This window comes from Anopheles arabiensis, chromosome X, assembly GCF_016920715.1.
Source record: "Anopheles arabiensis isolate DONGOLA chromosome X, AaraD3, whole genome shotgun sequence".
NCBI lineage: Eukaryota > Metazoa > Arthropoda > Insecta > Diptera > Culicidae > Anopheles > Anopheles arabiensis.
The window spans coordinates 23974406-24096301 of NC_053519.1; the positions used below are offsets into that span (position 1 = coordinate 23974406).

At 40.8% G+C, this 121896-nt stretch overlaps 4 protein-coding genes and 1 long non-coding RNA gene across 10 annotated transcripts; 2 read left to right on the plus strand and 3 right to left on the minus strand.

Moving 5' to 3' along the window:
- Positions 1 to 40006: 40006 nt before the first annotated feature.
- Positions 40007 to 41525, plus strand: LOC120906233. Its single transcript, XM_040317747.1, has 3 exons — positions 40007 to 40114; positions 40180 to 40381; positions 40861 to 41525. Exons 2-3 carry the CDS (start codon positions 40192 to 40194, stop codon positions 41238 to 41240), a joined length of 570 nt encoding a protein of 189 aa, XP_040173681.1. The 5' UTR covers positions 40007 to 40114; positions 40180 to 40191; the 3' UTR covers positions 41241 to 41525.
- A 24113-nt stretch (positions 41526 to 65638) lies between these two features.
- On the minus strand, positions 65639 to 71069 carry LOC120906234. Its single transcript, XM_040317748.1, has one exon. The coding sequence runs from the start codon at positions 71067 to 71069 to the stop codon at positions 67857 to 67859; it is 3213 nt and encodes a 1070-aa protein (XP_040173682.1). The 3' UTR covers positions 65639 to 67856.
- Positions 71070 to 84586: 13517 nt separating this feature from the next.
- LOC120906034 lies at positions 84587 to 90435 on the minus strand. 2 transcript variants are annotated; one of them, XM_040317433.1, is made up of 2 exons: positions 87781 to 90435; positions 84587 to 85061 (listed from the first exon to the last, which is right to left on the minus strand). In XM_040317433.1, exons 1-2 carry the CDS (start codon positions 88450 to 88452, stop codon positions 85056 to 85058), a joined length of 678 nt encoding a protein of 225 aa, XP_040173367.1. In that variant the 5' UTR covers positions 88453 to 90435; the 3' UTR covers positions 84587 to 85055. Both variants share the same exon structure in this region; 1 of them encodes a protein (XP_040173367.1).
- Positions 90436 to 92513: 2078 nt separating this feature from the next.
- Positions 92514 to 121141, minus strand: LOC120905693 (transcription factor kayak). Of its 5 annotated transcripts, XM_040316698.1 has the most exons (5): positions 120943 to 121141; positions 115994 to 116072; positions 115083 to 115420; positions 98086 to 99005; positions 92514 to 93231 (listed from the first exon to the last, which is right to left on the minus strand). In XM_040316698.1, exons 3-5 carry the CDS (start codon positions 115347 to 115349, stop codon positions 92859 to 92861), a joined length of 1560 nt encoding a protein of 519 aa, XP_040172632.1. In that variant the 5' UTR covers positions 115350 to 115420; positions 115994 to 116072; positions 120943 to 121141; the 3' UTR covers positions 92514 to 92858. The 5 variants fall into 5 exon arrangements, with proteins under 5 accessions (XP_040172632.1, XP_040172631.1, XP_040172635.1 ...); XM_040316697.1 differs by lacking the exon at positions 115994 to 116072; XM_040316701.1 differs by lacking the exons at positions 115083 to 115420; positions 115994 to 116072; positions 120943 to 121141 and adding exons at positions 103881 to 104044; positions 104368 to 104571.
- Positions 106339 to 110276, plus strand: LOC120905694. The gene is made up of 3 exons (XR_005739930.1): positions 106339 to 106595; positions 110018 to 110191; positions 110252 to 110276. It is a non-coding gene; the product is annotated as an uncharacterized LOC120905694 (long non-coding RNA).
- Positions 121142 to 121896: the final 755 nt, after the last annotated feature.

Consider the following 121896-nt stretch of genomic DNA (forward strand, 5'->3'; position numbering starts at 1 on the left):
ATAACGGTGGTAGTGTGGCTGCTGAGTTATTCTTAAAATATAATAAAAAATGGAAGAAAATGATTTGTGAAATAGACACTGGAGCTAACACAAGTTTAATTGGCAAAGAGCAACTTTTAGATGTTTGGAAATCAGACACAGCTATACAATCATCTAAAACTCGTTTGCAAGCTTTTGGGGGATACCCAATTAACGTTTTAGGTGAAGTGAAAATGTCATGCCATCGAAACGAAAATGTTTTAAAATAATATTTCAAGTCGTAGAAGGAAATCATCGTCCGCTACTATTAGCTGGAGCTTCCCGAGAGCTTGGATTGGTTAATTTCTGCAATATTGTTTCAATTCAAGAGCCCATCACAACAAACTCAGAAAGTTTGATCAAAAAGTATAGAATGAAAGCTTATAAAATTGTAGACAATCACAAAGAATTATTCGAGGGCTATGGGAAATTTGAAGGAAAAGTAACATTGGAAGTTGATCCTTCAATTTCGCCATCCATTCAACCGCCACGACGAATTCCGATAATTTTTGGGAAATAAGTTAAAAAATGAATTAAGCATACTGGAAAAGGATGGCATTATAGCTAAAGAAACAAGACACACTGACTGGGTTAGTAACATAGTGATCATTCAAAGAGGCGATCCTTTAAAAAAGAACATTCGTGTATGTTTAGATCCTATACCTTTAAACAAAGCACTTTTAAGACCCAATCTACAATTTACAACTTTTGACGAAATACTTCCGAAGTTAGGAAAAGCCAAGGTGTTTTCTACTGTGGATGCTCGAAAAGGCTTTTGGCATGTCGATTTAGATGACCACAGTAGCAAACTGACAACATTTTGGACTCCGTTTGGAAGATACAGATGGCTAAGACTTCCGTTTGGTATTGCACCAGCCCCAGAAATATTTCAGATGAAAATATTGGAAGTAATTGACGGTCTGCCAAACGTCGAATGCATAGCAGATGATTTATTAATATATGGAACCGGAGAAACATTAGAAGAAGCTCTTGCCAACCATAATTAATGTCTCAAAATGCTATTCCACCGTTTAGAGCAGCGCAACGTAAAACTAAACAAAGATAAATTAAATCTATGTCAAAGTTCTGTCAAATGTTATGGTCATGTTTTAACAAACAAGGAATTGCAGCCAGATGAATCTAAAATATCTGCCATAAGAAATTACCCCAAGCCGTTAAATAGCAAGGCTGTACATACATTCATAGGAATGGTGAATTATTTGAGTAGATTTGTACCTAATTTGAGTACCAATTTAACGCATATGAGGAAATTAATTGCAAACAATCAACAATGGCAATGGACAGAAATTGAGCAAAAGGAGTTTGACACAGTAAAAAATCTGGTTGGAGATATCAGCACTCTAAAATATTATGATGTTACAAAACCGTTAGTGCTTGAATGCGATGCAAGTAGTTTCGGTTTAGGAGTTGCAGTCTATCTAGAAGATGCTATCGTTGGATATGCATCGAGAACACTAACACCAACAGAACGAAACTATGCTCAAATCGAAAAGGAGCTATTAGCGATATTATTTGGTTGTATCAGGTTTGATCAGCTTCTAATTGGCAATCCTAAAGTAACGATAAAAACAGATCACAAACCACTCATCAATATATTCAACAAACCGCTTTTGTCAGCTCCTCGCCGTTTACAACGCATGTTATTAAATCTCCAACGTTATAATCTGTCCATCAAATTCGTTAGTGGAAAAGAAAATGTTGTCGCTGATGCGTTATCAAGAGCCCCAGATGAAAAAGATGAATCATGGGAACAGTATAAGAAACTAAATATTTATAAAATTTTTGAAGAAGTTGAGAATAAACCTCAGCAGCGTTACTTAAAAATTACGGATAATCGCCTTAAAGAAATATCAGAAGAGACTAATAAAGACCAAACATTACAAACACTAATACAATATATACAAAGAGGCTGGCCTGATGAAGCAAATAAAGTGCATGACAGCATTAAAATATACTTTGGCTATCGGAATGAGCTATCAGTAGAGAACGATTTAATATTCAGAGGCGATCGTATTTTAATTCCACAAATCATCCGCAGAAAACTAATTGACTGTTGTCATATAAGCCACAATGGTGTAGAAGCTACACTGAAATTGGCCAGAGCGAATATGTTTTGGCCAGGAATGAACTCTCAAATCAAAGATGTCATAAATAATTGCACTGTTTGTAACAAATTCTCAGATTCACAGCCAAATCCACCAATGATGAGTCACGACATTCCAACACACCCGTTTCAAATGATATCCATGGATATATTCTTTGTTGAATATCGAGGCGCAAAAAAGAATTTCTTGGTCACCGTAGATCACTATTCCGACTTCTTTGAAGTGAACATCCTGAAAGACATGTCTCCTCAATCGGTTATTTCAGTATCTAAAGAAAATTTCGCGCGACATGGTAGGCCACAAAGAATAATAACTGATAACGGAACAAATTTTGTGAACAAACAAATGCTCTAGTTTGCAAAACAATGGGACTTCGAACATGTTACATCTGCACCTCATCATCAACAATCAAATGAGAAAGCGGAAGCATCAGTGAAAATTGCAAAGAGGCTCTTAAAGAAAGCTCAGGAATCAGATACTGATTTTTGGTATGCGCTACTAAACTGGAGGAATATCCCCAACAAAATCGGATCAAGTCCTGCGGCTCGTCTATTTTCAAGGTCTACTAAATGTAGTGTTCCCTGCTCAGATATTAATTTACTCCCGAAAATAGTAGAAAACGTCCCAACAAGTATTGAAAAACATCGTAAGCAGACAAAAGAACAATATGATAAAAAGACACGTTGCCTACCAGACCTGGAAATAGGTTCACCAGTCTTTGTTCAATTAACACCGGAGACGTCAAAGCAATGGAACCTGGGGAAGGTTTCAGAACGCCTTAATTCTCGTTCATACGTCGTAGATGTGCATGGAAGAAACTTTCGACGAAGTTTGGTGCACTTAAAACCAAGGACTGCTTCTCCTACTTGCACATCATCACAAGAAGATAACCTCCACTCTTGCGAGCATTCTTCGCCAGCACAACTGTTAGATGAACCATCACAGAACCAGCCGCATGATCGTCCTAGACGAAACATAACATTACCATCCCGCCTGAAGGACTACGTATTGAATTAGTGTGGGGAGGATGTTGTGTATGCACACCAGCTGTGTATACACTGTTTGATGGGCACACCTGCCAAACTATATACAACTATATAACAAGCCCTCTGTACAGCATTGACCCGTTTGTAGACGAAAACGGGATTCTACGCGTAGATGGGCGAACCGCGAATGCAAGCAATATTCCCTACGACACAAGGTTCCCAATCATTTTACCCTCCTCGCACCGCACGACAGAACTGCTCCTGCGACACTACCACGGACAATATGGGCATGCGAATCGGGAAACCGTGGTGAATGAAGTCCGACAGCGGTACTATATTCCATCCTTAAGAGCAGTGGTTGATAGAGTGAGGAAAACATGCCAATACTGCAAAATAAAAAAGTGTAAGTCACAAAATCCTCGAATGGCTCCGCTACCGGAGCAACGACTTACCCCCTTCTTGCGCCCATTCACAAACGTAGGAGTTGACTATTTGGGGCCAATAGACATCATAAATGCACGGCACGAGAAACGATATGTGGCCGTTTTCACTTGCCTTGTGACACGAGCAGTCCATCTCGAGGTCGCTTACAGCCTCTCTACCGAGTCCTGCATAATGGCCATCAAAAGATTTGTCTGTCGCAGAGGGCCACCGGCGGAGATTTACTCCGACAATGGAACCAATTTTCAAGGCGCCAGCAACGAACTGAAAAGACAGATGAAAGAACTGAACCTTACCTGTACAGCCACCTCTACAGACACTCACACGAAGTGGATCTTCAACCCCCCTTCCGCGCCACACATGGGTGGAGTTTGGGAAGTTTGAGTGATGGCAGAAAGTTGAATGACGAAGTACTCATTACCGTGTTGACAGACGTGGAATATTTGATCAATTCTCGGCCACTGACTTATATGCCACAAACTTCATCGGACAGGGAAGCGCTAACCCCTAACCATTTCCTTCTAGGCAACTCGGCAGGAAGAAAACAAACACTTCGCACAACACCAGAACTAGCGAACGCGCTAAGAAGTAGCTACCAACGAGCGATTGTCCTAGCAGAGGCCATGTGGGATCGATGGCTGAAGGAATATATACCAACCCTAAACCGCCGCAGTAAATGGTAAGAGCCATGTAAACCACTAAAACCAGGAGACCTGGTTTTCATCACAGAGGGTGCAAGGAAGGAATGGCTGAGAGCAATCGTAGTGGAAACATACCCGGGCACGGATGGCACAGTATGGCAAGAACTGGTACGTACAACTACGGGAAAGGAGCTAAAACGTCCAGCAGTAAAACTAGCGTTGATCGATGTTGAAGTGAAAGATGGGGAAAACATAGATGAGCAAAATAAGCCGAAAATACCACTGCAGACTAGTAGAATATGAGTGAACAGCAACAACGTGCAGGCAGATGTGTTCATGCGGTGGGGAATGTTGGAATGGATATTGTTGTTGGGACGGCTTTAAACTGACAGCGGATTGTTGATGTTCGAATGATTTCGAATATTGATCTATGATTTCGAATAATGATAGGTGCAATCAATGCCCACTAGATGGCGTATAGAATAGATCGTAGAAAAGGGAATAGATCGTGGAAAATTCGTTTAATTTGTTTATTACTCGTTCAATGGATAACAATGGATCCGTGTGAATGTTCTTAAGTCTAATATTAGATTAAAATAAGTAGTAAGATCATCTTAATAATTCGCTTCTAAGGCGGTTTTTAAAGGATTGCACTGAGGTTCCAAAATCAAACAAATGACGAACTTCGTTAAACACCCTAACCATGGAGTTGAGGGGGTCTCTAGATCCATATCCAGTTCGACTACGGTTCAGGGCAAGTAACGGACGAGAGCGAAGCTGAACAGCAGGCGCGTAAAAGTTTAACTGCTGGAGTAGGGAAGGACAGTCGATGTTACTTTGCAGTAAACCAGCCACAAATAGTTGTTGTGCGGTACGGCGTCGGATGTGGAGCGGTTGCAGTCCAAGGAGCAGAAGTCGCGTTTCATAAGGTGGTAACTGACTGCCAGGTGGCCAAGGTAACAAGCGTGTTGCGTATCGGGATAAGCGACGCTGTATCGATTCCATTCTCTCAGAAAGTCTTTGGGTTGAGGGCTTCCAGACGACACAGGCGTATTCGAGTACCGGGCGGATAATACCACAGTATAACGCTGTGATGCAGACTGGGTCTTTGAAATCTCTTATTATCCGAAACAACATGCCAAGCAATTGATTACCTCGGGTAATCACCTCCTCTGTTTGCTGGTCAAATGACAGCTTCGAATCAAGTATGACACCGAGATCCTTCATAGCATTAGTGCGTTCTAATTTCTCGTGCTCGTGTGAATGAAATGACTCGGCATTTTTCAATGCAGAGGCTTAGGCGGTTTCGATTGCACCATTGGTGAAAATCGAGAAGGTATTGTTGTAGCTCGGAGTGGTCTGTGTCATTTTTTATCGTCATGTAGATTTTAATGTCATCTGCATACATTAAATGATTCGCTGCTGGTACTACATACGATAGGTCGTTGATGAACAGTACGAACAGTAGTGGACCCAGGTTGCTACCTTGTGGCACACCAGATGATGCAATGAAAGACCTTGAATGGCACCGTGAGAAAGATACAGCATACGATCGATTGACAAGGTACGATTCTAACCAGCATATTAAATTTCGCCCAAGTCCCAACTTATTCATCTTGGCTAAAAGGTGAGTAGTGCACCGACCGCTATAGACGCACATCGATCATCCTCGCTGGATGCTATGACAGCGAGATCAATAGGACAGGTGTACGCGTCAGACCGATAGCGAGGACAATGTATGTGTGCGTTAGACGGAAGATAAAAAGCGAAGCACGCGGTTCAGGCAAAGAGCAATTGTAAATTATAAAGATAAAATAAAAGTGAACTAAATTGAAATATTATCAAACAGATGTTGTGATCGATGCTATCAAAAGCAGCCTTTAAATCCATATAAACTGCATCTGTTTGCATCCTGCTATCCATGTTACGGAGACATTGTGATGTAAAGTCAACAAGGTTAGTAATCGTCGACCGCTTTGGAACGAAACCGTGTTGTTGAGGGCTAATATAGTGATATGAAGCCGTGAGTAAACTTGTTTGGATCACTTTCTCAAAAACTTTGGCTCCAGTACTGAGTGATGTTATGCCTCTATAGTTGGCTGCATCTTCCTTGTCACCTTTTTTAAATATGGGGACAATCCATGAACTCTTCCAAATAGAGGGGAATTCTCCTTGTTGCAGTGAAAAATTAAAAATTTTAGTGAAGATCGGCGCAATGGACTCACAGCATCGGCTGAGAATTATGCCTCTATAGTTGGCTGCATCTTCCTTGTCACCTTTTTTAAATATGGAGACAATCCATGAACTCTTCCAAATAGAGGGGAATTCTCCTTGTTGCAGTGAAAAATTAAAAATTTTAGTGAAGATCGGCGCAATGGACTCACAGCATCGGCTGAGAATGATGGCAGGAATACCATCTGGGCCAGGACTAGCTTTGGGCTTGACTGCTTTGAGCACATTTAGAACAGATTCTTGCGATATATTAGTTAAATTAAGGTCGATGACATCATTAGGAGTATTAATTAAAGCGTTGGTGATAATATTGTCGTCAGTAGTTGAGATTGTGCATGCCTCCTCGAATCTACACGCAAATATATCACAAATATCTGAAGCAGTTGAACCAGCTCGGTCATTGTGGTAAATCGATTTAGGTGTCACATTTGTACTATTGTGTTTCTTACGAAAACTCCAGAGAGCTTTGGGCCTTTTGATGAAATTCTTCTCCAACCGAGACAAGTAGCCACCGTAGCATAAAAAGAGGGAAATCAGTTAGAAGAAACCAACCAGCTCTCCAAAATAGGGACAAAATCGCGGCTAAGGTAAGAGAGGTCTAACCGATTAAAGCGCGCTCAAAACACTTAACGGTCCATTCGCAAAGGAGAAGCCAAGACGTTTTTTAAGCTTAACACAAATAAACAAGTCTTGCTACAAAAAGCTTGGTTTTCGTGATTATTATATTAAATAAACCCCTTTGCAACAGCGATCGTCGCAACAATTGCAATGGGCCTAGAGTATTACTCTTTGCACATAATCTTACCGACTATACAAATACTTATCTTCTTCTTCTTCTTCTTTGGCTCAACAACCGATGTCGGTCAAGGCCTGCCTGTACCCACTTGTGGGCTTGGCTTTCAGTGACTAATTGATTCCCCCCCATAGCAGGATAGTCAATCCTACTTATGGCGGCACAGTCTGTTTTGGGGATTGAACCCATGACGGGCATGTTCTTAAGTCGTACGAGTTGACGACTGTACTACGAGACCGGTATTAGATACTTATCTAATATATGTAAATATTACATCACTAATTCAGCCAGTCCTTATTTAGGCTCATAAACTACCTAACGAATTCACAACTAAACTATACAAGCAGATGGCTACCGGCGACTTATATATAATATAAGTATGTATATATCTATGTTTATGTATATATATATATATATATATATATATATATATATATATATATATATATATATATATACATATATATATATATATATATATATATATATATATATTATATTCATATTTTAAAAGGTGATAAAATTACTGAAGATAATAACGGAAGGCTGAAGTTGTTTTTTGCTCGAATGTTCAACTCGATCTGTATCCATCTTTATTGTTCTTCTTCGTTGCGTTTCGACAATTGTGAGTGTGACAGCATAATCAAGGTTCTTAATGGTTGACGTATGAAACTAAGGTAACATTTACATAGTTTACAACTCGGCCATCCTGAAAAACCGAATTGACCTCAATTATATCTGATTCAACTACAGAGGGAGCAATGCTGAGTGTTGCCTGGATTCATCGGTATTTAGAGTCGTAGTTGGTTGCACCCATAGGCTTAACTTATCTGATTCTAAGACCCCATCGTAAGGTATTTGGGTTACTTGATAATCTTCAATATCTCGCACTACGTAACGATCGTTTGGAAGTATTTTATGAATAATGTATGGGCCTCTGAATTTGGCGATTAGTTTCTTATTTGTATTAGTCGACGTGTCTGTATTTTTTATGACAACATAATCTCCTACGCTATAAACTGGAGCCGGGTTATTTTTCTTAAGAAATAGTCTTTCGTTCGTTTGTTGGGACTTATGTATGTTCTCAGAAGCTTGATGACGTATTGATTCGAAGCTTCTACAGGGTGTAGTATTTTTGTTTTCTAAAAATTCAGTGAGCTCATCGATTACTGTACCCCATTGTTCGACTCCAAAAAGCATGATTGATGGGGAATATTTGGTTGACGCATGAATTGTATTATCCAAGCCATATTCTACTTTAGTTAGTTGGGTGCTCCAATTTTCGTGATCGATAGAACTTGAAAGTTTGCTAAGAATTGGTCGCAGCACTCTATTGACTCTCTCAACTTGCCCATTTGCTTGAGGTGAGCTAGTTGCTGTTAGAACATGAGAAATTCCGCGGGATGTTAAAAAATTGATAAATTGGGCAGATGTAAAACATGTGGCCCGATCACTAATGATTCGATTAGGTCGACTATAATAAGCCATATATTGGAGTAAAGCATTACAAACTTCTCGTGCATTGGTTGTTGTTGTTGGGTACAACTTGACAAATTTTGTAAATGCATCGATTACAACTAATACGTATTTTTTCCTTGATTGAGACGTAGGTAAAGATCCCAAGTGATCGATGTGTATTGTCGAATGGAGTGGAGCTGTTTTGGGAATACTATGGAGATTTTTGTTATTATTGCGTGCTGGCGAGGAATATATAATACATTTCAGACAATTTTTTATAAAGTTTTCTACTCTTGTCTTCATTAACGGGAACCAATAGTGTTTAATAATCTGATCGCAGCATTTCCCGGTTCCTAAGTGGCCTATTTTCTCATGAATATTTCGAATCACGTTATCAATCATCTCCCTAGGAACGTAAAGTTGCAATTTGTTAGAAGGTGATTGTCGGTAGACTAATCCATCTTGAAAAACGTATCCGTTCACAGGCCTGGACTCAAGTTCATTTTTCAAATTTTCTATGACTGGATTACGAGACTGGGTTATTTGTAACTGACTGTCATTGTCTAGTTCTTCTATTAAATTTACAGAAAATGATCGGCTTAAAGCATCCACATGACTCATGGCGGTACCCGGGCGATGTTGCATTGTGTAGTTATAATTTTCTAAGAAAAGAGACCAACGTGCAAGTTTTGCAGAGGCATTTCGATTTTTCTATGTCTCTACGAGGGAATTGCAGTCAGTGAGAATTTTTATCGGGATACCATGAACATAGCTGTGAAAGCGTTTGAGTGCATAAATGACCGATAAGATTTCTAGTTCATAGCTATGAAGTTTAGATTCGTCTTTAGAATTTGTTTTGGAAAAATAGGCTATAGGATGAAATTTTTTATCGTATTGTTTTTGCAATAATACGGAACCAAAACCAGTAGCACTGGCATCACAATGCAGCTCTGTTTCACGGGTGGGATCAAATATGGATAAAACTGGGGATTCAATTAGCTTCTGCCTAAGATTATTGAATGCGGTTAGGCAATCTGAGTCGAAAATAAAAGGCTTTTCTGCTCGTAGTAAATTTGTCAATGGTTTGGCTAGGTTAGCAAATGAAGGTATAAAACGACGAAAATAAGAAAATAGTCCAATACATCTCTGGACTTGTTTAATATCTTTGGGAAAAGGGTAATTCTTGATTGCTGAAATATGCTTATTACTAGGGCATATTCCGTTCGAATTAGCTTTATAACCTAAATAATCAATTTCTTGATGAGCTATATAGCATTTATCAAGACGCAGTTCTAAACCACATTGACGAATTTTTTTAAGAACTGCCGAAAAGACTTGAAGGTGTGTTTGAAAATCTTTTGAAGCAATAATTATATCGTCTAAGTAGACGACAAGTTTTTCTGAGTCTATGAATTCTCTAAGAATGGAGTTTATAAATCTTTGGAATTCCGATGGAGCATTTTTTTAATCCAAATGGCACTTTTAGGTATTCATACTGCCCATTTGGTGTGACAAAAGAAGTATATTTTATAGAATTTTCGTGCATCTTCACTTGATGAAACCCACTTTTTAAATCCAATAAACTAAAGAAATTCTTATTACTTAAATGTTCTAGGCACGTGTCAATTAGAGGGATTGGGTAGTTGTCTCTTATTGTTATTTTATTTATAGGGCTATAGTAAACACATTTTCTTATTTCTCCATTCTTTTTGCGCACTAAAACGAGTACTGAAGCGTAGAGAGAATTGCTTGGACGAATTATCTTTTTTTCTAGAAATCTTTGACAATTTCCTTAACTTGGTTACGTTCAGCGTATGAGAGGCGTCTTGGTTTGCAATATATTGGGGTGTATATGAGTAAGGCTTATTTTCATGCTATGTTCAGGATAATGCATTTGATTTGTGGGAATGTTAATGTAATTGTCTGCTATTGTTTTTTTAGGGCATCAATTTGATCGTTTTGTAGATTCTGGTTTATATTAAGTGTTTTACTCTCAGAGATATCAATAGCACAAAGTTCTGCAAAAACCAAGTTTTTGTTTTTCTCAAAAGAGCATTCTTCATATTTATCATAACGATTTGACTCTTGTTCAATAAAACTATGGTGTGCAACTTTCCTCGACTCAGTAATATTTGTTTGTTTTAAAATACCGATGTGTTGAAGCAGTGAAAACATGTGTGGTTGTAACACGGGAAGATTTATGTTTTTATTTATATTCATTAATTCATCTTTATTGTTTTAGGCGGTTTCGGGCACTTATCACGATAATGCCCAAAAGCCGAACAATTAAAGCATCGAGTTTCTGAAGCTTCTAGACTGCCGACGGGTTGTCGTGGTGAAGCACGAGTTGACGGTGGTGCTTTTAGCATACGCAGTTGTTCGTATTTCCCCAACAACTTCTTCAGATCTTCCAGTGTGTTGGCTGCGTAACGCATACCACTCGTGTTGCTTGCATCTCTCATTGTTACATGTAACTGTGCCGACAAACCGCGTGCCTCCTTTATGGCACACGCGAACCAAAACAAATAGATAATGACAGGAGATAGGTGTAAACATCTCGGCTGTCAAAGTCGATGTTCGAAATTCGGATATCGGGAAAAGGGCAACGTTCGCTGCGTAACGCGATGGCGCAACGGCCATCGCGGGAAGAAAGGGCTTAAATAGACCGTGCGCCGGATAATCGGCCTCTTTCAAAACTAGCGAACGACAAAGACCGCGTTTTTAAAACTACAGTTAATAATTACATTCGGTCGAGCCGGTGATTAATAAAGTACATTGTACGTTGGTGAAAACGGTCGTTATTTTTCATATTCGCTATCGTCGAGGAGCCGACGAAGTTGCTTTCACAACACCCATGTTGTCGATGATGATAGTAATAAGTTCTTCTTCGGGTACAGCTCCCTTTTTAGCTATCTTTTCCATTTCCAATACATATCGAAATGTTGTTTCAGTGGGTAGAAGGCGCCGGCGTCGCAATTCAGCATAGACACATTCCAATGAAGGGCCTTTTCCGAAAGCTGCGGTTAGCTTTACTTTTAGTTCAACATAGCTACTCGCATGCACGGTCTTCGCGAATATAGCCGCAGTTCCAACTAAAAGCCGGCGTGTAACAATTAACATTGATATGTCGTGAAGTTGAAGTATGCCTGTTGCCTTTTCGAGTTCCTCAAACCAAGGAGTGATACTTTCTGATTTGTCGCCAGAAAAAGGCGCAACCATGCCTGCAACACACTCGAAAACGTCACGCGCTGGAGCGAGTGGATTTACGTCGGCACTCGTTCCGCCAGCGGTCGTTGCCTTCAGCTCAGCCATTTCTTTCTGGAGTAAAAGTAGGCTTTTTTCTAGTTCCAACTGGCGTATGCGCTCCTCCAAAGCAGAGTTGGGGTTCACTTTGTGCGAGCGTATCATTTCTCGGTCAATGGTTGCACGAGCAGCAGCATCGGTTGTGGCAATTTCAGGAATGTTGTTTTCTTCTGTCGCACCAGCAAGGGCAGCGCTTGTATCATTTCATTTCATTTCATTTCATTTCATTTATTAATTTCAATATGTCTGCCTCTGGGGTTGAACATATAATTGATTAAAACCTAGTTAGCCCTATTGGTACTAAACTAACTGTAACTTAACTAAACTAAGGGGAAATAGGAAAGGATGTAACAGAATGGAAATCCATAGTGAAAAGAAAATAAGCAGCAGATAAGAAGAAAATATTAAAACAAAAAAGAAATTAAGAATAACAGAGACATAATTAGAAAGAAATAACAAAGAGCCGGAACATAAAATCATCTATCTTAACGGGAACAATAGGGGCTTCATTGGAAGCTAAGGCGGCCATCTTGGACGATTCGGCTATTGTTCTGTCCTCAAGATCTTTTGGCTCACATTTTTGAGAAATTTTGTCGTATAACATCCGGATTTGCTGTAATGTGGTTGCCGATGGAACACGCGTTCCGGTAGACTGAATTTCACTCAGCATTTGCTCTTTGGTAAGCATTTTGAATATCCCACTTCTGAGTTGTAAAAGGTGATAAAATTACTGAAGATAATAACGGAAGGCTGAAGTTGTTTCTTGCTCGAATGTTCAACTCGATCTGTATCCAACTTTATTGTTCTTCTTCGTTGCGTTTCGTTGAGTTTACAATATATAAATATATATATAAATATATATATATATATATATATATATATATATATATATATATATATATATATATATATATATATATATATTTATATATATATATATATATATATATATATATATATATATATATATATATATATATATATATATATATATATATATATATATATATATATAGCGCGTAATAAGTGCCCCAAACCGCCTCGTCCACCAGGAGCCTGTTTTCACTGTCATCAGAGGAATCACACTTACAAAGACTGCCCAGAAAGGAACAACACTTCAACAGCAGCAGTTTTTACAACCGATAGAGACTCCGTAGTTACACTGCAAGAAACACAAGAGGTGAGTGTTGCCTTTGAGTTAAAAGATTGTTGGAGCAATGTGACTGACTGTGTGCGTTGCCTTTTTGATTCAAGAAGTCCAACATGCTTCATTGATGAATCACTGGTCCTGTAGCATATTACTTTATATTTGTTATTTGTTATTTATTAATTAAAATTCAACGGACCGCAAGTGGCCCACTTGAAGCGAATTCATTTACATTAGCATAGTCACATTTCGGTCATTCATTTGTCACGCTTAGTCTTAAGTAACATAATTAACATGTAAAAGGTCGCACGACACGAATACTATTTAACAATGCGGTGCGCGACATGTCAGGTTGATGACGATCACAAATAACATTAAACTCACGGCACATACGAATAAACGGATCAGAGGAGCCAAAGCGAGTGCGGCGTTCCTCCACGTCAAGTAGCGATCTAGCTCAGAGCAATCTCGGCGGGACATACATGTTGAGCCTCGAAAGAAGCGCGGGCGAGTCGATCCGATTGTCAAGAAGTCCCGCGACAAACAGCCTCTGAGCGTTGCAGTTCCGCTGCTTCAGCGTCTCGATGCCAAGCAACGCACAACGTCCCTCATAGTCAAGTTGGACACTCCAGGAGCGCAAAGCGAACCGCTAGAATTTGCGCTGGATCGACTCTAAACGAGCTAGGGGACGAGCAGCTGTAGGCCACCATACTACTGAAGCGTATTCTAACACTGGTCGCACCAAAGCACAGTATAGCGTCTTGATGAAAATCGGGTCAGTGATGTCTCGTGCTATTTGTTTTAGTAAGCCGATCAATTGGTTACCCTTAGTGACAACGTGCTCTAGCTGGTCGTGGAAGCTCAACTTTTCGTCAAGGAGCACTCCTAGATCCGTGACACAGCTTTTGCGACCAATGGTAGATCCATTTAACGCATAGTCATACACTAAGGGGCACCGCTTTCTCGCAAACGTAACGACAACACTCTTCTCGACGCACAATTCAAGACCATTCAAAGAGCACCATGACTGGAAGGCACTTAGAGTGGCTTGAAGGCGGAGTTGGTCTGACCGCTCGCGGATAGGCAGGAACAGCTTCGCGTCGTCTGCATACAGTAGGTGGCCGTCAGGAGGGAGCAACCGTGTTACGTCATTCAGGAAAATGACAAACAGCAGCGGTCCAAGGTTACTCCCCTGCGGCACCCCAGAAGAAGCATCGATACGGCACGACGTATGGGGTCCCATCTTCACGCAGTATGAGCGACCAGTAAGATAGGAGCGCATCCAGGCCAGCAGCTGCACAGGCAGACCAAGCGTTTCGAGCTTTGCGAGCAGCAAGGCGTGCGGAACGCTATCGAAGGCAGCCTTGATGTCCGTGTAGACTGCGTCGATCTGCGAGCCGGCATCGATGGTCCTGTGGCAGAGGCTAACGAACTCAACCAGGTTGGTGGTGGTTGAACGCTGAGGGACAAATCCATGTTGAGCTGTGCTAATGTAGTTCGAGGCAGCTGCGAGGAGAGGTTCGTACACCAGGAGCTCGAAGACCTTAGCGCAGGCACAAAGCGATGTAATGCCACGGTAATTACATGCATTTGATTTGTCCCCCTTTTTGTGCACTGGAACAAGCCACGAAGTTTTCCAGCAGGCAGGATAGATGCCCAAACGCAGCGAGTCGCGAAAAATCGAGGCCAGGATAGGCGCGATGGTGGTGCCACAACGCTTAAGCGTGGAAGCCGGGATCCCGTCAGGCCCTGGAGCAAACGAAGATTTCAGCCTGTCAATCGCTTTCGAGACTGAATACTCATCGATGATCGGCAAGTTTGGGGCCATAGCATCCACCGGTACGTTTGATAATGCGTCGGCTATCTGCCTCTCATCAGTTACAGCTGGAAGAAAGGTGGCGGCAAAGCGCGAGGCAAAAATATCACATACTGCAGACGGATTGTTGCCGTTGCGCCCGTTGAAACTGACGGAGCTAGGAAAACCAGAGGATTTCCGACGATTGTTTGCGAAGTTCCACAGTACACGTGAATTGCCGCGGCAGCGCAAAACCGTACGCCGTACGTGCCCCAGGTAGCGGAACCTGTTATAGCGCCGATAGAGAGAGTGCGCAGTATTATAGTTGCGCAATGCAGCGGGACACCTACGCAACAAATAATCGCGATACGCGGCAGCTTTAGCCGTTTTGAGCCTGCGCAGCGTTCTGTCTCCCCAAGGGGGGCCTCGTTTAGGTCGTTTCACCGGCGTGCATTCATTCAGGGCTTGCAACATGAACCGCTCAAAATCTTTCACAGCGAGGTCAAGAGTGGCGTAACGGGAACAATCGAAGACATTCGCGAACGAGGCGATCATCGGCAGGAGCCTGTTAAAGTCCGTCCTCGCGTAGTCAAGGCGTGATGTTAGCGCAGGAACGGCTGATTCCTCTCGTGGTAGCGGAAGGCAAACAGAAGCAACAGTATTATTTGCAAACACCAGGTCTAAGACGCGTCCGCTGGTGTTAAGATGACCATTGATCTGGAAAAGTCCGCTATGATGCATCTCGTCCATAAACAGAGCGGAGAGAGCCGATCGCGTACGTGGCTCATAATGCAGAAATGGCAAATCCGGATCATGCTGAGCGGCTGACCAGGAGACGGGAGGTTGGTTGAAGTCTCCTAACAGGAGTAAACCGTCTCCGGGATGCATAGTTGAGCATAATGAGCGAATGCAGTTTTCGATTTCACGGAGCGTGGCAGCATTTGCGGCAAGTCTATTTTTTGAGTGATTTGAGTGACGCTGTCGAAATACAGTGTCCCTTCGACCAATGAGTTACCCACTCACGCGAGCCCTCCCCCACCCCACCCCACCCGGAGGTATGTAGCAATGATGAATAGTCGGGAATTGCCTAGTTGTATTACAACGCACACTAGCTCAAGCGATGTATGCACCGTTGTGTGTTCCCGTGACGTCAGAGACTGAGAGCACGCAATCAACACACCTCCACCGCGGGAACATGTACTGTTGTCAACACTACGATCGCATCGGTAGACTCGGAAGCTATCGTCAAACAGCAAAGCCCAAGGTAGACTAGGATCGAGCCAGGTTTCCGTAAGCACTATTACATCGAAATTGGATTCCAACACCGACAGGCGAAACTCATCGACCTTCGTGCGCAGTCCCCGCACGTTTTGATAGTAAACAGAGGCAGTGGAACGGGCAGTGCGAAGCGCATTAGCAGCAGGAACATAACAGGTAGGTGTTTGTGCAGACTTAACAGAGGTTCGTCTATTCGTGAAAGAAACGGTCAAGTGTGGTCTGTTGTAAGTTGGTGTTGGAAGTGCGGCGAATTAAAAGCGGGCCGTCAATGAGTGTTGAATTAGGACCATGAGTGGTGTCATTCAACGTGTGTTCTCCCAATTGTGGTGATGTTAGTGTTTGAGCCTGTGAAGTTGATGCGTTTGCCGGTGAGTGATAGACAGTGGATGTTGGTGTGCGAGGCATCGAACGGCGACCGATGACAACAGGTGTGCGTGTGAGAGAACGGTGTTTGATGGTGATTGGTGACGATGAGTGTCCATGCTCTCGTTGACGGGACTGTACAAATTCACGTACACCAATACCGACAGGCCAGGACGATGGGGCGAGTGCTGCGTCACGAAGGGCGGCCGGTACTCTCACTTTGAAAGAAAGCCAGTTTACGCTGTCAACACTGACTCCCTTCCTCAGCAAGCAGTATGCTAGGACGTCATCGGTGGCTAAACGGCGTTTCACAGAAGCGACCACTTGCTCCACGGTGACGGCAGTGGACAAGCGAGATAGTCGGATCCATATTCTGTCTGTGGCCGGCTGGGGAAACGCTGCTCGAAGCGGTGACGATAGCGAATCGGTTCCCATGAGTTCTTCCGGTAGCGTAGACGGGGGTGGGATGCCGACTGTAGTGTTAGTGTACGCGCTTGGCGATGACGCTGCATACATGTTATTTTGACGAATGTTTACGTTTTTGTTGACATCAGGGGACATGGAATCTTCGATGATACGCCGCCGCTTTCTACCCGCAACGGGCCGAGGATCGGTATTGCAAAGCTGAGGTATGGGTGCATTTTGCAGTAGAGTAAATCCGCTGCGCACCTCGGCGATAATCGGTTCAATAAGCTTCCCCACAGCCGCAACAGTTGAGGTGAGAGCAGCTTGAAAACCGACCTGAGCCCCGATCTCTTTGACTGATCGGCAGCGTGGATTTTTCAGGATATTGGTGCACCCAGTGCAGCTCCAGTGCAGATCGATGTGAGTCAGGACCGCATCAATCAGCTCGGAAGGCAGCCTGCAACAACCGCGGTGAAAAGTAGCCTCACAGTACGCACAGCCGACGATACAGTCGGCAGCATCCAGTGGCACAGCACACGCGAAACAGATAGCCGCCATCGCGAAATTATGCGCGGTTTTGATCACACCACCGTTAATCCGGATTAAAAACGTTAATACACAGTCGTGGGTCAATGAAATAACACACTAACGCGCAACAGTAACAGGAAGCAGTTTGGTAGTCAATTGAACGAGTAATAACTGGGTACGTTAGAAAATACACTTAAATATTTTTGGAAAAACGCGGAGCACAGCGATATGCGACCGAGCAGTTAGACGTCAGACGTCAGACGTGAAAATATACATCACAAAATCACAAAACATTTTCAGAATGTTACGTACCTCTAAGTTCAATTCACTTCAATCATTTAAAGCAAAATTTAAAGCAAAACGTTACATTCAAAACAACATTCGTTCCAAATCTGCAGCGCAAAACCTCGCGGATTTCTCCCCATACAAACGGGAACGTTCGACCCCGGCAGGTAGAACTCATTCTTTCGCGCGCTTCTTAGGCCGCGGGGCCACGGGGCTTTCTCAAGCTGAGAAAACATTCTCATGCACTCATTTAAGTTTCTCAAGCACTCAAAACTTGTTCTCAGACGTGAGCTCGTGGCCGTCTTCAATTTTGCTCACTCTGAGAAACTGATAAAGCCACTCAAGCTTTATTTGAAGCTTTATATAGAAATTTAGTTTTTGATCGCAATTTTTTTTTAACTTTTTCAATTATAAACATTGAATACATTTTCCAAAGTGATGACCAAAAAACAAATAGCACAATTGCTCATATTTCAGTTAGCCGATTGCTGCATCGTCAACTTTCTCAAAGATTCTCAAAACCGATTTTGTTCCGATTCGACAAACGCTGAGAACGAGGATTTCTCAAAAGCACTCATGAGTGCTTGAGAATATGAGCGTTGAGAATCTCCATGGCCCCGCGGCCTTACGGTTTCTCAATGGTACGTTATTTTAAAATTGAGCGCCAAGTGAGCGCCTTCTGACAACCGCGGCGAACGGATCTCGTCGTTCGAAGCCCACCCGTCCGGCAAAATGAGTGTATTTTTTGAGTGATTTCCCGTCCGGCAAAATGAGTGTATTTTTTTAGTGATTTGAGTGACGCTGTCGAAATACAGTGTCCCTTCGACCAATGAGTTACACCCTCGCGCGAGCCCTCCCTCACCCCACCCGTAACGCACACCCGTCCGGCAAAATGAGTGTATTTTTTGAGTGATTTGAGTGACGCTGTCGAAATACAGTGTCCCTTCGACCAATGAGTTACCCACTCACGCGAGCCCTCCCCCACCCCACCCGCAACGCACGGTGCGCTCTGCAGTTCTCAATGTGTTTGTGTTCTTTCGAGCCATGCTACGAACACATGTAAAGATAGTTGTTTCTTTCGTTTCTCGTTTTCTTTCATGAATAGACACGATCGCTAATGCGCACTTATTCTAAAAGCAAACACAAATACGGTCATTTTTGGTTACATTAAACACTTTATTGAAACTTAATGTAAACTTTCGTCACACATTTAGAACCTGACAAAACCACACATCATGTCGTCGTCCTGCTAAGTACGACCTCCATCTAGCAAACACATATCTGTGAATAAATGGATCCTTACCTGTCGATGCCCGCACTGCATGCGCGTCTGTACACACTGTTTTTTTACTTCACACTTCACCAAAACACACCGGCGCACGAGACTTTCAACGAACCATCTCCGACAAAGCGTCGCGCTGTACTGGTGGTTTTGTACGCGTAGGAGGGGGGGACATACGGAGCGATGGTTCGATGCTGTAGTGTAAGCGAGACAACACGATGTGACGAGCAGTTCCAAGTTGGTGAGCTCGCTGAAAGAAGACACACACATTCACAGACGGCTCGCCAAAGCACGGTATTTGTATTAGTGTAAGTGAAGCGCGCGTGTAAAACAGAATGCGAACTCTCATCGCAGCGCGTTTCTCCTTGCTTCCTCAAGCTTCCTCATACCCCTCGGCCTGAATCACTCAAAATTTGGGGTCTCATTGTTTGCGTGGCATAGTCGCCCCGTTTGTCTGCAAAACTAGCAGCGGCCCATGTTTCAGCTGGAAATTTTGTTTCGGAAGGTTCTGCGAAAAATATAGTGGAAACAACAGCTATGCGTGCGTTTATAGGGGGACTATCCAATCCAACAACATATTTTTTTCTGAAAGCAAGAAATCCTCCCACACTAAGCAAGGCGATTTCTGATGCTTTGGAATGTTCCTCTGAATTTGAAAACAATGATGGAAACCATGATGCATTGTGGAACCATCGACAAAACTGGTACAATCGACCACCCATGCGAGCCCGAGGTGGTTATCGCCGACCATCTGGTTTTCGATACTTAAGAGGAAATCAAAGGGGAAACAATAACGCATTTCGTGGAAGTTCATCATTTTTGCCAAATAGGTCAAATCCAAACAACACACATCAACACGAAAACTTTTCAGCCAATGATGCACCAACGCAGGAAGAGGAAGATGTATATTTGTTGGATTTATTTCGTTGATTTTGATATAATCAAAACCGTTAAAAAATTTGGTCACCTTTTTTCAAAAAAAATCCAATTTATTATCGATAGCGGAGCATCTTGTTGCATTATTGCACAACGATGTATTCCCAACCATGTATATATTAATCCTCATAATAAGTTTATGGTCTGAGGCCTTAATGGCAATACTCAAACAATGGGATATATCGACACGACAATTACTATTGATAATAATAAATATCCTATTCGTTTTCATGTACTACATAATTTACCGTCAGATATTAATGGGTTAATTGGTACCAATTTCTTAAAACAATTTAATGCTATTTTTGATTTTTCTAAAATGAAAATTTCTTTTATCCCACCTAAATATTATAATAATTTTCATATACCTGCAAGAACTGAATTACTTACATATGTTGATACAGATACAACTGAAATGTCTGTAATAATGAGTGAACAATTATCACCACATGTTTTTGTTGCCAACAGTTTAGCAACACCAATAAATGGGAAACTTCCTGTTAAGTTAGTTAATTTTTCAAACAAACCAACTTCCATTAAAAATTTCAAACCAATCATTCAACCTGCTGAAGCTTATAATATAATTGAATTTAAAAGAAACGATGAAAATACTGAGCGGGCCAAACAACTTCTTAAAGAATTAAATTTAGCACATTTAACAGATGATGAAAGAAGAATGATTTCAAAATTATGTTTAAAATATAACGATATTTTTTGTCTCAATAATGACGTTCTTAAACCTTCAAGCTGTCTTCAAGCTAATATTAAAGCAAAAACTAATGTAACACCAAGCTATTCAAAGCAATATCGGTTGCCATATTTTCAGAAAAGTGAAACAGAAAAACAGATTAATAAAATGCTGAATGAGAACATAATTGAACCCGCTCAATCCGACTGGAATAGCCCTATTTTATTGGTACCTAAAAAATCATTAAATGATACGAAAAAATGGCGGCTAGTAGTAGATTATCGGAAAGTAAATTCAGTTATACAAGATGATAAATTTCCACTTCCTAATATAGAGGAAGTAATTGATTCATTGGCTGGTGCCAAATATTTCTCGCACCTTGATTTGTCACAAGAATACTACCAAGTTCAACTTAATAAAGAGGACCGTCCAATAACAGCATTTACCACAGCAACGGGCCAATATCAGATGACAAGATGTCCTATGGGTCTTAAAATCAGCCCATCAACTTTTTCGAGGTATATGACAATTGCTTTGTCAGGACTAAATCATGAAAAATGTTTGGTTTATCTTGATGACATTATTGTTTTCGGGAAAAACTTACAGGAGCATAATACAAATCTTATTGCTACCTTTACTAGATTACAAAAAGTCAATTTAAAATTAAATCCTGAAAAATGTCATTTTCTAAAAAAAGAATTGGTTTATCTTGGACATTACATTTCTAATGAAGGGATAAAACCTGATCCAGCAAAAATTGAATGTATTAAGAATTGGCCTGTACCAACCAGCGCAGATCAAGTTAAACGATTCATTGCGTTTGCCAATTACTATAGGAAGCACATAAAAAAATTTGCTAGCATTTGTATGCCGCTTAATATGCTCACAAGAAAAAATGTTCCTTTCAAATGGACTCCAGAATGTAATCAACCATTTGAAACACTTAAACAAAAATTTATAAATCCACCACTTTTAGACTTTCCGGATTTCAGCGAAAATAATAAATTCGTATTACATACGGATGCATCGGGAACAGCCATCGGTGCAGTCTTACAAAATAAAATGGGAAACCCATAGCTTATGCAAGCAGAGCTTTGAACAAAGCCGAAATAAACTATGGTACAATAGAAAAGGAATTGCTAGCAGTAGTGTGGGCTACAGAACATTTTCGTCCCTATTTGTTTGGAAAAACATTCGAAATTTTCACTGATCATAGACCGCTGGTCTACTTATTTACAATGACTGACCCATCAAGCAGACTCACTAAATTCCGCCTTGCATTAGAGGAGTTCGATTTCGTGATCCAGTATACAAAAGGAACTGATAATGTGGTGGCAGATGCACTTTCTCGAATGTCAAGTGACGATCTCAAAACACTCAATCATGACGTAGTACTAACAACAACAAGGTCTATGATTTCTAAACAAAATGACGTTTCTTCAGACAAGAACATTCTGAACAATCCACAGCCTTCATCAAAAACTGTATTCGTAGAGCTCGTAGTTTGCCCTGAGATAAAACATGTTGTAGCAACAAACAAAAAAATCAAAATTCCCGATACACAAAGCATAATTCATCTACGGAGAATATTGCTCGATATTTTGAAAATAAAAAAAGAAATAAGGAAAGAGGTGATACTGGTAACAAGGAAATATGATGATAAGATCAAAAAACTTCTTGAAAACATCAAAATGATAAATATAAAAAACCTTCCAAAAATAATAGTAATGCAAAGGGATGTAAAAATAATCAAAGATTGTGAAAAAGAATTAAAATTGCTCATTATGAACGATCATCATATTCTGCCTACAGCAGGACATGCAGGAGTAAATAGAATGTTGAAAACCATTAAACAACGATATACATGGAAGGGCATAGATACAGATGTACGGAACATGGTTAAAAAATGTAAAGAGTGTCAGGTGAACAAAAAGATAAGTGAACCAAAAACACCATTAACAATAACGTCTACTGCTAGCGAGCCCATGGAAAAAATATATTTAGATTTGGTAGGACCACTTGTGAAAATAGAAGGTTGTGAATATATGTTGACAACACAATGCGATCTTACTAAATTCATCACAGCAACACCTATTACTGACAAAAGAACGGAAACGGTAGCAAAGGCATTCGTAGAAAAAGTAATTCTCAAATATGGGATACCAAAAATCATTTGCACGAATAGAGGAGCAGAGTTTATCGGGGCGACTATGGGCCTCGAACGACGAGATCCGTTCGCCGCGGCTGTCAGAAGGCGCTCACTTGGCGCTCAATTTTAAAATAACGTACCATTGAGAGACCGTAAGAAGCGCGCGAAAGAATGAGTTCTACCTGCCGGGGTCGAACGTTCCCGTTTGTATGGGGAGAAATCCGCGAGGTTTTGCGCTGCGGATTTGGAACGAATGTTGTTTTCAATGTAACGTTTTGCTTTAAATTTTGCTTTAAATGATTGAAGTGAACTGAACTTAGAGATATGTAACATTTTGAAAATGTTTTGTTATCTATTCCAAATAAAAAAAAGTTTTCATCAGTTTTGAAATTTTATATTAAAGACATAAAATATATCGAAATATATATAAACATACCAATATCTATAATAATAAAGTTATATAAATATATATTATATATATATATATATATAAATATATATATATATATATATATATATATATATATATATATATATATATATATATATATATATATATATATATTTATATATATATATATTTTATATTTATATTTTATATTTATATTTATATATATATATATATATATATATATATATATATATATATATATATATATATATATATATGTATATATATATATGTATATATATTTGTATATATATATATATATATATATATATTTATATATATATATATGTATGTATATTTATATACATAAATTTATATATTATATATTTATATGTATATATACATATATATATATATATATATATATATATATATATATATATATATATATATATATATATATATATATATATATATATATATATATATATATTTATATATATATATATATTATATATATTTATATAACTTTATTATTATAGATATTGGTATGTTTATATATATTTCGATATATTTTATGTCTTTAATATAAAATTTCAAAACTGATGAAAACTTTTTTATTTGAATAGATAACAAAACATTTTCAAAATGTTACATATCTCTAAGTTCAGTTCACTTCAATCATTTAAAGCAAAATTTAAAGCAAACGTTACATTGAAAACAACATTCGTTCCAAATCCGCAGCGCAAAACCTCGCGGATTTCTCCCCATACAAACGGGAACGTTCGACCCCGGCAGGTAGAACTCATTCTTTCGCGCGCTTCTTACGGTCTCTCAATGGTACGTTATTTTAAAATTGAGCGCCAAGTGAGCGCCTTCTGACAGCCGCGGCGAACGGATCTCGTCGTTCGAGGCCCATAGTCGCCCCGATAAACTCTGCTCCTCTATTCGTGCAAATGATTTTTGGTATCCCATATTTGAGAATTACTTTTTCTACGAATGCCTTTGCTACCGTTTCCGTTCTTTTGTCAGTAATAGGTGTTGCTGTGATGAATTTAGTAAGATCGCATTGTGTTGTCAACATATATTCACAACCTTCTATTTTCACAAGTGGTCCTACCAAATCTAAATATATTTTTTCCATGGGCTCGCTAGCAGTAGACGTTATTGTTAATGGTGTTTTTGGTTCACTTATCTTTTTGTTCACCTGACACTCTTTACATTTTTTAACCATGTTCCGTACATCTGTATCTATGCCCTTCCATGTATATCGTTGTTTAATGGTTTTCAACATTCTATTTACTCCTGCATGTCCTGCTGTAGGCAGAATATGATGATCGTTCATAATGAGCAATTTTAATTCTTTTTCACAATCTTTGATTATTTTTACATCCCTTTGCATTACTATTATTTTTGGAAGGTTTTTTATATTTATCATTTTGATGTTTTCAAGAAGTTTTTTGATCTTATCATCATATTTCCTTGTTACCAGTATCACCTCTTTCCTTATTTCTTTTTTTATTTTCAAAATATCGAGCAATATTCTCCGTAGATGAATTATGCTTTGTGTATCGGGAATTTTGATTTTTTTGTTTGTTGCTACAACATGTTTTATCTCAGGGCAAACTACGAGCTCTACGAATACAGTTTTTGATGAAGGCTGTGGATTGTTCAGAATGTTCTTGTCTGAAGAAACGTCATTTTGTTTAGAAATCATAGACCTTGTTGTTGTTAGTACTACGTCATGATTGAGTGTTTTGAGATCGTCACTTGACATTCGAGAAAGTGCATCTGCCACCACATTATCAGTTCCTTTTGTATACTGGATCACGAAATCGAACTCCTCTAATGCAAGGCGGAATTTAGTGAGTCTGCTTGATGGGTCAGTCATTGTAAATAAGTAGACCAGCGGTCTATGATCAGTGAAAATTTCGAATGTTTTTCCAAACAAATAGGGACGAAAATGTTCTGTAGCCCACACTACTGCTAGCAATTCCTTTTCTATTGTACCATAGTTTATTTCGGCTTTGTTCAAAGCTCTGCTTGCATAAGCTATGGGTTTCCCATTTTTATTTTGTAAGACTGCACCGATGGCTGTTCGTTAGTTTTGAAATTTTATATTAAAGACATAAAATATATCGAAATATATATAAACATACCAATATCTATAATAATAAAGTTATATAATATATATAATATATATATATATATAAATATATATATATATATATATATATATATATATATATATATATATATATATATATATATATATATATATATATATATATATATATTTATATATATATATTTTATATTTATATTTTATATTTATATTTATATATATATATATATATATATATATATATATATATATATATATATATATATATATATATGTATATATATATATGTATATATATTTATATATATATATATATATATATATATATATATATATGTATATATATTTATATACATAAATTTATATATTATATATTTATATGTATATATATATATATATATATATATATATATATATATATATATATATATATATATATATATATATATATATATCGTTATATATGTATGTATATATGCGTGTAAAGGTCAAATTTTATGTTTTTCATATGAAATGTCTGAAAAATTTATAGAAAAATATCGCAAAACATTTTCACCATATAAATAACGTTTATAACTCTTTACAATAAAATCAATCAGTATTTTTACACATTTTTAAAAAGTAAATCCAATCCTGTCGTCCCTTCTAAATTTGAAATAAGTTAAATTCAAATTTCAAGAAAGTGTGTCAAGCTGCCTTCTAATTGATAACAAATCATCCAATAATGATGTAACGAATGAACGTTGTCAACGGCAAAAAAATCAAAATTCAAAACATGACCATCCTTGAATCGTAGATATAAACGTCTTTAAATGCTTGACAGTTTTATCTCATGATTCTCATTCTCTCATGAGCGTCGAACGGATTTCGTCGTTCGAAGCCGGTACTCGCCCCGTATGTCAAAACTATTCATCGAACTTTGCAAACAACTCAATATTGAAAAACTAAATTCCACGGCATATCACCATGAAAGCATAGGAGCCTTGGAAAATTCACATAAAATGTTAGGGAATTTCCTAAGAATCCATTGCAAAGACAACCCACTAGCTTGGAAGGATTGGATTCAATTCAATGAGTTTTCGTACAACAACATTGTACATACAGTAACAGGTTATTCCCCTTTCTTTTTATTATATGGCCGACTGCCTAATATTCCTTCGAATTGCTTAGAAAACCCTAAAAAGTAAATGCATTACGATTTAGACAACTATATAAAAACCTTACAAGCTAAATTGGTAATTTCACATCGAGAAGTCAGAGAAAAGCTCATAAATAACAAACATAAGGTAAAATTAAAGTATGATCAAACAAGTAAAATCAAGGTTTTTGAGGCAGGAGATCAATGTTTGTTGAGAAATGAAACGGCTAGTAAGTTAGAACAACCATTTTTAGGACCTTATACTATTATTAAAGAAACCGGTCCAAATGTTAAACTAAAGATAGGTGATAGAACAGAAATCGTCCATAAAAATAGGATTAAGAAATATTGTACGTAAAAAAAAAATGGTTGGGCGTGTTATGGCATTATGACCAATATAGCCATGATCTGAAACCGTTGTGCACGGTTTAAGCGATAGCGATCCGTCTTGACATGCTGTCAGTTTCGAATAAAAAGGAATGCGCAGCTCGCGCTGCGCATGATATAGCGTCCTAGCTCCAATTAAACACATCGTGTTAATTTAATATATTTGAAAGAACATAACACCGTGATGCAACACCAATAATGCAGGTGCGGGACCATTTCGCGACTGATTCGAACTATAGATCCAGGGCTGCAATAGTAACTACTGGCAACGAAAGTGAGACCTTTTGGCAACGAGACATACTAAATCGCTACTATCGGGAATTTGTGCTTCGATTTTCGCAAGCGGAATCGCTGCGTTTGCAAGAAGCTGAGAAAAAGCGCAAGATCCGCGAAATGCAACAAAAAAGACGACAACAAATCAAAGAACTAGAGCGTGAATGGTGTTATCTCAACGATTGTGAGAGGCTTGAGCTCCATAAGTATGAAGAACGGTGCCGGGCAACAGATCGTTCGGGCGCACAAAGTTTTAATCAACCGGGATACGAGCATATGAACAATTCGCAGTTCGTTGAGAGATATGATGATGAAAGGCCCGGAGACACTTCTTGGGGTCAACCGGCAATCCCACCGTGTATTGACCTCGACCACGATGATGACGCAAAATGGAAGCACAGCGATGACATCACAACTACACACACAATCTCCGAGAAACGTCATTATCGCGCGACGATACACAACATACACAAATCTGAATCGTTCACTAACACCAACAACGCGATAACGCACACGAACACTGCTTTGGAGGATACGTTTATCGAAGCTCATCACCGACTGTGGCTGCGTCCTGATGGGTTGAAAGATGTTCCAATTGGCGTTGGGACCGCTATTGAAAGGCAAAAGCTGATTGTGAAACCTGAAGCTGAAGAACCATCGGAGTCAGGTGTCTACTCTGAACCCTGCATAGCAAGCTCGCTCGATAAAGTCATACAACGGCTAAGCTTGAAACCGCGTCATGAGAAGCTGCGATTATGGAAGCGACGTTTGAAAGAGGAGACAACTTCGGGCGGAGGATCGAACTGTGTCCCACGTTCGACAGCGAAGGACAATTCTATCACGCAATCCAAAGGGATTGTCCCTTTCGTGATGGTTCTTGGTGTTATACTTTTCCGGCGGCGGTTTCATGGGACAACAACAGTGGTGTGGTGGTACGTACGGCTGAAACAAACACTTTTTTTTTAATTTCAGTTGTAATGGACAATAAACGATCAATGGGATACTTATACCAAATCACTGGAGCATTCCATGAACCAAACTGGTGCTGGGTTCAGTTATAAAAAGCTGCGCGAGCATCCGTGCGTAGACCGCGTGTGAGGAAGGGAGGTGTGAGGTAGGCAGCGCACGAAACAATACGCACATGTAATATGCGGCCGGATTATATTGCGTAGAAACAATAGTAAGGACGACAGGAGCCAAATCAAGTTGCAAGCCACCTCTTTTGTTTAACAAAGCGACTTAGATAGAAAACCACGTTTAATCAGCGGAAGATAAACAAACATCAACTGACAGTCGAGCTAGGACTGAGAGACAGTTAACGTGATCTAGATCACTTGTTAGAAAGAGCACATAGCTAACTGTATCACACTTGGGGGGACAATGTTGGAAACTGTTGTAAGGTTTCCAACGGACTGTCAGCTGAGGCGATGTTTGTGTGTGCGCAAGCAGTTAAAAAGGCAAATAACCAGCGGAATAACGAAACCAATTTTTTTGGCAACATCTTACGAGTAAAACTAAAATTATCGAAGTGTTCGGCATTAAATTATTTTTCCGCTTCGTTTTCTAACAATTATATAAGGTAATTTTATGTATATATATATGTATTAGATAACTTTAATTCAATTTCAATTTCAGCTCAAACAGGTCGTGCTAGAATTCTTTTTTCGCCCCTAAGCCAAATTGGAGGGCTGTATGATCATCCGTCTCCATTAAGTTGCATCTATAGAATAAGAAAACCAATAAGAAAAACCATACGAGTCAAAATAATATTGAAAAAGAAGCTAGTCATGAGCACGTTGAAGAGTTTTTATCCGCAACTGTTTTCGCTAGAGTGGATATTCCACAATCCCTTCCTGATATGGAAGAAATGAAAAAAAAAGATATTTGCCAGGCAATGTAGGACAATAGCAGTGATTCATACTCAGACAGTATTGTTGGTAGCAGCGTTGTTATGCAATCACAGCAAGAAATTGATGGGTTATATATCATATATAACTATATAGGGTGATATATCATAGGTTATATCGCTAATAAGTCTTCTTCTTCTTCATTGGCACAACAACCGTTGTCGGTCAAGGCCTGCCTGCCCCACTGGTGAAGTGAGCTTGGCTTTCAGTGACTTATTGTTACCATAGCAGGATAGTCAGTCCTACGTATGGGGGCACGGTCTATTCGGGGCTTAAACCTATGACGGGCATGTTGTTAAGTCGTACGAGTTGACAACTGTACCACCAGACCGGCCCAATCACTAATAAGTATAATTCCAAATATCCTCATTTAAACTTAGGCTGTCAAACATCTCAAATTGATTCTGATCACTGCTACAGCCAACCTCCAACATTTGTCAGGCATTTATCAGTAGGTGGCTTGTTTGAACCTTTCCAAACATTTTCAACCCTGAGGTATAAAATGGAACGGATGTATAACTATATCAATAAGAATGGTAATCTTTCTAAAATGAAGGAGATTGTGGCTAAAATAGCAATGACCATCAAAAACATCCGGATCATACTGCCGTTTGAAATCATATAAACGTTAGCAAAACAACGAGTGATTGTTAAAATGCGTTTTCTTAACATGAAAAGGAGTTCCGAAAATCAATTGAGACGCAAGCGGGAATGCACAGATCCACATTAAAAAGCAACAAAATAAATGAAAATGAAAAAAATGAATTAATCGGTTTTATTCAGATGCTTATTATTATTTTATTTTGATCTTTATTTATATATTATTGATATGATTATGAAATGTGATAAGGCATTTTGCAAATTATTTATAGTTTATATAATAGTTCAAGTTGTTCATAGTTCAATTGAAATGTATTCATTACAATTTAGTAGTAATTTATTTATTTGTTTATTTATTTCTTGATTAATCAATTTTTAATAAATTTATTCAGAGTGTATTGCTGTCATAGTTTCGAACGTTATCTACGTTATCATAGTTTTCTATATACTTACCTCAGGCATTGCATATGTAGTTATTTATTCGCCTATTTATTTACTTATTTATTTATTAATTAAATAATATTTTTATTTTTACATTGCATTGCCCATTCTTCATTAAAAAGGTTACCAATTTAATTTCATTATATTTCTAATTGTTCCTGAATCCAATCATAAGTTTCAATTGAAATGCGTTACTTGACTTAGTTGTTTCAGTCTTTTGATTGCACCCGCTTATAAAATAGCGATACTGTACTTCTTCATGCCGGATCATCTTTGCTTACTTTCATTTCGTTAAAAATGTACCATCAATCATTAAGTTCAATAATCGCTACATTACTTAGCATCATGATCAACGTAGCACATCAATACGTATGTTATTTATGTAAAATAAATGTACATAATTATAATTTTGGGATGTACTGATACGAACTTTTCCTTTTAAGTGTTGAAATGAAATATTCATGATTACTGTTTATTGATTATGTTCCTTTGTATATTACAGTAATAGTGTTGTTGCCACGGATGTAGCAATCTATTTATTTGAGTAGTGTTTTAGACCTTCTTAGAACTGGCGCTCGCGTATTATAAATTTTCGCCGCACAGTTCTAAGAAGGTCTAAAACACTACTCAAATAAATAGATTGCTACATCGTGGCAACATTTAAAAATTCATGCGACATTCAACATTCGTTTAGATATTTTCTTCGAAATAAAAATGCGTACCAGTGTGCGTCGCGATGAGTACCAGGATTAATCGTGGTGGCTGCGAGCGACATAATACCGCAAATATGGTGCTGTGCAATAAATACCATGAGTGGTACCAATACGCATGTGTCAGCATCACCGCGATAGTTGAATCCCATACGCGGATGTGCGATTTGTGTGTGAAGAAGAGGGTAAAGTGCGAAGCGAAGGAGAAGAGGTGTCTAGAAACCCCAATGGAAGCCATCGCGAAGACGAGGAATCCGGCTGAAAGCTGCAACGGCGAAAAAATTGCCAAAAGAGCAGCATATAGCGAGGGCGACGCCTCGGTTATATTCCTCAGGCGTACAAGAAGCTGTCCACGGAGGAACAGGTACCCACATCGATCCCAGCTGCAAAAATGCCCCATACCACAAACGTATAAAAAAAGGCGACAATGCAAGCGGCACTGGCAAGACTGATCGGCGGAACCCTCAATACGCGAGCGACAGCTACAAAAATTCTGTAATAGCAACTGTAATAAACGTAAAGCTACACCCGTGGCAACAAGTGTAATCCTTTTAGTTGTTAAGATTAGTCAGTTAGGAAAGCTAATGAGATAAAGGAATGCGCTGTGCATTTAGGGAATTTCAGTTAATGATTGCGCTTTGCAAAATGGAGCAATGAATCTGTTTACGTACATAGTTTATTCATGATATACAGTATATCGACTAATAAACTTGTGTCCTGTTAATATAACTAATAATACAGAACTTTGTACAGAAAGATATCAGTATGAAATAAAAATTTTATGTGAATTTCTTGATAGCCACTACAATTTATGGAATCTTTTCTGCAGTACAATAGTTTAAATGAAGTATGATAGTTTATAAAGTGCGTCGGCTTGCGATGCCTTGGTCGTAGATCTAGAAGGAACCTTCGCACACTTTGAAACTCCAGACCTAAATCCTCCTGCTTCCTGTAGTGTCGTGGTTTAGCACGTCTGGATCCTTCCTCGGTCTCCACACGACTGACTCTTTATTCTTCTCTAGTCCATCATTCCCAACTGACATACCAAGGTTGCTTAACTAAGATATCCCCCAAAGGTTGCTACACTACATTCACTTTTTCCTTTTATAAATGGTTATTGAAACCAGAAACCTTTTATTAATGGATATTTTTTTATAAATATCTTATTCTAAATATTAGCCTACTACAGCCGTCATACGAAGTCTTTTAAGTAACCTGGCTTTTGTGTAATTCGTTTACTTCTTTGGAGCTCCTGTTCTTTTGATTCGAATGAATTGTTCCTTGAGGTGGTCGCAGGTAATGGGGTGTTATTTTCACTTGCAGATTCATTGCTCCCAACCGGGCAAGTGTTTTTAGAAGCAGCAATTTTCAATAAGTGAGGAACATGCCTACGATACTTTACTCCTGTTTCTTTGCAAGCCACTATCACATCACCTCCTTTCCTTTTTTCTACTATATATATTTTGGGACCAAAGTTTGCAGACAATTTGTTGGTTTTGAATGGTTTTTTCAATAGAACCTCATCTCCTTCGGCTATAGGATTGGCTTTTGCGTTTCTACGTTTATCTGCGTACAATTTTCCTTTTTCTTTTGATTCTCTGTCTCGGTCCGCTGTTTCTTTATCTACAATTTTTGGTTCGTAAATTGATGGAAGTCTATCTCGAATATTGTATGACAAAAGCATTTTTGATGGAGTTCTTTTAGTGATTGAATGTGGGGAGGATCGATACATTAAAAGATACTTGTTTAACTCTTCGACCCAATCGGTATTCATTGATTGGCTAATAGTTAATCTTTTTAATAAAGAGCGATTCTGTCTTTCGACTTCTCCATTCTGCTGGGGCCAATAGGGGGTTGTGCTAACTAGTTTAATATTATTTTTAATACAAAATTCTTTAAATTCGTCACTAGAAAACTGTGGACCGTTGTCTGTGGTGATAGTTAATGGTAATCCAAAACGGGCAAAAATTGGTGTTAACCGTCTTATAGTTTCTCCCGAGTCATTTTTTTTTTCATTATCTCTACTTCTATATATCGACTAAAATAATCAACGACAACTAGCAGTGAGTGCCCAGAAGGAAGTGGTCCGAGGAAGTCGATAGCTACATGTTGCCATGGTGCAGATGGTAATTCCCTTCTTTTCATCGGTTCGGGTGCAGGTGGTGCAGATACCATCATACATCCCTTGCAAGTTTTTACGTAGCCATCACACTTTAGCCCGTAGTCGCTGTTTCATGATGGTCATACCGGGGTGACCTTCATGTGCTAAATGCAAAGTTTGCTCTCTTAATGAATTGGGTATGACAATTCTTGTACCGCGCAGCAAAATCTGGTTTGCAAAACACAATTCTGACGAAAATACTTTAAATGGTGAAGCATCTTCAGACCAAATGTCTTTTTCTAATCCTTGGCGGTCTGCGTAAATGGTCTTATCAGTTTCTGAAACTTTTTCTATTTCTCCTAATGAAAGAGCGGCTGGTGATGCATTAAAAGCTACCCAAGAAACGTACTGCGCCACACATTCGTCGAATGTTTTTCTTTCTACAGTTTCCGTAATGGCTAACCGTGAAAGTGGGTCTGCGATGTTAGTTTTGCCTGGTTTGTAAATAACAGATACTTTGTACGACTGTAAACGCACCACCCATCTCTCAATCCTAGCGCATGGTTTTGATCTTGTTCCGAAAATCGTTTCTAAGGGTTTGTGGTCTGTTATTAGTTTAAAGTTACGTCCGTATAAGTAGAAATGAAATCGTTCTACAGCCCAAACGAGGACTAAAGCTTCTTGTAATATCTGGGCGTAGCGCCTCTCTACGTTAGATAAGCTTTTACTAGCATAGGCGTGCATACTAGCATACGTGGGGTACCCTGAGCATCTATTTGAATTAAGACCGCACCGAGGCCAACCGGACTTGCATCAGCCACTAGCTGCGTTCTATCTGCAACATCAAAATACCCTAACGTTGTGGGACACATCATTATTGATTTTAATTTGTTAAATGCCTCGTGATGCTCAGATTTCCAGCAGAAATTTTGGTTCTGGCCTGTTAATTGTCGTAATGAAAACGTTATTGTTGCCAAATCCGGTATAAATATCCCTAAGTAATTAACTAGTCCCAAGAAGCTACGAACCTCTTCTCCAGACTTTGGTTCTCTAAATTTTCTAATTGATTCTACTTTATCGTTATCTGGTTTAATTCCATTTGCTGACAGAATGTGTCCCAAAAACTTCGTTTGCCGTACTCCGTATGAGCACTTTTCTGTATTCAAAATTACATTCCACTCTACTAAGAACCTTGTTGGAGAACCTTTTTCAGCCTTGTATCATGCTGTTACTGGTCAGATCGAAACACAATTATATCGTCGATAAAATTCAAACAGCCATCGCAGCCGGTTAAAATTTGTTCCATTATCTTCTGAAATAATTCCGGAGCACAATTTATACCAAACATAAGTCGTGTATAGCGGAATAAGCCTCTTCGTGTGATGAATGTTGTTATGCTTCGAGATTGTTCCGATATCTCTACCTAAAATTGAAACAAGTACACAGTTAGTTTAGCTGCAGAGATTTTAACCTAATTTCAAGTGTTACAAAAGAATTCTCAAATGTCAAAAAAACTCCAAAACTTTTCTTATGCTGCATCGATGTTCATTTTCTTCATACCTGGTGAAAAGCATTCTTTACATCTAACCGGGAGAAAACATTTGCTTTCGCTAATTGTGGAAGAAAATCTTCGAAGGTTGGTAAAGGATGGCTCTCTCTTTCCACCGCTTCGTTAGCTCGCCGCATGTCTACACAAATGCGAACGTCATTATCTCCTTTTGGGACTACCACTACTGGAGATATCCACTCCGCTGGCTCGTTTACTTGTTCAATAACTCCTTGATGTAGTAGCTCGTCCAGCTTTTTGTCCACCAGCTTTTCTAATGCTATTGGTATACGGCGATATGGTTGGGCTACTGGTATTGTATTGGGTTTGATAGGCAAATCCAGAACGATATTATTAATGGTTCCCAATTTCCCTTTTGTGTTTTCAACTGCATTTACTGGTATGCTTATTTTCAAAACGCCCATGAAGGTGGCAGTATCACGGCCAATAAGAATTTTTCCGTCTCCTTATACGACGTAAAAATCCGGCAACTGTTTTAGCCATGCCCAGTGAGATCGTAGCTGTAAACATGCCGATCAGTGACAAAGATTGTCCCCCATATGCTTTAAGATCAAGCGCAGTTTCGCGTCGTTGATTTGTCACGTGAACATGTTGCGATTTCATCTCCTCCCATGTTACCTTGCTGATTAAATTGTACTTGCATCCCGAATCTATTACTGCGGTTAACGGAACATCACCAACATTACATTTTACTTCGCTGTTGTTGCCTGAATTAGTTAGATGAAAAACATATTCTGTGTTTTCATAGGCGATGTGGTTTACAATGCTTGGTTTTTGGTCTCCTTTGTTATTACTTGCGATGTAGTTGCGGTCCTGCTTTGAATATATTTTTCTTGTATAGTCTGATAGCTTGGTACGGCATTTCTTTGCAAAGTGGTCTCTGCCACCACATTTGTTACACAATTTTCCTTTTGCTGGACATTTGTTTTCTTTTGCAAGGTGTCCTGAGTATCCACATCGATGACACTCCCGTTGACTTGATTCAAGAAATTTTCTTTTCTTGCCATACTGAGGTTCTTCGATTTTATGCACCTGTTCAACTTGTTCTTTGTTATCAGCGAATAATTTTTCTTGATACGCAACAGTTTAAAAATTTTTTGCTTCGCTCACTATTTTGTCAAGGCTAGCATCACCTTGCTTAAGTAATTCTCGGCGTAATGAAGCGGATTGGCAATTTTCAATGACCTGATCTTTCACGTATTCTTCCATCTTGTCTCCAAAACCACAACGGTCTGCTTGTACACGCAATCTCATGATAAAAGAATCGAAACTCTCTCCGGATTTCTGTTTTACTTGACGCAACAGATGTCGTTCGTAGGTTGGGTTTTGTTTTGGAAGAAAAAATTTATCCAGTCTGGCAATTGCTTCTTGATAAGCAGTCCTATTCGGGGTGTATCTTTCTACATTTGCAAGTGGCCCGCAACTGTCGGTGTTCGGTAATTCTGGTAGTGAATCAAATATTTGCTGTACGTTTGAGCCAACAAAATGTAGTAAAAGGTCTTTTTTCCAATCGTCATCGTCGATTCGACAAGCCCGTAGCATCGATCGAACGATGTGAGCCACTTTTTCTATTCCACACCTATATTTTCGGAATACCCTTCGTAATTGAACGGTTGAGCCGCAAGGCCCGGCATTCGCAAGATGTCTGAAATAAAATTCATAGCACAATAAAATAAAGCCGGTCTCGTAGTACAGTCGTCAACTCGTACGACTTAACAACATGCCCGTCATGGGTTCGATTCCCGAATGGACCGTGCCGCCATACGTAGGACTGACTATCCTGCTATGGGGGGGAATCAATAAGTCACTGAAAGCCAAGCCCACAAGTGGTACAAGCAGGCCTCGACAGACAACGGTTGTTGAGCCAAAGAAGAAAGAAGAAAGAAGAAAGAAGAAGAGCACAATAAAATTAGTCCTATATTCATTTACATGCATGTAAGCATACATGTGCACACGTTTACACACCCACTCACACCGGTGTTAACCAGTGCAAATTTTCTCAATACAACCATGAACATGGAATTGAAGAGATTGTCCATCCCTGCCTATTGTATGGGGCTGTGTGTGTGTGTGTGTCTTTATGTGAAAGGACAATACCGCGTTTATTCTTTCACTTTTTTCGTTTCTAAAAATTCTGCATTGAAGCAACTCCTATCGTCTCATCATGCTCGCACACGCACACACATTGAAAGGACAAAACCACGTTTTTTCGTTATGTGTTGCAAAATTCTGCATTGAAGCAAATTCCAACGTCCCATCACGTTCGCACACGCACACACATTGAAGGAACAAAACCCCGTTTCACCGTTACGTTTCGTAAAATTCTACCTTGAAGCAAACTCCAACGTCTCATCGCGCTTGCACATACACACTTGGAACCCATTCTTTTCACGCTTTCCGGATACTTCTGCATTAAGCAACTGATGACAAAATCCGGCGTCATTACGATGAAAATGTTTTTTTTTTTTTCATTTGTCACTAAACGGCTTTTAAGCTATCGTTTGCTTGCTGTATTTAAGCACTGCATTTAAGCACGCAACCAATATTCACTTTTCCCACAGAACAAAACAAATTTATCATTCACTGCATTTAAGCAACCAAACCGGTAGTTTGGACATTATTTGTAGTACCTTTCCTACACTTCAACTTTAACAATGCTTACCCATAGAATTCATAACTCTGCCTTCTTTGAATTTCACTTCTTTTTGGAGCCGGGTTCGTTTTTTTTTCTCGTCGCCAATGTAGTGTCGTGGTTTAGCACGTCTGGATCCTTCCTCGGTCTCCACACGACTGACTCTTTATTCTTCTCTAGTCCATCATTCCCAACTGACATACCAAGGTTGCTTAACTAAGATATCCCCCAAAGGTTGCTACACTACACTTCCGTAACTAAGTCTGCTATAATGAACGAGAAGGAAAGTTTCCGCTCATGATTTGTATAGTTTTGTACCGATTTTGTACCGAACGGCATAACATCACTCCTGCGCACCTGCTCAAATGTCTATTTGCTCTTGGTACACTGGTGGACATAAAAATGGGAACTTTTTTCTGTGACCGAAAGACATAGTTCTTGTCAGAAATATTTGGTAGCCCTGAAAATGACTGTTTTAGTGGTTTTTGGGAGGAGGTGCTGCGGAGTTCCACAGAGCGGAAACACATTCTAACGGTCAATGTGTTGACCGTTATTCGCTATCACTTCCTGACAGCGTTTGGCCATATCGCCGATGAGGTTACGGCATTCGCTTCTGGGTATGCGTTTCCACATAGCCCTGCAGCGTCTCCATAGCTTAAGAACAAGCATGCAGAAAGCATGCGCTTTCTGCCGATGCGCTGACGCTTGAGAGTTGACCACAGATTCTCAATCGGGTTGAGGTCTGGACTCAACGCAGGCCACGGTAGAACTTGCACATTCTCGTTTGCCAAAAAACATTTCACTAATCGCGATGTGTGCTTAGAGTCGTTATCATGCTGAAAGATGTAATGCTCTTCGTCTCCGAATTTTCTTCGGGCGTATGGCAACATCTTACGACGTAGTATGTTTCTATACCCTTCCGAGTTCAGTGTCCCTTTGATACGGAACAAAGGACCCGGGCCGTGCCAGGAGAAGCAACCCCACACCATTACGTGGCCGCCTCCGTGCTTTAGGGTTTTTATTGTATTTTTCGGATGATACGCCTGATTAGGAAGGCGCCAGACGTATTTTGTGCCGTCCGAACCATCCAGATTGATTCTGGACTCATCCGAAAAAATTATTTTGCTCCACCAAAAGATGGATGCAGCTAAATGTTCCTCGGCAAAATGAATGTGCGCTTCTACGTGATGCGGCAGCAGCTGACGAACTTTCCGCGGTTTCCGGGCACAGAACCCACCGGCGTGTAAACGGCGAGACACCGTTTTCGTCGAAACTTGCAAACCAAGTTCCTGTTTGATACGAGCGCATGTTTTGAAAGGGTCCGCCCTGATTATCTCAACCATCTGCGCGTCAACGTCAGCCGTTGTTTTTCGCGGACGACCTGTGGATTTACCCGTAGCCTCGCTACGAATGGCGTTGTCCACAAACGTCCACGAACGGCCGAACGCCTTGCAGATGGTTTTGATAGGCACGTTCTCATGATACAAACCCTGAATATGTTTCCGCTCCTCTGGAGTGCAGTGCTTTCCGCGACCCATGATGAATTTGTGGAATTTTCTAATCGCAAACTTTCACCTTGACCACTGTTTGAATAATGAAGCGCAACACAGTTTGGCTCTCCTTTGGCCTCTCCAATCGACACTCGTAGGTCAGATAACCCAAGTGCCACAAATCCACTAAACAACCACTAAACGGCTTCTAAACGACTCAACCACTCTACCTAAACGAAATATAGAAAGACTTCGTTTAGCAGACGGCAAACGACTCATGCATTCTAAAAATAGCAAAAAAGCTGGTGGCGCCATCTGTTTGTGGGATAGCCAACCAGTTGAGCTTCCTCGCTTGGAGGAGAGCTTTCTCATTTCTTCTGTACTGTTGTATGGTTTCGCATTGAAGTTATGCATCGCTAGAACTAGAACGGCGATACGATTGTTTAAATACTAAACTCCGATGGAAACCACCAGCACTGTAGCAAGTGAGATTTGAGTAATGGTCGTTGGTGTTGATACCCACGTATCTGACCACACGACCATTAATATAGATTTTTGCTCAGAAAGTTAGAAGGCTATATAGGTCATGATAAGATGAAACTTGTCGAAACACATTGCAAGAAAAGGATAGCAATATAATAATCAGTTTTAATACGCCATCTATTGATCAAACCAATGAAGCTGTGGTGTGATGATCAAACCAATGAAGTGTGTTTTTTTCTATGAATATTCAATTTTCCAGTCATTTAAGCTTAATCTGTGGCGCTTGGGAAGTAGCGCACCAAAATTGAGAGTATAAAAGGCAAAAATCGGCGATTGCAAATTCAGTACGCCCCGAACTGTTGGCGATTACACATCTAGTGCACGCAAAAAAAAAATCCTATTTTTATGTCTACCGGTGTACCTTCTGCAGTCTCAAACTTCTTCAGCCCGCATCGCCATTAACTTTGTCCATAGAGCCATTAATGCTACTCAGGTTCAGGTCTATGCGGTTAAGCTGTTGGCCGGACGAACAAACGAGCTGCTACAGGTAAGGTTTGCCATCGTACAGGTGTAGACCCAAATAGCCAAATCATGATAACAGACTCATATCAGAACCGATTTACGACGTAAAATGAAATAATTCAAAAAAAAAATTGAAAGTTTCCATAATTCGTTACAAAAAATTCGTTGTTTATTTTATTCGTTTAGTTTTGCTTGACAGCTCATTGTTTTTTATCTCTTTCCGTACACGCGCCAAAAACATATCCGCCGAATGAAAATACAATACAAATGAGCATTGTGTTGGGTTTGAAAATTCCTCATAAATTCATCAGACTGCAAACTGGAAGGTTCTAGTTTTTTGTTTCAATCGAGTATTGTGTTCCAAATTCTGGCTATTGCATTGGGCTATTGCCACAACTTACTGGCGAAGCACTGTAATTAAAAAGCAGAAAATAATAAAAAATCTTTTAGTTCAAAGAGTTTGTACGTGTTTTCCGTATCCGTGAGAAGAAACGTGAGTAGTACATGAGTACAGTACTGATTTTCTAATGTATTAAAAGCATTTCTATTTGTTTACAGCAATATCTAACTATGCCATTCTCAATAGTGCAAACCCGTGGGCCTAAATGGTACGCTGAATTAAGCATTGTTCCTGATTCCTGGGTTCAAGGCACTAGCCATAAAAAAACATATCTGTTTTGGCCAAACGTTAAAGGAAACATACAACATCTAATTACGAATGATAATAGTGTTCCGGAAGAAGGATGGACGAAACAGGAGTGTCAGGAGGATTATCATACGAAGCTGCTGATTGCACTATAATGATCATGTCCGGCGAATCATCTACAAATTCCAGAAAGGAACCGATATTAGCTAGTTGCAGAGAAACAACTTCATACGCCGATATGTTTTCAACAAGAATTGTGGAAAACTCTTTAACTTCAATCCGCGTCGAGAAAGAAATCGACATCTCCTCACCACCTACGTCGTCTCTTACACCAAGTTTGTCAGAAGTGGATGAATATGTTGGTTCAGTTGTGGTAGTCCCAGAAGAAGTTTCACGTGACAAGACGATAAAAGAAATACTAGAAGCCCAAACTAATATGTTGATAGAGCTTCGTAATGAGCAAAAGCAGATTTTAAAAGAACAAAAGAAAATAGTGAGTCGTATCGGCATAATCGAAGTACAATTAAATACTTTACTTAATCATACCGAAGTAAGTACTACTAATCTTACTGGTTTTGACCATCCATTCGTAGACAATGCCGAAGATCTGGAAAAATTTGAAAAAGATTTAGATGAGGAAGAATATTATACCCAAGTAGTAAGCTTATTGAAACAAAAAAATATTGATAAAGACATAAACAACAGAATGTTAGCAACCCTTGATGCCCTTTTCGATAGGAGTTTCTTAACAAAGTGCACATGGACAGGTATTTCTAAATCAGGAACTAAAATAGCAATGCATTCATTTATAAATGTAGTAAATCTTTTTAAATGCGTAGGAAGTACTAACCTTGTGCCCGTTACAGATGAAACGGTGAGAGGTTTCTTCATGAATAGATTGAAACACGCATTAGAACGATCTAAGGCCAAAGGTCTACGCAAATCAACTAGCCATAAAAGAAAATTAATATAAATTCTTGTCTACATTTAAGAAACATAAAACCTTTCATTTATTTGCCTTACTTACTACATAAATCTAGCTCTAACATTTTCTATTTCAATACGTGAATTTAAACTTAGGTTAACGTGTGCAACAATGGAATAAGCAAATATTCAGAACTATTATCTACACTATACGCAACTAATTTGCATTTAATATCGCCAGGATGACAAACTAGTTCGTTAGGATTTAAGCTCTTAAGATCGCCAAGAAAAATGTTTATAATTCTTGATGGAAATGGTGATAAAAAATAATCCGTCTTGTCGGTTATTTCTTGTCCAAATATACTTATCTTTTTGTTGTTTTGTTCTGAAGACTTTGTGTATTTGACAATCTTATTGTCTTTTGTCATGTACCATTCGTTTCCGTTATCTTTACAAAGTATAAAAAATTTTATTTGCAAGATGGTATCCCCATTTGGTTTGGTTTTAGTTGTAAGGCAAAATTCTTTATGATTCATAGAACATAAATCATGACTAAATGCTTCCAATTCCGATAGTCTATTTACTATTTGTTGAAGATGCTGATCTGCTTTGCGAAGATGTTTTTTTAAACCTCCCAGAGCATTTTCAAAATCATAGGTGGAAATTGAAGGTAAAGGACCGAACTTTTGTACTTCTTTTGAGATGTGAATTAAGTTGTGCACATTACTGGTTACAAATTTCTCTCCGTACAGTTTACCGAAATCTTCAACATAAACCTTAAGCATTTCACCAGCGATTTTCCAATTAGAACGATAAACTTCAGAAGATAGCAAAACTATGGCACAAAACAAGAGTTTGAAGTGCTCATATTCTTTATCAGGCAAATTATCTTTCAAAATATAAATGCTAAGATAGTTAAAAAAAACTATGGTATTGGGTACACCGGTGGACAAAAAGATAGGAAAAAATTTGTTGTGTGTTTTTTTGCGTGCAATAGGTGTGTCATCGCCAACAGTTGTTGTTGTTGTTAGTATGGTTTAGAGAGGCTTTGGCTCCTGCGGAGTTCGTTGGCCTCTTATCGCCAACAGATCGAGGCGTATGTTGTTGTTAGTATGGTTTAGAGAGGCTTTGGCTCCTGCGGAGTTCTTTCGCCTAACGTTCGAGGCGTACTGAATTTGCAATCGCTGTTTGTTTGCCTTTTATACTCGCATTTGTGGTGCGCTACTTATCTGAGTTTTGAGTAACGGCAGCGTTTTTCGGTAGTATAAAAAGAGATCCAAACCGTGATGCGCTTCATTCTTCATTCAGTGGTAAAGGTGAAAGTTTGCGATTAGAAAATTCCACAAGTTCATCATGGGTCGCGGAAAGCACTGCACTCCAGAGGAGCGGAAACATATTCAGGGTTTGTATCGTGAGAACGTGCCTATCAAAACCATCTGCAAGGCGTTCGGCCGTTCGCGGATGTTTGTGGACAACGCCATTCGTAGCGAGGCTACGGGTAAATCCACAGGTCGTCCGCGAAAAACAACGGCTGACGTTGACGCGCAGATGGTTGAGATAATCAGGGCGGACCCTTTCAAAACTTGCAATCGTATTAAGCAGGAGCTTAGATTGCAAGTTTCGGCGAAAACGGTGTCGCGCCGTTTACACGCCGGTGGGTTCTGTGCCCGGAAACCACGAAAGGTTCGTAGGCTAATGCCGCACCACGTAGAAGCGCGCATTCGGTTTGCCGAAGAGCATTTAGCTGCATCCATCTTTTGGTGGAGCAAAATAATTTTTTCGGATGAGTCCAGAATCAATCTGGATGGTTCGAATGGCACTAAATACGTCTGGCGCCTTCCTAATCAGGCGTATCATCCGAAAAATACAATAAAAACCCTAAAGCACGGAGGCGGCCACGTAATGGTGTGGGGTTGCTTCTCCTGGCACGGCCCGGGTCCTTTGTTCCGTATCAAAGGGACACTGAACTCGGAAGGGTATAGAAACATACTACGTCGTAAGATGTTGCCACACGCCCGACAAAAATTTGGAAACGAAGAGCATTACATCTTTCAGCACGATAACGACTCAAAGCATACATCGCGATTAGTTAAATGTTTTTTTTGGCAAACGAGGATGTGCAAGTTCTACCGTGGCCTGCGTTGAGTCCAGACCTCAACCCGATTGAGAATCTGTGGTCAACTCTCAAGCGTCAGCTTAAGAACAAGCATGCACGTTCTGCCGAGTCGCTATGGAGACGCTGCAAGGCTATGTGGAAACGCATAGACAGAAGCGAATGCCGTAACCTCATCGGCGATATGGCCCTACGCTGTGAGGAAGTGATAGCGAATAACGGTCAACACATTGACCGTTAGAATATGTTTCCGCTCTGTGGAACACCGCAACACCACCTCCCAACAACCACTTAAACAGTCCTTTTCAGGGCTACCAAATATTTCCGACAAGAACTATGTTTTTCGGTCACAGAAAAAAGTTCCTATTTTTATGTCCACCAGTGTACCTCTGCGTGTTTGTTTGTTTTTCCACTAAGGCCGAACACTTGGAGCTGGTAAGTGATCTAACTACTGCTGGTTTTTTAGCTGCATTACACAGATTCACAGCACGACACGGTTTACCGGCACACATACATTCGGACAACGGGAAAAACTTCGAAGGCGCGGCGAGGGAGCTTCACGAGCTGTTCGAAATGTTTCGCGATGAACAGCAGCTACATCTAATTGTGACAGATTGCACTAACCGCGGCATCAATTGGCACTTCACCCCTCCCAAGGCACCACATTTCGGCGGATTATGGGAAGCAGCTGTGAAGACCGCCAAGCAACACGTTTTTCGGCAGTTAGGCAGCACGCGACTATCCTACGAAGGCTACACAACTGTCCTACATCAGATTGAGGCGGCGATGAACTCGTGTCCTCTCCTACCTATGTCAGACGACCCTAACGATTTATCGGCACTCACCCCAGCGCATTTCCTCGTGGGCACATCGATGCATGCTGTCCCCGAGCCGGACTACACCCAGCTTCGTTCCTGCACCCTCAGCGACTTGCAGAAGTGGCAAGTAATGGTGCAGCGCTTCTGGAAACACTGGACGACGGAACACCTGCAAGAGATGCAACGTGATAACACCATGGCGAAGAGGAACGACAGCATCTTACCTGGCAGACTGGTCATCCTGAAGGACGATTTCCTCCCCCCAACCCGTTGGCCACTCGCACGTATCGTACATGTGCACACCGGAGACGACAAGCTGACACGGGTAGTAACACTGAAAACATCAAAAGGTATCGTAACTCGTCCAATTACAAAAATTTGTATCTTACCTGTGGCAGAGGCCGACGAGAGCACATGCACCTAATTCCGTTTATTTTGATTGTTTTTGTTTTGTTTGTTGACTTGCGTCAAGGGGGGGAGGATGTTCAGGCACAGCCCTGTCACTTCCCCGCTGCGCAAATTCGAGCAGTTTCCAGCGCAGAAAATGTACCAAAATCTGCGCTGGCCAGCGCAGATTTTGGCCCGTTCCCCGCGCTGGACTTCAGCGATTCCTGCGCTAGGTCGAGCAAGTTTAGCGCCATCTGTCGGCGAAATGGACGAACTATTTATGGCGGCGGAGCAAAAAAAACGGTCAAAAAATTTTAAAAAAATTGGCGCCCATTTTTTTGTCCGCTTCGTCTCCCTCCCTCACCCTGCTGCCTTGCCTTACTTGCGCTTCTGCCCGTGCCTTCCGCCGCCAGCTGATTGGCTGTTGCGGTGTATGCGTTGATACTCATATGTGCATTGCGGTTGTGTATTGTTATTGGTGGGTGTTAGCATTTATTAATTTGTGTGTGACTTTGAGACGCTGTGGGAGAAGCTGGATTGGGATTCGAAGTGTTATCGGTGTATTGATGGTTTATTTTATTTCGTGCCGCTACTGATGAGACCATTCGATGCCCCTGCCAGTTGAGGGTGAAGAAGCCTATTTAAAACAAGCGTAGGAGAACGTCAATCAATAATCTAATATTTTTTAATTTGAACATGTTTCATGCTTCAACGACCTTCTAAGCATCATGTAGCAATGTATAGTGGCAATAATTTTTTTTTTAAATATGTCGAAATCTGTCTCGAGTTTTCGGGTCTCGATACACACACGCACACAGCGCGGGGAAATTGACCGTCCTCTCTACCATGCCGCGATCCCCCTCCCCGCCCGGCCCTTTGGATGAGGATGCGCTACAAGATAGCTGAATCAACCGTTCTACCGATAAGGTAGCCGTAATCGATCATGCGTGGGGGGGGGGGAGTGCGTGCTTGCGCGACTTCGGGGGTGCGTGCTCGCGAGCGCGCTTTCGTGGGTGCGTGCTGGCGTGCGCGCTTTAATGCTCGCGGGCGCGCGTACGTGCGTGTGTGTGTGCGTGCGTGCGTGCTGGCGTGCGCGCGTTCATGCATGTGTGCGCGCGCGCATGTGTGTGTGTGTGTGTGTGTGTGTGTGTGTGTGTGTGTGTGTGTGTGTGTGTGTGTGAGTGCGAGTTTGCGCGCGCGTGTTTGTGTGTGGGTTTGCGCGCGCGTGTTTGTGCGTGCGTTTGGAAACCCCCAAACTATTTTATTCTGATGCGTACATTTTCATCCGCTGCGGCTACAAAGTCCATGCATTTTCGATCTCGCTACCTGAGAGACAACACAACCATTGGCATTGGCATCTTTGCGATCGGCTCTGCTGTTGGGGGTATAAAAAAGACACACGATCAAAGCAAACGTGCGTGTGATATGTTGCACATTTATTTCTAATTCAGCTAGCGGACGCAAGTGGAAACAACATTTTGAATTGAATTCATACATAAGAGGATTCTGGATTTGTTTATTACGGTGCGCGTATGGTGCTGCACCTGTCCGTCCAGAATCTGGTGGCTTGTTGGTTTGGAGTAGTTATCATGATGCCGATTGACCGGCAAGGCCTTCGAATGGGTTCGGATCGGTAGGTTCATGTCCTTTGGTCAAGTGTATTCTGTGCATTTGTCGCGCCACAGCGGTAGCCCGGCAGCAACAAAGTCAAGACAAACTCTTACCCCGGTGTGGACTGCTATGCTAAGTTCTTTTTATTATTATTATTATTATTATTATTGGCGTAATAGCCAACGCGATCATGCCGGCCTTTTCAGGACTTGAGTACCACGTAGCCGGAGCCGGTGGCTAATCCCTTGCTACGACGGCCGGTTCATACGCGATTAGAACCCACGACGGGCATGCAGATGTGCGGAATGATGGCGGTGCCGCGGGCCCGCTCCTATCCAGTGTGCAACTTGCATACTGCCACACTGTCTCCTGCTCGATGCATGCGCTGCAGGCAGGGGGAAGGATGCACCTCCACGATAAAAAATAACACCGTCATGAACCAGCGGCGGACCCAGCAGCGGGTTTACAGTGTCGGGGGCCCTAAGCAGTAAGAAGTGTTGAGGCCCCTTCGTACATGATTACTGGGGGTACTCGGCATCTGTCTTTGATTATGTAACATTTCAACTTAAATTTAGTTGCTGCCGGGGGGGGGGTGCTTAGGGTTCGTCTAGCGCGGGGCCCCAACGTCCATCACCCACGGGGCCCTCCTTGCTAATACAGTTCCATATTCTATCAACTGTTATGGATAACCCAAGCGCCACAGATTAAGCTTAAACGACTGGAAAATTGAATATCCATAGAAAAAAAAATGAAAGCTCCACAGCTTCATTGGTCTGATCAATAGATGGCGTATTACACACAACTCATCATTATATTGCTATCCTTTTCTTGAAATGTGTTTCGACAAGTTTCATCTTATCATGACCTATATAGCCTTATAACTTTCTGAGCAAAAATCTATATGAATGGTCGTGTGGTGTGGTCAGATACGTGGGTATCAACACCAACGACCATTACTCAAATCTCATTTGCTTCAGTACTGGTTGTTTCCGTTGGAGTTTAGTATTTAAACAATCGTATCGCCGTTCTAGTTCTAGCGATGCATAACTTCAATGCGAAACCATACAACAGTACAGAGGAAATGAGAAAGCTCTCCTCCAAGCGATGAAGCTCAACTGGTTGGGGTATCCCACCAACAGAGAGCGCCACCAGCTTTTTTTTGCTATTTTTAGAATGCATGAGTCGTTTGCCGTCTGCTAGAATAATCCGTTCTATATTCCGTTTAGGTACAGAACTTAAGTCGTTTAGAAGTCGTTTAGGGGTCGTTTAGTGGATTTGTGGCACTTGGGAATGGACTAAAGATTCCGGGGCCCCTCATTGACGGGGCCCCCCGCAATTGCTTACTTTGCTTACCGTTAAATACGCCACTGGGCGGACCTAACGGTAGGCGGACTAGGCGGTCGCCGATGATCTCTAGTCTGTAGTATGCCGTATGTCTACAATTGGACAGAGTATTAGCGATAAGGGCCGCCGGAAAGATGGTCGTTGGGGCACCATGGCTGGAGAACCATTTGCACCTCCCCTTCCCCCATGGCTACTACAATTTTAGGGCCTGTGACCGATGATCGTAGGGGTCCCATAACCACCCCCCCTCCCCCCCATCCGCCGGCAATTTAAGTATACCGTTCAATCTTCCAACAGCTGTGTGCTAGTACCCCCTGCTCCCGGTCATCAGTTACCATCGACAAGGGCCTCAATTCGTCTTTCCGCCTTTCATGAACACCTTCCTTTCTTTGACCGATGGATCATAACATTCCGGAAGAAAACACATTTGGCGAAAGTGTTGCACACACACGCACGCTCACACCCACGCGCAGATGGCTCAAGATATCTATGTAATCTACAGCATACGAAAGCAAAAGCTTAGGGTAACAAAGTTATGCTTAATGCTTAACACGTTCAGCACGATGACATGTACCAGGGACTACCAGTAAACTTTCCAGGATGCTGGTTTCACAATCAACTTGCGTTCTTGATGCTGGCGGAACGGAAAGTTGATGAAAATCAGCGCCGGGCTGAACGTGTCAATGCGAATTAGGGCTCAGCGCGTTGCACAGCAAACCCTCCAGCGTTAGCTAGCGATTGCTTAGTCATTTTTATATTGCAGTGTTTGAACTCATTGCGCTTTTTTGGTTTGATTTGTGAAAATGCAACTTCATCGCCGCAATGTTTGTTAACGGCATTTTTGGCGCTACAACAGCTCGCGAGCATTGACCACACGCGAGAAAGAGATAGCGCTATGGAGGGAAAAAGCACGGACGACGGCTGACAGCGATTGGCCGTCTGACGCACCAACACATTCAAACCTTCGACAGCGGCCCTGGGCGAGGGGTACGAGGCGGAGCCAGGGACGGGTAACTCGAAGAGCTGCTTGACAAATTTGTCGTTGGAGGGAAAAAGATGGCATGATAAAATTCTCCGAACGCCTTGATTTCTTCCGTCGCTTTGCGCAGCGGGAGTGAATGTCGCGAATGAACTCTCTCTTCCAATTTTGCTGCACAACGAATAACTGCTGGTAAATATTAAAGGTTTGAAAGTTACACCGAAACGCGGAAAATAAATTATCCGAAATAGTGAGATTAAACAGCACTTGTAATGTTTGTTAAATGTTCACTTTTTGACACTTTTAAGAGTTCGTTGGAAACTTCACTTTTTTACACCTTTTAGCTCGCTTTCACACACGGTCAGGGTTCGATTCACGTTTAAGAAAGACACACACTTTCTTAATCAGGGGTTAGATTATTTTTGTCACAACACTTCTGGGTTAATGGTATGAATACGTTTCATAAAACACTTCCGTCACGTTTTGGGTTAGCGGTATGAATATGTTCGATTAAACACTTCCGTCACTTTCTGGGTTAGCGGTATGAATATGTTCGATACGGTCACTGGTATGGGTAAGATGCAACACTTCTGATGCTATAACTTTTTCAAGCGGTAAGAGGTAAGCGGTCAGGGGTAAGCGGTACGCGATCAAAAGTAAACGGTATGAATAGGCGTTCTGCCGTTAGCGGTTCGCGATCTGGGGTAAGCGGTAAGCGGTACGAGGTCAGAGGTAAGCGGTAAGCGTATGCGCTTTGGGGGTAAGTGGTCGGCGTGCTGCCGTTAGCGGTAAGCGGTTCGCGCGCATGGATATGCCGGACTTATTCAGCTAACGTGATGATTTCTTCGTCAGTTTCAGCGCTGGCCAAAAGATCGTCTACATAATGTTCTTCCTTTATACATTTTACAGCCCGTGAATATTTGTCAGCAAAACGGTCTGCGTTCAAATTTTTAATGATCTGTGCGGTACTCGGCGAACACGCAGCACCGAAAGTCATAACTGCAACTGCATAGACGTCCGGTTTGCTACCTGTAAAGTCGTTCTCGTTCCATAAAATCATCAGGGATCGTTGATCATCTGGTTTCATACGGACTTGGAAAAAACATTTCCTTTGTAGGCGAATGTGGATCATAAACGTCAACCTCATACATCAACTGTCAACCGTATAATGTCCAAACCTTGTACAAATGTAAAATCTTGGCAACCCGGCCGAGCTGTCAGAAAAAGAGAATAAAAAAGGGGAATTCACGTTGTGTACGCAGTTGGAAAAGCACGTGTAATTCTGTGTCTTATGTCCTTCAGTCCTTAAGAATATTTTATATGACGTTGTTTACATCTCAGAAGTGGGATACGACAAATTATAGAGTGAAAATTAATAGCGTTGTCAAGCGTGTGTTGTTTAGCGTGTCGGTCAGAATGTTGACAAAAGACCAAATGCTGTGCGCCCTGGAATGCGCTAATGTTCCTGTGTCGCCGAATGCCACCATTGCGCAAATACGTAAGATGTACGAAACTACCTTCGAAAGCGTACAAAATATGAACAATCCATATGATGTTCCATCGGTTAGTGGAAAGCCTAAGGAAGAAACTGCACTTGCTCTACAAAGCGAGACACATGTTAGTGAGAACAATGCCACCACCATGACGCATGCTGAGAACGACGTAACCGCCATTTTGCGCAATGAACACAATACCGCTACGCATGATTCAACTATAGCTGGAAATCCGCAAAGCTCAAACAACGAATTACAGCCCTAGAAGCTCCAACCGTTCCTTTCCCGGGGCAACAACCACCGATATTCAATTTTGAAGAAATTGTCGATAAATTTAGCGGTGACAATAATGATCACATCGAGCGTTGGTTCAAGGAACTGGAGCGTGCGTTTCTCCCATACAATATGGATAATACAATGAAGCTCCACTATACTCGTCGATTGCTCACTGGTACGGCTGCAAAATTTGCAAAATCACTAGATTTTACAGCCTATCATGAATTGAAAGATAGTTTGATAGAAACTTTCAGCGAAACCAAATCGCTTGAAAATGTATACAAGCAGCTCAGATCACGACAACTTGGAAGAAACGAGTCCATCACACGGTACGTTCTAGATATGCAAGCCTTAGCATGGGGAACTCCAGTACCAGAAGAAGATCTGGTAAATATCATCATCGATGGAATCAATGATCCTATCAACACAGCATCTATTCGATTCGCTGCTCGTTCTTTAACTGATTTGAAGCGACTATTGAAACGGTACGAGCAAATCCGCCCTCAACACATTGCAACACCATCATCATCAGGGACCATCCGCCAACCAAGTAATGTGTCAAAAACATCGGATAACCAGCAGTCACCCGCTGTAGTGAGATGCTACAACTGCTCTCAATTTGGACACTATCAGAATTCCTGCCCTATGCCACGTCGACCACCAGGATCGTGCTTTAAGTGTCATCAGGTTGGGCATGCTGCTCGAAACTGCCCAATTAAAATAATCATCCCATCGGCTGCCGCGCATTATAAAGATCAGGGTAATGAAGATCAGGGTACAACTTTAGACGAATTTGAACAGGTGAGTGTTGCCTTCCAAAATCAAAATGACCCGAGCAAAGTGTTGACATGCGTGCGTTCTCTCCTTGATACAGGAAGCCCAGTGAGCTTTATCGACTCTTCTATAGTTCCAAAAACTTTGGTTAAACCACCTCTGACATCAAGATATCAGGGTCTCGGAAACCAGATGCTTGTTGTCTGTGGAGAGGTGTCTTGCAAAATAAATCTGCGAAAGGATGAGGCAGTACATACATTTATCATCCTCCCTAGCGATAGTATTGCCTGGCCTATGATTATTGGTCGTGACCTATTAAAAAAATTCAATATCTTTCTGTATAAAAACAAATCAAAAATTGAACTTAATAAAGGACCTACCAATCTTAACAGAGAAACATGCATGTCATCATTGGCTCAGAGTATTCCGTTGCCTCAAGACACATTAGATTTAGTACCATTCAAGTTAGAAAGACTATGCCCTGAAGAATATCACGACACCCAAAATGAGGCATTTGAGGAAATATGTGCGATTGATTTATCTGATGATGTTTCAGAACTCCATATAGGTAAACATTTAACTGGCCATGAAAATTCAGCTCTTTTATGTTCTATAAATCAAAATTATTTAAATTATCCATCTGAAAAAATTATTCCACCCGATCACAGCATGAAAATAAGTCTTACTCATGACACACCTTTGTTCACAAAACCCCGTCGACTATCATATGGAGAGCGAAATCAAGTACGTGAAATAGTTAATGACTTATTAGAAAAACAAATAATTCGTCCAAGTAATTCGCCGTATGCTTCGCCTCTAGTTTTGGTCAGAAAGAAGAGTGGGGAAATTCGCATGTGTATTGACTATAGGCCTCTCAATAAAATCACTGTTCGAGATAATTTTCCGCTGCCGTTAATAGAAACATGTTTGGAACATTTAAGTAATAAGCGAATTTTTACATTACTAGATTTAAAAAGTGGCTTTCATCAAGTCAAAATGCACGATGATTCGATTAAATATACCTCGTTTGTTACCCCTGATGGTCAATACGAGTATGTCAAAATGCCATTCGGATTAAAAAACGCTCCTTCTGAATTTCAACGATTTATCAATAACATATTACGTGAATTTATTGAGGCAGACAAATTAGTAGTTTATTTAGACGATATCATCATTGCTTCAGTTGACTTCAATTCTCATTTGAGCACTCTTAGTGCTGTCCTTACGAAAATACGCCAAAATGGGTTAGAGCTCCGTTTAGATAAATGTAGGTTTGGTCAACAAGAATTAGATTATCTGGGGTATAAAGCAAATTCTTGTGGGATACGTCCCAGTGACAGGCACATAGCGGTTATTAAAAATTATCCGATACCGACAAACACCAAACAGGTACGCAGATGTCTAGGGCTTTTCTCATATTTACGTCGTTTCGTCCCTTCATTTTCACACATAGCGAAACCATTAACTAATTTGTTACAAAATGAAAGGCGGTTTGATTTCGATTCTACGTGTGAAAATGCATTCAAATCCTTACGAGAAAAACTCATTTTATCTCCCGTATTGGCGATATTTGATCCAAAACGTGAGACAGAACTGCACTGTGATGCCAGTTCTTCTGGTTTCGGTGCGGTTTTGTTACAAAAACAAGATGATGGCAGATTCCATCCCATAGCATATTTTTCTAAGAGCACAACCACGGATGAATCTAAGCTCCATAGTTATGAACTAGAAACATTGTCGATCATATATGCTTTGAAGCGCTTTCATGTTTATGTTCATGGAATACCCGTAAAAATTGTTACAGACTGTAACTCTCTCGTGGAAACCCTCAAAAACCGTAACACCTCAGCCAAAATTGCTCGATGGTCGCTTTTCCTTGAAAATTACGAATATTCCATTCAACATCGTGCGGGTTCCTATATGAATCATGTTGACGCTTTAAGCAGATTGGAATCAAGTTGCGCTGTCAATGAAATTGATTTGGACTTTCAACTACAAGTAGCTCAGGCCCGAGATTCTGTCATTGAGGAAATAAAAAAAAAACTTAGAGTTGGGGCCTGTTGCAGGTTTTACATTGCAGGACGGGTTAGTATATCGCGTATCACCTTCCAAGGGACTACAACTATACGTTCCACGTGAAATGTCAGAAAACATAATTCGTCATGTTCATGAAAAAATAGGTCATCTAGCTGTCGACAAGACTTATGACAAAATTGGTACACATTATTGGTTTCCGTATATGAAGTCAAAAGTTGAACATTTCATTCGAAATTGTTTAAAATGCATAATTTATTCGGCTCCTACTCGTATTAATAACAAAAACCTACATAGCATCCCAAAAGAACCAGTACCGTTCCATACACTTCATACAGACCATTTGGGTCCCTTACCTTCAATTAGATCACAAAAGAAATACATATTAGTAGTCATCGATGCCTTCACTAAATTTACGAAAATGTATGCAACTCGCTCAACAAATGCCCAAGAGGTCTGTAATATCCTCAACCAATACATGTCATACTATAGCCGCCCAAAGCGAATCATTACCGATCGTGCTACGTGTTTCACTTCTAACCAATTTGAAAATTTCCTCGAACATAATGGTATTCAACACATCTTAAATGCCACAAGTTCCCCCCAAGCTAATGGGCAGGTTGAAAGAGTCAATCGCGTTCTTCGTCCTATGCTTAGTAAGCTCTCGGACTTTCATGATCATAGCGATTGGAGTTCTCAATTACGATCAGCAGAATATGCTTTGAACAACACTAAACATGCGTCTACAAACTTTACTCCTTCTATTCTTCTTTTTGGCATCGAACAGCGAAGTTGCGAAGTGGATGAATTGGAGGAATTTCTGGATGAAAAGAATATTCTAAATGTAAATCGACCACTGATCGAGATCCGTCATAAAGCTTCAGAAAATATAAAACGATCACAGCAGATAAACGAAAATTACTTCAATAAAAATCATAAACCTGCTACCAAATTCCAAAAAGGTGATTTTGTAGTTATACGTAACGTTGACACTACCACGAACACTAACAAAAAACTGATTCCAAAATATAAAGGGCCATATGTCATTCATAAAGTTTTACCAAGCGATCGGTACGTTATCAGAGATATAGATGGTTGTCAGGTAACTCAAATGCCATACGATGGTGTGTTAGAAGCGAATAAACTAAAGAAATGGATAGAACCATGCTTGCGTGTTTAGGCTAATGATGATTAACGGCAACATTTACCTTAGATTAGTTTAAGAACTAGGCTAGGCTTGAATTGAGGGCAATTAAATGTTCAGGATGGCCGAGCTGTAGGCGAATGTGGATCATAAACGTCAACCTCATACATCAACTGTCAACCGAATAATGTCCAAACCTTGTACAAATGTAAAATCTTGGCAACCCGGCCGAGCTGTCAGAAAAAGAGAATAAAAAGGGGAATTCACGTTGTGTACGCAGTTGGAAAAGCACGTGTAATTCTGTGTCTTATGTCCTTCAGTCCTTAAGAATATTATAGTTTTTTACCGCTGCGTCCAGATTGGCTTCTGCATCTGCGCCACAGTTGCATATGTGGATGGTATGTATTCCTTGTACGTTAACACTGGTGGAGTTCTTCTTACGTGGGCCATATACGATCCATCCCAATGACGTCTTTGCCGCAACGGGCTCATATTTTCCACCTTCCGCGTAACGAGTCGGTCGAACCAAATGGTGGTTGTCGATACCAATGAGCAATCGAGGCCTAGCGTTTTCGTACGCCTGAATTGGCAAACCCTGTAGATGCGCGTACTGTTTAGTCAGTTGTGTCACTGACAGAGTCTGGGCTGGTAGAGAAAGGCTTTGCACCGTGTGCACCTTTGGGATAATATGTACATTGCTGTTTTGCCCGACTCCTGAAATCTCCAAAAGTGACACGCGTATTGAACCCGTTTCGTCGCGCTCCGAGTTACCTGTCCACTTCAGGCACAGAGGATGGGGCTGTCCTTCCAGACCGAGCTCCTCAATTAAGCTATGCTCGATGAAGGTACCGTAACCGTACCCGTAAACTATTACAGGAATGTATTTTTAAAAAAACATCACCGGTTACCTCAGAATGCTCGTTCAGTGATGCTGTGGCAACCGCGTACTCGTTTGGTTTTGAATGGCGCTCGGGATTGTGTAGTAGTTCGTGGTGCAGGTACTCGCAACCATTTTTCCCGCAAGCCTTTTGCCCTTTGCAGCCGTAGGTGTGTATTTTCAGACACTTCCGACAAGCCTTCAGTCTGCGTATAGTTGCCCATCGATCATTCACATTTAGTCTGTTGAACTGCTCACACTGCGACAGGACAACACAAGTGGCCTCACACAGCAGACAAATATGACTTCCTTCACTATCTAACCCCGTAGCGTTATGCATGTTCATGTGATGCGTTCTACTCTTATGGTCGAGTTTTCTCTCTGGCCTGAATTCTAGGGATGGCAATGTTATCAAACTAGCTGCCTTAACTTGGGTTTCTATCCACTTGCCAAACTCCGAGAGTGTCGCGGAGCTCGATTGTATACGGTGTCGTGCCCAGTCTAGCCGAAGCGCATGAGACAACTACCAACTCGTGCATTAATGCCACATTGCATTTATATTCTTCTAGCCCCGAAGCGGTTATAGTGGCACACATATTTCGGACCGCCATCCCAAAATCGATTAGAGTTTCCAAGCGCTCAATTCGTGGTGCGGGCATTTGATGTATGCGGTGGATTAACGAATGCACAATTATCTCCGGGCGAACGTATAACATGCGCAGCGTCTCTATCACACTAGTGAGGTTGGAGGCATGAAGCAAACATGATTGAACGGCTTCAAGAGCTTTGCCTTTAAGCGCCCGCTGCAGTCTTAAAGTGTTCTCTTCATCGGAGTACCCACAAGCAGCTGTCGAGGTTTCATATGTGGCGATAAAAATGGGCCACTGCTCGGGTTTGCCGGAAAAATACGGTAACTCCTTGCAGCTTGCCTTTCGAGCCAGAAGTTGACTCTGGCTGACATTCATCAACGTGGTTCCGATGCTGTTGCGGAACGTATAAGTATCAACCGCCCCATTAGCAACATTTCAATATTTTTCAATTCTAGGCTGACGCTGCTGACTGACCACTGAATCATTTCCCGGTTGTACGTTTCCCGGAGGCACAGTACGCGATGAAGAAGGTGACACATTCGGATGGTATGAACTATGCCCGTCACTATCCCCACGTCTCGACCAATCAACCATATTGACTCAACTCACCTTCGTCGTCAATCATGCTGATGAACCCATCGCCGATCCTCTTCGATTCAGCCAAGATCAGCTGCTCTTCAAACTCCAGCTCTCGTCTCTCAAGCTCCAGCTTTCGTCGAGTCAAATTTCGCATCCGAAGTTCCAAGGCGCCAACAGCTTCGCTCGACTCCGCAAGCTTGTCCGCCATCGTCCTCCCGGGTGTGCTGGTTTGCGATGGCGTCGGCTGATGAACGTTCGGAATGGCTGCCCCAGATGCGCCGACCGCCGTCCGCAGTACGGTTCCCGCCGAAGCGCCGTCCTGCGCTGGCGGTGGTAGTTCCATGTCCTCGATGGCCGCTCCAGGTGCATCTCCTGCCGCCCGCGGCACGGTTCCTGCAGAAACGCCTCCCTGCGATGGCGCTGGTTTTTGCACGTCCGCGGTGGTCGGTCGGTGCGCTGACCGTGGCACGGTTTCCGTGGATGAGCGATGTAAAGGCCCCAGGTCTGCCGCAGTAGAGTTTGCAAGCGCTGTGTACCGCGATGCAGCGGCTTCGCGAACCTCCGAAGTCAACCGTTGCTGCGATCCCCTCAGCAACAATCCTGCACCTAATGGTTCGTTCGGGGTCGATGACCTTGCGCGGTCAACGATCTCCAAAGACGAGTTAACCGTCCAATCTTGTCCAGTCGGCGCGAACGATCGGAAGTGAAGTGAATCCGCGGCCGGTGCAAGTGGTCTATGATCCAGTGCTCCCGTTTCAGGTTGCTGAGACTCGTTCGTTTGTGCTACCGCTGGAGGTGCTTTCAATTCGTGCTCGTGTTCCTTAGGGTAAATGTACCTATAGTAGTGGTAGTACCAATAGTGGTGGTATTGCACTAAAATGCGGTTGATACGGCAAATTACAAGTAATTAAGTTATTTACGTTAGTGTGAAATGTTCTTTAGCCCTTTACAAAGGTTTTAAAAGTTAAATGGGGCCATTCCGTTACTTAGTAACCGAAAAATCCATTATTTTGTGAAATGTGTCAACATTTTTCCAAAATCCTTAGGATTTCATAACGAAACTCATTTTTCTGTTAACGTTCTAAATGACCACATATTCACGCAATTACTAGTTTTACAACATAACTGTTATGAAATGTTATTGTTTTACTAAAATTATTTGCCTCTTGACCATATTTATGCATTTTTAAGTGTTATTTACCATAGTGCCATTATAGGTACACAAAACAGACATGTTCCTATAGTGGTTATAGTTCTAAAATCAATGAAAACAGGTCGTTATAGATTTTTTCGAGGATATTTTTGACATGTCGTACTGTTTTCACAAAAATAAGCAACAGAAATGAGTTTTATGTAGGTAATTTACCAAAAACAGGCCAAAATTCGCTTATATGGCTGAATGAAAAATTGACTTCAAATCAAGCACACTTTTCCGGGTCAACCTACGACAGGTGTGATGCAGTACTTTTGTCAATAGTTTCATTGATCAAATTTATACATTGTTTTACGATCAAATTACGCAAGAAACCTATATTATGGCAGTAATACTTGCTATTCATACGAAAACAGCTTCTAAACTAAGTTTCATTGATATTATACACCGTTTTTGATGCATCTTTGTTTACCACCACTATAGGAACACAATACGACGACTATAGGAACCATACCACCATTATAGGTACAACGAAGCAGTCACAAAAATATATAATTTTTCGTAAATTTGATGTATTTCATGATAAAAATGGTTGTGATTGCGTAGATAAAACATATTCCAATTGGTATGTGTTAAAATATTCAGAAATTGTCCTTCCTGACACCTTAAATCCATTAAAACACATCGGCACCACTACAAATTGCACCACTATTGGTACATTTACTCTAGTGAGAAATTGCGTATGTTGGTGTAATGTGTAACGTACACCTCAACTATTCTCTCGCCGTCCGGCGTATCGTCTGTTGGTCGCGTTCCTAGGTGTTTCGCGGCCTCAACTGTCTTGCGACACGGTTCACTCACGCACTCGCGTAAACGCGTAAAATTTCCAAACGTGGAATTTTTTTAAAGTGTTGCGTTAACAACGTCCGGTATATATTATGTATATATTTTATCCCGCATGTATATATTTTTTATATGTATATATGTATATATGTATATGTACATATGTGTCGGATATGTATATATTTTTTCCCGCAATTATTCACTCGCGACGGTTAGTTAGGTTCTTTTAACTTCACTTTATTGAAATTCGATTAACGCAGTACGTAACAGTGGTACTGTAAAGTTCTTATAACAAAAGTGGTTAAAAAAATTCCACTGCTTCTAGTTCCGCGGTGATGACGAGAAAAGAGAAAGTGCTTTCCCAAATTTCCCTTTTATGGCTTTTCCACCATTGCAAATTCGCGGGCTTGCGATTTGCTCGATCCTCATCATTAGTCGAGCAGTAACGACGGTCAAATGTCACTGCTTGACACTTGCGCTGATATTCGATGTTTTCCTCTGTTATCAACAATAACAGGCTCCATAACGGTCTTGATGCTTTCGGCGACTGTTGTTATTGCCGCCTGGAAGCCAGATTGCATGGCTGCGTCTTTTACGAACTTGGTGCGCGGATTCATAAATACGTTGTTGCAGCCAATACAGCACCAGTGTAATTGTTTATATTCCGCAATGCGCAGGAACAGATCAGCAGAAACCGAAGTGCAGCGCTGGTGAAATGGAGAGTCGCACAGGCAGCAGCTGATAGATGCCTCCACAATTTCCACAGTGCAGGCGTTGCAAATACGGGCCATTCTACGGGAGCGATGCAGGTTTTCGTTGCAGCAACAAGAGCGATGGCGGTTAGGACGCGCGAACTCAGATGCGATCCGAAAAACGAAATTTACGCGAATTGTTTGGTAAGCAGAGATAAACGCACTATTGAACGATAATGGAACGGTGTTCTAAAATACTGTGATTATACAGAAACCGGAAAATAGTGTGATAAACAGCGCGATTTTCAAGAAAATATACTGAGCGAAATGCGAATGCGACTTTTACGTTAAACGTCAAACGTCAAACATGTTTCAATTCCCCACCCCACCCGGTGCGTTGGATGAGGATGCGCTACAAGAAAGCTGAACCATCCGTTCTACCAATAAGGTAGTCCTAATCGATCATGAGGGAGGGTGAGCGGGCAGGGGATTGTGTTGGTAGTGGGTGCGCGCTCGCGTGGGCACTTTCGAGGGTGCGTGCTCGCGTGTGCGCTTTCGTGAATGCGTGCTCGCGCGCGTGCTCTGTGTATGTGTGTGTGTGTGTGCATGTGTGTGTGTGTGTGTGTGTGTGTGTGTGTGTGTGTGTGTGTGTGTGTGTGTGTGTGTGTGTGTGTGTGTGTGTGTGTGTGTGTGTGTGTGTGTGTGTGAGTTTGCGCGCGTGTTTGTATGTGTGCGTGCGTTTTTAAACCCCAAAACTATTTGATTCTGATGCGTACATTTTCATCCGCTGCGGCTACAAAGTCCATGCATTTTCGATCTCGCTACCTGAGAGACAACACAACCATTGGATTGCTACCACCATCTTTGCGACCAGCTCTGCTGTTGGGGGTATTAAAAAGACGAACAATCGAAGCAAACGCGGATGTCATATGCAGACAATTTCTTTCCAATTCAGGTAGCCTAGTGGAAACTAAACTTGAATTGAATTCATACAAAAGAGGATTCTGGATTTGTTTATTACGGCGAGCGTATGGTGCTGCACCTGTCCGTCCAGAATCTGGCGGCTTGTTGGCTTAGAGTCGGTATCATGACGCCGATTGACCGTCAATGCCTTGGAATGGGTTCGGATCGGTAGGTTCATGTCCTTTGGTCTAGTGTATTCCGTGCATTTGTCGCGCCACGGCGGTAGACCCGGCAGCAACAAAGTCAAGACAAACTCTTCCGCGGTACGGATGGCGCTTCAAAGTTCTTTTTCTTATTATTATTCTTGTCATTACGGCCTACGCGATCATGTTGGCCTTTTCAGGACTTGACGTACACGTAGCCGGGTACTTAGTTCTTGCTACGGCGGATGGTTCATACGCGGTTAGAACCCACGACGGACATGCAGATGTGAGGAATGATGGCGGTGCCGCGGGACCGCTCCTATCCAGCAGGAAACTTGCATACTGCAACGGTAACGGGTAACGGCACTAAACTTGCTCTTGCGAGATTGAACTGTCGGGGGCCCCTTCGATCACCAGTCACAGGCTCTAAAATGTTTGCTGACAGGGGGAGGGGGGGGGGGGTACAAATGATTCGCCAGTCTTGGCGCCCCAACGGCCATCCTTCCGAGCGACCGCCTAGTCCGCCTACCGTTAGATCCGCCACTGGAATCATCTGTCGCGAATTCATCGACCAACGCACCACTACAGCCCCAAACTTTTGGCGACCAGCACCTCGAGACCCACCTTCAACGACCCAAGAGCCTGCACCTCTCCATCCTTTGAACACAACAACACACCATCCGTTCACACAAACAATAGCACCATCTACAATAGCACAATCACACAATACGCAAACAATAACACCAGAACAAATGTAATCACCAGAGCAAATTTATGCACCACAGCAGATTCAGCTTCCCTTTCGACAACCAAAACCGATCTGTTTTTCTACTACCAAAACGTCCGAGGTTTACGTACAAAATTAAACGATCTCCGGCTCACTGTATCTAACTCTGATTTCGATGTATGGGTGCTCACCGAGACATGGCTAGACGACTCAATACCATCATCGCTCATCACCGACGACTCTTATCAGATTTTTCGCTGCGATCGTAACTCAGCGAATAGTTCTCACTCTCGCGAAGGAGGCGTTTTAATAGCATGTTCGGCTAATCTATCGTGTTAGGTACTCACTCACACTAACGCTTCGCTCGAATCGCTTTGGGTATGCATCAGACTCAGCCAACGTTCATTGTATGTCGGTGTTATATATATATATATATATATATATATATATATATATATATATATATATATATATATATATATATATATATATATATATATATATATATATATATATATATGTGTATATATATATATATATATATATATATATATATATATATATATATATATATATATATATATATATATATATATATATCAACAGTATTTGACGCTATGCATGACGATATTAGCGCGATTTGCGAAAGAATGCGCGCTACCGACTTACTAATATTATTTGGTGATTTCAACACGCCGTCACTCGCATGGGAATTCCCCCACCCTTCATCAAGACACCTATATCCTCGCCGTTCATCGTCGAGTAATGTCGCTCTCATAGATGGTATGGTGTTCAACTTCATCAACTATCCGATGTAAAAAACGGATTGGGTCGTCAACTTCAGTTTTCGCCAACGCTGCTACTACCGATATTGTTTCCTGCATAAGCCCTTCCGTTGCACCTTTACTCCCATTGGATCGACACCACCCGGCACTTGAATTATCCATTCTGTCTCTGCAAGTTCAACTATCACGCCGCCGCAACAACATTCCCATCGAACCACACCGGCTTGCAGATTCAACTTTAAAAGAATGAACCACTTCATCGAGACATTATCAAATGTCGATTGGTCTTTCATCGAGGATGCGTGCAGCATGGACGATGCAGTTACTGTGTTCAATGCTGTTATTACTTCCACATTCCCTACATGTTGTCCTCGTCTCAAACCCCAACCTTACCCCCTGTGGTCGAATAGGACGCTCAGATCGCTTAGAGCCGATGCACGTCGTTCCCGCCGAATTTTTCACAATAACCGCAATCATTACACCTTACGTATCCATAATTACGCTACAAATGCATACCGCTCCTACAATCGATGGTGTTACTCATCATTTGTAGCACGGCTGCAAGTCCAATTCAGATCGAACCCGCGGTCTTTCTGGCGTTTCTGCAAATCGCGTCAGAAACAGAATGGCATCCCTTCCAACCTATCCCTTAATAATGAGTCCGCTTCTTCTCCCGAAGACTCGAGTAAACTTTTTGCCAAACATTTTTCTAGTGTTTTTGTTGACTCCAGCAGCAGTCCAGTTAATGTTTCTGATTGTCTTGGTCATACACCGTCGAATGTGTTTTCGTGTAATAATGTCTCAATTCATGTCGGTTCTGTGTTGGTTGCCCTATCCAAACTCAAACTTTCTTTTTCCCCCGGTCCTGATGGGATACCATCAGCAATATTAAAGAAATGTTCTACATTTTTGCTCCTCTACTTTGCCTATTATATAATAGATCAATACAGGATGGCTGTTTTCCTCCACTGTGGAAAAAAGCCTGGCTCATTCCAGTCCACAAAAAGGGAGATCGTTTTTAATGTATTAACAATAGGGGTGTGTCCATATTGCGTTCGTCTTCCAAATTGTTTGAGTCGATTGTTCACTCGTCTATTCGTTCTTGTTTTACAAATGTAATTTTAGAACATCAGCACGGATTCATGCCAAAACGTTCAACCTCTACTAACCTAATGTGCCTTGTATCCTCGATCTTTAACAACATGGAGCGTGGCTCTCAAGTAGATACTATATATACCGTCTTTAAAGCAGCTTTTGACTCTATATCGCTAGCCTGTTTACTTTCAAAGCTAGAGAAACTCGGAATTGTTGATTCCCTTCTATCCTGGCTTAAATCTTACCTTTACGGTAGATCTTATTGCCGGAGGTAGAGCCTTTTATTGCCTCTTCTGGGGTACCCCAAGCCAGCGTACTTAGTCCCCTACTTTTCCTACTGTTTATCAACGATTGTGTTTATGTTATTCCTCCTGATGGTTGTTTGCTTTACGCTGACGACATCAAAATTTTCCTACCAGTGTCCTCGTTAACTGATTGTGCGCGTCTACAGGATTACATCGATTGTTTGAATGTTTGGTGTAACTCTAACGGTCTTATTCTGTCTCCGGATAAATGTTGTGTGATTTCATATGGCCGCTCGTCCAATAAGATCGAGCACGATTACGTTCTTTGAGGCACTGTACTTAACGGAGTTACTGTCACATAGGACCTTGGAGTGTGGATCGACGAGAAACTCTCGTTCTAAGAACACATCGAAATCACCCTTAATAAGGCCAATAAAATGCTCGGTCTCATTATTCGCATGTCCTCTGAAATCACTGATCCTATGTGTTTAAAGTCCCTGTACTACTGTTGGGTCCGCCCGATACTTGAGAATGCGTCGGTAGTTTGGTGGCCTGCCGACCTAACACTGATCGATAGGATCGAACGAATCCAGCGGAAATTCACTCGTGTCGCTATCCGTCGTTTTCTTGGACGATCGGATCGAATTCCTTCGTATCCTATCCGATGCCGTTTGCTCGGGCTAGAGACGTTGAGAACGCGCATCTATCACATCCAGTCATATTTCATTGCCTGCCTCCTTTCCAATGACTTGGATGTTCCCTCCCTCCTATCCTCGTTTCCTATCTATGCCCCCTCACGTCGTCTTCGTGACCGACCCCCGCTCCTTATTCCTTCTCGCCAAACTCGCCATGGCCATGGCCTTTCCGCATTCAACGATTCGTATCACCTATTCGACTTCAACGTCCCAGTTTCCCAATTCCGCTCCCGTCTTCGTGACTCCTCATCCCATATGTTTCCCTAGATTATAAGAACATATTTGTAAAACCCTAGAGGCCAACAAATTATTAAATAAATAATAAATAATAATAATAATAAATATTTGAACTAGCGGCGGGTCTAACGGTAAGCGGACTAGGCGGTCGCCGAAGATCTCTAGTCTGTAGTATGCCGTATGTTTACAAGTTGACAGAGTATTAGCGACAAGGGCCCCCGGAAAGATGGTCGTTGGGGCCCCGTGGCTGGAGAACCATTTGCCCCGCCCCCCCCCCCCCCCCCCATTACGGCAATCATTTTAGGACCTATGACCGATGATCGTGAGGGTCCCATGGCCGAAGCCCCCTCCTCCCTCCCCCCACTGACAATTTAAGTATACTGTTCAATCTCCCAACAGCTGTGTGCCACTACTCCCTCCTCCCGGTCATCAGCTACCATTTACAGGGGCCTCAACTCGTCTTTCCGCCTAGGGCCTCCGATTTCCCTACTCTGCCACTGTCATGAACTCCTTCTGTTAACGCTAGGGTTATCACACAGCAGACTGTGTGATAACAACACAGCAGTCAGAGCGCCGTATACATACATACGCGTTATATAGATTTGAGGTGTGTGGTGCAAACCCACGAACAAGAGCGCGGACTTATTACTGGAGAGAGGCCGCGTGTTTTTTGACAGATAAAAAACAGATAGATAGCGAAGAAATCAAGTGAATAAAAACGAGAATATAAAAACAGAGTAAGACACACATTTAGTTACAGTTTTATTTAATAAACCAGAAATTCCGAAAGCAGTATCCTGCGCAATCATTGGTCCTTCGAACCGGATTTCTGGACATAAAAAAAAACTGTAAAATTTTGTGTATCGAGGTTCTTTACCTCAATCACGCGTTGCGTAAGTGAAGTGAAACACATGGTTCTAATACACTCTGTAACAGAAAAAAAGTCTGCTGAATATTTGCTGGTTGGTGAGATGGCTACAGAAACGAAGAAAACCCAAGCGACGATGGTGACGCTGCGATCCCGAGCCCAGATGCGAGCAACAGAAGAGTTTATGAACGGGTTTAACGAGGAGAAGGCGAATCAACTGGCAGAGAGGTTATCCAATTTGGAAGCAGTTTGGAAGGCGTATGAAGCGGCTCAGTTGAAGCTGGAATCGTACGAGGAAGATGATTAGCAGCTGAACGAATTGTTCGACGCACGGAACGCGTTTTATGACAGGTATTGTGCAGCTAAGGGTTTTTTAACGTCACGTAAAACCATGGCAGTCTCTGATCTGGATGCCACGGATACGGGGAAAGGCACAAATCTGGCTAATTTACGTCTACCTAAGCTGGATTTGCCAACTTTCGATGGTAACACGACGGATTGGCTCAGTTTTAAGGATCGATTTGTGTCCATGATCGATGAGGCAGAGGACATGCCTTCCGTAATGAAGCTGCAGTACTTGTTGTCAGTGCTAAAGGGTGAAGTGTCAAAACGTTTCCAGCATGTGCAGCTTACAGCCGACAATTACAGCATAACATGGCAAGCGCTATTAGATAGATATGATAACAAACGGGCACTAAAGCGTGAATATTTCAAGGTCCTGCATGCCATTCTACCGATGAAGGGCGAGTCGACTGAAGAGTTACGCCGGGTTTTCGATGAATTTACTAGGCTGACTCAAGGAATGAGTGCGTTGAAAGAGCCCATAGGACAATGGGATACACCGCTGTGCAATCTGTTGTTCTATAAGTTGGATGGTAGAACCTTATTGGCTTGGGAAGAGTACTGTAGAAAATTACACCGGGTGTGAAATTGGAGGAAAACTTGTGATATTTTAGGAATAAGAAAAATAACGTGTAGGCGGTTGAACTTTCACTTTGCTAATGTGTATTCACTTGTCCGTTTGAGTTCATTTGTACATGCTATAATTCATTACATAGTTCATTTCATCCTCATCTATTTCCCTGTTTATATTGTAGCCTTCAAGTGTTGTCTGTTTCTAATCCCGTTACCATAATCCCATAATTCATGCCAAAATATAATTCAAATAAATATATACATTGAAATTCAAACATTCCGGCCACCAAAAGAGAATTCTTTTTTAAATTTCAAAAATGCCATAAATTCAAATAAAGAAGTGAGCGAGCAAAGTATAAACCTAGCTGACCTATAACACTTGACATCTCGCTAATGTCAACAAGGTTTGTTTACTATATTTCACGTGGTGAAGCTGCGCGACATTCTAACCTTTGCTGCTCAATGGGATTAGGTAGCAATGCGATCCTATTTACTGCTCTGACGATTTCCTTTCCTGTGCCTGTTCGTAGTGTAACTACTCTAACTACACCGTCTTTACCCGGATGTAAAGCAGTTATTCGCCCTTTCGGCCAAACGGTAGGTGGAACGTTATCTTCCTTTACTATAACTAGCTGATTTATTTCTAGCTTGACCGGCGCATTGTTTGCGTGCCTTGCTCTGGCTTGCAGCTGCTGCAAATATTCTGGGTACCACCGGGACCAAATTACTTGTAAATGCTTTTGCACTACTTGGTACTCTTTTAACCGATTGGAAGAAAGCTTACTTAACTCAACCTCCGGTACTGCCTGCATACTACAACCTATCAGAAAATGAGCCGGGGTTAATGCTTCCAAATCAGTTGGTTCGTCGGATAACGGTACCAACGGGCGAGAATTTAAACATTGCTCAACTTGAGCTAAAAGGGTAAGCATATGCTCCTGTGTAATGCTACTAACTCCTATTGTTTTTAGAAGGTGCTTTTTGGCCGATTTTACTGCCGCTTCACAAAGACCTCCAAAATGAGGTGCACGCGGAGGGATAAATTTCCACACCATCTCATTTTCGGCGCACCAATCAAAAATCCCTCTCCTATCAACCTCATCGATTTTTAGCATCTTGTAGATACGATGCAGTTCATGCGCTGCCCCCTTGAATGTTGTTGCATTGTCTGAATGCAATTCAGCAACCTTCCCTCTCCGCGCGACAAAACGACGTAATGCAGCCAAAAATGCAGTCGATGTGAGATCACTCACCAGTTCGATATGAACTGCCCTGGTCGCGAAGCAGACGAATATTGCGATATACGCCTTGGTGGGACTGCGATTGCGGATCGTAGACTTCAACAAGAACGGACCGCAATAATCCACCCCACTCACCGCAAACGGTCTCGTTGGTGTTACCCGTGACTCAGGCAAATCCGCTACCGCCTGTTTCACCAACGTCGGCTTGTTTCTAAAGCAAGTGTGGCACTGGTGATACACACGCTTTACCATATTTCGGCCTCCAATCAACCAAAACTTCTGCCGCAGTATGGTTAACATTGCTTGTGGTCCGGCGTGCATTTCCTGCTGATGGACCCTTTCTGCCAATAGCACTGACAGACGATGTGATGCTGCAAGGACTGTCGGATGCTTCGTTACCTCTGGGATGTTGGCATTACCTAGCCGGCCACCGACACGTAACACACCCTATGCGTCGATGTATGGAGACAACCACTTCAGCTTCGATCTCGCACTAACCTGTTTCCCTCGTTGTAGATCGACCAGCTCTTCCGCGAACGACTCCTGTTGTGCTAGCTGGCACAAACGCAGCTCAGCTTGCTGTAGCTCCTCTGCTGTAAGCGGTAGAACGGAGTGCAGCAACGTCTTGATGTCCGCTTTTACCTTAACGCGCTTGCACGATGATGCCTTGGTTGCCTTAAGCATTGTGATGAACCGCAAGCAGAAAGCCACAACTCTCCTTAACTTGCCATACCTTGAGTATTTGGCGAACAGTATGTTGCTAAAATCACACATCGTAGATGTAGTGACAATGTGTGAGACTGCCAGTCGCTCTTCGATGTCAGCCTCGCCTTCCTTCATCGCCGGTTGATCATGGGGCCACTTCTCTTGTCCGTAGGACAGCCAACTCGGTCCATGCCACCAACGTGTACACTGCAGCAATTCTTCCGGACTCAGCCCGCGCGAGATGTCATCCGCCGGGTTATCAACTCCAGGAACATGGCGCCAGCTGGAGATATGCGTTTCTTCCTGTATTTGTGCCACCCCGTTGGCCACAAATGGTTTTCAGCGACGCGGTGATGAGTTCAGCCAGTGCATTACTGTCATCGAATCTGTCCAACAGATAGCCGTAGCTGACACCTTGAGTGCAGAAACCACCTTCTGAAACAGGTGTACTGCTAGCCGTGCTGCACACAACTCCAACCGGGCGATTGAGTTCGTGGTTGCTAACGCTACCACCTTGGACTTGGCAGCTAGTAATCTGACCTGGATGCCTCTTGCTGATACTGCTCGTACATAGCAGCATGCTCCATATGCTCCTTGTGAAGCATCAGCGAATACATGTAGCTGCAGGTCTTCTGTGCCGGATTGTGAAACAAACCGAGGCACTCGTAATTCGCGTAGCGAGTACAATGTATTGTGCAGCTTTCTCCATTCCTCCTGCAGGTCCATTGGTAGTGCGCGATCCCAATCAAGCGTTTTGCCGTCTTGCTTCAACCCCCATAATCGCTGCAGAAACAATTTGGCAAGTATTACCGTTGGCCCTAGTAGGCCCAGGGGATCGAAGATTCTGGCCGTGTAAGACAAGACCAAACTTCGCGTAAGCTCTTGAGCTGGTCGTGGAAGGTCGACTCTGAACCGTAGCATGTCGTTAGACGGTTCCCAAACCAAGCCCAATGTTGAAATCGCTTGATCTTCCTGCCAGTCTAGAACTGGTTTGATCGCTAGATCGTCGCTCGGAACTCCTTCAAGCGCTTCGGAGACGTTAGATGCCCACTTCTTCAAGAGGAAACCTGCCGATTCAAGCATTTGCGTAATTTGCGTTCGCATTCCAACGGCCTCTACTACATCTTCTGCTCCAGTCAACAAATCATCCACATAAAAGTCATGTAGCACTGGGTCGACTGCCAAAGGGTATTGTTGTTTGTGGTCGTGCGCAATTTGTTGTAGCGTTCGAGTAGCTAGAAATGGTGCTGTTGCGGTACCGTAGGTCACCGTTTGCAACTCATACGTGGAAATGGGATCGGAGGGACATTCACGGTAACGTATGCGCAATAGATTTCGATCGTTTTCACAATGACGAATCTGCCGGTACATGTTCTCTACGTCTGCCACTATTGCGACAGCGTGTTTTCGAAAGCGTAGGATAATTGTAAGCAGATCATCCTGCACTGTTGGACCAATCAGCAGAGTATCGTTTAGCGAGTAGCCAGATGTTGTTTTGCAGGATGCATCAAAAACAACACGCACCTTGGTTGTTGTACTGGTCTCTTTGACTACCGCGTGATGAGGAATGTAGCAATGTGGTTTGTTGTCATCAACGGGTTCCGTGAGTTTGATCATGTGTCCCAACGACTCATACTCTCTCATAAATTTAATATATTCCCTTTCCATTTCAGGATTGGCCTTCAGTCGACGTTCTACACCCAGTAAACGATGATCTGCTATCTCTTTTGACAAACCCAGCGTTCTTTCAGGTTTGGGGCTTCGCGGCAAAGACACAATGTAGCGACCTTGTGCATTACGGCTCGTGGTAGCTACGTAATGTTTTTCGCACATGTCCTCCTCAATTGACAAGGCAGGACCTTCCATAATACTCTCAGCCTCCCAAAACCGCTGGAGCAAGCGTTCGATGGCACCTTCGTTGGCGGCCGTGTGACACAATCGTAGATTGGGGCCAGCAAGTTGGGAAGTATTCCCCGAGACCGCCCATCCAAACGCAGTTTCTATCAGCCATGGCCTTCCGTTACCCAATGACTGTTTCCTTCCAGTATGTATCTCCCAGAACGTGCTTCCACCAATTACAACATCGACCTTTCCCGGAACGTGGAAAGACGAGTCTGCCAACTGTACGTTTGGGATGTTCCATTTCGCAATGTTTAAGGGAATGGTTAGAATTTCAGCTGACGGAGTCTTGAGCACTAGAAATTCCATTGACGAATGGAAGTCTTCTCCTAGCGATCGAACGGTCGCTGTGATGGAACCCTTCACGTGCTGTTTGATTTGCCCTATACCCGATACAGCAATGCTTACTTTGGACAGCGGTGTCAACAGTCGATGGACCATAGATTCGGAGATAAAGTTGCACATCGATCCGGAATCTAACAGTGCTCGTGCTGTATGTTTATTGCCATGATCATCTACCAGTTGTAGTTGGACTGTTTCCAGCAGAACCACTTCATCATCCGACTGCGCAACCATTGTGACAATTGGCGTTACGTGCAGCAAGGAGTGATGGCGTGCGTTGCACGTAGTGCATTTAAACGCGGAACGACAATCCCTCACATGATGACTGCGATTGAGGCAGTTCCAACACAGTCGCTCACGGGTGGCTACTTCACGGCGTTGCTGTACGTCCTTTCGCAAGAATGCAGGACAATTGCGCAGATTGTGAAGCTCTGCACAACCCAAAACACACTGTTGAGCTGAAACATTCGGCGAAGTTCTCCTTGCAGTTGCAGCATTGCCCATAATTCTCGGCCTATGGTCGGAGACCCTTCTGTTGCCGTCCACCATTCTCAAACTGCCTTCACCGCTATTGGAAAACTCGCGCGATGATTTTAATATTCGTACACGATCTTGCAAAAAGTCTACTAATTCCTTGTACTTATCTTTTTTATGTTGCGCTGAGTGGTTCTCCCATGCCAGAATAGTCGACGGATCCAGCTTCATCAGAAGCAGGTTGGCGAGCGGCGTGTCCCAGGTGTCCACCGGTTCGTCGAGCTTCTTCAGCCCGTTCACATGCCGCGTGAATTCATCGACGAGCAGCGCCAAATCGTCCACGTTGTCACAGCTCACTGCCGGCAGGTGATGAATTTTCCGATAGTACTCCCGGATCAGCGTACGTGGATTATCGTACCGCTTCAGCAAAGCAGCCCACGTCACCTCGTAATTGTCTGCTGTCAATGTGGTGTGCTCGAAAAGCAAACCAACCTCGCCCTTCAAGGAGGACAGCAGATACTGCAGCTTCATTATATTCGGTATCTCACTGGCACTGTCAATCATCGCCACAAATCGGTCGCGGAACGTTAACCACTTGGTGGAATCGCCATCGAACGTAAGCAATTCGATTTTTGGAAGCCGCAAATTTACTGCACCTGATCGTCCCGAACTATTGAGTGTCGAGCTCGCTAATAGCATCGACTCATTCGACATATTTTGCGCGGCCGTAGGAGGTGGTTGCTTTCGTAGAAGAAAGCCCTTAACGCGACGATACCGTGTATCCATATCACACCGCTCAGTTACACTCGCATCTGTGGCCTCCTCATCGAGTTCCATCACTTTCGCATTTGCATGTAGGAAGTCCTCATAATACCTTTCTAGTTGTTCCAAACACACTGGTATTTAACTGGCATTTTCCTCGAAGTAGCCGATCGTAAACTGTTCTATATTTTTCACCAATTCGACCGCTTGATGCCTTTTCAGTTGCACCGATTTCAACTTCTTCTCCATTTTTATTTTAAAAATTGGCGCGAAAGTTCACTGACTTCGCACAGCTTGCACGAAAGTTGTACGCAACGACGATCACGATTGGCGCGAGCTTGATGCGCTAATGGTTGCTTACAAGGATGGCGGTTTTCGCAATGGTTCCAACGGTCGGCGTCACCTTTCTCACGAACTAGAATACGCACGCACGAAATGTTTTTATCAACACGGAAAAAACGAAACAAGAATCACAGCACACTAAAGTCAGATTTGCCCGTGATAGCGGGGCAACCCACGTTGTGATTTGCGCAACACAACGGATAGCAAACGAATAAGTCCACACTTTGGTTCACACCAACGGTCACGGAGTGCCGTTTTCCCAAAATTAAGGCCACGTAGTGTCCGTACACAAATTTTCACTGCACGTAGTGCTTCCTTTCACGATCCCCTTCGAAGGACCAAATGTAGAAAATTACACCGGGTGTGAAATTGGAGGAAAACTTGTGATATTTTAGGAATAAGAAAAATAACGTGTAGGCGGTTGAACTTTCACTTTGCTAATGTGTATTCACTTGTCCGTTTGAGTTCATTTGTACATGCTATAATTCATTACATAGTTCATTTCATCCTCATCTATTTCCCTGTTTATATTGTAGCCTTCAAGTGTTGTCTGTTTCTAATCCCGTTACCATAATCCCATAATTCATGCCAAAATATAATTCAAATAAATATATACATTGAAATTCAAACAAGTATACTAGTAAGGATCAGGAAGATTTGTATACCAAGATGCAAGAGTTTTTACAAAGACGGCTGAGAATCCTTAGTGCAACAGTTCAATCGACCTATGAAGTATCAAGATCGAGTGTGGGCAAGGTAGCCGGCGTGAAGCATCATAAGGGTATTGTGTGTGTCAGCACCGTGCCACCCGCTATCCTCCGCTGTTATGCATGTGCACAACAACACTACTTACATCAATGTGAAATGTTTAAAGGAATGCAAGTAGCTCAACGTGAGGAGGTTATCACATCGAATAAGCTGTGTCGGAATTGTTTTCGAGTTGGACATATAGCCCTGCGATGTAATTCGAAATTTAAATGCCACAAGTGTCATCAGCGCCACCACACACTCTTACATGTCGATCCGATTGTGCAAAATCCATCTCCAGATAACATTGTGGTTGCAACTACTGCCGCATCAAGAAATACTATTGTTTTACTACAAACCGCGTTGGTACAGGTGATAGATGATAATGGAAAAATGTTTGATGCAAGAGCATTGTTGGACTCTGTTTCGATGTCCAATTTCATCTCGACGGCTCTTGCAAATCGTTTAACTAATCGCAAATGTTCTGCTAGCGTATCTATTTTAGGTATTGGCCAACGAGAAAATCATATTCATGATTCATGATTCATGTGATCGTGGCATCCAAGACGCAGCAATTCAGCACAAAGCTAAATTTTCTCGTTTTAGATTCACCTTCCGCACAGCTTCCCACTATGGAGGTGAATACAAAAGAATGGAAGATTGAAGGATTAGTACTAGCCGATCCATTCTTTTACAAGCCAGGCCAGATTGATCTAGTTATCGGTGGAGAAGCATTCTGGGCCATTCACATGAACGAACGAATCGGTGTTGGGTCTGATAAGCCAGTATTTGTGAATACTAAGTTTGGATGGACAGTTGCTGGATCGACTTCAGCAACAAGCCAGAATCGTCACGTGTCAACAAATGCAGTTGTGCGTCAGGACACGTTAGAATCGACCATCCGGCGATTCTGGGAGATAGATGCTTTACCATCCTCATCCTCGGCTTCAGATGAAGATCCATGCGAGACATTCTTCTCCGAAACTACTTCTCGCAACAACGAAGGAAGATTAGTTGTCAGATTGCCGAAAGTAAAAACATTAAAAATCAGTCTAGGGGAGTCCAAAAGTATAGCACAAAGAAGATTCTTCAACACCGAACGTAGACTACAGAAGAATCCTGAGGTATACGAGCAATATCGAATGTTCCTAAAGCAATACGAAGAGTTGGGACACATGGAATTACTTGCAGAGCCTGTAGATGATAGTATGGTCCATTGTTACTTACCACATCATCCAGGGTTGAAGGAGTCCAGTTCAACGACGAAAGTAAGAGTAGTTTTCGACGCGTCGTGTAAAACTTCATCAGGGTACTTCCTTAAATGATGCGCTTCAAGTTGGTCCAACTGTTCAAGTAGATCTTTTGTCGCTGATTGTTCATTTCCGGACTCATCGAATCGCTATTAGTGCAGATGTCGAAAAAATGTATCGACAGGTTATGGTACATGTTGATGATCAGCCATTACAGAGAATTGTATGGCGTCCAAGTGCTGCAGAAGAGCTTAGAAGCTACCAATTAAAGACTGTTACTTATGGAACAGCTTCTGCTCCATTTCTAGCAACCCGAGCTTTAAAGCAAATTACCCTCAATGCAGCTGATAAATACCCAATCGAAGCACAAGCTATCACGAACAATTTCTACGTCGATGACTTTCTATCTGGTGCTAATGATGAGGAGTCTGCTGCTACGTTGCAGAAAAACGTATCCAACTTATTACAGCAGTATGGGTTTGTTCTAAGAAAGTGGGCATCGAACTCGAAACGCGTCCTAGACGATATCGCAGATGAAGATTTAGCAACCCCACGTTGTCACAATCTTGGAACTGATCCTGCTATCACTACTCTGGGACTTGTATGGTTCCCTGGAAGCGATAATTTCAGCTACAATTTCAAGAAGGTCGCATTGCCTCCAACTATTCCCAAACGCACACTTCTATCAGCCGTTGCTAAAATATTTGACCCTCTGGGGCTGGTTGGACCTGTTGTGTGTAAGGCGAAGTTACTAATGCAACAGGCTTGGACATCTATCGACCCAATTACTGGTAAACCTATTGATTGGGATGTTAATCTTCCAACGAAACTGCAACATGCTTGGAAGGCCTTTCAACAAACGATTCATATTATGGAGAATTTAAACATTCCACGCTACGTTTTTGGGAATGCAGGTTTAGACAAATGCGAATTTCATATATTTGGCGATGCCTCCGAAAAGGCTTACGGTTCCTGTTGCTACATACGTGCTCCTTCAGAGTCAGGGGTTTCAATTCATCTACTAGTGGCAAAGTCTAAATTGGCTCCTGTTAAAACTCATCATTCCATCGCCAAGCTTGAATTGTGTGCTGCATTATTGAGTGTGCAACTTTATGGCAAAATATCGACTTTATTAAGATTCAATCCTACGAAGATTATATTTTGGAGCGATTCTACCACAGTTTTGCATTGGTTAAACGCATCACCATGTCGATGGAAGACATTCGTAGCAAATGGTACTACACAAATATTAGACGCTACGAACATTAACCAATGGAAACATACAGCGGGGATTGATAATCCAGCAGATTATATCTCCCGAGGTTTAGATTCAACGGATCTATTAGACGCAGAGAGATGGTGGTTTGGACCATCATGGCTTTCTTTACCAGAAGATCAATGGCCAGCAGGTCATTTCGCTCCTTGCGAGAATGCCGACATACTAGAAGAACGTCGTAATACAACCATGTTGGCATTAGCAGCCGTTGCAGCAACATTCTCTGATGAATTATTTGCCAAATATTCATCATATACTAAGCTTCGACGCGTTTTTGCATACTGTTGCCGGTTGCTAGTTAAAACGAAACATCGTAAAGGAGCGAAGGTCTGTGTAGAATTTCCTGAAGATACTAATCCCAAATGGTTATCGACAGCGGAATTACATCTCGCAGAAGTAAACTTATGTTTATTACATCAACAACAAATGTTCCCAGACGAACTACATGCTTTGACGAATGGAAGCTTTATCTCACGATCATCGCAGTTGAGGTGGGTTAACCCAGTATTAGGAAAAGATGGATTAATTCGGGTCGGCGGACGACTTAATTTAGCAACCCTTCCATTGTGCACAGAAAACCCAATCGTGTTGTCAGCGAAACATCGACTGACGGTTATGCTGGTTGAAGCCTGTCACAAAAGGCAACTACATGCGGGCCCACAACAAATGCTCGCCTCGTTAAGACAACGGTTCTGGATCATAGGTGCAAGAAATTTGATTCGATCGGTGTATCATCGATGCGTTACATGCTTTAAGAAACATCCAACATTTATTACTCAGACCATTGCCGACCTACCCAGCAGCAGAGTGGTTCCAGCGCCTCCGTTTTCAATTTCAGGAGTGGACTACTGTGGACCCTTTTATGTAAAATTTGGAACACGGAAGACAATACCACGGAAGGTATACTTATCAATCTTTGTCTGTTTTGCGACGCGAGCAGTACATATCGAAGTAGTTAGTGATTTAACTACCCAAGCCTTTTTTGCCGCGCTACAGAGATTCATCTCACGTCGTGGAAGGGTCAAGGAGCTACATTCAGACAACGGCACAGCATTTAAGGGTGCAGCAAATCTTCTCCATCAACTATATGTACAATTGAAAACCGATCCCAAATCGCGAGAGATTATTTTCAACTGGTGTGCTGTGAACGAGATAACATGGAAGTTCATTCCACCGCGAGCTCCTCATTTTGGTGGGCTTTGGGAAGCCGAGGTAAAATCAGCAAAGCAACATCTACTTAAGGAGTTAGGATCGTCAACACTGCTTTACGATGACTTCTTGACGCTATGTGCACGTGTGGAAATGTGCCTCAATTCGCGACCACTCACTCCTATCCCCAATTCACCTGATGATCTCGACGTATTAACTCCGGGCCATTTCATCACTGGATCTAACTTTCAAATGGTGCCCGAGGTAGACGTCAAGCACATTCCGGATAATCGCTTAACACACTGGGGGCATACGCAAAAGCTAATGCAGTCGATTTGGGCAAGATGGTACCCAGAGTACCTCCAGCAACTTCAAGCCAGAGCTACAAAGGTGTAATATGTTTGATGACTGTTACGGTCGCCATGTGGTATGTTTTGAGATAGTCACAGTATGTTCGATTTTGGGACGGTTGCCATGAAGTAACTTTGAACTCGCGCTGGTCAGGGTGGCCTTCGTCATCATTTACCGAATTAAGTAGAACTGAGGTGGATACTGTTTCGAAGCGGACGTTCGACACTTGATCGTCCAGGCGATCATAGAAACCTTTAGGAGGTTTCCCTTACTGGAAACGTTGGAGTTTAGAGGCCTTACCTTGGGCAGGGGGACATATCTAAACTCTTTAAATGAGAACTCGATAGATGTAGGATGGGCATAGTCCTATCCTGACAGTCCGAACGAATCTGACCTGCCATGATCGGAGTTGGTTTTATTTATACTCAAATGAAGTTAAGGGTTTCTCACATTTGGTTCCGGGTTGTATGTTGAAAAGTTATTGTTTTCACTAAGCTAGTTACGTTTGTCTTTTGTTGACAAGAACGATGGTTCATGTCACTAAGTTCCTGTTTTGGGTTATAAAGCATAAACTGTTCCTGCTTATGTTGTACGTTTCGGTTGGTTCTGTTAAGTGTGTCACAATTGTTTTTATATGAACGGTGTAGCCTGAGCTCTTCCGGGTGTGTATGGTATGATCTGATTTACTGAGTGTGTTATAATGAATGTGTTACAATGGTGTGATTTGGTTTTCCAATGTGTCTATAGCTGATAGTGTGTATTATAATTAGTTCTGTATAGCAGATATGCTACAAAGGTATGTAAACCACCAGTTAAGACAGAGATAGGACGAGTCGTAATTCTAAAGGAAGATCATGTTCCACCGGGCCAATGGCCACTTGCAAAGATAGTAGCGCTTCACCCAGGCAAGGACAATATAGTGCGAGTTGATTCATTAAAAACGCCAGATGGAAAAACAATTACTCGCCCAGTCGTCAGGATAGCATTACTCCCTATAAATGAGTAGGATTAAAATAACATTGTTATTTCAAGGTAGCCGGGATGTTAACGCTAGGGTTATCACACAGCAGACTGTGTGATAACAACACAGCAGTCAGAGCGCCGTATACATACATACGCGTTATATAGATTTGAGGTGTGTGGTGCAAACCCACGAACAAGAGCGCGGACTTATTACTGGAGGCCGCGTGTTTTTTGACAGATAAAAAACAGATAGATAGCGAAGAAATCAAGTGAATAAAAACGAGAATATAAAAACAGAGTAAGACACACATTTAGTCACAGTTTTATTTAATAAACCAGAAATTCCGTAAGCAGTATCCTGCGCAATCACCTTCCTTTTTATTGAGCGAACGATCATAACATTCCGGAAGAGCATCCATTCGGCGACAGTTTTGCATACACACGCACACTCACACCCATGCGCAGACGGCTTAGCATATCTGTGTAATCTACACCATACGAAAGCAAAAGCTTAGTGTGACAAAGTTATGCTTAATGACAAAGTTATGCTTAACACGTTCAGATCGATGGCAGACCCCAGGGACTGCCAGTGAACTTTCCAGTATGCCGGTTTTACAATCAACTTGCGTTCTAGATGTATGCAGAACGGAATGTTGATGAAACCTATCGCCGGGCTGAATGTGTTTTTTTAGTTAAGTTTAGTTTAGTTTATTAATCGATGGACTATGAAGCCCTCTCGAGTTAAAATTTGTTTACAATACATTACATTAGATAACGAACAGAACATTTATATATTGTTATTGTTGAACGCATTCCGAACACTTAAAAGTGATGTTAGTTCCGTTATCGTCATTCCAGACTCATAAATATCGTCAGCTGAATTCAATAGACGGCACATACAAAGAAGGGGGTTGCGAGAGCCAAATGTTGTTCGGGTTTCAGCGACTGCCAGCATTGGTCGGCGACGAAGTATTCTGGCAGGAACATAGAGGTGAATCCTTGAAAGTAGCTCGGGACTGTCGATGATTCCGTTTAAGATTCCCGTGATAAATGCCAGTCTGGTGTGCTCAACACGTTCGGCGAGAGGCGGGATCCCAAGCAGCAAACACCTAGTTCTGTAGTCGAGACGACGGGGCCAATCACGAAGGGTGAAGCGCGTTGCCTTCCTTTGGATGGACTCTAGCCGCGCAAGTGCCCGAGTAGATGCTGGCCACCAAACAATGCTAGCATATTCCAGCAGTGGTCTGATAAGTGCGCAGTACAGTGTCTTGAAACACATAGGATCACGAAGCTCGCGCGTCATGTTTATGACCAAGCCAAGTAGACGATTGGCACTAGCGACTACTTGGTCTATCTGTTCTTCGAAGGAGAGTTTAGCATCTAGGAGGACTCCTAGATCCTTTACACAGTTCAGTCTTTCGAGGTTCTGACCATCAAGCGTATAATTAAACAGCGCTGGAGCTCTTGAACGGCTGAATGAGATTATGGCGCATTTATCGATACAGACGCTTAGTGCGTTACGCTTGCACCAGGAGACAAATTCAGTCAAAGTGGCTTGAAGTTGAAGATGGTCCTCGGGTTCACGGATTTCACGATAGATTTTAGCATCATCTGCGTAGAGTAGGCAACTATTATCCGGGAGTGCCGTGCACAAGTCGTTTATGTAGAGCAGAAACAACAGAGGCCCCAGGTTGCTGCCCTGGGGTATGCCGGAAGAGGCACCGATAGATCTAGATTGGTGGGACCCCATTCTAACTGCATATGAACGACCACATGAATACGATTTCATCCACTTTACCAGGGGTGGTGATAATCCAAGTCTATCAAGTTTTGCCAGAAGAATGTTGTAGGACACACTGTCAAAAGCCGCCTTAATGTCCGTGTAAATGGCATCAACCTGCATACCATCATCAATGGACTTATAACAGCCGCTAATGAATTGCATCAGATTTGTCGTAGTTGATCTCTTAGGCATGAATCCATGTTGGTTGGTGCTGATGTATTTGACGGCAGATGCTATAAATGGTTCATCGATGAGGAGCTCGAACACTTTGGCGCAGGCAGCTAAAGAGGTAATACCTCGATAGTTCACTGCTTCGTTTTTGCTGCCCTTTTTGTGGATGGGTGTTAGCCATGAGACCTTCCACAGTGATGGAAAGATTCCTGTGCGCAGAGATTCGTTAAAAATCTTAGTTAAAACAGGAGCTACCGATACGGCACAACGCTTGAGAATTGTCACTGGGATACCATCTGGCCCCTCGGAGCATGACGACTTGAGACGCTCGATTTTTTGGGTAATCAGGGTCTCGGTGACGATAGGTAGCGCGACATGAATTGCATCTGCCGGAGTGTTCACGAGTGCGGAAGCAACAGCCTCCGGATTTGTGATGTTAGAGATGAAGCTATCCTCAAAACGCGTGGCGAACAGTTCACAAATATCTAATGGCGAGTGTGCACAATTATCCTTATACCGAATAGTCCCGGGGAGGCCAGTTGACTTGCGCATGTTGTCGGCAAAGCTCCAAAAGCGGCGAGGGTACTTTCGCAAGCTTCGTTCAGTGTGGCGTATATATCGACGATAGCAGACTCTATTATAACGTCGATAAAGTGCATGAACACCATTGTAGTAAAGCCGACACGGTGTGGATCGACTAGCGCGCAAATAGTCATAAGCGGTTCGCTTTGCTTTTTTTAGGGCATGTAATGTGCGGTCACCCCACGGTGGTCCGCGATGGGGCTTTTTAATAGGAGCACATTCACGCAATGCGGCCCGCATAAACTCTGAGAAATCGTTCGTGGCATGGTCAATGGATGTATAGTTTGAGCATTCAAAGGATTGGTTGAAGGAGCAGATCAGTCTCTTGAGTTTAGTAAGGTCAGCACGTGCGTAATTGAGCTTTATTTCCGTAACAGTGGTAGCGTGATTCATAGACGATGCTGTGATTTCCAAATCAAATTCGAGCGGTGGGTGATAGCAGTCTATTGGCAGCAGCGGGTGCTCGCTGACGCGTATGAGCGAAGAAGTTGTTGCACTTGACCAATTTCCGTATGCAAGGTCTAAAATGCGCCCCATAGAGTTAGTGTTGTTATTAAGTTGATAAAGCGCATTCTGGTGCAGTCCATCGACGAATTGGGCGCTACGAACTGAACTAGTATGAGGTTCAAAAAACACAAAAGGGGTTTCATGATTCGATTGCGCAGGCGACCAGGAAAGAGCGGGTTGATTAAAGTCTCCCACGAGCACGAATCTGTCGTTTGGACCTAGTGTGTCGCAAATGCTGTTGACGGTGTCCAGTAATGCATTTATTTTTCCTTCGTCTGTGCTATGGTTGGGAGGAAGGTAGGCAGCAGCAATGTATAATCGGTACGTCGGGAGCTGAATGCAGATGCAAGCGAATTCAAGTGTTTGTGCAAGCACTGGAAGCGCATGAGAGCGGAGAGCGGAACTCACCGCAATTAGTACTCCACCGCCTCGAGATAGAGAGCTGTTTGAGGCATTTCTATCGCATCGATAGACACAGTGCGCATCGCCAAATAGGAGAGCTGTGGGAAGGCTGTGATCGAGCCAAGTCTCAGTGAGTACCACAACATCATAGTCCGCTTCTAACACAGTTAAACGGAACTCATCAGCTTTGGATCGTAAACCTCGCACATTCTGATAGTATACAGTTATAGACGTGGAACGGACATTGAGTGGTATGCGTGTGTAAGTTGGTGCAAGGTCATCGGTAAGAGATCGTGTCGTTGACGTGTTGTTATTTCGTGTAAACAAGTGACTAGCCAGATTCAGTGGCACAGTGCCTTTTGAGGAAACAGTTGTGTGATTGTTACTTAAGAAAAAAGTGTTGAATAGTAGTTTGGTGCATTTTAACGGTGCTTGGTGTAGCTGTAGTTGTTTTTGGTGGAGCAGGCGATATTAAGGTACAATTCATATCGTGTGATAATTGTACAGGGTGCATCGGGCTATGTCGAACAGGTATAGGTGTGTTTGTGTTGGTAAGTTCAGGACGACGGTGAGACGGCCTTTGCGGGAGTGAGATAAACTCACGCACACCGAGCCCGACCGGCCAAGATCCTGCGGTAAGTGTTTTATCTCGAAGAGCAGCGATAATTCTAACCTTAAAAGTTAGTGAACTAACCGAGCTAATGGTTGTTCCCGCTTTCAGCAAACTAAAAGCGAGGACGTCCGTGGTGTCCAACTGTGATTTTACCATCGACACTACCTGGTCAACGGTGACGGTTTTAGCTAACTTAGATAGATGTAGCCACATATAGTTTGTTCTTGGTAGTTGTGACACGGTTGCACAGTGGGCAACGGCCATACAAACGCCGGGATGAAAATCAATTCCTCGTGCTATTGCAGTTTTTCTTCATTCAATACCATTGCTCTTACTATACAGGGCAGTCCTATACTAAATCGTCAAGACAGAAAAAAAACCTTAATAATTATCGCTCACAACATTACATTATTGTGTAGTACTTAACAGCATCAGCAACTATTGTTAAGAATTTAAACAAAGGCGGAGTACGTTCCTTACTAAAAACATTTTTTTAAGTATTACGCGCTAAAAAAGCCGAGATTTTCATGGTTAGTTTTGAAAAGAGCTGATTCCTATCTTACTACCTTTTTTAAACTGTTTTTCTCTTTACAGCTTTGTTTATTATGCCTGTTTGTTTCAAATTCCCGTTTATGACAGGTAGTTCGATACTCGTGGTGTATGGCTCATACAACAACACGTCAAAATCGGTCGTGCTATTTTCAAGAAAAAGTTCAATAACTTTCGGGGTCGCGGATGGTCGCAGCTAATTTCAACGTCAAAACGTAGGAAAAATGTTGTTCTTTCCTATGATATACGACTCACGAGTGAAATCGAGTCGAATCATAAAAAAATTTACTCTCCAAAATGAAAATATCCAAAAATTCGGCAGTGATGTTTGGTTTTCAAACATTTATGTACTTTAAAAACAAGTTTTTGCAAAATATTCAGATATAACATCAAAGTATGACAAAAAACCTCTCCAACGACACATTAATTATCAAAATCTAACCATCATATACTAAAATATGATGGTTTATGTTCGGTCGAAAAATAGCTCAAATTTGGGACAAAAAACACAAAGTTTACACTTTGATGGCCTACATCTCAGTAAGTTTAAGATAAAAACTTGAAATATTTTGGTTTCAACTAAGTTTAAGTATCTATTTTAAGAAAATGATTATGGTGCTAACCTGCGATGAAGTTGGTTTTTCGATTTTTATACAGGCGTTTGCCCAATGTGGGTTGGGATCGACGTTGTTGGTTGTATCGGTTCCTGTTCTTATTGGTGGTAGTGAAGAGCGATATCTTTGGTGAGTATTGTCGGTGTCTGTATTTACAGGGTATAGTGGAGCATTGTCAACAACAATGGCTTCCGTGGATGCAACAACGTCACGGAACAACCTTCTACGCTTTCCACTCGGGAGGGCATCTGGGGGCGGTACGTTGAAGCGTTCGCTAGGAGCTTGGTGAGCCGCGGCAAAACTGGCAAAGCCCTCACGGATTTCGTGCATCACAGGCGGGACTAATGCAGCTTTCATCACTTCGACAGCGGCAGTAAGAGCCGCCAGGAAGCCGACCTGCATACCCGTTGTTTTGACTGCTTTACTATGTGGGTTGCCAAGAGCATTCGAACACCCTACACAGCTCCAATGAAGAGATGCCGTCCGTTTTACCTCTTCGATCACAGTGAAAGGTAATTTAGTGCACGCTGAGTGATATACAGCATCACAGAACGAGCACATAATACCACACTCAAGCGATTCAAGTGGCACAGAGCAGTCACAACAAACTCCCTCCATTTTAGTTGCCGTTGCAGATAGATGCCACAGGACTCAGGAACAAACGCAGGAATACAGCAAAGTCAGGAATGGTTGTGACGAACAATTGAAGGCAGAACTACCAGAGACAGCTTATGTCACAGCTAAGCGGCAGTTTGACGAAAATTAGGCCGAAATGACAAAATAATTCACGAATTTACGCGGAGCACAGTGAGAAAAAGGGAGGAAAAAGCACGGACGACGGCTGACAGCGATTGGCCGTCTGGCGCACCAACACATCCAAACCTTCGACAGAGCGCTAAGGCGAGGGGTATGAAGCGGAGCAAGGGACGGGTAGCTCGACGAGCTGCTTGACAAATTTGCCATAGCAGGGAAAAAGATGGCATGAGAAAATTCTCCGAACGCCATGATTTCTTCCGTCGCTTTGCTCAGCGGGAGATTTTGGTACATTTCCTGCGCAGGAAACTGCTCGAATTTGCGCAGCGGGCAGTTGCAACCCGACCAGCGATAGAGGTGTACACTTTCTTATTCAAATTTCCACCAAATATCACAGCCAGCCCCTTTTCGTGAATATATTTCACACCTGTATATAAGTGACAATATTTAAACACATCTTTCGAGACGCAATCAAAATCAAACGCTAATATTCTGCCAAAAAAAAACAATAGCCCTACACAACAATAGACACACAACATTTCTACTCAAATCAATCACCACGCCTCGCCCGTGCAAAATGTACGCAGGCCTTCAATACAGAAGCGTTTTTGCGCCAAATAAGAATAAGAAATATATTAAGTGCAAAATGTGTAATGAGCATAAATGTTAGAGGTGGCGTTGCTGCAGGATAAGGTTCAGGCATTTCAACAGAAAGTGTAGATATAGCATGTTCAAGGATTAAAAGAGAAACAAAGGATGAATAAGAGGATGGAGTGTTTTTAGGTAGAACTATTATTTTAAACTTTAAATTTTAATCACCTCCCCTTATCCGGAATGGATAAGCCTTTTTCTCAGTGTATTGTTGCACCATAAGGCATCTTCTCTCCAAATTTCAGCAAAATCGGTAGGGTGCTTCATTTTTAAGAAAAAATATTCACATCAATATATCTTGATGAAACTGTCAAGAAAAGTGAAAGGGAAGCAGAAGAAGGGGATGTAAGGGGTTAAAGGAGCACAAAAAATCATATCCTGTACTATAAACTGTCTATGTAGCTTAATTGGCTCAAATCAACGTTTTAGTTATATCTTGATGCAAAACTGTACATACGGACAAATACGATACAAAAAAGCCTTTCATTTTTATTGATAAGAAGAAGATAAGAAGATGAAATTAATTCTTCATCTTGTATTTGGAGTAACGTCTTACGCGGACATGCCGGACTATATAGTCTTTCGAGACTTAATTCATTATCACGCAGCCGGATAGTCAATCCTTGCTACGGAAGGACGGTATATTCTAGGCTTGAGCCCATGACGGTCATATTGAGTCGTTCGAGTTAACGATTGTACCATTGAAGCGCTCCGATGAAGTTGAAGGATGAAATTAAATAACATATTAATTTGAACTAACGGAAAATTAAACCCAATCGTTCAGGTGCCGCTCAACACGGTGATACAATTAATAAATTCTGCTACATGCCTTTTATCCATAGTGTGATATCTCAGCGGATAACCTAACGCAATGTACTGAACACGGTAATCCTGTACGCACAACTTTATTGGTTGCGACTTAACTCATTCGCGGTTTTCATCAGACTGACCCACTCCACTCGGTCACAAATAAATTTCATAATTCCCTCTCTTCTCTCACTCTCTCCTTATCTCTTCATTCCCTCTCTGTTCCCCCTTAACGTGGTCCGGCGAACAGCCGCAACTCGCTTGCCTCGCTTCTCTGGTCCGTTCGACCACACAAGCCGCCCGCTTGCATTCTACGGTGGGTTTCGCGGAATTCTAGCCGGTGTCGATGAGATCGAACAACAATTGCGGGTGCCGCCGTTCCAGACAATTGTCGCCAAAACAGATGCCACTCGGACAGCCTTCCGTTCGCTCCTCACCCCGCACCTCTCTCTCCTTCCTCAGCCCGCCATTCTCGCCCGTTCCTTAGACCGCGCATCTCGCTCGTTCCATCGGAAATGGAACATCCTCCCGGCCAGGTTGATGCTACGGATCTATAACTGGAAGAAGAGCTAATTTATGAACAGGACGTTTAAACTCACCACTCCTTGTCTTCACATCCACTACCCGGATCAATCCGTCCTCGCCCGGGAACACCCTTGTAATGCGTCCCAGCTTCCACAATTGCGGGGGCGTATTATCCTCCTTCATTAGAACCAATGCTCCCTCCTTTACGTTGTCCTTTATTTTGGCCCACTTGTATCTGGTTTGCAATTCGCACAAATATTCCCTTTGCCATCTATTCCAGAATTGCTGCCGCAGTTGTTGGATTCTCTGCCATTTATTCAAGCGACCTTCAGGCATATCTAAATATGATGGTTCTGCAACTCCAATCAAGGGACGATCAATTGTAAAATGAGCTGGAGTAAGGCATTCCAAATCGTTAGGGTCATTTGAGTGAACATACAATGGCCTTGAGTTTAGGATGGCTTCAATTTGGCATAGAAGCGTGCTAAAATCAGTTATTGTTAGAGATGCAGATTTATAAATCTTCTTCAGTACACTTTTAACACTCTTGACCCCTGCCTCCCAGATTCCTCCAAAGTGAGGGGCACCAGGGGGTATCATTTTCCATACGATCTCCCTTTCTTGGCAAAACTGGAAAATGCCTTGACCTGTCGCCTCCTTCCTAAACATCTCATACAGCTCTCGTAGTTCATTTTTTGCTCCGACAAAATTTGTCGCATTATCACTGAAGATTTCTTCAGGTATTCCTCTTCTTGATACAAATCGTCTCAAAGCTGAGAGAAAGGCACCAGTTGATAAGTCCTCCACTGCTTCCAAATGGATCGCCTTAGTCACCATACACACGAATACACATATGTATCCCTTTATTGCCGCAACACGACGTATACCGGATTTCAGCATAATTGGCCCAGCAAAGTCAAGCCCAACTCGTTGAAAGGTAGGAGCAGCTGTTACACGGTAGCTAGGAAGATCACCCATCTATTGTTCCAAAGTAGTTGGCTTGCTTCGGAAACAGGTAATGCATTTATGCAGAACCATTCGAACCGTTGATCGCGCATTGACAACCCAAAATTGCTGACGAAGAATCGCAATCACTCCAGATGGCCCGACGTGCAAATTTTCACGATGAATTGTTGCAATTAAACGATGTGTAATCACATTTCGATTTGGAAGAAGAAGTTGATGCTTGTTTCCAAAAGCCAGATTTGCATGTCTTATACGACCTCCTACCCGCAGTAAATCACCATCCAAAAAAAGGTTAAGGTCTTGATAACGTTGCAACGGTTTGCTATTTTTTACGGCCGAAACTACTTCCGGTAGATCCTGATGCTGAATTGCTCTAATGATCCAACGCATCGATTCTCGCAATTCGGGAATAGTAGGGTTTGGGTCATTAATGCGTTCGCCCTAGCGACGCTTTGTGTTTTGTTTGAACCGCACGATGTAAGCAAGTATTATTTGTGTCTTTCTAAAGGATTCATATTTCTCCAAAATTGGGAGAACTTTCAGCGGTACGATAACATTGCAGATAACCTCGTTGCGCAATTCCGGAATTTCATCATCATTTAGTTCATCGATGCAAACATTTGGTATCTCACAAGTACGTAAAAACTCCGGACCATTCCACCACATCTCATTTGAAACCAGTAGCGACGCCGATTGACCCCTTGATATAACATCCGCAGGGTTTTGATGTGTCCGAACATAACGCCAAATGAATGCTCGGTTCTCGTTGATCTCGGCTACACGATTTCGTACAAAAACATTCAGACGCTCCATCGGCTTTTTCAACCATGCCAAAACTATTTGGCTATCCGACCACAAGTTAATCGTTTCAAAATTAAAATCCTTTAATGCTTCCAGTACCTTTTTCACAAGACGACAAAGCAATAACGCTGCAAGCATTTCCATTCTAGGAATTGTCACGTTCGATAAAGGGGCAACCCGAGATTTGCTGATCACTAATCTCAATTGCGCTTCACCATTCCTCTCTATTGATCTTATATAGACGCAGGCTCCATATGCCTTCAAAGAAGCATCCGCAAATCCATGGATCTCAAAGGAAGCTGCACTTGTACTCACTACATGTCGAGGAATTCGAACTTGATTTTCTGTTGGCAATGCTTCCAAAAACTTATCCCATTCTTCTATCAACGGCTCAGAAATTTGATCATCCCAGTCCAACTTTGCTAACCATAGCTTTTGCATCAAAATCTTTGCCACCACAACCACTGGAGAAATAAGCCCCAATGGGTCAAATATTTTTGCAATGGCAGACAGAACCTCTCGTTTGGTAGGTGTTCTGCCCTTAGACGGTACCTTTGTCAAAAATATAAATTCATCATTCATCGGATTCCACATCAAACCTAACGTTTTGATGATTTCGTTAGCTCCACAAACGCCGATTTTTGTTAGAGCATCCCGATCTTCAAATGGTATCGATTCCAAAAGTTGCTCTTGTGCAGCATGGACAGTCTCGATATCATTTGCCCCAAACAATCCATCGTCGACATAAAAATTCTCTTCAATAATGCGACTGGCTAAGGGAAAACCTACTCGTTCATCTCTCGCTAGCTGCAACAACGTTCGCGATGCTAGAAAAGGTGCTGCTGCCGTTCCGTAGGTCACCGTGGTAAGCTCAAGCACACGCAGTTGTTCATTCGGCGAAGCTCTCCAGAATACTCGTTGTAGCGGGCTGTCGCAGGGATCCACCTTTATCTGTCGAAACATTTTAGATATATCGGCACTTACCACATATCGAGGCATTCTAAAACGCAGCTTGATGGAAAGTAAGTCGTGTTGTACCTTAGGGCCGGTCATCATAACGTCGTTCAAAGACAAGCCGTTTACCTTCGCCGAAGCATCGAACACCACACGGCACTTGGTAGTGTTCTTGGCCGGATTCAATACAGCATGATGCAGCAGATACCACCTTTTCACGGAGCCATCGTCCTCACTTTCATCAACCACTCTACAATGCCCTAACTCCTCGTATTCACTCATAAACGCTTGATATTGTTCACGTAACGATGGATTTTTCAACAGTTTTGTTTCCAACAAATAAAACCTACGCAGCGCTACACTTCGCGAACAACACAATTGGCTTATCGATTCCCTTAAAGGCAACTGCACAACATACCTGCCACTGGATTCACGATAATGTGTCTTCACAAAATGTTCTTCACATATCTCGTCTTCCACCTTCACGGAACGCTCACTTGTCACATCTTCAACTTCCCAAAACCTTTGCACTATTGTTTCCAAATTTTCTTTTGTCACAACATTTGTGTACACCTCACGCTCTTTGTGTGTTTCCGCAACACGTCCACCTATCACCCATCCGAAATGAGTGTCCGTCATCATGGGAAGTGTTTTTGCCAATTTCACTGAACCAGATGCCATTATTTCCGAAAGACAATCCATTCCCAATAAAATGTCTACACAACTTGGATTGTTGAATTATGGATCGGCCAACATCGATTTATCCGGCAAATTCCACTTCGACGTATCGAAATACACAGAGGGTATTCTACCTGTTATTTCACGATACACAAAACATGTCACGTCCATAGCAAAATCACTACACCGAGATTTCACTGTAAAAGTACACTTTTTCTTCACCGAAGATTCAATGTTGCCAATCCCCTTAACCGGTACGTTCACGTTTACCAAATTTACGCCTAATTTCGTTGCAAGTGCTTCAGTCACACAACTGATTTGCGATCCACTGTCCAACATCGCACGACACAACAACACCTCTTTGTTCGGTAATTCCGCGTAAAGCAAGACGGTTTGCAAGAGAACAATACTTCCCGCCGCATCGGTATTGTTCACATGCTGGCTCGCACTCACTTGTTCGGGTTCCCTTGAAACCGGTTCTGGACCGTTGTCCCAATGCAATACCGTGTTGTGTGGTCCGTGGCACCTGTTACATTTCAAATGCGATTTGCAACGATTTCGCCAATGTCCCGGTTTTAGGCAAATTAAGCAAAGACGCTTCGATCTAATAAAATTTTCCCGATCCTTTCCATGCAGTCGCATCAGCTCAGAGCACTTAAACGTTTCATGGGCACCCTTACACAATTCACACACAACTACACTGCACACGGTTGTAGCTGCATTCGATCTCATAGGCGTAACACCACTTGAGCTGGGCCCTTTCGAAACAAAACGTCCCCTTTGCCCCGCTGCAACATTTCCTTGGCACCTTTCAAGAACCGACACTCTTTCTTTTAGGAAGCACAAGGTTTTTTCATAACACGGAAGTTCGTTTCTAGGGACACTCGCTTCCCATAGTTTCTTTGTTTCAATATCTAACGCATTCGCTATCAAATGTATCACCATCGCACACGACAGACCGGTAAAGTTTTCACCTAAATACTTTAGATTTTCCACGTGACTTTCAACCGATTCAACCAAACCGCGCAAACCTACATAACTTTCCTCATTCACTTTTTTCAAATTCAAAAGTCCACTAATATGTAAGTCTACCATACGCCGTTTGTTATCATAACGTTCGGATAACAGTTGCCACGCACGTTCATAATTACCGTCGTTTATTGTTTTCTCATCTATTACCTTGGCAGCCTCACCACTCAAGGCCTTTTCAAGATGATACAACTTGATACGCGAATCTTCACTACTTTTGTCAACAATATCTTTGAATATTGTTTTAAACCGCGCCCACTGCTCATACTTGCCACTAAACGAAGGTATTGGCCGAGGAAGCGGAGCATTTACAATCACTGACGAAACGCTAGGAGCAGGTATCAATGCCTTTGGTGAAATGGACTATGCCGCAAGGGCTTCAGATGCACTTTCTATTTCCATCATCACCTCCTCATGCAATTTCACTGTCTCCTTAAACTTGGCGTCATGCACTTCACTTTCGTCATGTTTTATGATCTCACCATAATGTTTCTTGTGTTCTTCTAAAGCACTATCTGCCTTCTTCCCGAACACTTTGCACTGTACCGCGGTCAGCGCCTTTCCCTCTTCCTTCGCCTGCACAATGTTGTCCCTTATGCGAATCAATTCGCCATACGCAAGGTCACGCATGTGCACATGCGGCCTTACAGCAACAATTACATCCACCCAACCGGGTTGTGGCGCCGGCTTTACGGTTGGAGTGCGAGACGTCCGAGGCGTTCGAGTCATGATGACGCGATTTTTACCGATATCCAAAGCACAAAGGGTCAATATCCGGTTCGAAGGACCAATGTGATATCTCAGCGGATAACCTAACGCAATGTACTGAACACGGTAATCCTGTACGCACAACTTTATTGGTTGCGACTTAACTCATTCGCGGTTTTCATCAGACTGACCCACTCCACTCGGTCACAAATAAATTTCATAATTCCCTCTCTTCTCTCACTCTCTCCTTATCTCTTCATTCCCTCTCTGTTCCCCTTAACGTGGTCCGGCGAACAGCCGCAACTCGCTTGCCTCGCTTCTCTGGTCCGTCCGACCACACAAGCCGCCCGCTTGCATTCTACGGTGGGTTTCGCGGAATTCTAGCCGGTGTCGATGAGATCGAACAACAATTGCGGGTGCCGCCGTTCCAGACAATTGTCGCCAAAACAGATGCCACTCGGACAGCCTTCCGTTCGCTCCTCACCCCGCACCTCTCTCTCCTTCCTCAGCCCGCCATTCTCGCCCGTTCCTTAGACCGCGCATCTCGCTCGTTCCATCGAAATGGAACACATAGTATTCAACACGTGTGAAAAATATGTGATTTATTTAAACATTGAAAGGCGAAGCCGTATTGCTTAAACAATTAATTTATTGAAAGCTATAATTTAATGAATTTTAATTAGGGCTGTAATTGCAATTGTTCATTGACATTTGAATGATCAAACCCATAGTTGAAACAAGAACTGAAACCTTAAACCTTCGAGTAATTTACATTGAATAGTTAATTTATTCTTAAATATGTTATCTCAGCAATCTGAAACGATTCATTAAATAATTTTGATAGGAAACAAAAGACAAAAATTAAGACAAAAAATACCCTTTTTCAGACTAATCGAAGACTAATCCTTACCCAACTACAAAATAGATCAAAATAAATTGTGATGAGAAAAAAAACAATTGTTTAACTATGAATTCACAACCGGCATCGCGAAGCAATAGACACATTTTACACCGTTTTCGAGCCCAAATAAACAATGTTAAGTCGCTTTTGAACATTAGCCGACATCGCGAAAAAATGACACATATTACGAGTCGTTTAAAGTTCATTTTGCTTTAACAGAGTTCATTAGTTGTTCATTCATTCATTTGTTTTTGCATACATTTAACCACCGCTCAATATCGCATAAAAGAAAACACAGGGAATAAATTCGAGCAGTATAATTAATCGACTGTTAATTAGTAGCTGGTATCGCGAAAGAATTGGTTTAAAATTAACAGTCGTTAAAAATTAACCAGAGATGTTAAAAATTGCTAGAATTTGGCATCGCGAGCGCATTGAGTTCATTTGTTAATTTTAACGACTGGTCCTATGCCGCCGTTAAACAAACGACTGTCAAGAGCGTATGCGATACAAATTAACAGTCGTTTAATTATACTGCTCGAATGTTTTCCCCGTGTTTGCCTATATGCGATATCGAGCAGTCGTTAACTGTTTTCACGGTCGTTTATTTTAACAAGAATGAACAACAAATGAACTCGGTTAAACCAAAATGAACTTTAAACGACTGTTAAAATGTGTTCATTTATTCACGATGCCGGCTAGTATCGCATACACTCTTGGTGATCGTTTATTTAACAACGGTCTAGACTCGAAAAAATTAACTCAATGCGTTCGTGATGCCAAATTCGAGCAATTTTAACGACTCTGGTTAATTTTTAACGATTGTTAATTTTTCGCGATTGTGTAAGGGCCATCTTTTTCGCGGCAATAGTTTAAACAAAGTCGAGCAGTACAAAAAACGACTGTTCATTTGTATCGCGTACGCCAGCGGTCGAAAAGTCCGACCCACGAAAAGTCAATCTGGCCCGCGAAAAATAAATGCCAGATAGAAGATTTTGAAAGATAGAACGTATTACTATAAAACTTACTGAACATCTTTTAATATGAAATTTCATACCGTCGAATTCTTCCATATTTAACTATCGATTGACGGACTAATCAAAATGATGGAACTCAAGGTTAAATTTCCTGTATATCACATTAACATTGTTTCTACATGACAATGGTCATTTCCATTTTAAAATTGGAACGATTATTAAAATAAAAAAAATTGTTTTTATGAGTACAACGCTTTCTTAGAGTACAACCATGTTCAAGAAGTATGTTTTGAAAGGAATCAGATATTAATCAGTTTGTCTGGCATGGCATTAGTTATTCGTAAAGCATAAAATAGTTTTTGGTGCTTGGTGAAATGTTGGTGAATTTGTCAAGTACGTTAGCCTCGATATTTTTTCGACCATAAAGGCTTTTATATCATCCCCAAAATATCCCCAATTATTTTGTAGTATATGAGGAACGGTTCATCAAGAAGCGACATTACTCTTGCTTTATTGTTTTGATCGTTTAAATTTGAATTATTTTGTTTCAAAAATGTTACAATGTCATAATATGGTTGTAAAAATCCTGTATTCTCTTGGCCAACAGCTTTCGATGATTAAATAAATTTGGCCCTCCACCACAATAGTTTGCCGATCGCTGATATTCACTGTTAACGATCGTTTGTTTAACGAAGGTCTAGGACTAGTCCTTAAAATTAACAAATGAACTCAATGCATTCGCGATGCCAATGTCCAGCAATTTTAAAGACTGTTAATTTTTAACCATTTCTTTCGAGATGCTGGCTAATATTGCACTATAGACTACATAGTTTCGATGGTTCTGTACTGGTTGGTGTAATAAGCTCCAAGGGATTTCGGTTGGATGGAAAACTGATCGGGGCTGCTATCGGTGTTAATCCCGTACCACCCTCCATCAGACTATCGAAGTTAAACAGTCCACTCGATGGTGTCGACATTCCAACCGGTCCTCCAGCGTCAATTCTAGCGATTAATGGATATTGTGCAGCTGACTTTACATCTAAGCTATCTGGACGTGTCGGACGACTACCACTTGCTTCACTTGATGGTTTGGTACCAGCGAAACTAACGCCTACGAGGGGAATGAAGCCACTGCTAGTCGGTGTCGGGGTCTCAAGACTCTCGGTGTGTGTATTTGAAATTTTTAGTCTGAAAATAAGAAAAGAATTATTCGTTATTACTCAATATTGCTATGTACGTTTGACGGATCAATGCTGTACTATTGGCTAGCAATATATCAGCTTTTGAACAAGACAATATAACTATCCAAATCGAGTTTATAATAAAAAATAATAACCATTGAAAGAGCCGGTCTCGTAGTACAGTCGTCAACTCGTACGACTTAACAACATGCCCGTCATGGGTTCAATCCCCAAATAGACCGCGCCGCCATATGTAGGACTGACTATCCTGCTATGGGGGGGAATCAATTAGTCACTGAAAGCCAAGGCCACTAGTGGGTACAGGCAGGCCTTGACCGACATCGGTTGTTGAGCCAAAGAAGAAGAAGAGAACCATTGAAAGAAAATAACGCAAAAGTTCTTTGTCAGCGGTTTAGTCATTAAACCCCCGCACATCAATAATATACAATTGAGTATTGAATTTAATCACAAGGCTACGAATCGCAGAGGAATGAAGTTTATGCTAATATAAGCCGGCATCGCGAATAAACTAACACATATTACGAGTCGTTTAAAGTTCATTTTGCTTTAACCGACTTCATTTGTTGTTCATTCTTGTTAAAATAATCGATCGTCAAAACAGTTAACGACTGCTCGATAGCGTATGTAACCAAACACAGCGAATAAATTCGATAAGTATAAATAAAAGACTGTTCATTTGTATCACATACACTCTTGAAGATCGTTTGTTTAACGACGGCCTAGGACCAGTCGTAAAAATTAACAAATGTACTCGATGCGTTCGCGATGCCAAATTGGAGACATTTATAACGACTCCGATGAATATTTAGCAACTTTTAATGTTTAACCATTTCCTTCGCGATTCCAGTTATAACTTCGATAGCCTTTGTCATAGTAACATGCACACAATCAAGACAAATAGGACGCGAGAAGAAAAAAAAAGTCCTATTGGGCTGACTGTGTCATCTGTCCCTTGTCTTAGATCATACATTGCCTGCAATATGTTCTATGGAAAATGAAGGATTCCTTAGTTTGAATCAATAACCATTCGCAGGAAGAACATTCAACAAATATTTTGCAGTGAATTACAAATATCTGTGACGAATAAAAAACTGAAATCAATAAAAAAAATGATTACACGCGTTTGCGACAGGACACAAACAAAGTATATAAATACATTATGGACACGTTAAATTTTCATAAGGATTATAATGATGAAGATGACCCACCTCTGACCTCTACAAAGGATAAACATGTTTGAGGTATCAAACGATAATTTGATAAAGCTACAAATATTCAAACGAGTAGATGTTGGAGAGCTTTATACATGTTGGAAAGCGCTTAGCACAACTATATGGACAGTCGTTTTTCGCGATTTGCGGAAAATCCGTAAAGTCGAAGAGAGATAGATAAAAATAGTGAATGTATTATTAGCGCAGGATACTATTTCACATCTTTGTACATTTTATTCAATTTTTTTTAACATTTTCATACGCCTTTTTATGAAAAATCAATTTATGGTCGCACCATAACTATAAAGACACTTTGAAAAGCAGGTTTTGTGAGCTAACTAACGCATTTCAAATTCGTTAAAAAATATTAATAACATATTCTAGAAAGACTTTACAGAAACTTATTTTTAACTATGTTTAAAAAGTATTTGTATAGCTTTATAAGGGTTTTTAGAGTTTTATTAGTTGTTTACAGTTGGAATATGTTTTATCCTCACTATCACAACCATTTTTTTACCATGAAACACATCACATTTACGAAAAAATACACATTTTTGTGATTGCTTCGTTGTACCTATAATGGTGGTATGGTTCCTATAGTCGTCGTATTGTGTTCCTATAGTGGTGGTTAACAAGGATGCCTCAAAACAGTGTATAATATCAATATAACTTAGTTTTGAAGCTGTTTTCGTGTAAATAGCAAGGATTACTGCCATAATAATGATTTCTTTCGTTATTTGACCGTAAAAAATGTATGAATTTGGTTGATGAAAATATTGACTAAAGTACTGAAAGTATTGACTGAAGTACCTGTCGTCAACCCATACCCAGAAGAGTTTGCTTGATTTGAAGTCGATTTTTCACTCAGCCAAATAAGCGAATTATGACCTTTGCTTGGTAAATTATTTACAGAAAACTCATTTTTGTTGCTTATTTTAATGAAAACAGTACGACAAGTCAAAAATGTCGTTGAAAAAAATCTAAAATTCTGGGCCTTTCCGTTTGAAGCTCGTAGGCTGAAATTTCAGCCTGTCAGCTGTTTGCATTGTATAGCAATTTTCGAGCAGCTATCTAAGTGAGTATAATATACAGGTGGGCTTATCCCAAGGTGTATGAATTTAGAAGACGGATTTTTATCGCTTCTGCTTCTTAATGAAGATTGTAAAAGTGTTTTGAGTATTCGTCAAGCCTCCAGAAAGCTCGTTGGAGCAAAAGTTTTCACTCGTTCTGTCAAAAAGTGATATTCAAATTTGGTTATAAAAAATGCTATGAGACCACCTGGACTACATACACTTTGATTCCAGATTCGATCACCTGATTTCTTTAATGCACCTTGGGATAAATGTAAACAACACCGTGTTTTCGAGCAGGTACTCGAATCTAATTCTAGCTTTTAGGCTAAAATTTTCTAGACTGAAAATTGCAGGCTAGTTTTTTGTGTGGTTTTGTATGGATTGTTTACATGATTTCAGCCTCCAACTGTCAAACTCCATATAAAAAACTAACTAGAATCGTGAAGGCCCCCAATAATAGATTTTAGAAAGAATAAATTTTAGATGCTGTTAAAACTGATCGCGCGGTGCTATAATTTTAACTGCTAATATTATGGGAAAAAACTACTTACCCTCCAGGCTGCTTATAGCGAGGACACTGGAGCTATAAAATTGTATGGAGGGCAAGGAGGCCTCATCCCAACCAATGTGACATTTGCTCGAAATTATTTTTCCATATCTGTTCGACTAGTACTCGATACGCCTTAAATTGTGGATTTTTCTATGATCAAGTGTGTTGAATGCGCCAAGATTATGTGTATTCGTAAATTTGACTTTCTTCTATCGATAGACGATGGTATCAAACCTATTTAACATTCAATGCTTTGGGTTTTGTTGAAAATTGGCAAATTTTTTGTAACATTATTTTGAAAAATTTAGGTATTTTTTAAGTGTAAAATGGCTACATCAACATTTATAACGATCGGAAACTTCATTTCCAGGCGAATACACTAGAAATCGACGAAAAAATCGCAACCCAATTGACATTTTCAAGTTCTAAAATCGGGGTTTTGAGCTATTTCCCTTAAACTGGCACCTTAAACTCCCCTTACACTGCACCAGTTTAAGGGACTTTTAGAACAAGCCCTTTAAAATAGACTGTAAAGTGTATTTTTCGATGTTTTCTTCTTTATCCTTTTGGATAAAACGTTTCCATTTCATATTACTAGTTGTGTAATCTTTTTATACAAAAAATAATCGAGTTTTCACCATTTTTCTGGCATTTCGATGGTAAGCCTCTACGGTTCCATCTTGAAATGCTCGGCCGCCAGCACATCGCTGCCAACAGACTTACCAATAAGTCCTTACCGTCTGTATCAGATCTCTCGAGGAAAACAAGAGATAAAGAGATGTTTAGTTTTTCCTGATATTTACAACCAGTGCTGCAAAATGTCACTATCATTGTCATAAAAAATCTGACTGAAACAAAATCCATATCAGCGTCACGTACTCAATTGTGACAATCAGAGGTGATACTCAGAACGATTAGTGTGACTAATACATGCTCATGACATGTTTGCGACCATCGCTTGGTCAGTCACTATATCACGACTTTTTTTTGCTGTGATCAGTTTTGCAAAATGTCACTGACATAGTCATGACAAATTCTGGCTGAAATAAAATCTTCTCAGCGTAACGAGCTCTACTGCGAAGATCAGAGGAGAGCCTCAAACAGTTGGTGCGACCATCGCATGCTTGGTGACATTGTGTGCAACCAACTCGTGTTCAATCACTTGGTCGCGACATTTTCAGTCGGTGATCATCGCGATGGTCACGGGAGATATGCATTGCGTGCGAGTGGTTCCAAGAAACAAAATGAGCATGTTTTCTCGCTCTGTTTGACCCGACAGATAATCAAAACAGATAGAGGGAGAAAGCATGCTCATTTTGTTGTTAGAGCCCACGCGCCAAGTATATTCAAAGAATGTCGCGATTATCGCCGACAACAATGTCGTGACCAAGTGAGTGATCAAAAGTTGGGTGCTAAACTAAATGTCACCAAGCATGTGATTGATTTTCCAACTTTTTGAGTATAGTCACTGATCATCTCAGTTGTGTACGTGATCTGATTTGAGCTTCGCTTCAGTCATGAGTGTTGATGATTGAAACAGTGGCATTTGGCAGCACTGTTCACAGCCATAAAAAAATCATGATAATGCTTGCGCCGGCATTAAGCTAAGCTTGTCAGTCAGAGTATCGCGTTGGACTCAAGAATTCACATGTCGTGTTCAGCATGTCATGGCGCACTTTTATTGACTATCAGCAATGAACATCAAGCTACCACGGATAAGTTCATTGTTTTCGTTGGTGAACATCTCGTGATGCTCATGATATTTTGCAGCACTGTTTACAACATTGATATTCATTGACATTTACATAAAAACAAGACGAACTATCTACAGAACGTTATCAAAAGCCATTTAAAGCCACGATCTAAAATATTTATTTAGATTTTTGTTTGTTTTTGCTATCAACAAGATTCAGCTCCCGCCCATAAGGCTTCAATCGTTCAGAATTGGCGAAATATTTCCTGGTGATGGAACATATAGTCATGAAATACAACGAGAATTAACTTACTTTTTAGAAACTGTGCTGTGTTCAGAAGCATCGTTGTCGAGATGATCCTGCATCTGCGTTGCACGTAGATTCTGCCGCTGAAGAATAAATTCTTCATCCGGTTCGGTTTTAATTTTTGGCAATACAAAGGTTGCAATGTTCTCGAGCTCAGTAGGTTTTAAGTCAATGGGACTGTGACGAGCCTGTAGGCGACAGTGCGCACGATGCGATTCAAGCAAAAACTCAAGATCATCCTTCTCTTGTTGTAGTTGTTGGATTTCCTGAGCTAATGATTGGCGCTTCTTCTCTAGTTGATCCGTTTCATCAACAAGTTCGTTTGTGTGATCCTCGCGACGCCTACGACACCGGGCTGCTGCTTGTTTATTTCGCTCTCGTCTAATTCGTCGTTTTTCCTCTTCTTCTGGAGTGAGATTTGAGGGCTTGTGTGGACGTCGACCACCAACATTTCGTCGTCCTCCGCTACCATTTCGCGCAGAAGGGCCAGAGGTCCGCCTAGTTGTAGTCCCGATTGCGAATGAATTCACTGCGTCCAAAAGCCCCGTCTCCAATTTCACATTATCATCTGAATTACTCGTAGCAAAAGTAGATCGGGAGGCTCGTGTACCGAAAGATGGTTGGTCCATTGATGCAGAAGATTTTGAGTCCAAATCATCACCGGTAAACCCATGTGATCCAGAAACGTGCCACGAGCCGTTGGAGGTTGAGCTGAGTGATTCCTGACTTACACCGCCATCCTGGCTATGATCTTCCATTGGGTAAGAAGGTGGCACGAATCCTGCTTGGTATGGTAAATTAATTTGTGTGGCATTCGTTGCTTCTATGAACGTTTGTTCAATGTTTTTTAAGGTGGTGGGTGTCAATGTTGGCGTAGTACGTGTCGGCACACCACTGTGCACACCGATACCATCAAATGAAGCAAACTGCAAATAAAAAAAGAAAAAAAAAACTCACATGAAATAGCATCTTTGCAGAACCAACTAATTCAATGCTTTGATAACAGATGTGGCAACCACGGAGCCCCTATATCGACGAGACCACTTATTCCCGTTTAACGTAAATGCACAATACATGAACGTGAATTGAGTTGGATGGAAATCAAATTGTGAGCGTAGGATCAGTCACCATTTTTCAATTTCAATTTCAATTTATACAATATAATTCTCTACTTATATTTCTTAGACGACTAAATCTCATGCTAGACTAAGTATAGTAATCATAGTCATATAAAATTGCACAAAAATATAAACATTTTTAATTAAAATGTGATTCCAGCTGAAGAAGAATCTTTACTGACAATGTAAGGATTCTTTAGACACTTAAATCTGTAACTACCTGTGACCCAAACATCAAGCAGCATAGCAATATAGGGTAGCAATATAGCGGGGCAAAATGGGCATGTGGGGCAAAATGAGCATGTGGGGCAAAATGGGCACCCTCAATTTAAGCATTATTTTACTACAAAGATACTTTCCAATGCTCGAAATGTATTCATTAGAGTGTTGTATGAACAACATGTAAGTTTCATAACCATCGCATAAAAAACAACCAACAAAAATGCAAAATAAGGTTTAGTAGCAAATTGATGTAATTTTTGTCACTTCGAAAATAAGCTTATTTACTGTCACAGGGATGCGTTGAAGTTTTGCATCGTTTATTTTTTAAGATATGATAATTCTATACAACTTGTCTGGAGAAATCAAGGCGATTGAATGCGTATTTTTACTAATATAACAAAAAAATGCTACACGTGGGGCAAAATGGGCAGATGCTTTTGACATACGGCACTTGGTGAGGCTATGGTGTTGTATTTGTCGCCTCAATATTTTACATTGTTTTCATGATTTTAAGTTGTTTTCATCCTGTTTGGCAATTTAAATCCATAGATAAAGGGTGGAGGCATACAATAATGAAACAAAAATTGTGTTTTGTGACATGTTCAAAGGAATATTCAGTAAACTGCTTAACATGCCCATTTTGCCCCGCTTTCCCCTACTGCATTCACCTCAAATCACCCTTTAATGGATTTCTGCTCACACAAATATTTCTTCTTCTTGTTCTTCGGCTCAACAACCGTAGTCGGTCAAGTTCTGCCTGTATCACTTGTGGGGTTGGCTGTCAATGACTTATGGATAACCCTACATAGCATGATAGTCAGTCCTACGTACAGCGGCACAATCTATTTGAGGCTTAAACCCAGGACGGGCATGTTGTTCAGTTGTACGAGTTGACGACTATACCACGAGACCGGCTTACACAAGTATTAACGGACACAAAATAGCGACAAGCAATTGTAGGACGTAACAACCGGTCTGCTACCAAAACACCCTTTCACGTCGTGGCTTTATTGACTTAGGAAACTTAGCTTACAAGAATAGATTTGATTTACTTATTGATGCGTATTTTTGATGATAATTTGCTCAAAATCTCTATGAAAAAAAAATCTATTCAATAATAACACGTTCTTAAAATCGTCGAACCCAACTATATAAAAAAGTCCTCATGCTACATACAATAGATCTTAACTGTATACTCTATCCTAACGCGATGTAGGCGTTGGTCTTACGTTCCATTCGTGTATTTTTTTCATAAGACATAAGACATACGATATGAAGACTGCTGGGCATTCGAGTAGCATACAGAGACGCATTAAAAAGCGCTCCAGCAGAAATGGTATATGGAGAATGTTTGCGACTTCCTTCCGAAGTATTTTTACCCTCTGCTGCAAAATCCGTCGAGGACGTACCCGAATTTGTTCACGATTTTAAAAAAGCGCTAAGGCACATTGACCCATGCCCACCAAAACTACATGATACAACACCGGTTTACTTACCAAAACACTTTCAAACCTGTAAACATGTTTTCGTACGGGTAGATAAAGTGAGAACGGGTTTACAAGCACCGTATGAAGGACCTTTTGAGGTAGTTCGACGGTGCAGAAAATTTTTCACGGTTAAAATCAAAGAAAAAAATTAATCTATTTCGATTGACCGCCTCAAACCTGCTTTCGAAATGGAGGGTGTCTCCAAAACAGGCAAAACCACAAATGGCCAAAAGAATTTTCGTTTTGCGAAAAACTAAATGAAATCTCAATTTAAGAGACAAACACTCTCACAATTCTTTTTCTATCGCGACTCCGTCACTGGTGGGGGGTTCTGTAGTGTTCGCCTGTTCAAATTAAGTGAATTGGAAAGGACATCTTTTTCTCATCACTTGAGGTCTGCGATATTAAGGGTTAATTAGGGTCTCAAGTAGATAGTTAGAGAGCTTAGAAGATAACGGGAGAGTCGGGCAGGACACGCATAATGAGCGCGAGAAATGCGTAGCCTCGCGAGAGTGCGTAGGTACGTGAGAAAGGACAGGTGCGCGAGAAGGAATAGGCGCGCGAGTGTAAGGCGAGAGAGAGAAGGTATAAAAAGGAGCATCCGATCGGATAAGCTCTCTTTCTTAATACTCCGGTATACCGCGACAAAACTGTTCTCCTGCGCACGATTAAAGACAATAAAGTGAATGTAATTGTAGAAACTTACAAGGTATTTGAAATAATACTAAAAAACAGAAACAGATAAGTGTAAATATTTTGTTTACTTAGACAACAACACACAAATTGAAGGGATGATTCATTATAAAATGATACCTAGAATGAAACGATACAGGATATTTGAAAATCTTAACAATAAAAATGAAAGGCTTTTTTGTATCGTATTTGTCTGTATGTATAGTTTTGCATCAAAATATAACTAAAACGTTGATTTGAGCCAATTAAGCTACATAGACAGTTTATAGTACAGGATATGATTTTTTGTGCTCCTTTAACCCCTTACATCCCCTTCATCTGCTTCCCTTTCACTTTTCTTGACAGTTTCATCAAGATATATTGATGTGAATATTTTTTCTTAAAAATGAAGCACCCTACCGATTTTTCTGAAATTTGGAGAGAAGATGCCTTATGGTGCAACAATACACTGAGAAAAAGGCTTATCCATTCCGGATAAGGGGAGGTGATTAAAATTTAAAGTTTAAAATAATAGTTCTACCTAAAAACACTCCATCCTCTTATTCATCCTTTGTTTCTCTTTTAATCCTTGAACATGCTATATCTACACTTTCTGTTGAAATGCCTGAACCTTATCCTGCAGCAACGCCACCTCTAACATTTATGCTCATTACACATTTTGCACTTAATATATTTCTTATTCTTATTTGGCGCAAAAACGCTTCTGTATTGAAGGCCTGCGTACATTTTTCACGGGCGAGGCGTGGTGATTGATTTGAGTAGAAATGTTGTGTGTCAGGGCTATTGTTTTTTTTTTTGGCAGAATATAAGTGTTTGATTTTGATTGCAACATCTCGAAAGATGTGGATCAAAAATTTAGTGGGATCGCGAAAGACATCTGCTCGATTGCAATGTTTCATCGTCAAATTAACAATCGAAGCAGGCTAAGAGTAGTTTGTTTTCCAGTTAAATTGAAGTGTGTCTAGTGTGCATTTGTGTATTTATGAATGTGTTTTTATGGGTTAGCATATTCCAAACGAACAACATGCAAGTCATGGGTACAAGAACCGGACGGACCGTGCCTCCATACGTATTCCTTTCCCCACACGGACTTTCCTGCAATGGTAAAAAATTTGTCGCTGAAAGACAAGCCCACTAGTGGTAGAGGCAGGACTTGACCAGCGACAGTTATTGTGCCAAAGAAGAGGAAGGAGAAGAAGAAACGATTGTTGAATGAAATGTTGTACAAAGCTGTAACCGTTACGCAGCCAATTATCTGTAGCCTATATGTAGAATTGTTAAAAGTTATTGTTTCACCGCACCAATGCTATTTTCAAAAGCGCAATTTGATTTTTAAATCGCTCAAGTTGTATTTTTAGAGGCCTTTCGCATCGTTATGCAAATTCAATCACGCATTTTCAGATTATTTGTATACAAATCAATTATTTAGTGCGTTTCTAGCGTTATATTTATGAAATAATACGTATTTATTGTAATAAATAAGATTTTCTGGGCAAAAAGCTACGAGCACTAGCCTATGTAAACATGCACAATGTTTATGTAGCCTTTTGCTGAGAAAATCACAATTTTTACTATAAATGCATAATATTTCATAAATATAATGCTTAAACGCATAAAAGCATTGATCTCAATCACATAATCTCAAAATGTGTTTTTGAATTTGCATAACGATGCAAAAGGCCTCTAAAAATACAACTTGAGCGATTTAAAAATCAAATTGCGCTTTTGAAAATAGCATCGGTGCGGTAAAACAATAACTTTTGACAGCTAAACTGAATCTTGAGCCTCTGAAATTGTTTTGCTGCTGACATTCGATTCTGACTTGTAAAACCCTGTATTGAAATACTTGACCCAATAGTCAGGATAACATGGCGGTCTATAAACTATTTATTGCGCCTTAAATTTATTTAACTAAAACCCATGCATCTTTAAGTTATTATAGAAAAATGAGTAAAATAATAAGAATATGTTGAAGCAGCGGCACTAATTGCAAAAATGTTTAATTGATAGCAGTTGATAAGAACTATTTTTGACTCGCATTATCTCACCCATTCAGCTCAAAATGATTGCATACCACGATGATGCAGATGACAAACAGAGTCAAAAAGTAACACCAAGATACAAAGAGAAAAAAACAAGTGCCGAATAGAGAGAGAAAAATAAATGCAAAGAGACGCATGAGAGAGAGAGGAAAAGTTGAAAAGACCGATCGACAAAAATGCGAAAAAAACGAGATACATATAACAAAGTTGAGTTGGTGTTCGGTTATTCGTGTACTTACGAGTTTTCGTATAGGTGTCAATGGTGTGATTGGTGGATTGGTATTATACACGTTAAAATAAACATCATTTATTACAAGCACATCATCATCCCTCGTCATTTGGTCGGCTGGCTATGTCTCACAGGATACGTAGCCTCAAAGATTAATAAACCCGCACCACACCACTAAACAATGAACAATACAGTTACACACAAAGAACTAGGGGATATTTATCTTTTAACAAAAAAACAACTAAGCGGTTCGTACAGCACTGACGTCACGTTAACTGGTTTTCTCGTGTAAATGATAACGTAAGCAAGATTAAAAAAAAAAAACCTATACGTCGGTTCTATTGCCAGAACGTAATTACGAATAATCTATACTTTCGACTTTATCTTTGCCACATCAAGAAAAACACACGCTCACAAGTTTTTAGCCACAAACACACAAACTTAGATTTTTTCAAGCAAAATAGTTTGCTTGCTCAATTTGATTGATGTATTTTTACCGTAGTTTTGAAAGTGCTTTCAAACTCGTATTGCAGTGCGTCACTCGGATTTTTGCGAACGCTGGTTAGTTACTCTGATTATAGGGACGCTACAAGTCATTTACAGTACAAGTGAAGTCCCCCAAAATGTTTGCAAACTTTTTTTTATTTGTTTTTATAGATAGTACTGAACCTACTATTTAGCTGTATTAACTGCAAACTAAACTGTACCGATGTTTTGACCGCGTATATATATGAAGAACACACACGCAGCGTTCGCGCTGAGACCTACATGTACTGAATGACTATGGAGAATGAGTTGCCAAGGTGCGAACAAACATGAGCGAACACGATCGAACAAAGCTAGCCCAACCCTCTCGCTCATTCTCTCATTTTTGTGTTTCACGCCACCCCTTGCCGATACTTTGGACTATACGGGGACTCATACATTTGTAAGACGTTCCCAACGCAGAACGTCCCTACAAACAAAGAGCGCCCTACAAACAACGAGCGAGATATTTTATCATGGTGTGTGTAAAAACCTAGAGTTAAGCGGAGAATCGGTGTGAAATATACAGAGGCGAGAGCGCGTTTTGGTTTCGACACAGTTTTGGCACTAACACAGTTACACATGTGGAAATGTGTGCGTTCATTTTCGGCCAGCTCGCTCAGTTTGATCTGCTCGCAGCGCTGTGCTGATGTCGGTGTCTCGCTTGCACTGCTGTACCGAAAGTTCCTCTGTGTGCTCTCGTTCTTGCTACCACACGAAATCGTCAGTACAGCTCAAGGATCGACAGCGAGCGGCCGCACGTGCGTCAGCCTAAGTCCTGGACAATTTATGTTATGATTTTGCGCGCGAGCATTGAGAGAGCGCACCGTGTATTTTGTATGGGAGCGGGAGAGAACCGTGGTACCCGTTCCCACCCCTTTTTTTAAGCCTAGGAAATCTTCCATCGGCTTAACTCTAGGTTTTTACGCACACCATGATAAAAATTACCCGCTCTTTGTCCGTAGGACGGGTAATTTTTATCATGGTGTGCGTAAAAACCAAGAATCAAGCCGATGGAAGATTTCCTAGGCTTAAAAAAAGGGGAGAAAATCGGTACCACGGTTCTCTCCCGCTCCCATATGAAACACACGGTGCGCTCTCTGTCTGCGCCTACACGCGAGGTCCAAAACAGCCGAAGTCATACAAAATCATGAAAAAGTCTGCGCCCTTTTGTTCCGGCGTCCTCGTGAAGTTTACCGAGCCGAACCGAACAGTTGTGTTCGATAAATATGTGTGCGTATCAGGTAGCAGCATTTGTACTGCTTACCTGCCATATGCCGCTGTGATACCGAGCGAGACGCATAGACAACGCATCAAAAGGACATGTGTAGCCGTGAGGAAATTTGTCTGTGTCTCTTTTGCCTTGTCCTTGCCTTTAGATCCTGATGAGTGAAGCATGCTTACCTTTCGGGTACGTTCGGGGTATAAGCTCTGTCCCTCTCATGTTAATGGGTAAGATAGAATCGTATGCCATCGGCTCTGCATTCGGGCGTGGGCAGCCCCGTGGACGCCGTGTGTTCGCACACTCTCGGTTTCCGAGGTTCTTTTAAAAGTATTCTCGGAAACCGAGAAAGAACCTCGGAAACCGAGAGAGCGCACCGTGTATTTTATATGGGAGCGGGAGATAACCGTGGTACCGATTCTCTCCCCTTTTTTTAAGCCGAAACGAAATCTTCCATCGGTTTGATTCTAGGTTTTTACGCACACCATGATAAAAATTACCCGCTCTTTGTCCGTAGGGTACACCTTCATTAGCAATTGGAAGAGAGCAATTTGATACGAATGTGCTCTACTTCATTTGCTCTCACTGAAAATGATAGGGGCACTCAGCAAAAGTGAGTGACTCTCAGATGAGTTACCTTTTTCCACTTCTGTTCTGCCTCATTAGGTGGGAACATAATTGGAACCAAATGTTACCAGTTTTTTATGGAAAAGTTTTATGTGGAGGGAACGTGTCACAAGTGTACGGGGACGGATAGGTAGCAAAACATACCACTCTTAAAAATGAGAGAAATCAAAGAGAATGATGCGCGAAAGAGAGTTTACTACGTATTATGCATATCGTACCGGTTTCCAATTTCAATGGGAAACCCAACAATCCGCGGATCGGATTTTGTCCAATTGTTTAAATAAAGACGTGGAGTAAATGCATCGATAGTTCATCAGTTTAATCAATTATTTTAATGAAATCGGGAAAAGGGTAAGTCCTGTCCTTTTTATCTTTCAATTGGTAGAGTAGTTTTACGAGACTAGCCATCTTTTTTAAATGGAATGTGACAGTAGGCGGCAGAAATAATGTCAACACTCCATTCAAAACCTCAAACCAGCTAACTAGCCTCAGATTTGCAGCCTAGATTGTTTCAATCGAGAAGGGCGCTTAAGAGTTTATTTATGCTGAAGCAATAATATTTAGTTAAAAAATGGTTTAAGACTATTTGATTCGATGATTTTAGATGTATTAAAAGTATTGTTACTCATTTCAAACAGAAAAAACAATAACAAATAAAATGATGAACATTATTTCACTGACAAGCTGAAATTTCAGCTACCTAATGCAGTTGTAGCACAATTTAATTAACCAGTCTTAGCCACAGGAGGATGGTCCATTCTAGCCTTAACCCACAACGGGTAGATTGTTCTACCTCTATTGTTCTAAGGTAAAAGAGGAAGAATAAAATTGTGGGACTCAATGACAAAAAGCGTACGAGAGCAGAAGCTTGAAATGGGAAGATCCAAATCGCACTAACCGAAAAAGGCGTTAAAATGATGTAGACAAGATATAAATGAACAACAACTTACACATCTAGTACGCCACGATGACGAAGCGATTGAAAGACGGAGGCGTATAGATCGGAAAGGCACATATATAGGTATGCGGAAAAGAAAGAAAGGAGAATAATGCTTCACAGAAAATGTCCTCCAATGCAAATAGCAGGAGCTCTAGTGCGACGAATTTAGATTCATTTTCTTTGTCAACATAAATGCATAGTTTTCGATTTTTTTAAACAAATACCTCTCTTAACGAGTAGAATCCCGCTTTGCACGAGCCATGTAGTGCATAAAACAGATTGCACGAATCATTTTTTTCACTGACCAGTGAAGTAGTGAAAACCGAAAGGTAATGTTAAAATATAATAAACCTCTTCAGCATCTAACCCTTCATGGTGTCCATCTTTCCCACATCAAGTGTCTGTTTTACATCAAAGTTAGATTAAAAAAAAACTACATTTTCAATTGATAACAAGTCCAATTAATTTGAAAGAAACTAAAATAAAGTTATAAGATCTGCACTATTTATGGTCGCTGAATTTAAACACCTCTAGATCGTTAACATTGTCCTTAACGTTGCCGTCTTTACCAACCTTCCCCTAAAGGATACTCGTTTTGACGGGTTTCATAGTACATAGATTCTAGCAGACCTTATTTCATAAAAAAAAGAAATAAAAAACAACACAAACAACCAGCCAAAATCATCTGAGAAATAACGATGACGCATCATGGTAAGCAAGCAGCGTTGTGAGTGCCTCAAATATAGACTCATTCACAAAACTCCATAAAATGCCTGAAATGAGCGGCACGACCATTACAATACATAAAAAAACTCATCCAAGAGAAATCGAATTCTCGGAAAGCAATGCTTACGTAGCTGTAGTTAAAGAAGCCCCCTTGTGAACATATGGTTGAACCAATGGCAAACGAGTATGACGATATGACGCACTCAGGGATACACGAAGACAGCTGTGCACGAGCGATTTACCCACTATGATTTCATACGCTCGTAAGTCGTGTGGCCTTGATTTTTGCCGGACCTACAACGAAACCATTTAAATTCAAACAAGATAAGCACCCAAACACCAAAGCATCACCCTTGCTCGCTCTCTCTGCTTTGATGGTCTGTTGAATCGAACAAGAAAGCATGTTGCTTTTGTTGCTTGAACATATACTAAGTTATCACGAAAGTTGTACTTAAATTTAACTTTAGTTCTGTACATAATACTGAAGTGATGTGTAATTAACAGCCAAATGTTTTCTAGAACAAAAAAATAAACATCACAGTACGCTGTTAAGGTTGAAATTGCGCCAAAAACCTTTCGTCTACTAACTGCTTTAGAACAGCGGTCGGCTAAGTCCGGCCCGCGGGCCAAATCCGGCCCGCGAAAGGTTTTGAATTTGTTTTCATTTTGAAACATGGGAAGAAACTATTCGTATACAAATTACTGAATATCTTTTAGAACAACATCTTATACCATCGTACACTTTCAACTTTAATTAAAGTACTGTAGAATGACGGATCGTTCGGTATGTTCGAACTCGTGATCGATATCCCCGTAACGTTTACATGAAAAAAAGCCCTTTTTTCTGCTGGCTGTAAAAAAAAAACAAAGAGACATAGGCTGCTATTATTGAATCCGTCCGTAGCGGCGGCGTACGTCCCGACGCTCATTTACACTCATTGGTGTTCATCTTGTTGTCATAGGTTGCTCATTTTTGAATTTGTGTTATAATTCGGCGGTTACACACAAAATGAACTGTACTACGCTGGGACGTTCGTTCCCATTTGTATGGGAGCAAATCCGCCAGATTTTTTGTCGCGGATCCGTGCATTTCTATTATTTTTTCACTCTGTTTTGAAACCTGAATCCATTTTCGTACATCGTAAACCCTTTTTCTCATTGTAGTTTGTTTATTTTCTTTACGCTACCAATTTAAAAAAAATTTAAATATGATTTATAATTCAAAACTGTCCCTCCTGAATAAAAATAACTACTTTAAATTTATGTATAAGTTTAGCTGTTGTTTTGTTTGTCTCATTAGTGAAAAAAAATTCAAAAATGCTATATTGCTTGGCAATTTTTGTCGAGTTAGTTTACAATTGATTCAACTTATGATTGATGTCCTCTTTATTCACGCTCAAAATAATAATATAGAATTTTAGTTTTGTTCGTCGGGTCTTTATGAGGCCAAGGCCAAGGAAAAAATGTTATCTATTCAAAGGTAGGTATAACTATGCATGGACTAAACCAATTAAACTATCTAAGTTCGGCATTATGAAGTGTCGTAAGAAGGCAGACATATGGCATATGAACCACACGACTTAACAGCATGCACATCGTGGGTTCATATAGATCGTGGCCCGTTTGCAAGGATTGACCATCTTGCTTCGTGAAAGTAAAAAAGCCTCCAAAGCCTGTATAGGCCAGCATGTTATGTCAGCATGTGTTTAGGCCAGCATGCAAGAAGAAGAAGAAGAAGAAGAAGCAGCAGAAGAAGAAGAAAAAAAAAGAAAAAGAAGAAAAAGAAGAAGAAAAGGAAGAAAAAAATGATGATGATAATGATGATCGACCAGTTATTAGTCCCATAGGTCGAATGAGGTCCCGTGGTCGTCTGATTTCCCGAAGACAATTGGGCCCTACGAAAAATGCTACCCCCCCTCACGTCCTATTCATCATCAAAAATGTTAAATTTTTAGTGTCACGATATTCGACCTACAAGGCCGTTGAAATGATAAAAAAATCGTGGTACTTAATAAAAAAAATCTACCGCCTACATTCGTTTTTGCTATTAATTAACGATCAGCGATTAACGAATCAACTAACTATTACATATTTTAAAACCTTCTAGGACAAACGTAAAACAACAACCAAGCAGCAGTTTGAACGAGTTGTTGCTTTAATATAGTCGAATACTGACGTGGTCAAGGATTTGTCAAAGGGGAGCGCAAAATGTTGGGAATTAGTGTCGAAGGAATTGAATCCATTAGGTCCACCAACCAAGGATGGCTCAGGATGGAAGAAGGTAATTTATTTATTTTTTGCATGTGACTCGAAAATTAATTAGTCTTAAATTCAATTACAGGTCTGGTCTGATTACAGGTCATCATCAAAAAAAAAATATCTTTTAATCATCAAGAGTATCGAGCGACAGGAGGGGGGCCTTGCAATCTGCATACTTTTTCTGCCTTAGAGCAGTATGTTATAGATTTGCTAGACATGCCTATGTGCACCACAGGGACGCAAGGTCCTGTGATGGGTGTTTCATCATCATTGCCATCATCATCATTGCCACCATCATCATTGCCACCACCAACAACAGAAAATGAACAACGACCTGTTCTATCAAGTGGTAGCTTTTTGCCGCCACTAATTGAAGACATGCTATCTGGTGAAAACGGCGTAGCAAATGAAGAGCACCAAGAAGATCAAGAGCTAGATTCCTTCCCAAATCCCGCGAAAAAGAAAACTCTGCCGCAATTGAAATTGATAGAGATAGTAAAGTATAATCAAATGCAGCAGAACATTTTTGACCTCAAAGTGAAGGAACTAGAGGTTAGAAAAGAAGAACTGGCTCTTCAAAAAGAAAAGCTTACTTTTAAAAGAGAAATCGCGAATAAGAAGTTAGCTTTGAATCAACAGCTGTTGGACCAAAAACGCGAAATATCAAATAAGAAGTTAGAACTAATGATGAAAATAGCTAATAAGAAGTTAGAATTAAAATTGGCAAAAGCGAACAAGCAGATAGATATAAGCTATGAACGACTGGCTATTTGAAAAAATAAACCCAATTAAATATAACCAAAAATATTGCAGTGTTAATGTAAATACATATTTTTTAATTTACAAAAGGTATGCTGAGAAAGAAAATGAAACTCCTTCCTTTACGATAACATATGAAAACATTAGAATATTTATGCTGGGATTAATGTTTTTTTTATTATATCGTTTTTAATTTAATCATTTCTAAACAAAAACATTTTATCAAGATTCTGATGCCAACCAATATTGTTTTCTATACATATGTTGTGTAGTGCGAATAATTGAGACGCCCATCTGCTCCAAGCAGGCATCTAAATTTGGATTTCAGTATTCCTATTGTTCTCTCAACGATGTTTCGTCCTCTGGCATGAAATGTATTAAAAATAGATTCTTGTGTGCCTGAATCTGTGTTACGATTGGGTGTTATAAGCCATGGTTCGGAAGGATACCCTGCATCTCCTATGATGAAAAATAAACAAATTATCGCCAGTAAAACAAATGTTTGGTATACATATGTACATACCCAACAACTTGTCAGTTATTCCAGAACTATGTAGATCTCTAAAATGTTTGCGAATGGGACTAATACTCCAAATATAAGCGTCATGATGAGATCCTGAAAATCTAGCGTCCGCAGCTCTGATGCGATATTTGTGATCACAAACCTGTTTAAATAGAAAAAAAATATAATAATTATAATATATACAATGCCCTATATTTGTATCCACACTTACAATCATAGCATTGAGGCTGTAATAATTTTTTCTATTGTTATAGCGAAGGGGGCGATATTTGGGTTTTACTATCCTTATGTGGGTCCCATCTACACACATCACCACGTCTGATATTCCCGACCTTTCAAAGAAATATTGTTTTGCCTCCATTCTTTCAGATTCTGTCATATTCAATTGTCTCCAATCGCCCAATAGTGTGATAAGAGGTGGTATCAAATCTCGCAAAGTGTTTGAAAACGTTTTTTGTGCCATGGCTACGTGGAAGTCTTGTCCAGTTCCGTGCTGATATCTGCCCTCTCCGAAGAAAATCAAACAAGCAAGTTTAATTTTTGCACTCACTCCATTACTTTTAATACATTCTAAATGAGGCTCAATTTTTTCCAAAATAAAGGAAAAAATTGGTTTCGTAACCCTGAAACATTGAAGAAACCTACAAATAAACGAAGAAATTAAAATTTTAATCAAATACAAATTTATGTTACTTACGCTGTGTCTGATTGTTTAAAAGGATTTGCTTTTTTCCGTAAAACTCTACGTTTGTTACGCAAATCTCTTTTTTCCTGTATTTCGTCGTCGTCGGAAAACAGAATGAAAAACATTTTAAGTGTAAAGGCGAAATGATTATAACAGATGCACGTAATGTTTGCACTTTCAACTGAATCACAATTTCATTACCGATTCTGAAAACCGATCAACGGTATCTTTGATCGTAGTTATGGCGACAAAGCACTGAACTACGAATACTAACAGGTGTGGTATTACTGTCATTTGGCTGTTATAAATTCATTTACAAATGAGCGCCGTACGCCGCCGCTACGGACGGATTCAATAATAGTAGCCATATTTTGAAAGGCTGCCTACAAGCCATGTACAAGCCTACATGTACATCATTTGAAAGGTAATTATTGAAGCTTCCTTGGACAAATCAATTTAAGACTTTGGGAGTTGCTATTCATCAGTTATCGCCGGAATTTTCGCCATGATGACAAGACATGCCTATAGGCATCCTAGGTTTTCGCAACATCGTTTTGTTAGAGTAGAGTTTTTGCATCAGGTTGGTCCAGAAAAAATCGATGGAACACATGTGACGGATGTTGTACCAGTTTGCGGACTAGTCAAAATTCAGCCGAAATTCACCCAATATGATCGCGTTGAGTTTTGTTTGCCATTGCGAAGCGAGAGGACTTCTGCCTCCTGATATATGTGTTCATGTTTATCAAGCACTATTTCACTGTTTGGTGGGTATCCGGCCCAGCTAACCAAGTAATGTAGCCACTTGTACCTCTGTTTTCATTTTTAGCTTCTTTTGGAACCTCAAAAATGTACCTGGGCTCTCTGGCGGTGGTCTGACTGTTACCTTATAGTGCCAAGATGTTGGCGACCAAACCGAAGAAACGTTCTCATGCGACGACAAACTTCTGTACGTAGTCCATTTAAGACGCTACGAGATGACATTCGTTGATCGTGCACGCTTGTAGCAAGCGCAGTTTATGAAACAGAAGAGCAAGCCCCCTAACCAGACTACTTTGGTCATATTACAGTCAGAATTCATTAGTTGAACGCTTTTTAGTTGACATGCTTTAGTTGAGCGCTGAATAGTTTGCTGACAGTTCAGTCAATAAAATGGACAGGAAATAAATAAGTATGAATTTATTTTGATAACAACTGAGTTCAGGAAAACAAGATGTCCCATTAAGTGAGTACGAACTGTAAACATAATTGTTACCAGAATACTAACAGGGTTTTCCGGTAGAACTCTAGACCGCGGGACACTTTGAAAAATCAGCGGGAGTCAATCGCAAGACTGTGGAACGACACTTGAAAACGTTGACGATACCGGGATCTGCGGATTTGTATCGCAAGACTGCGGCACACTTTTACGGGCACATTATCATCTCCCAGGGACATACGGCAGGAAGTTTTTAATTTCAAATTTTGAGTACCCACTGTTAGGGTTTCACAAAATCAAACTGCGGGGGCGGTAACAATATCGATCAGCTATTTTACATGGAGTTTAACACTTGACGACCGAAATCATGTCAACACTCCATACAACTTCACACGCAAAACTAGCCTCCGTATTGCAGTCGAGATTATTCCATGCTATCTATAAACATATATGTATATGCAAATATAAGGAATATGTAAACAAAAGCCGATTCGTCCCGGGCGCGATCAGATTTGCTCATGAATGATTGATTATATTCCCAAGGATAAATATTGGGCAAAGAAAGGTTAAAAATTGCTCTGATCGATTTATTTCAGCTAAATAACTACAGCTGATTTCAAAGAGAACAAAACAGATAGTTAAAAGAGAACAAAATAATTTTGAAATGCATCTTTGCTTGTACACAATTCCTGAACTCCAATTTGACGGACCGTTACTGTCACATGGATAAAACGCCGATGAATATTGTTCACAGCAAAAGCGATAAAAATCAGCCTTCTAAATTCATACACCTTGGGATAAGCCCACCTGTATATTATACCCACTTGGATAGGGTGCTCGAAAAATGCTAGGCCGCGGGGCCACGGGGCTTTCTCAAGCTGAGGAAACATTTTCAAGCACTCATTTAAGTTTCTCAAGCACTCAAAACTTGTTCTCAGGCGCGAGCTCGTGGCCGTCGTCAATTTTTCTCACTCTGAGAAACTGATAAAGCCACTCAAGTTTTATTTGGAGCTTTAAATAGAAAATATGTTTTTGATCGCATTTTTTTTAACTTTTTCAATTATAAATATTTAATACATTTTCCTAAGAGATTATCGAAAAACAAATAGCACAATTGCTTATATTTCAGTTATCCGATCGCTGCATCGTCAACTTTCTCAAAGATTCTCAAAGATTCTCAAAACCGGTTTTGTTCCGATTCGACAAACGCTGAGAACGAGGATTTCTCAAAAGCACTCATGAGTGCTTGAGAAAATGAGCGCTGAGAATCCCCATGGCCCCGCGGCCCTATACAAATTTCAGCCTACGAACTTAAAACGGAAAGGGCCCCACAAGTGGAATTGCATTGATAATCATCTTGTTTTGTCCCCACACAACTCACTCCACTAACAAACAATTGCATCCTACGAAAAGCAAAAACATTGCAAATTATAGCTCAAACCTCGCAATGTATATATCAAGTAAGCTGCGAGTATATCAAGTAGGTATGTCAAGGACTACCAATAGAGTGAAGAATGTATAAACTGAAAGTATTGTTTTATGATTCGATGGATAGAATTTTCTATATTGTTAAACACAATGCAAAAGGCTCAAAAGTTATTCGCATTTACAAAAATTTTTTACAAAAATTCATAAAAAAAGGTTTTAGGTTATATTAAATTTTTTGTATGGAGTTTCCAATTTTTCAAATGCAATTGCTGTTGTGTGGACAACAGAGTTATAATTAGTGTTTTACAGCAATATAAACTTACCGCACGGGACATACAAAAACTTAAAAACGGTTGAACGGGAGCGTTGATAGTAAGATCGAGACTTGCAGGTTGATCGTTGTTGTTCCCTCCTACATGATCTTTACCAGCAACTACCGTTAATGAAGGCATTTGGTGATCGGCCTCAGCGTGACTTGTGCTGATAACGCTGTCATGAATATTTCCACTACTACTGTTATTACTAACATCACTATCTAATTGCGAGTTTTCATCGCATGAGCGTGATGGAACATTGTTGAGACTCTTCATGTTTGCGTATTCACTCTTTCGGAAATCGTTGACGTTGATGTTGGAGGCAGGCTAATAGAGGCAGCGTAAATCTGAGAATGACATTTAGGTGGTATGTTAGTATTGGTTTGGAAAATAATTACACCATGACTTATTTTTTTCAGAAAATATTAATAATCCAATGAAACAATATTGTAGGGAAACAGGACAAATATGGCTTATTAGACAGTTTGTGTATTTCGAACCAAAAACCAATTATTCTTAATTTATTCTATGTTTTTACTGTTTATGTATGGATTAAAAATTACCCCATTGCACAATGGGCAGTTTAGAACAAATTTCGGGATAAAATTATTTTTGCAGAAATTGTTAATTTTTATCGTTTGTAGTAAAGAGTTATGATAGTAAATAACATTTTATATGTAGTTTGCATCCATACCACCAGGTGGTGCTACATAAAATGGTGTTTTAAGAGATCTTTGCTTTGTTTTTTTTTAATTTTGTGTGTTTTTTCTCTTGTATTTGTTGTTTCTAATAGTATAAACCATTTTAAAATATACTGTGATGTTCCATAATATATGAACAAAACATAATAATTTTGAATAAGATAATATTTTCTGCTTTGTATAGGACAATTGTAGCTAATTCTCATCACTTTTACTCACAGGTAGTTCAAATATTAAAAATGTACATAAACAACTTAGGTGGATGCTATTACAATCTCCTAACGTCTAGTTCACATTTCTAAAGACATGAATAAAGGCATTTAAATAATTAGATAGAGCAGGTACATTGAAATAAAGTACTTCCCAAATTCGTAATGAAAAGCAGCACATATTTTTTGTCTTTGAAGGTTAAAATTTTAAATCTGTTGTTTAAAAAAATAGGAATTACACATTTTCCTGGGCATTGATATCACAAAATATTCATCCAATACTTTTCCAACTCCTGAACTGCCTTCAGAAGGGATAATAAAAATAAAAATCTGATGTTCTTGGTTTTACAACTATCTGAAAATCAGAATTCAACGATAGCTACAAACAAAGTATTTACTTAATTTGTAAAGTTAAACCCTGTCTTTGTTTTAGTGTGTGTAGCTACTGATAATGAACTGGTTAACGAATCAGAGTAATACAGCTCATTATACAAAATGTCCTTCTGGATGCATTTTCTTTCTTGCAAAATATTCTTTGTAGAATAGTCCACTCTATCCTTATATTTAGTTTGTCATGACTTTTGGGAGTTTCTTCTCCCAAAACGGCAATCGATGCTGGTGCATTCATTTTCCTGTTATGCGTATAATTTTAGAATTATTTTCCATACATCCGTCTATAATCTGGAGCAGGACCAAAAGGTATTTGATTCTGAATTGCTTCATTAATAACAATAATAAAGTTAGGTTAGAATAGAAGTTTACATATTAGATAAGCACATGAGCTGAAACTAAGATACACAGCTTCGTAATGAAAATTAAAGGTAATCAAAAGCACGTAGAATATATTTTTGTAGAATACACTAAATACGCTACACTAGGCACCTATGGAGCCGCCTAGTTACGCATGTGTCTGTTTTTAGAAAAAGTTGATGTGAAAAAACTTAAATAAAATTCGCGTTCGCAAACTTTCGCAGAATATTTCTTCACAGATTGATAGTATATATGTTACACTATTATGTGACATATATGAGACAACGCCACTCTATGCCACTTCCATAATGGCATCAAGTCAAAAATTAAAATGATGAAAATTTTCGGGAAGTTTTTTCAGTTATTATCGTATATTTTTGCATAAAATTAACTTAACTCAAAATCTTTAATGTATTTATAAAGCTACCTGAATATCTTTTTTAAAATATCTAAACTTATTAAAATCGGTTCATATTTGAAAAAGTTACAAAGGTTCAAAGTTTTCCAAAAAAGTGAAAATTTTTCTGCATTTTTTTAACAAGTCTCGACTTTGAGAGGTATTTTCTAGAGAACCAGAAAAGATAAAGAGCTCATATTTGGTATTTTTCTTAGTTTAACCCTTAGCAATAAAACCTATTATTTGGAATTGCGCTACTACAAAATTGATTTTTTGAATTTCATCCCGGCAAATGCCCATTGTGCGTTGTCACAAGCACAAGCCCTAAATTAGTGTGAAAACGCACATTTGCGACAAATTTCTTTTCATGAGATTCCGGATGTTTCATGTTTTGACGTTTAAGTGTTCGTTAACTGAGAATCACCCCAGTTAGCGAACCTCCAGTTAAAAAGCAATCCAGTTAAAACACATCCAGTGAGCGGTCACCTATACCTAGTGGTATCCCCCGAGTTACGACCTCCTCGAGTTATGACGATTCGCAGATACGACGATTTTGATTTTGACAGTTGAACGTAGTCATTGAGAAGAAATTCATATGTAATTTTTTTTTTAATTTCTTGCTGATAACCGTTATATACACATATACAAAGATTCCAAAAGTACCCGTTCTTGAATATCTTTATCGTTTTTGGATTAAAATTAATATATTATCGAACATTGTTTAAAATGAAATACACGATATCATAGATAACGACTTCTCAACATCGGTTATAAACTTTCACAGATATTCGACATACAATTAATTCGATCAACGCCTTGCTTTGGGACTTTTTTAGGTCACAAATACAGTCGTATATCGGGGGTCACCAGAATTTATCTATGATTTCGTGAAAAAATAGCCATTTTAATTTATTGTGAATTTCGTAATCTTATTGTTTGTAAAATGTTTCACTGGTGCAAAATAGTCATTCCAGCTTGTGACAAAATTGTCTTCATTTTTTTGTTATGAGCAACATGATGGAGCTGTGATATAGGCTAAGATCGCTACAGTAAATTAGTTTTTCATAAATAAAACTGTAATGTATGTATACTATATCGACAAGCAAATTACAGCATTCCAGCATCCATATTCTACGATTTTACTAAATAATTCAACAAAACACCTAAATACTAAATTGTGATCTCTATGTAGTCACAATTCTACCAAGATGCAGGAGCTTAAACTAAAGCCTAAATTCGAATATTGCGGTCAATTTTGACCCTATGTTTTGATGTAATTTGACATTTCGTGTAAGACCATTATACCCCATAGAAAAACCATTTTACCCCGTACAATACATTTAGACGACTTGTGACGTTGATTTTCATTTTAAAAATTTAAATTTGTTTTAAATGCATAAAGTTCTGATTGTTGTTCATGAATAACCGTATTAACACATGAGGCGCAATCTCAGATTGCGCATATATTCGTTTTATCAAAACATATGTCATTTCGCACAGCCAACCCTGAGCTATAAATGTCATTTCCATACAATTTCAGATTGCGCCAAGATTGCGCATAAATTTTCAAGATTATATGTCCGAGATATATAATTTTTTATGACAGATTAACATATCAAACCGTTCCGTTTGACAGATAAATATATGCGCAATCTGAGATTGCGCATCGTCTATTGCTACGGTAAGAGATGTGTTCAAGGGTGCAAAAGTTTATCGTTGCGTGTGAGAGAATAGGGCTGAAGAATAGAAAGAGAAGTCATGATTTTGTGTTCAATATCCCCGAAAAAATTCGCTTGGTCCATTTATATGCGTTTTATCCTTGCGACAAATCAAACCCTGAACTATCAGATTCATTTTTTGTTTTTGTTTTTTAATAACTCTTAGGAAATATGACTGAGGTGTAGAGTATAAAATATTAAGTTTAATTGTATAATTATAAAACATATGCATTAATTAAGTAATTAAAAAGCAGTCGTAAAGCAGTGCCTCGAACGAAAAACCGGACAAATGATGCTTAAGTTGAATGAAGTTTTGTCCGGTTTTCCGATCGGAGCACTGTATTGGCAAACCCTATTTGAAACTTTTTTTTTCATTATTTTTATTCATTGCACCAATTACGGACGAGCTTATACAGCGTTTGGACTGACACATAAATTGTGACAAAACAACCGTATAAAAATTCATAAACAAATGTGAACGATATAGACACACATTTTAGCTACATTATTGCTTTTACATTTTGTAAATTTAACAGTTTTTTAAAAAGGTAATTAGCTGTATTCCAATACATCTTCTATGTACCAATTGTTGTGCTATGTCAGAGGTCTCCAAACTTTTCAGTTCGCGGGCCGCATTGCTTTACATATAACGGTGTTGAGGGCCATTTTTCCGTTGCCTGTATGTAATGCGAACGTTTCAATTTCGTCTTTATAAGAAAATACTAGCATAATATACAAAACTCCTTTAGCTTTCTATTATTAAAGCTTGGTCTACGTCTCTAAAATGCACCAATTACATTTTCTTTAAAAATAGTCACAATAATCAACTATTTATTTTAACCTTCATAAAGTTGCCACGGGCCGCATAATAGGCTCTCGAGGGCCGCATGCGGCCCGCGGGCCGTAGTTTGGAGACCCCTGTGCTATGTGTTCCAAGTGTTGTGCTTTAGACCAATTGTGCTAGTCCAAAAATGTGCTACGATTGTTTGATCTAACAAAATTGATTTTTAAAACTGAAGTGAATGTTTTTAAGGAATTTACAATTACAAAATTTGATAACAAGATGTTAAAAATCAATAATATCAAACAGTTTTAACCTAAGGTTTTTTTCAGTGGGTTTTTGTAATAATTTTCCCACTATCACCCAAAAAACCATTCCTAGAATTAGCAAAATAGAACTCCAACAATGTTATATATAACGAATATTAAAGAACAATGAGGAGAGTCTAAAATGACGGACCCATTATAAATTGTAGGAAAAGTGCGATACGCGCAATAATGTAATTATTCAATAAACAAATACTACTATCACTAACCTAAGGTTTAGAATGCCAATTTTGTACGATTGTCCATACGAAATGACACAACTGTTTTTTGCTATCTGATAGCAAAACTAGCAGGCATGAGCATAGCACAACAATTGGTTAATGGCCTTTTTTTTTGCACCGATTGTTGTGCTATTTTTCAACTCGATAAAATAATTATTTCACATTATAAAACGATCAAAAACTGTGCTATTTCAGTGTTAAGGAATCATAATCGATTTTTTAACATCATTTGGCATAGGTTCTGCGCTCTAGTTTTCGTTTAAATTGGGATTGAATGTTGGGCGGGTTTTTTGCTCATCGATAAGCTGTGGTTGAGTTTTGGACCGTGATCATAATTATAGTGTTTATTTGATTAGTTGACTTTGAATAATTTTAAAAGTTGTTAGAAAATAAGGAAATACGAGAATTTACACGAATAAATTGATATGAAACCGCAAAAAATACAATCTTTCCTTAATTTCAATCTTTTTGTAGATAACAATAATTTGTACACCCTATATCAATGTTTACAAATGTATTTAGCTATCAACGAAACTCGGATACCGAAAACGTTTCGATTGGTTAAATCGAATGATTATAATGGTCAAAAGATAACATCATCAAAGGATATTGGAGTTAATTAAATACACCATGCCTTATATGTTTTAAGTAATATTTCACAAGTATCCATAAGTTATCATTAAGTTTCTTTGTTAAGCTGTCAGTCCAAGAACATCGAAAAAGTTGTATCACGATGTGTTAATATTCTATCATGTGCATTACTAACATTTTCAAAGCTACCGCAGTGGGGTAATTGATTTAACACCAACGATCACTATTTAACCTTTCACAATTTCGGAGCAGATAAAATGTATATTATACAAGCGAAAGAAGAAGATCTCTAAGAACTCATTTAAAAAACTATAGTCACATAAATGCACTGCGCTTCATATCGCTTTCAACACACTTTCGTCTAATGAAATGAATGCATAGAGTCAGCCTTTAGTCTAGAAACGAGGTTATGTAAAAAGCTGAGCCCAGCCCAAGATCTATGTTGATACAAGGTCTGATTGGTCGGCGCTCTGACAGCCATCTAACCGTCCAAATAGCTTACAGCGACGACGTCGCGCGAGACAAAAAGTAGCTCAATTTTGCAAACAGAGCTACTCGTCTCGCGCGACAGTTTTGCTTCATCGGAAATAATCAAATTATCTACTTTGTTTACAAGCCAGATTAATGCCAAACGCAAAAAAATAGATTTGAACACATTTTAACCTATTTTTATGTGTTTTCAAATAAAAAACAAGTTGGTTGACTGAGTCAAATGAGCTACTTTGATCTAAACCGTGTGAAATTTTGAGCTATTTTTCGTCGCGCGCGACGTTGTCGCTCTATGTCTATTTGGACGGTAACAAAACATCCGACTCAACCAAATGAACGCTAAAGGCCCGCCCTACTAGCAAAGAGAATGAAAAAGGGTACGACTTTCAAACGACGGGCAGGTTGTTGTTAGTATGGTTTAGAGAGGCTTTGGCTCCTGCGGAGTTCTTTCGCCTCTCAAACGACGGGCATGTAGATGTTGTTAGTATGGTTCAGAGAGGCTTTGGCTCCTGCGGAGTTCTTTCGCCTCTTAATGGGCATGTAGAAGTAGGATGAAGCAGGAAATACGCGGAATCGGGCAGCGGTCAGAAACTCGCCGCATGCGATTTTGCCGCAAGCTTTCCCAAATGACAATCCAGCC

Excerpts from the sequence above, each read along its gene's own strand:
- LOC120905693 (XM_040316697.1), bottom strand. The coding sequence starts at position 115,349 with ATGAAGAGTCTCAACAATGTTCCATCACGCTCATGCGATGAAAACTCG. Across the intron at positions 99,006-115,082 it reads GTTTTTGTATGTCCCGTGCG|TTTGCTTCATTTGATGGTAT; the intron begins GTAAGTTTATAT and ends TTTTATTTGCAG. Across the intron at positions 93,232-98,085 it reads CACAGCACAGTTTCTAAAAA|ACTAAAAATTTCAAATACAC; the intron begins GTAAGTTAATTC and ends TCTTATTTTCAG.
- LOC120906034 (XM_040317433.1), bottom strand. The coding sequence starts at position 88,452 with ATGGATTGTCTTTCGGAAATAATGGCATCTGGTTCAGTGAAATTGGCA.
- LOC120906233 (XM_040317747.1), top strand. The coding sequence starts at position 40,192 with ATGCCATTCTCAATAGTGCAAACCCGTGGGCCTAAATGGTACGCTGAA. Across the intron at positions 40,382-40,860 it reads AGGATGGACGAAACAGGAGT|ACAATGCCGAAGATCTGGAA; the intron begins GTCAGGAGGATT and ends ATCCATTCGTAG.
- LOC120906234 (XM_040317748.1), bottom strand. The coding sequence starts at position 71,069 with ATGGAACTCGATGAGGAGGCCACAGATGCGAGTGTAACTGAGCGGTGT.